At 37.3% G+C, this 144,179-nt stretch overlaps 5 protein-coding genes, 1 non-coding gene and 3 pseudogenes across 6 annotated transcripts; 3 read left to right on the top strand and 6 right to left on the bottom strand.

Annotated features, from left to right (window-relative positions):
- Positions 1-3,771: 3,771 nt before the first annotated feature.
- LOC122239782 lies at positions 3,772-3,878 on the bottom strand. The gene has a single exon (XR_006219165.1). It is a non-coding gene; the product is annotated as a U6 spliceosomal RNA (small nuclear RNA).
- Positions 3,879-24,361: 20,483 nt separating this feature from the next.
- LOC102949823 (olfactory receptor 11G2-like) lies at positions 24,362-25,324 on the bottom strand. The gene has a single exon (XM_007091407.2). It carries the CDS (start codon positions 25,322-25,324, stop codon positions 24,362-24,364), a length of 963 nt encoding a protein of 320 aa, XP_007091469.2.
- A 35,600-nt stretch (positions 25,325-60,924) lies between these two features.
- On the bottom strand, positions 60,925-61,875 carry LOC102961137 (olfactory receptor 11G2-like). The gene has a single exon (XM_007091386.2). It carries the CDS (start codon positions 61,858-61,860, stop codon positions 60,925-60,927), a length of 936 nt encoding a protein of 311 aa, XP_007091448.2. The 5' UTR covers positions 61,861-61,875.
- Positions 61,876-70,590: 8,715 nt separating this feature from the next.
- Positions 70,591-70,769, top strand: LOC122239766 (annotated as a pseudogene).
- A 3,644-nt stretch (positions 70,770-74,413) lies between these two features.
- On the bottom strand, positions 74,414-75,367 carry LOC102950115 (annotated as a pseudogene).
- A 24,753-nt stretch (positions 75,368-100,120) lies between these two features.
- Positions 100,121-101,062, bottom strand: LOC102950405 (olfactory receptor 11H6-like). The gene has a single exon (XM_007091408.1). It carries the CDS (start codon positions 101,060-101,062, stop codon positions 100,121-100,123), a length of 942 nt encoding a protein of 313 aa, XP_007091470.1.
- A 15,618-nt stretch (positions 101,063-116,680) lies between these two features.
- On the top strand, positions 116,681-117,619 carry LOC102950707 (olfactory receptor 11H6-like). The gene has a single exon (XM_007091409.2). It carries the CDS (start codon positions 116,681-116,683, stop codon positions 117,617-117,619), a length of 939 nt encoding a protein of 312 aa, XP_007091471.1.
- Positions 117,620-125,634: 8,015 nt separating this feature from the next.
- Positions 125,635-127,810, top strand: LOC102951016 (annotated as a pseudogene).
- Positions 127,811-135,520: 7,710 nt separating this feature from the next.
- LOC102951307 (olfactory receptor 11G2-like) lies at positions 135,521-136,489 on the bottom strand. Its single transcript, XM_007091410.2, has one exon. It carries the CDS (start codon positions 136,487-136,489, stop codon positions 135,521-135,523), a length of 969 nt encoding a protein of 322 aa, XP_007091472.2.
- Between the last annotated feature and the right edge of the window lie 7,690 nt (positions 136,490-144,179).

The following is a 144,179-nucleotide window of genomic DNA, read 5'->3' as shown; positions in this document are numbered from 1 at the left end:
GGATTCTGAAAAATATTGTCCAAAAGTCTAGTACCAATGCAGAGCAAGGTAACTTAATTATGATCAACTAAAAACAAATGTTACTAATAATTAGTATTTTTGACCAGGGCTGATTTGCTAGTATTTATGAAATTTCATTTTAGGAGTAAGCTTCTGCTCAACAATCTAATAATTGGCCCCTTGGATTAAATGTTTAAGAACTCTTTTTTTTTTCCCCTGATGGAACTTACTTCAGTGTAGTATTTCCCCCCTTTCTTTTACCCTCATGTCTAATTATCAGCAATTTCTGTTCATTTTTCTCCAAAATAAGTCTCAGCTCCACCCACTTCTCTGTATTTCAAGCTGTCTTTTCTCCGCTGGACCACTCTGATGCTGTCCTAACTGCTTCTGGCTTCCACCATTGCCCTCTACAGCCTCCTATCCATGCCACAGCCAGAATGACTATTGGAAAAAGGTAAATCATATCAGTCCTTTTTCTTGCACACAGACTTCAATTAACTTCCCAAAGCACTTAGAATAAAATGAAAATCTCCAAACTAGGGTCTTTGATTTGCCCCTCTTAATATCCCCAACCTCATCTTGTGATACTGTTAACCAAACACACACATATATACACATTTTCTCTGTCTCTTATACTCACATATCCACACACATATATATACACTCTGTTGTGAAAAGGAGGCACACACATACTTCACTATCATAAAGACTTCAAATATAAAATAGGGTTCCACAAGCAGATGGGTTACAGGGTGTACATTATCTCCTGTGCTGATCTCCCTGGGAGATACACATCTTTGGATTATACCCACCCTAGTCATCATTTCAGTAGAGAGGGACCCATTTCTATAATGCTTTAAACTGAGGGTCAGCAAGCTTTTTCTTAAAAATTTTGGCTTGAAGGCAATATAGTCTCTATCACAACTACTCCCCTTTGCTGTTTTGTGAAAGCAGCCATAGACAATACCTAAATGAACACGTGGCTGTGTTTCAATAAAATGTTATTTATGTCCACTGAAATTTGAGTTTCATATAACTTGCATGTGTTGCAGTATTATTCATACATTGATTTTCAAATTTAAGTTAAAAATGTAAAAATTCTTAGTTCAGTGGCCATACAAACACAGGCAGCTGGCTAGATTTGGCCCATTGGTCACAGTTTGCTGACTCCTGCTCTATGTATATTTATAGGGACAGGAAGGCAAGAACCATCCATTTGACTGTGGAACAGTGGTAACTTGGTCCAACAATAATGACTTTATAAGAAAAAGAGAGGACCTATAGTGGTCAGCAGCTGGAATCAACCTCTTCTACTGAGCTAACAGACCTGTTTGGCCAGATTTCAGCTAAATTATTAAATGAGTTTACAACGCCATCAGGATTTGCCTTTTTCTCTCTGTCTCTACACACATACATACATGTGTACACACACAATTTGCATGTGCACATGATAGTTCAGAAATAGAATATTGGCCTTCTTCTAGTTAATAGAAGCAACCAAATACTTTCCTGACTCATGGTTTTCGTCCTTCAAGTTCACTCTTTATCCTAAGTGCCCAGCACAGTCTGAAGAAAATAGTATTTTGTAAATATCTGTCAAAAAGATTACCTATACTGTACAGAGAATATAGATAGATGATAGATAAATATTTACCAGCCACTTCATTTGAACTTCAAAAAAGTTGTGAGATGAAATTTTAGGAAATGAAATGTACAAGAAAGGCTCCAACTGACCTGAAACTACTAGAGCATTAGCTCAGACTTGAGAGGAATTCCTTCCAAAGGAAGCAATGTGAGATGGAATATTCTGGGTAGTAGAACATGTTCCACTCCAAACCCAGAGGTTTCGGTCTGACTGCTAAAGATAGTTATGGTCCCACAGCTCTGGATGTTGAAGTAGGAGAGATTGGGATGAAAATTCTAAATTTGGCATCACGACATAGTTGCTTAGTGGCTATAGTGGAGGTTTGTTTGTTTTTGTAAGCTTTATTTTCTTTATATGAAAGGGGAGCAAAAGCATATGATTTTTAATCACTTTTTAGTATAAAATGCTTACTCCTATTCCAAGTACAGGATAAGTACACATGCTATAAAGACTTTAATAGATCTAGAGGTGATATTTTAGTTACATTTATGTCTCAGATAAAACATCAGTTGGATAGATTTTTGCTCATACATGAAGCCAAAAGATCCAGGCCAACTACCTTTCAGGGCATTCTCTGACTTTGAGAGTCTGACAAAGCTGCCCTGGAAAACAAGAAGGGGTGAAAAATGATTCTCTATGTGCCATCATCATTTCATGCTTGACTTAACTAAATTGACAGTGGGTGAAAAAAAAGATATTTATTTTTTTAAGTTTATTTATTTATTTTGAGTGAGAGACAGAAAGTACATGCATGTGCTTGAGAGCAGGGGAGGGGCAGAGAGATAGGGAGAGAGAGAATTCTAAGCAGGCTCCACACTGCTTGCACAGAGCCCTGACATGGTGCTTGATCACACAAGCTGGGAGATCATGACCTGAACCAAAATCAAGAATTGGATGCATAACCCATTGAGCCACCCAAGTGCCCCCCTCCAAAAGATAATTCTAACAAGACTGTATTGTTACCTGCCTTTTATTACTTGGCTCCTCTGTACAGAGAGCGGCAGTGGTGTTTACCTGGCATGAGGCTTTGGTCAGTGGCAGAAGGTTTCTCCAGACTGTTTTAGAAAGTGATGTGTCGGACATAGTGCACATATGAATACACTGCTGCTGAAGTTATGTTACATATTCAGGATGCTTGGACTGAATCAATTGATGAGTCAAACAAAATAAACTACACTCTCACTTCTATTATATTTTGGAAAGATTGGATAGACCCAATCTAGGACAGCCAGGTCCTGAGATACAATGTGTAAGATGAGAGAAAGATGTTTCTCTGATACTTTACTTTTTTCCTAAAGCAGGTCTAAGAAGGCACAATGACATGAAAGGGTTATTGGTCTGCTCTCATAACAGCACATCCATCTACTTCATTTGGTTTGGACATATTGTCACACCTGTGTCATTTCTGCAAAACCCTTGAAAATAAGGACAATGTTCTCATTTATGAGTGTAATAGGCAGCTAAGCATAGTAGAAAAACAAACAACTTGAAGTAATGAGCCTAGGGTTTGAATTACAAATCATACTTTACCAACTGTGGAAACTTTCTCAGATCAATTATATAAACTATTTCCTGGTTTGTTCATCTGTAAAATGAGCTGAGTAACACTTTCACCAAATGGTTGAATGAGAGAACCTGTGGAAGAATCTTATCTACCTCCTGACACACAAAAATGCTTAGGAATTGTTAGCTCTAGAATATGTACCTGAAGCAAAGTAAAAGGGCGACTTATTTAGGGGGTAGTACCTTTTCTAGCTTTTCTAGCTCTTTTATGTTTATTTTCTCCTCCAAGCACGATTTCATTCCTCTCAAGGCGACAAAAGGGCAATCCAAACCTGAAGTTTTCTCTTACGGTGTCTGATCTTCCTGGAGAGGAGAGGTGGTCTCTTCCACAAAACCATCAAGGAGTGAAAGTGTAGAAATAGGATGATCTCTTGGTGTTTGCCAGAGGTTGGAGGGATTATAAGCAGAGCCTCCAGGGAGTGAGCCCTACCCCATGAGAATCACCTTTCTACTTCTAGAAGAAGAATGGTATCAGGAGACTGTTCTGTGCTAGTTCTTTTCTTCCCATGGGGCCTGCTTTCTCTGGAGACCCTGATGCCTTCTGCCTTTGTATTCCAATTAGCAAAAATATGGAACGCTTCATGAACTTGCGTGTCATCCTTGCTCAGGGGCCATGCTAATCTTCTCTGTATCGTTCCGATTTTAGTATATGTGCTGCCGAAGCGAGCACTCTGCCTTTGTATTCCAGTAGAGTAGAAAATATTACCTTTTCCAGCCACAAACTTCTCAGGGATGACAAGAGGTCTAGTCAATCTCCAAACTACTTGGAGCACCTGCCAGCTGCCCAAGGGAAAGTCTATCAAAGTAACATGGGGTATGGTGGCTGTATGAAGGAAGCCACTCACTGGGCCTCTGCTGAGTGTTGTCAATCATGGGTTTTAGGGACAGAGCCTCTTCTGATTTTCCAGAAATGAGAGATGGGGGAAAGTGTGATGAGATCTCAGGCACAGAGGGCTGCGCAGTTACAGCAGGAATCAATCTTCTTGGCTCCTACCTAGTTTCTTCATAGATCTTTCCCTTTCTTGTTTATGGTTGGGCTCTGTGAGCCTCAAGCAGCTGAGTCTCAGGGCACAGTTCCCAGGTCCAAGAGAGGCCAGAGCAGGGCAGTTCATAGTTCCACTCCAGCAGGTGCACCTAGGGGTTGGGCTTTATGCCTTCCTCATCTCTGATGGGGTGCAGCTCTTTTAGCACAACTCATTCTCCCTGTTTCCAACTATGGAAGGAGTTTCATCTTAAAGACTTCTTAGGGACACCTGGGTGGTTCAGTCAGTTAAGCCTCTGACTTCATCTCAGGTCATGATCTTGTGGTCCATGGGTTCAAGCCCTGTGTTGGGCTCTGTGCTGACAGCTCAGAGCCTGGAACCTGCTTTGGATCTGTGTCTCCCTCTCTCTCTGCCCCTCCCCTGCTTGCACTCTCTTTCTCTCTCTCAAAATAGATAAACATTAAAAAATTAAAAAAAAAAAGACTTAGTTCATTTCATTTCCATGTTTGAACAGCTTTGATGTTTCTCTCAGTCCACAACACAGGATTCAAAATTGGCAAATCAGGACACCTGCTGTTCAGTTTGAGCCCATCATTATTATTACTATTATTGTTGTTATATTCCTTTTCCTCACCATTTCCTATAGATGTCCTTGTGTCATGGTCACATCAATCTACTTAGGCACTCAATGGAAGATCATATATTTTCATGGAGTGAATAATTTTATCCTCTGAAAAGTAGACAGAAGCATTGCATTAACGACTAGCAGTAGGGGAGTTAAGCCCTGTGGGGTGAGGGACACAGAGAGATTAATTTACTCATATAGATGAAGAGAACTAATTTATTGAAATGTCCTCTTTATATTCCTTTTCTTTTTTTGTTAGCCTCTCCTCTAATTGTTCCCCTCAGCCCAGATATTTTCTCACAGAATTATTGGAGGTGGTATTAGTATAATGTAATGGAGATCATTGGTTTCTTGTCCATATTGTCTCCATATTTCCTCCTTTTTTTCACTTCAGCATAACTGCCAACATCCACATTTATTTCCCAATTTTTTTTTCTTGACTGGGAAACCAGCTTTGCCTGCCCATTCTTTATTCTTCCAGGCAGGAAGTTCTATAGTTAATGACCTCTGCACTCACCAGAAGCCCTCAACTATAGACAGATGACAGTTGGGGCATCAATATTCCAGCTTCCTCAATCATATAGTGGGATAACTCTGGGATGTCTACTTGGCTACTTTGGGGTTCTCCAGAGGGATTATCTCATTACCCACAGTGGTAGCTGGCTTGACAATGTACCTTTTGTTGGAATACTTCCCTTCCTTTTTTCACTTTTCCCTGTCAATGTTCCCTTCATTAACCAAATGAGCTACCTGCCCTGGAATCCTTGTCTCAGGATTTATTTCTGGAGACATCAACAAAGACATAGGGGCAGGTACATTATAGCCCTACTACCATTTGTAGCAATGTTTAGATGAACAAATTTGTTTCAGGTTTCAAACAACCCAGTCAAACATTTTTTCCAAATAAACTTTTTACAAGTTAAATGCTGTGAGATGGGTGCTATTTTTTAATGTTTTCTTTAAAACTATTATGTACTTTGTTTGGAAAGGTGAATTATGAAATTCTACTCTTCAAATTCACCTATAAATATGTAATCTACACTTATTCTCCATATGACTCACTCTACAACTTTTTTGGAGAAAGAGCAAACCACTTTTGCCTTACCTAATTCTGTCATCTCCTTTTCACTGGTCATAGTAGCTGGACAAGATTAGATTATGGGCATGTTTTCTGTTTTTCTTTTTTTTCTTTCCTTTTTAAAATTTTATTTATTTTTTTGGGAGAGTGCAAACAGTGGAAGGGCAGAGAGGGAGGACAGAGAATCTGAAGCAGGCTCTGTGCTCTCAGACTGACAGCAGTGAGCCCAATGTGGGGCTCCATCTCATGAACTGCGAGATCATGACTTGAGCCAAGTCAGACGCTCAACTGATTAAGCCACCCAGATGTCCTGTTTTTTGTTTCTCTTTATGCTAATTATGAAACTAAACTAGCATAGCCACTCAGCATTCACCAATAAACTTTGGTAAAAATTAAAAAAAAATTTTTGAGTTGTAGAAGTTCTTTATATATTTTGGGTTTTAACCCCTTGTCAAATGTATGGTTTGCAAATACTTTGCCATTCTGCAGGTCGCTTTTCATTTTGTTTGTTTCTTTTGCTGTGCAGAATTTTTAGTTTGATGTAGTATCACTTAGTTTTTGCTTTTGTTGCGTGTACTTTTGGTGTCATATCCAAAAAATCATTGCTCAGACCAGAAACTTTTCCCCTGTAGTAGGAAGCTTTACCCTTATGGTTACTTCTAGGAGTTTTTCAGTTTTAGGTCTTATATCTAAGTCTCTAATCTATTTGAGCTGATTTTGTGTATGGTGTGAGATATAGTTCCAATTTCATTCTTTTGTACATGGATATCCAGTTTTCTCACACCATTTATTGACACTATCCTTTCCCCATTTGGTATTCTTAGTCCTATTCCAAAGATTAGTTGAGCTTATATGCATAGGCTTATTAGATGTGTCTTCTTTAAACTTTTTAAACTTACTACCATATTTTGAAGCTTGCTACCAAGTTGGATCATACTAATTGTTTATTTTATCATCTGCTGGCTAAGCTGGAGAGTAGCATGCTTTACTTTCTTTCCCAAAGTAGTTACTTACATAGTCAAAACAGAAGATGTGTTCACATCCTCCCTGGCACACAGTTTCCTTCAGAGTATTACTACAATATGAATATTCCAGGTTCTTATCCAGTTGATTGTGTTAGTTTCTTATTGATGCTATAACAAATGCCACAAATTTAGTGGCTAAAAACAATGCAACCATATTACCTTAGAGTTCATAGGTTTAGAGATTAGGGCATGAATATCTTTGGAATGTCATTATTCTGCCTACTACACTGGTCCAGGGAAGTGCAGATATAGACCCAGTTCTTGTAATCTGCGCAATCCATGGCAGGCTCAGGTAAGGCTGGTTTCAGGAGAGGACTCTGGCTTATCTTTCTTGGCATTATAATGCCTTCCCAGCCAAACTCCCCAGAAAGCCATATGATGGACACATGAAGATCCAGAGTGGGCTGGAGGGCTCCAGAAATTGTCCCAGTGTGTCTTGTTTAGGATTTTGCCATCTGCATTTTCTGAGGAGCTATCGGAGAAAAGAAAGTTACTATATTCTCTGTAGTATGAGAGAGATCAAGCTGAGTGAGACTCTCAGCCTTTTCTTTTCTCTATCAATTTTTAAATAGACATTTTCCTAATCTTCCTGCTTTCCTGCTCCCCATGAATTTATTGCCATGGATTAACTCTCTGGATTTAATTCTGAAAAAATTAATGAATGATATATATTCTGACATTATAAATACAATTTTTATCACAAAGAATTAAGTGAACAGTATAGTTATTGAGATTTCATAATGGGTGAATAAACATAAGATATATCAGTCCTTTAAACCTAGGAATCATTGAGCCAAGTTTACTATTTTATTAATAAAATAACATAATTATAATTTGAAATTCCTCTTGATATACTCTGTACTTAATGTAGGTAGTTAGAAAAAGCAAAAATCAAAAGAAGAAAAAAATCAAGTATACTTTTACTAGAGACACAGGATATCATTGGTATATTTATTCCAACATTTAGTTTTCCCAAGGATTAGATTTTTTATTTCCTTCTTTTTTTTCCCCACAGAGGATTAACAGTGTGTTTTCAATATTATATCCATTTACTTAAAGTTCTAATTAGCCATTTACAAGTCCTAAACATTAAGTAAGCATTTTAAATGATTTTAAACTTTTAACACTGAGAATGTTTTCCGTATTTGATATTGTTTGTAACTAAGGTATGACAAAATGGCAGTATGTGAGGGTATGTGCTTTGGCTAAGATGACTTGGGTTTGAATTAACCTGTCGTTATTATAAGTTTGCTTTTGGGCAATTATATTCTTATCCATACCTTAGTCTCCTCTCTGTAAAATGAGTATAATATTGCCTACTTCATTAGGACTAAAAAAGATAATGCTTATAAAGTGTTTAGCAGTGGTTCATATATAATCAGCTATCATAATGAAGCAGCAGAGATGGATAGAACTGAAGTGCAGGGGTTCAAATCCTGGCTCTAAACTCACTAACATTCCTGACCAAGTCACTGAAACAACTTGCCCTCCTTTCCTCGTGTGTAAAATGGAAGTAACAACAGTGACCACCTCATAATATTATTGTGAGGTTTAACTGAGCTAATACCTAGAACAATGCCAGACACACAGGAAGTACCCAGTAAATGTTAGCTGTTATTGTGTTTAAAGGCTTATTAAGAGTTGTTTCTTCCATTTCTTTGTGTCTTCTTCAATTTCGTTCATAAATTTTCTATAGTTTTCAGCATACAGATCTTTTACCTCTTTGGTTAGGTTTGTTCCTAGGTATTTTATGGTTCTTGGTGCAATTGTAAATGGTATCAGTTTCTTGATTTCTCTTTCTGGTGTTTCATTATTGGTGTATAGTAATGCAACTGATTTCTGTACATTGATTTTGTACCCTGCAACTGTGCTGAATTCATGTACCAGTTCTAGCAGCCTTTTGGTTGAGTCTTTTGGGTTTTCCGTGTAGAGTAGTGTGTCTACATATGAAAGTGAATGTTTGACTTCTTTGCCAATTTTGATGCCTTTTATTTCATTTTGTTGTCTTATTGCTGATGCTAGAACTTCCAATACTGTGTTAAACAACAGTTGTTTGAACAACAGTCCCTGTTGTGTTCCTGATCTCAGCAGGAAAGCTCTCAGTTTTTCCCCACTGAGGATGATATTAGCTGTGGGCTTTTCATATATGGCTTTTATGATGCTTAGGTGTGTTCTTTCTATTACAACTTTCTTTAGAGTTTTTATTAAGAAAGGATGCTGTATTTATCAACTGCTTTTTCTGCATCTATTGACAGAATCATATGGTTCTTATCCTTTCTTTTATTAATGTGACGTATCACATTGATTTCTTACACCATACACAAGAGTAAACTCAAAATGGATGAAAGACCTAAATGCGAGACAGGAAACCATCAAAATCCTAGAGGAGAGAACAGGCAACAACCTCTTTGACCTCAGCTGCAGCAGTTTCTTGCTCGACACATCTCCAAAGGCAAGGGAATTAAAAGCAAAAATGAACTATTGGGACCTCATCAAGATAAAAAGCTGCACTGCCAAGGAAATAATAAACAAAACTAAAAGGCAACCAAGGAATGGGAAAAGATATTTGCAAATGACATATCAGATAAAGGGTTAATATCCAAAATCTATAAAGAACTTACCAAACTCAACACCCCAAAAACAAGTAATCCAGTGAAGAAATGGGCAAAAGACATGAATAGACACTTTTCCAAAGAAGACATCCAGATGGCCAACAGACACATGAAAACATGCTCAACATCACTCACCATCAGGGAAATACAAATCAAAATACTACCTCACACCAGTTAGAGTGGCTAAAATGAACAACTCAGGAAAGTACAGTTGCTGGTGAGGATGTAGAGAAACGGCAACCCTCTTGCACTGCAAACTGGTGCAGCTGCTGTGGAAAACAGTGTGGAGGTTCCTCAAAAAATTAAAAATAGAACTTCCCTACGACCCCAGCAATAGCACTACTAGGAATTTATGCTCCTGTATCCTTTGTATAAGGGCACATGTACCCCAATGTTTATGGCAGCTCTTTCAACAATAGCCAGATTATGGAAAGAACCTAAATGTCCATCAACTGATGAATGGATAAAGAAGATGTGGTTTATATACACAATGGCATACTACTTGGCATTGAGAAAGAATGAAATCATGCCATTTGCCGCAATGTGGATGCATGGAACTGGAGTGTATTATGCTAAATGAAATAAGTCAGTCAGAGAAAGACAGATATCATATGTTTTCACTAATATGTGGAAATTGAGAAACTTAACAGAAGACTATGGGGGAAGGGAAAGGGAAAAATAGTTACAAACAGAGAGGGATGAAGGGAAACCATAAGAGACTCTTAAATACAGAGAGCAAACTGAGGGTTGATGGGGGGTAGGGGAGAGGGGAAAATGAGTGTGGGCATTAAGGATAGCACTTGTTGGGATGAGCACTGTTATTGTATGTAGTGATGAACCATGGGAATCTACCCCCCAAACCAAGGGCATACTGTACACACTGTATGTTAGCCAACTTGACAATACATTATATTAAAAAATCACAATAAAATAAATACATAAAATAAAATAATAAAAAAAATAAATAAAAGCATGCATATGTTAAAAAAAAGAGTTGTTTCTTTGGGAACAAGTTGTTTCTTTGGGATTGACACCTAGACTTAATGGATCAAAGAGTATGTTCATCAAAAAATATAATAGTCCTTCCTCGGGGAGGAAGAACAAAATATTTATTTTTCAAAGATAATAAATTTCATGTCATTATTTCTTTTAGGACATTCCTCCTTCCATCTGATGTTCTTTTTCATTATACCTTACACTATGAGGTGGCTCACATACTTCACCAACATGGTGCCAGGTGTATCCACCAAGGTCCTATTGGGGAACACAAGTTCATTCAGAGGGTTCAGCTGAAGAGACTCTAATTAAGAGACTTTTTATAGACACATAGAGTTAAGAGAATCAAGAATGGATAGTGAGGTACTCAGAGACTAGTAGCACTGAGAAACTATCATTACACAAGACCTGAAAAGATCAAGAGAGGAAATAGTGTTCAGGAGCCCCCATGAGAGCTGGAGCTGTCAAGCAGGTATCCTCTGAGAGAAGCTGCAGTCAGAGAGAGATGCAGCCATTGCTAGCACCAAGTAGTGAAACACAGAAGAAATGTACTGTTCAGGGTGAGCCAGAATGTTTGTGGGTCCCAGGGCACAAGTACAAGTGGACACTCACATACTAATATTTAAAAGTTAAATATTTAAAAGTTAAATCTAAATATTTAAAAGTTAAAAATCAAACTAACAAACTGTTCTGTAAAACATATCATATGCTTCTACATTTTCAGGTGTACTTTGTATGGACTTAGACTATTAGGTTCAAATTTGAATTCTCAGATTCCTGGGAGTTTCATGTAGAATGGTGGTGTGGAGAGAGCTGACCTCTGACTCCTGACTCCGGCTTGTGGCTTACTCTTTTCTCTTCTTACCCTTGAATTTGTTCCACAATGTGAGGGGCCCTCATACTCACAGGAGGACATCTAGCTTGTATATCCAGGCTCTGTCCACATCCTTCACATTGGCTCCAGTTGTCACCTATATGATCTAGGAATGTACACAGAGTCTGCCATTCAGAAAATAGACTAAGGGAAGAGGTTCACACAGGCCCTGGAAGTGGACTTGGGGCCATTAGAGCAAGGAATTCCAGAGTCCTACATACTCAGGGCTTGATCTAGAAAAGGAGAGGGTGTAGGCTGTCTGTGCGAACATCTTGTTGGTTCCACAGCCACCTCACCATTAAAGAATTGGAAGTGGCCAGAGTGGGGCACTCAAAAGCACAGGAATAATCGCCATTTGCCTGGGTATATAGGCTGAAGCTAACTTATCTCTCTTCCTTGCCTCTGATCTCCTGATAGTGTTTCCCATTGGCTGAATTTAGCTGGAAGCCATATACCAATAGAGCTTGTAGGATGTAGTGTCCATGGTGGACAATATAGAAGAGCACAAAGGGGAGGATCCAAATCTCAGGGCAAGAGAAGTCAGAGTGTTGGCACTTTGGAGGTGTTATAAATGTTCATGTATCTATTAAATGTAAAAAGACCAGCAGTTAGTGAATGTCAATGGAATGACCTAGGGTATCACTTCTGTCATCCCATTTACATCAAGTTAGGGGGTGGGACAGGCTCTAACTCCTACCTCTTTTGAGTATTGTCGTGGGGAATAGCATTTCACTCCCTGATTCTTTATCTTCTCCCTTTAAAGTATTGATGAACAGGCTCTATGTATACTGACTGTTCAGTTGGAGCTGACATGTGACATGGGTACTTGCTCAGGTCCTTGCCATAGATCATGTCAGTGTCACTCACTGACTGTGGGTGTCCACTCAGGGGAAATAGAGTTAGATTTGCTGGCTGTACAAATACAATACAAAGGAGTTTTGGAAATAGTTGGTTTAGATGTTTCTGATACGATGGCTAAGTGATGTGAGATTGACTGACTACCATTTTTTTTTTTGCAGGGTCTGCAATAGTTTCCTTATTAAATTTTTTATCTTAATTGTTTGATTGACTTGATAATTTAGTTCCTTGCAACTCGGAATAGGGCTAACCATCTCTCTGGCTAAACTGGATATGGTCTTTGTGTTCGGAATTATAGCGTTAGTTCAGAAAAGGCATATCACACCCTACTCACAGCCTCAATAGAAAATATCCTTCTGTATATCACTTATCTCTTACCAATGATTAACAGTTATATAAAATATAAGCTTATGTTTCTAAAACTCTCTTCTTAATCTTTTATTTTTTAAGTTTATTTATTTTGAGAGAGAGAGCAAGCAGGGTAGGGGCAGAGAGAGAGGGGAGAGAGGGGAGAGAGAGAATCCCAAACAGGCTCTGCACTGTCAGCACAGAGTCCAATGTGGGGCTCAAACTCACGAACTGCAAGATCATGACCTGAGCCTAAACCAAGAGTTGGACACCTAACTGATTGAGCTACCCAGAAGTCCCTCTCTTCTTAATCTTATTGAATTATGAATTAAGGGTTAACAATAAAACCGTCTGGTGTAACTCCCCATCCCCTTCTCACCCTAATGCAAAACTATGCAATAATCATCATAAAAATAATTGATGTTTGCCTGGGACTGAACAATAATTTGAACGATTTATGGGGCTTTCAAAGATTATATTTAATTTTACCTTTACATACAAGGGGACTGAGACTTAAAGGATTTTAGTTACTTTCTGCCATTGCACAACTAGTAAGTGGAAAAACTAAAGTTCATGGGAAGGTCATGAAGTCATGGGGAGGTCATGGAGTTTGGATCCATTGTTCTATGAGGCTATGTTGATGAATTGTTGGGGGTAATGATTACATTCTCATTTCCTGCACATTCACACAGTATACTGATCAAAATTCAGTCCAACACCATTTATTTCTTCACTACTTTGCTCACTTCTGCTTCATTTCCCTGACACTACTGAATGCTGCTGGCTCTCTGTCATGGCCAATGACTCATACCTGAACATCCATTGCACTATCCCATTATCATGACCCAGGGGCACTGACAATTCTGATGTATCTGTATTTATTCATTGGTGTCCTTATATACTTAATCCTCATTTTCTTCTTTTCCTAACATTACTGAGCACTTTCTGTGTGACATGAACCCACTGATACTCTGTTTTGTACCTCCATACACATCACTGAATATATATTTCATTCCCCGAGTCCCACAGCTGGGAGTTTAGTTAAAATGTAGACATAGATCTTTCATTCATTTTGAGTTTATTTTTGTGTATGGTGTAAGAAAGTGGCCAATTTTCAGTTTTCTGGATGTTTCTGTCCAGTTTTCCCGACACCATTTGTTGAAGAGACTGTCTTTCTTCTATTGGCTGCTCTTTCCTGCTTTGTCAAAGATTAGTTAACTATACACTTGTGGGTTGATTTATGGGTTTTCTATTGTGTTCCATTGATCTATGTGTCTGTTTTTTGCCAGTACTATACTGTCTTGATGACTACAGCTTTGTAATATAGCTTGAAGTCTGGAATTATGATGCCTCCAGCTTTGGTTTTCTTTTCAGGATTGCCTTGGCTATTTGGGGTCTTTTCTGGTTCCATACTTATTTTAGGATTGTTTATTCTAACACTGTGAACAATGTTGTGATATTTTGATAGGGATTACATTAAATGTGTATTTGCTTTGGCTAGTATAGATATTTTAACAATGTCAGTTCTACCAATCCATGAGCATGAAATGTATTTCCATTTCTTTGTGTCCTCTTAAGTTTCTTTCATAAGTTTTCTATAGTTTTCAGAGTATAGACGTTTTACCTCTTTAGATTTATTCCTAGATAGCTTATGGTTTTTGGTGCAGTTGTAAATGGGATTGACTCCTTGATATTTTTTTTTCTGCTGCTTTGTTATTGGTGTATAGATATGCAATGGATTTCTGTTCATTGATTTTATATCCTGTGACTTTGCTGAATTCATGTATTAGTTCTAGAAATTTTTGGTGGAGTCTTTTGGGTTTCCTACATAGAGGATCATGTCATCTGTGAATAGTGAAAATTTGACTTCTTCTTTGCTGATTTGGATGCCTTTTATTTCGTTTTATTGTCTGATTGCTGAGGCTAAGACTTCCAGTACTATATTAAATAATAATGGTGAGGTGGACATCCTTGTCTTGTTCTTGATCTTATGGGAAAAGCTATCAGTTTTTCCCTATTGAAGATATTAGCCATGGGCCTTGCATATATGGCCTTTATGATGTTGAGGTATGTTCCATCTATCCCAACTTTGTTGAGGATTTTTATCAAGATTGGATGCTGTATTTTGTTAAATGCTTTTTTTCTGCATCTATTGACAGGATCCTATGATTCTTACCCTTTCTTTTTATTAACGTGGTGTATTACATTGATTGACATGCAAATATTGAACCAACCCTTCAACCCAGGAATAAATCCCACTTGATCATGGTGAATAATTCTTTTAATGTGCTGTTGAATTTGATTTGACAGTATCTTGTTGAGAATTTTTGCATCCAGGTTCATCAAGGACATTAGCATTTAATTCTCCTTTTTAGTGGGGTCTTTGGTTTTGGAATCAAGGTTGCTGGTATTGTAGAATGAATCTGGAAGCTTTCCTTAGATTTCTCTTTCTTGGAACAGTTTGAAAAGAATAGGTATTATTTCTTCTTTAAATGTCTGATAGAGTCCCCCTGGGAAGCCATCTGGCCCAGGCTCTTGTTGTTGGGAGATTTTTGATTACTGATTCAATTTCTTTGCTGGTTATCGGTCTGTTCAGATTTTCTATTTCTTTCTGTTTCAGTTTTGGTAGTACACGAGTTTCTAGGAATTTTTCCATTTCTTCCAGATTTCCCAATGTGTTGGCATATAATTTTTCATAGTATTTTGTTATAATTGTTTATATTTCTGTGGTGTTGGTTGTGATCTCTCCTCTTTCATTTGTGATTTTGTCTATTTGGGCTCTTTCTCTCTCTCTTTTTAAATGTTTATTTTTATTTTATTTTTGAGAGAGAGAGAGAGAGAGAGAGAGAGAGAGAGAGATTGAGTGAGAGAACACATGTGGGGGGTGAGGCAGAGAGAGAGAGGGGGAGACACAGAATTGGAAGCAGGCTCCAGACTCTGAGCTGTCGGCACAGAGCCTGATGTGGGGCTCAAACCCACAAACTGTGAGATCATGATCTGAGCTGAAGTCGGATGCTTAACCAAATGAGCTGCCCAGGCATCCCTCTTTTCTTTTTGATAAATCTGTCTAGAGGTTTATCAATTTTGTTTATTCTTTGAAAGAACCAACATTTAGTTTCATTGACATGTTATACTTTCTTGTTTGTTTCTTTCTTTCTATATCATTTATTTCTGCTCTAATCTTTATTATTTCCGTTCCTCTGCTGGCTTTAGGCTTCATTTACTGCTCCTTTAGGTGTAAGGATAGTTTGTGTATTTCAGACCTTTCTTGGTTTGTGAGATAGGCCTGAATTGCAATGTACTTTCCTCTTAGGACCACCTTTGCTGCAGAGGTGTTTGGACTGTCATGTTTTCATTTTCATTTGCTTTCATGAATTTTTAAATTTCTTCAATTTCCTGGTTAATCCATTCATTATTTAGTAGGATGTTCTTTAACCTCCATGTATTTGAAGGCTTTCCAAATTTTTTTCTTGTGGTTGATTTCAAATATCATAGCGCTGTGATCTGAAACTATGCATTGTATAATCTTTTTTTTTGGTACCTGTTGAGGGCTGATTTGTGACCCAGTATGTGATCTCTTCTAGAGAATGTTCCATGTGCACTCGAGAAGAATGTGTATTCTGCTGCTTTTAGGGTAAAATGTTCTGAATATATCTGTTAAGTCCATCCAGTCCAGTGTGTCATTCAAAGTCATTGTTTCCTTGTTGATTTTCAGCTTAGTGAACTGTTCATTGCTGTTAGTAGGGTTTTAAATTTCCACAATATTATGGTATTATTATACATAAGTTTCTTTATGTTTGCTATTAATTGATTTATATATTTCAAGTTGGGGGCATAAGTAATTACAATGGTTAAATCTTCTTGGTGGATAAACCCCTTAATAAGCCCTTCTTCATCTCTTGTTACAGTCTTTGCTTTAAAAATAGTTTGTCTGATATAAGCATGGCTACACTGGCTTTCTTTTGGCATCCATTAGCATGATAGATAGTTCTTCACTTTCAATCTGCTGGTGTCTTTAGGTCAAAAATGAGTCTCTTGTGGGCAACATATAGATGGGTCTTGTTTTTTTAATCCATTCTGACAACCTATGTCTTTTGTTTGGAGCATTTAGTCCATTTACATTCAGAGTAATTATTGAAGGATATGAATTTGGTGCCATAGCACTACCTGTAAAGTTGGTGTTTTGGTGATATTCTCTCTTCCTTTCTAGTCTTTGCTGCTTTTGGTCCTTTTCCCCCCACTCAAAGAGTCCCCTTTAATATTTCTTGCAGGACTGGTTTAACTGTCACGAACTCCTTTCATTTTTGTTTGTCTGGGAAACTTTTTTATCTCTCCTTGTATTCTGAATGACAGCCTTGCTGGTTAAATATTTCTTGGCTGCATATTTTTTTTTCCCATTCAGCACATTCAATATTTCCTGCTACTCTCTTCTGGACTGCCAAGGTTCTGCTGTGAACCTGACCTGTCTTCCCTTATAGGTTAAGGTTTTGGGTTTTTTTTTCCCCTTGCTCTTTCAGGATTCTTTCCTGTTTGTGTATTTGGTGAATTTGACTGTGATATGTCTTGATGATGGCTGGCTTTTGTTGAATTTAATGAGAGTTCTCTGTGTTTATTGGATTTTGATGTCTGTTTCCTTCCCCAGGTTAGGGAAATTTTTAGCTATAATATGCCCAAATAAACCTGCTCCTTTTTCTCTGTCATATTCTGGGACTCCTATAATATGAATGTTATTATGCTTTAAAGACTTGCTGAATTCCCCAAGCCTACATTCAAGATTCACTATCTTTCTTTCCCTCTTCTTTTCAGCTTCATTATGTTCCATAATTTTATCATCTGTATCACTTATACATTCATTTGCTTCATCCATCCTTGTCATGGCATCTATTTGGGTTTGCATCTTAGTTATAGCATTTTTTTTGGCCTGACTAGTTTTTAGTTCTTTTATCTCTGTAGTAAAGGATTCTCTAGTGTTCTATGCTTTTTTCATGCCCAGTTGTATCTTTATAAGTGTTGTTTTAATTCTAGTTCAGACATCTTACTTATATCTGTATTGATGAAATCACTGGGGCATTACTTATTCTTATTTTTTCTTTTGGGGTGAATTCCTCCATCTTGGCATATTGTCGATGTTAAAAAAGAAAAGATAGGGAAGTTAGATTCTAGACGTGTTCTTGTCTGCTTGTTAAAAGAAGCTAAATTAAATCAATCAATCAACCAATAAAAATTGCCTTTTCTGTATCAAAAGAAAAAAACAAAAGAAGTTAGATCATATATCCCCTGGAGCTGAAGCTTTGCAGCACTTGCAGTAGACTGTGTGTGTGCCAGGAGTTTGTACTGATCTTGTGGGGGTAGAGCCTGCTGCAGGGACTTGCCCTAGTGGAGATGCTTCTCCAGGACGCATGGGAGTGGGGCTTCGTGTCAGCACTTCTGGGCTCCACTTGTTGGCACTGTTTTGTTCACTGAAGTTGGTCTGCGCTTATGGGTGGGGTGAAAATGGCATTGCCCTGCTCTCCCCCGTGGAATGGTAAGCTTCTGCCTGCCGCTCTTCAGGAAGCCCTCACAGAAGAGCAAACAATCACTTCTCCTGTGTCCCTGCTTCTACCAGATCCCTGTCTTCACCCTGCCTATGTCTGAGCTGTCCACCTGCCAGGCAGCACAGCACTCATGCATTTTCATCTCAGGTAGCCACTTGGGTTTCAAAACTTCAAATTTTGGAGATCTGTGTAGTGCCACCCATGCTAATCATCTGGGGGAGATCTTGTTTCATTATGGCCAGTGCTGGCTTATCCAAGATATTGGTTGCGTGAACACGCAGCAGTTCAGATTTATGGTAAAGCACAGGAGAAAGCAGGCACCAAGTCTTACTGCCCTCAGCCAGCATACCCATTCTTTTTTTTTTGTTTGTTTGTCTTAATCTTTTTAAAATATAATTTATTGCCAAATTGGCTTACATACAACACCCAGTGCTCATCCCAACAATGCCCTCCTCAATGCCCATCATCCATTTTCCCTTCTGCATCCCCATTCTTATGTTAGTGAATGGGGCAACTCAATGGTGCCCGCTGGCTCTTTTGCTCCTGGGCAGGCTGTGTCCCAGCTCTCAAATCACTCCAAGTAGGGGAATTGTTTCTCCCTGTGCGACCCAGAGGATCCTCAAACCACACTACCTGCTCCTGGGTCTCCACCCTCTTTCCCCACTAGAGCACCGCCAAGTTCACTAGTCACAACCCTGGTGATGACTCAGACTTCTAAAACTTCAGACTTTGAGCTCCACTGCTTATAAGAACTTGCAATAGTCAGCCCCTCTCCTTTTTCCAGTTAATGGTTTTGGGAGTATTTCTTGTGAAATTCCCCATGTGCACTTTCACTCTTTCTCTCTCTTTCTCCTTCCTCTCTCTACAATCAGGGCTCCGTCCCCTACACAGCACCCACAGCTCTTCTCTCCTCCAAATCAACTCTCTGCAGTTCCTACCTTCCACAATGTGGTGGTTTTTTCACCTCTAGTTGTGCAGTTTTGCTCTCTCAGTCCTCAGATATATTTCTTGGGTGTTCAAAACGATTTGATATTTATCTAGCTGTGCTTGAGGACAAAGCAAACCTAGGGTCTTCCTATTCCTCTGCCATCTTAACTCCTTCTCCACACTCCTGAAAATCTATCCCATAAAAATAAAGACCCAAGTACGTTAGAGAGAGAGTGTGTGTGTGTGTGTGTGTGTGTGTGTTGCATCATTGTTTATAGGGATAAAAATAGGAAGTTAATGCATAGAAGTAGAGAAACAGCTGAGTAAATAGTGCTGAATGAACAATTAAAGGGCCAAGAAGAAGAATGAGTTAAAATTTATAGTAGTTGACTTTGAAGGAATTCATCAACATAATGTTAAGTGAAAAAATCATGATAAAAATAAGTATGCATTGTGAAAACTTCCCAGTGAAAACTGTGAAGGTGTGTGTCTCTGTGTGTGTAAATATATAATTATATGGGTTGGAGAACAACATAGAATGATATACATTAGTTGTTAATATTCTTATTTAGGGAGTGTCAGGTGTTTTTGGAGAGAAGTGGGGAAGGAGTGAAGGGAGAAAGGAAGAGTAAGTAAAGAAAAAGTAAAGAAAAGTGAAGAATAAAGTGAAGGGTGTCTTCCATAGAGACAGCATGTCTGTTGTGACCATATATGTAAAACTATATATGTGTGGGTATAAATTATATATATACACTGATATCAATTATATTCTTAATATAATATGCATATGCATATAGACATGTCTGACTGATGAGGTGATTACCTAAAATTTAATGATTGTTATCTTAGGATAATGTGATTTATATCTGTTTATACTTTGTGTCTAAACATGTTTATAATAAACAAGCACTGTGTAAATAAAAGAAGATATTTTCAATATAAAAATACATATTTCAGAGAAAAATGACTTTACTTTGAGATATAATGCTAAATGTAAAGGGCAGGGCAAAGAACTGATATAGTTACTAGCTCTTGTGGTTCCTACCTTAAAGGAAATCAGATGGGCTATTTGAAGTTTCATGAGCCTTGAAGAATAATTTCCACATTTTAGTTATATGATAATGTTCCTTTGCAGATGTTGTGTTTAAAAAATGTATTTTGATTTTAACTTTTGTTATGTTTTATATTTAGACTTCTTTTGCCTATAATTGCAGTAAATTGGTGAACATGAGTTGGAGTTAAAAGAGCTTCATAGAGCAATCCCTCTCAAAATAACACAAGCATTCTTCACAGAACTAGAACAATCTTTTTTTTAATTTTTTTTTAACGTTTATTTATTTTTGAGACAGGGAGAGACAGAGCATGAACAGGGGAGGGTCAGAGAGAGGGAGACACAGAATATGAAGCAGGCTCCAGGCTCTGAGCTGTCAGCACAGAGCCCGATGCGGGGCTAGAACTCACGGACCGCGAGATCATGACCTGAGCCGAAGTCGGCCGCCTAACCGACTGAGCCACCCAGGTGCCCCAGAACAAACAATCTTAAAATTTGCATGGAACCAGAAAAGACCCCGAATAGCCAAAGCAATCTTGAAAAAGAAAACCAAAGCTGGAGGCATCACAATCCCAGACTTCAAGCTTTATTACAAAGCTGTAATCATCAAAACAGTATGGTACTGGCACAAAACAGACACTCAGATCAATGGAACAGAATAGAGAACCCAGAAATGGACCCACAAACGTATGGCCAACTAATGTTTGACAAAGCAGGAAAGAATATCCAATGGAATAAAGACAGTCTCTTCAGCAAATGGTGGTGGAAAAACTTGACAGCAACATGCAAAAAAATGAACCTGGACCACTTTCTTACACCATACACAAAAATAAACTCAAAATGGATGAAAGACCTCAATGTAAGACAGGAAGCCATCAAAATCCTTGAGGAGAAAGGAGGCACAAACCTCTTTGATCTTGGCTGCAGCAATTTCTTACTCAACACGTCTCTCTCTGGAGGCAAGGGAAACAAAAGCAAAAATGAACTACTGGGACCTCATCAAAATAAGTCTTCTGCACAGGGAAGGAAACAATCAGCAAAACTAAAAGGCAACTGACAGAATGGGAGAAGATATTTGCAAACGACATATCAGATAAAGGGTTAGTATCCAAAATCTATAAAGAACTTATCAAACTCAACACCCCCCAAAAAATAATCCAGTGAAGAAATGGGCAAAAGACATGAATAGACACTTCTCCAAAGAAGACATCCAGATGGCCAACCTACACATGACAAAACGCTCAACATCACTCATCATCAGGGAAATACTAATCAAAACCACAATGAGATACAACCTTACACCTGTCAGAATGGCTAAAGTGAACAACTCAGGCAACAACAGACGTTGGCCAGAATGCGGAGAAGAAGGAGGATCTCTTTTGTATTCTTGGTGGGAATGCAAGCTGGTGCAGCCAATCTGGAAAACAGTATGGAGGTCCCTCAAAAAACTAAAAATAGAACTATCCTACGACCCAGCAATTGCACTACTAGGGATTTATCCACGGGATACAGGTGTGCTGTTTCGAAGGGACACATGCACCCCCATGTTCATAGCAGCACTATCAACAATAGCCAAAGTATGGAAAGGGCCCAAATGTCCATCGATGGATGAATGGATGAAGAAAATCTGGTATATGTATACAATGGAGTATTACTCGGCAATCAAAAAAGAATGAAATCTTGACATTTGCAACTATGTGGATGGAACTGGAGGGTATTATGCTAAGTGAAATTAGTCAGAGAAAGACAAAAATCATATGACTTCACTCATATGAGGACTTTAAGAGACAAAACAGATGAACATAAGGGAAGGGAAACAAAAATAATATAAAAACAGGGAGGGGGACAAAACAAGAGACTCATAAATATGGAGAACAAACTGAGGGTTGCTGGAGGGATTGTGGAAGGGGGGATGGGCTAAATGGGAAGGGTTCTGGGAGGGGAAAGGGGCATTAAGGAATCTACTTCTGAAATCATTGCTTCACTATATACTAACTAATTTGGATGTAAATTTTAAAAAATAAAAAATAAAGTTAAATTACAAAAAAAAAGAGAAAGACTGAATTACAACCTTCTGAGAATCTTAATTTTTCATCTGAAGATTAATGAAATAAATTGAGGAATTACTGACTTGAGTTTCACAGACTGCTATGAGATCCATACATGGAATTCAAAGTGGTATCTTATTGAAATTTTAATAACAATTAAATGTTTTTTAATAAAAACTAAAAAAAAAGATGTGGTACATTTATACAATGGAGTATTACTCGGCAATCAAAAAGAATGAAATCTTGCCATTTGCAACTACATGGATGGAACTAGAGGATATTATGCTAAGCGAAATTAGTCAGAGAAAGACAAATATCATATGAATTCACTCATATGAGGAATTTAAGATACGAAACAGATGAACATAAGGGAAGCAAAAATAATACAAAAATAGGGCGGGGAACAAAACATAAGAGACTCTTAAATATAGAGAACAAACAGGGTTGTTAGAGGTGTTGTGTGAGGAGGGATGGGCTAAATGTAGTAAGGAGCATTAATGAACTACCCCTGAAATTATTGTTGCACTATATGCTAACTAACTTGGATGTAAATTAAAAAATAAATAAATTAGTTAATTAAAAAAAAAGAGCTTGATAGACCCTTTTCAGGGATACTCCTGACCTTTTTATTGCTGTGATCCTGTAGACTATGAGCTATAATTAGCTACGTGGGAATAATTCATTTTCCTGCTCTTTTCCCCCTCACCTCTCCTTACTTTGCACACACTGTTCTCCAGGTGACTTCTGTAACAACTAATATCTCTCTTGGTCATAATCCACCTCACAATTTAAATTTTTTCTCATCGTAAACTGTCAGTTCCATGAGGACTCAAATGTGATTTTTCACCTTATTTGATTCATTTCCTAACTCTGTACCTGACATATTGAAGGTATTCATTAAATGTTTTTGATAAATGAGTGAACAATAAAGAATATAATAAATATAATTGCTCTGACAAGAAACTAGATATAACTTCAACAGTTTATTTCCTCCCAGAAATCCTCAGATGACAAAGTAATTCTTACATCGTCTCTCCAGAACCAAGAAGTCTGAATGAAAAGATATCTGTGGGCTCTTAGATCCTGACTCCATATGCTATGACCCAGGGAAGACACCCTGCTTTATAGATTCCTCAAGGAATCCAGGAATTATGGAAACACTGTTCCTCAGGATCCAATTCTTGGAAATTTTTCTAATACAGATGACATCATCATCATCATCATCATCAATAAATGTTGTATCAAGGATACCAAAGAGTACACAGTGAAAATATTTTCCTTTGCCTTGTATCTAAGACATTCCCAATCATCCTCCTTCCGAAGTTCAACCACTGTTAGATTTCATATCTACCCTTTGAAAGATATTCTATCCTTTAAACACACACGTACACATTTATGATTTTATACATAAATGACAGCTTATGTATTATACATTGTTTATTCTCTTAACAATATAACTTGTGGGTGGTTCCATCTATGTGCATCTAAAACTCCCTCACTTAAAAAATTCGATATCATTTTCCATTGCATGGGCACATCATAAGTTATCTAAATAGGTCTCCATAAATGGGCATTTGTGATTTCTAGTAATTTGGTATTACAATGCTGCAACAATAAATATTCTTTTGCATGCATATTTTCACATATGCGTGATTGATTATATGTGTAGGCTAGGTATTTAGGAGTGAGTGCATTTGCTGTTAATGGATACTGTGCATTTTAAATTTTGTTAAATTGTTTTGCAATTTGTCCTAAGTAGAAGTTGCACCAATTTACACTTCTATCAGTAATGTATATATTTCCCCCTCCTCAGATGAAAGACTATTTGATGGCTACATATCTGAACGGCAAAAAATAATACTTTCTTATAGTTTATTGTGTATTTATTTCTTTATGAGTAGAAAGAACAGCTCTTTAAAAAGATTTTTCTGTGCATTATATAGTTATGGCCAGAGCAAGTCACTCAAAATTTCCATTCCCCAGCTTCTTCATCTATAAAATGAGGGAATTGGATAATGTCTCTGAATCTTTTCTTGCTCTCATGATTCCAGGAAAAGTAGAAACAGCCATGATGAATAAGCTCAATAATAGGATGAACAATTTTCAGAGTGGTATTAGTTACTAATTTTTTTCACCTGAAAAAATATGAAGGTAGGCCAACTACCCCCATTTTTCTTTATCAAGGTCATGACTTTTATATTCCTAGAAATTTCTGCAGGGCATGTTTCATATCTTTGTTCCTTAGACTGTAGATCACAGGATTAATGAGTGGGGTTCCTACAGAATAAAACAGAGTCACAAGTTTCTGCATCCCAGCCCCATGCTCAGATGTTGGGCTCAGATACATGACCATCACCGAACCATAGAACAGTGAAACCACGGCCAGATGGGACCCACAGGTCGAGAAAGCTTTTCTTCGTCCAGCTGCTGAAGGGACTCTAAACACAGCTCTCAGGACCAGAGTATAGGAACCCATGATGCAGATGAAAGGAATAAATAAGAGCAAGGAACTTATAATAGTCCAAAAAAACTCCATTACTGGGACTCTGGCACAGGTGAGTGCTAATAGGGGACCTGGATCACACAGGAAGTGGTCAATGATCCTGGATCCACAGAAGGACATTTGGGAAATAACAATGATAGGTACTGGGAACCAAAGGAAACCAAGTACCCAGCAGCTGACCACAAGGTTAGTGCAGAGATGTCCAGTCATAAGAATGGGGTAATGTAGAGGCCAGCAGATGGCAAGGTACCGATCAAATGCCATAATAGCCAAGAAGAAGCATTCTGTAGAACCCAAGGAGAAGAAAAAGTAGAACTGGAGAAAGCACCCAGAGAAGGAGATGACCTTGGTGTCAGAGAGGAAGTTGGCTAACATGTTGGGGACAGTGGAGGTGACATACCAGATCTCTAGGAAGGAGAAGTTGGCGAGCAAGATGTACATGGGGGTGTGGAGTCTCTGATCCCAGCGCACAGCACAGATGATGGACCCGTTGCCCATGAGGGTCAGGAGGTAGACAACAGAGAAGAGCACAAAGAGGAGGATCTGCCCCTCCCTGAAGCAAGGGAAGCCCAGGAGGATGAAGCCAGTGATGGTGCTGGAGGTGTTGAGAGTATTTGAGACTTTCATGTGTCTGGAAGCTGTGAAAAAACCCATAATTACTGCATGTTCCTGGAATAGCAGAGGGGCTTCATTTTCTTTGTCCAAAGAAGAAACTGAGATTTGTTTATTTATGAATTATTAAGTCAATATTTATTGAATGTTTACTGTTTGCTAGGTATTTTTCCTAGATACTGGGGATATAGCAGTGAACAAAAGAGATTAAAATCCTTATTTCATTTAGCTTATCCCAGATAGGAGATTGCAATGTAGACTGGCATTACTCTGCATAATTCTCTTTTTCTCTCCTCCTAAACTAAATATACTGGGTTAGCTCTCTTCTTCACGAATGCCTTTGTAAGAGTAGCTGAGGGGAGCGCCTGGATGGCTCAGACATTTGAGTGTCCGACTTCGGCTCAGGTCATGATCTCACCATTTGTGAGTTCAAGCCCTGCATCAGGTTCTGTGCTGACAAGAGCCTGTATTTTGTGTCTCTCTCTGCCCATCCCTCACTAGTTCTCTGTCTCTTTCCCTCAAAAATAAATAAAAACATTAACAAAATAAAAACAGGAAGCTGAGGTAATTTCTAATAGCAGTGTCATGGAGATGACCTGGGGCATAAGGGTTTCTGTAATTTTTAAAAAATGAATGGATAAATGCATTACCTTTAAGACCTCCATGAGTAGTCACCTAATGCAGCTGCTTATATGCAGGTGCCTTGTTGGGTCATGTGATTCTGGAGCAAGAAAACTGTGGGACTTTTGATATCAGTTAAAAATTATTTGACATTTGGCTATATTTCAATGTAACCTGTTGATTCAATATCTTTAATGCCATTGTCTACCAATATGAGAAAATCAAGTGTGCTGGAGAAAACTCCTGAAAAAATAGCACCTAAGGCCATTTGGATTGTTATCCTAAAGATAAAATTAACATCAATAATATGACCATATTGGAAAAGGTCTGTTCTCTGGGGGTAAGGATGAAGTGATGTGCTGGAACCACACACCTCTTTTCTGGACCCAAGTTTGTTTAGGACATTTACTCAATTCCTATGGCAAGGGCATGTGTCTCATAAGAACTTTTAAGATCTTAACCATCTCTGTCCCAATATCTATTGATTGCCACAGGGCTTTTGTGGCTTCAGCTAGGGTGGGAAGGGATGGGGAGAAGATGACTGTATTGTGAACTCCATCTTCTGTATGCTTTGCTGAGCTTTAAATTTGTCTGCCTGGGAGCTCAGGCTAAGTTCCACGTGATTATACATTTCTTCCTTCCTTCCTTCCTTCCTTCCTTCCTTCCTTCCTTCCTTCCTTCCTTCCTTCCTTCCTTCCTTCCTTCCATTTATTTATTTTTGAGACAGAGAGAGACAGAGCAGCACAGAGCCTGACGTGGGGCTTGAACTCACGGACTGCGAGATCATGACCTGAGCTGAAGTCGGATGCTTAACTGACTGAGCCACCCAGGTGCCCCTACATTTATTTCTCATAAAGGGCACTGAAAATGGGTTTTATTTAAAAAGCTTATATTTGTAAAGCAACTCTCGTTTAGAGTAAAAATATTCAGGACTTTATGCTTTTGTTGAAGAAAAATTTTTGCCCTAATTTGCCTGTTTCTGTAGAATGTGTTAAAACTAACATTGGAGTCCATTTGGTACACTGCTTACTCACAAATGGCAGAAGGCAGGATTTGATGTAACGAATGAACTCAGGTTATCCAGTCTCAGAAGTTAAAAATTCTATGAAGCTTGTAAATAAGTTTACAGACAGAATACCTGGACTTGATCAATTCAAGGAATCTGTTGCTTAATAGTGATTGTGTATTTTGGTTTGGATTGTTTTATTGGGTTTCCTCAAATCTCAATTTATACTTGGTCATCTATTTGAACATCTTATTACTGGAAATGTGGATAGTTTGAGTAAATCTTTATGGACTTTCTCTTTTAATATCACATCTCCCTTTCTCCTATCCTTCATATACAACTCAGTTACAATTTCTATTTGCTCTATTTCTAAAATTTATCTTGATGCATCTGCTTTTCTTTCTCCTGCATTTCCTTGTTCAAACTACCATTATTATTTCTCTGGATTACCACGAAGACCTCCTGAATTATCTCTCTTCTTCCTGCCTTTGCTTCTTTGCAACCCATTTTCTACACAGTAGCCATATTGACCTTTTAATAATGTAAATAAGGTCATGTCATTTCTTTGTGTGAAAACATTCAGTAACTTCTCCAACGTAGAATAAAATCCAAGCTCCATTTTATGGTGCATGAGTCTCTGAATGATTTGACCTTCACCTACTTCACCAGTTTTTTCCCTTCCTCTCCCTCTTTTCCTCCTCTGCCTTTCCCTCTTTCCTCTTCTTCAGTTATATGGGCCTTCTTCCTATACTAGAATAAGCCAAGTCTGTCTCTGACCAGGTGCTTTTGCTCTAGGTTTTGTGTGTGTGTGTGTGTGTGTGTGTGTGTGTGTGTGTGTGTGTGTGTGTTTGGAAATCTCATCTGGAACCCATTCTCAGTTTCCAGCACTAATATTCTCTTCTTTTGAACACCCTATGTTAGTTCCTCTGTCATTCTTTTTTTCCTAAAGTTCTATTTATTTTCTTTTAGGTGCTTATCAAGATCTAAAATTATTTTATTTCTTTACTTATATCTTGCATTTGCCAGTTGAATGAAGTCAGGGAACTGGTCTGTTGAATTCATTGTTTGATTATAGTTGTGGTGTGTAGTAGGTACTTAATAAATTGTTGTATAACTGCTCTTTTTTTTCAACAGATATTTTTCTAATTATAAATATGTATATCATAGAATACTTTGAAAAATGCATGAGTTGTAATGAAGAGAATAAGAACTTTTAAAAATATCTATAAAAGAAAATATTTTGGGGGCACCTGGGTGGCTCAGTTGGTTAAGTGTCAGACTTTGGTTTCAGCTCAGATCATGATCTCATGTTTTGTGAGTGTGAGCCCTGAGTCAGGCTCTGTGCCAACAGCGTGAGCCTGTTTGGGATTCTCTCTATTCTTTCTCCCTGCCCCTCCCCCCTCTTAAAAACAACAACAATGATATTTTGGGAGAAATATGTTCCAAGGCTTAAAATAATATTATTTATTTGAAAGTGATTTTTACACCAAATGAACCTAAAATGTAATGTGAGTAAAATTTGCAGGAATGAATTATTTAATAGCTTCCATGTATTATCTTGAGTTACTAGAATTCTGATATAGTTTTCAGGGAATTCATTTGAAAGAGGGTTATGAAAGATTGAATGTTCTTGGTAACAGAAACTATTCTATTTTAAGTGATTATGTCTTTAACTGCTAAAGGATGGGTGGCAGAGAGGAAATGTAGAAAGACAAGGGCCTAAATTCTGTTGAATAAAAAGAAACAATTATCTTGCTTTATGGATCTAGCATAGTTATTTAACATCTCTTAGTTTCTTGAATGTAGAATGGGAGCTATACTACATAATTCTGAATCCTGTTTATTTCTGAGATGTTTGTTGTTATTCTAGAATACCCAGACTGCACAGGATAGTTAGAATTACAATTCTAGAAGTGATATATAATCCTGAAATGAAAACCCTTGCTGGATATTGTGTTAATTATAAATGAAGATATACAGGACAGCTCCCTTGCAGGATGTTTTCCAGGTAAAAGCCTGACAAAACTGTTCTGGAAAATAGGAAGTGTGTAAAGATATTTTATGCTGAATCTAATGAAATTAAATGGAAGTAAAGGTAGATATATTTCTGCTAAGCTCTCTTATCACTCACTGTTTTTCAGTTAGTTCCTAAGTGTAGAAGACAGCTGTCGTGTTAACTGTCCATCTAAGTTGGCTGAGTCCCCCTAAATGGGCCTCAGAGGGTGGCATGGCCAACATTGTGGGAACATGAACACAGGGGTCTCACTGTATCTATGCGATTCAGGCTGCTTGGACAGAAGATTAATAAGGCAAAGAAGCTTCACTTTTTAACTTGTGAAATGAGTATCCACAGCCTGGATACATCCCAACTTCTGACTTCTGGATGCTAATTTGACAACCTGGATATTTTTCACTGATACTTTCTTTTTCCCTAAAACTGGACCCAGAAACACAGTGAAGTGCAAGTCTTGGTATCTTCACTAAATTCTTTCAGCAGCCAGTCCAGACAATTCCCCCGTGAACATAGCCCTCTGCCTTATGCCTAGGAGAGGCTGTTCCATGGAGGACTACATCTGGCTTCAAATCCTGCCTCCACCACTTTCCAGCTGTGAATGCTGGAGAAGTTATTAACCTCTCTATGATTTGGTTTTCTTTTCTGTAAGGCAGAGAGAGTAAGCATACCGACTACAGAGTGTTTTGAGGGTTAAATGAATAATATTTGTAAAATTCCTGGCAACCAGTTAGTGATACATAGCTCTCTATCCCATTGTATAAACTTTCTTGGAAATAAGTGTACTTACCCATTGCCCATAAGTAGTTGGTAATTGTGGTATAATAGAAGTAGTACTGGATTTGAACATGGGAGCCCAGGACTTGAATTCCAGAACTTATATTGCATTGTTGTGGGAAATTCTACAAGCCAGTTATTTCATACCTCTTAGTTTCCCCAAATGTCAAATGGAGGTGATAATGCCTTCCCCTGGGATAAAGACTGTTACATGAGATAATGAAATGACAAGGTGGAAGCAACTCATCGATATCTAACATAAAATAAATACCAAATGTTTTATGTAAGACTGTAGTAGAATTAGCAGGAAGCTTTTTTTCAGAGATATAGATTCTCCAGCTATATTTTAATATTTTTCCCTCTCTAAGCACTACATTACCTTCTTCCCTGAAGCATGAAAGGAAATCCAACTGAAACTTCTCAGTCAGTTTCTTGTAGGCTTTTCTGAGAGTAGAAGTAGTGGCCTTTGTGTAACCAGTTGGAGAGAAGGTGTAAAAATAGGTTGGAATGAAGATCAGTGAATGTATGTACTGTAGGATCCAGGAATTATAAGCAGAGTTTGTCTTTTGCTCCTTGAGGATTCATTTACTGTCTCTAGAAGGGGAGCTGTGTGCCAGGAGACATATCTGTGCTAACTATTCCCTTGCTCACTCCCTTCTTTCTCTGGAGACCCTTGTGCCTCCATTTCTGTCTTTATTTTCCCCAGTGGTGGAGGAAGTAATATCTTTTATTGGGTCTAAATCTCTTAGAGATAGCCAGAGATGGAATCAATAGTGAACAATCACTCACCAACCTGTTCAGAATATGTATCTTATGCTTAAGGAAATTCTGTCAAACAAAACCCAAGATAAGGTGTCAGTATTGTAGAAGTTAATTTGTTTGTCTTCTGATAAATTGCTGTCAATTCTGAGTCTTGGGGAAAGATTCCCCACCCCCCACCAAAATAAAGAGGAGATTGGTTGGGGGGAGTAATAGACCTTAGCCAAGGGGCTGTGGAATCACTCTCTTTCCAAGGCCACTATGGCCTCCTCAGTGACCTTTCCTGCTCTCCTTTCAGTTAGACGTTCTGAGTCACAGCAGCTTTATTGAAGACTCCTGCTTCTCATGGGACACTTATCAGGCCCAAGGATACTCTTGGCCAAAGGGGTGACATAGCAGGGTCATTCTTCAGCTAAGTGCAGAGAAGATGCCCTTGGGAGTTGGCTTTCAATTTTTCTTCATCCTTAACAAAGGAGCAGATCTTTTAGCACTGCTCCTTGCCTGTTCCTTCATACTCCTTGAAGTAGTTTTCATCTTAAACATCTCAAACTTGGTTGAAGCACCTTTGATGTTTCCCCTACCCATAGTGTATAATAACTCAAAGTCTATAGTCTGGTCAATAAGGCCCCTGCGATACAGCTCTGCCTTATAAGTCTTGCCTCTCAGAGTTTCCTGTTCTTTTTTCCCCTCTGCTCCATCCATACTTACATGTGCACACACAGAATTCAAGGTATGAATCTGATAAGTGAGTCGTTTTACCTTCTGAAAGGCTTAAAGGAATGCCCTGACTCTAAAAGTGAGAGAACTCACTTCTATAGAGTGATAAACTCAAAGATCTTAATTCACATATCCAAGTGTGGGAGGTTTACAAGTCAATTGCATGCAAGAGTACTCATGTGTTGCTTTGCTTGTTTTTCTTCCTTTTTATTTGCCATTCCCACCCCTCCTGGTACCTGTAATTAGATCTTAGAATGCTTGATACTATGAGCAGGTACATTATGGATTGGATGGGATATTGTGTGCTTGCTTAGGCACCTAATCGCCATTCATGATGTTTCAATGGGAAAAACTTGTTGCAAATTTCAATCAGTCCTTGCATGAATTTGTATTTTCAGCAATGATTACTTTAAAAGTACACACTTTGTATGGGAAACTTGTTGCAAAAGACGATGCAAAACAAAAACATCAATGATAACTAAATACACAGAGAGTTGATGGTGTTTTATTTACACAGTATTCTCCTTTTCCTTCACATTTCCAGTCAGCTATTTTTATTTTTTTATTTAAGTTTTAGTTAACATACAGTGCAGTATTGGTTTCATGAGTAGTTTTTAGCGATTCATAACATACAACACCAAGTGCTCATCACAACAAATGCCTTCCTAAATACCCATCACCTGTTTAGCCCATCTCCTAACCACTTCCCTCCATCAACCCATAGTTTGTTCTCTATTATTAGGAGTCTCTTGTGGTTTGTTACCCTCTCTTCTCTTTGTCCCCACTTCCCATATGTTCATCTGTTTTGTTTCTTAAATTCCACATATGAGTGAAATCATATGGTATTTTTCTTTCTCTGATTGACTCATTTTGCTTAGCATAACACATTCTAGCTTCATCCACGTCATTGCAAATGGCAAGATTTTATTCTTTTTTTATGACTGAGTGATATTCCATTGTATATATATACCACATTTTCTTTATTCATTCATCAGTTGGTGGACATTTGGGCTCTTTCCATAGTTTGACTATTGTTGATAATGCTTCTATAAACATTGAAGTGCATGTACCCCTTCAAATCTCTATATTTGTGTCCTATGGGTAAATACCTAACAGCACCACTGTGAATTGTAGGGTAGTTCTATTTTTTTTTCCTGAGGAGCCTCCATACTGTTCTCCAGTGTGGCTGCACCAGTTTGTATTCCCACCAGCAGTGCAAGAGGATTCCCCTTTCTCCACATCCTTACCAATACTTGTTGTTTCTTGTGTTGTTAATTTTAGCCATTCTTGTGAAGTGGTATCATGTTGTGGTTTTGATTTGTATTTCCCTGATGGTGAGTGATGTTGAACATCTTTTCATGTGTCTGTTGGCCATGATGTCTTCTTTGGAAAAGTGTCTATTCATGTCTTTGCCAATATTTTACTGAATTATTTGATTTTTGGGTGTTGAGTTTGGTAAGTTCTTTATAAATTTTGGATACTATCCCTTTATGAGTCATGTCATTTGCAAATATCTTCACTCATTCTGTAGGCTGTCTTTTAGTTTTGTTGATTGTTTCCTTTGCTGTGTAGAAGCTTCTTATCTTGGTGAAATCCCAGTAGTTTATATTTGCTTTTGCTTCCCTTGCCTTTGGTGATGTGTCTAGTAACAATTTGCTGCAAAGAGGTTGCTGCCTGTGTTGTCCTGTAGGATTTTGATGGTTTCCTGTTTCATATTTAGGTATTTCATCCATTTTGAATTTGCTTTTGTGTATGGTGTAAGAAAGTAGTCTAGTTTCATTCTTCTGCATGTTGCTGTCCAGTTATCCCAACACCATGTGTTGAAGACACTGTCTTTTTTCCATTGACTATTCTTTGCTGCTTTGTCAAAGATTAGTTGACCAAATAGTTGTGGGTCCATTTCTGGGGTTTTCTTTCCATTCCATTGACCTCTGTGTCTGTTTTTGTGCCAGTACCATATAATCTTGATGACTACAGCTTTGTAATATGGGTTGAAATACAGAATCATGATGCCTTCAGTTTTGTTTTTCTTTTTCAGTATTGCTTTGACTATTTGGGTTTTTTTCTGGTTCCATACACATTTTAGGATTGTTTGATCTAGCTCTGTAAGGAATGCTGATGGTATTTTTTAAATTTTTAATATTTATTATTATTGACAGAGAGAGAGACAGAGAGAGAGACAGAGAGAGAGAGAGAGAGCAGGGGAGGGTTAGAGAGAGGGAGACACAGAATCCGAAGCAGGCTCCAGGCTCTGAGCTGTCAGCACAGAGCCTGATGCGGGGCTGGAACTCACAAACTGCGAGATCATAACGTGAGCCAAAGTCAGGTGCTTAACTGACTCACCCACCCAGGCTCCCCATGAATACTGATGGTATTTTGATAGGGATTACATTAAATGTGTAGATTGCTTTTGGCAATATATACATTTCAACAATGTTTGCTCTTCCAATCCATGAGCATGAAATGTTTTTCCATTTCTTTGTGTCCTCTTCAATTTCTTTCATAAGTGTTCTATAGCTTTCAGAGTACAGGTCTTTTACCTCTTTAGTTAGTTTTGTTACCAGATATCTTATTTTTTTGGTGCAGTTGTAAATGGGATTGATTCCTTGATTTCTTTTTCTGTTGCTTCCTTATTGGTGTATGGAAATGCAACAGATTTCTGCAAGTTGATTTTATATCCTGCAACTTTGCTGAATTCATGTATTAGTTCTGACAATTTTTTGGTGGAGTCTTTTGAGTTTTCTACATACAATGGTGAAAGTTTGACTTCTTCCTTGCCAATTTGGATGCCTTTTATCTCTTTTTGTTGTCTGATTGCTGAGGCTAAGACCTCCAGTACTATGTTAAATAGTAATGGTGAGAGTAGACATCCTTGTCTTGTTCCTGACCTTAGGGGAAAAGCTCTTAGTTTTTCCTCACTGTGGATATTAGCTGTGGGTCTTTCATGTATGGCTTTTATGATGTTGAGGTATGTTCCATCTATCCTTACTTTGTTGAGGGTTTTTATCAAGAATTGATGCTGTATTTTGTCAAATGCTTTTTTTGCATCTATTGATAGGATCCTATGATTCTTACACTTTCTTTTTATTAATGTGGTGTATTACATTGATTGACATGCAAATATAGAAGAAAGTGTGTTCTTCTGCTTTAGGATGAAATGTTCTAAATATATCTGCTAAGTCCATCCAGTCAAGTGTGTCACTAAAAACCATTGTTTCCTTGTTGATTTTCTGCTTAGATGATCTGTTCTTTGCTGTAAGTGGGTGTTAAAGTCCCCTAACATTATGGTATTATTATCAATTAGTTTCTTTATGTTGGTTACTAATTGATTTATATATTTGGGTGCCTCTGAGTTGGGGCATAAATATTTATAATTGTTAGATCTTCTTGATGGATATGATATAATGTCCTTCTTAATCTTTTGTTACAGTCTTTGATTTAAAATCTAGGTTGTCTGATATAAGTATAGCTACCCAGACTTTCTTTTGACATCTGTTAACATGGTTCTCCATCCCCTCACTTTCAATCTACAGATGTCTTAGGTCTAAAATGAGCCTCTTGTAGGCAGCATATGGATAGATCTTGATTTTTTTTATCCATTCTGATACCCAATTATCTTTTGATTGGAGCATTTATTCCATTTACATTCAGAGTGACTATAGATATGAATTTAGTGCTGTTGTGTTACCTGTAGAGTTGGTGTTTCCAGTGATGTTCTGGTACTTTGTAGTCTTTGTGGCTTTGGCCTTTTTTTTTCCTCCATTCAAAGTCCCCCTTAAAATATTTTGTAGGCCTGGTTTAGTCGTCATAAACTCCTTTATTTGTTTGGGAAACTATCCCTTCTTCTATTCTGAATGACAACCTAGTTGGATAAATATTTCTTGGCTGCATATTTTTCCCACTCAGCACTTTGAATATTTACTACAAATCCCTTCTGGCCTGCCAAGTTTCAGTGGATAGGTCTGCTACTATCTTTATGTGTCTACTCTTGCAGGTTAAGGACCTTTGCCCTTAGCTGCTTTCAGAATTCTCTCTTTACCTTTGTATTTGCAAGTTTCATTATGATAGGTTGTGGTGTTGAGTTGTTTTTGTTGATTTTGAGGGGAGTTCTCTGTGTCTCTTGGACTTGAATTACTGTGCTCTTTCCCAGATTAGTGAAGTTCTTAGCTTTAATTTGTTCAAATAATCCTTCTTCCCCCTTTTCCTGCTCTTCTTCTTCTGGGACTCCTGTGCTATGGAGACTATTTTTGCTTTATGGAATTGCTGATCTCCCTTGGCATGGTATAATAGTTTTCTTTCCATCTTCTTTTGAGCTTTTAGTTTTCCATAATTTTATCTTCTATATAACTTCTCTACTCAGATTCCTCAGTCCTCATTGAAAATATATCCGGTTGTTTTTGCAGATCAGTTATAGCAGTTTTAATTTCAGTCTGACTAGTTCTTAGGTCTTTGATCTCTGCATCAAGGGTTTCTCTGGTGTCTTCGATGCTTTTCTCAAGTCCAGACAGTAGTCTTATGACTGTTGTTCTAAATTTTTGTCCAGATATATTACTTATATCTGTTTTGAGCAAGTCCCTGGCTCTAATTTCTTTTTGACCTTTCTTTTGGGGAGAATTCTTCCATCTTGTCATTTTGGCTAAGTTTCTGCCTTTTGTCTATTTTGAATGCTGGTTATGTTTCCTGCATCTGAAGATAATGCTATATTAAAAAGGGGTTAGGCACTGTCCAGAGCCTGGCACTTCAGGATGTTTCTGTATATGCTGTGTGCACTCTACTGTTGCATTTTGGCTGCTCTTTCCCATTGGTCAGTCCTCTGCAGAGCTCCTCCTTGCCTGCAGTGGTGGAGTGTTTGGACATTTAACTAGATGTGCTTTGATTTGTTTGTTAAAATAAACCTCACACCTGCCACACTGTCACCCTTCAATGATGGATATCCATCTGCCAGTCCTCAGATTGATTTCTAGGGTGTTCCAAGTGATCTGACCTCAATACAGCTGTGTTTGAGGGATAGGGAAAGCCCAGGGTTCCCCTACTTCTCCACCATCTTAATTCCTCATCTTCAGTCACTTATTTTTTAAGGATGAAGTTCAAGATATTTGTGTATCACAATATACCATTAGTAATAGTAGGTGAAACAATCAAGCTGTAACAAAATTCTGTTTCTATTTTTTTAAATTATGAAATACACAAGCCCAGTTCATATTGAACTTAGATCCATACTAAAATTAATTAAAATTTTTTTTCCTGTTGAAAAAAATTTGTAAAAATCTTGCATAGGATCAGCTAAGCATTTATCATTTAGGATTCAATGGTTCTTATTCCATTCTATTTATTTGTGCTACAAAAATGTTACTTTAATTTTCAAATATGATAGTTTAACTTTGAAGGCAAAAATTGCTTTTCATAGAATTTTTTTTCTTGCATGATTTTATTTAAATTCAAGTTAGTTAACATATAGTGTAGTAATGGCTTCAGAAGTAAAATTGAGTGATTCATCACTGACATATAACACTCAGTACTCAACACAACAAGTGCCCTCCTTAACCCATCACCCATTAAGCCCATCCCTCGACTTCCCCTACAGCAACTCTCAATTTGTTCTCTATAGTTAAGAGTGTCTTATGGTTTTCCTCCCTGTTTTTATCTTATTTTATTTTTCCTTTCTTTCCTCTATGTTCATCTGTTTTGTTTCTTAAATTCCACATATGAGTAAAATCATATGATATTTGTCTTTCTCTGACTGACTTATTTTGCTTAGCACAATACACTCTAGCTCCATCCACATTGTTGCAAATGGCAAGATTTCATTCTTTTTGATTGCCAAGTAATATTCCATTATATATATACACCACTTCTTCTTTATCCATTCATCAGTTGATGGACATTTGGGCTCTTTTCATAGTTTGGCTATTGTTGATAATGCTGCTATAAACATTAGGGTGTATGTGCCCCTTTGAATTAGTAGCTTTGTATCCTTTGGATAAATACCTGGTAGTGCATTTGATGGGTCATAGAGTTTATCTTTAACTTTCTGAGGAACCTCCACACTGTTATCCAGAGTAGCTGCTCTAGTTTGCATTCCCACCAATAGTGTAAGATGGTTCCCCAGTCTGCACGTTTTTGCCAACATCTGTTGTTTCCTGGGTTGTTAATTTTAGCCATTCTGACAGGTGTGAAGTGGTATCTCACTGTGGTTTTGATTTGTATTTCCCTGATGGTGAGTGATATTGAGCATTTTTTGGAAAGAATGACTTTGTTTTTAGAAATCTACTTTAGAACCTGGAAGTTGGCACCAATTTACTAACATCTGGAGGGTCATTTGACTTTGTTGCTTGTTATTTATTTTGAGAGAGGGAGAGAGTGCACAAAAGTGGGGGAGGGGCATAAATAGAGGGGGAGAGAGAATCCCAAGCAGGCTCTGAGCTTGGATGTTGTAGACTCTAATTCTAAAGTTCTCTTTTGGCCAGCAAAAGAGCAGACACGGGATTGAAAGCGAGAGATGGCTAATGTCTGGGAGAAGACAAGAGCCCCGAATAAGGGTCCTTGCCCCATATTTATTCAGATCAGAAGGCTTACAAATGTGATGGGCATGTACAAAGAGACAAAGAAACTGTGAGCATTAACTTGTGGATGTGAGGGAAAAGCGTTTGGGGTTTGAGTCAATACAAAACAAAATTCCATGCCTGGTAGATGGGTAAATGGTTGTTAACAGCAGACTGGAGGCACCATGCCTGTTTATCTTAGCTAGCCTAGAGGATGAGACAGATAGGGGGAATAACCTCAGGGTTAATAAGGCACCTTTTCTTTTGTTAACCATATCCGCTCTGGGCTGCTTCGCCTGCAGCACAGGGGTCCATAGTCCAATTCACCAACTTACCTAACCTGGCCCTATCCTCCTGTGAAAGCAGCTTTTCTGCTATAGTGTTAAATGGGGAGTGCTTCCACCCTGAACATATAATCTTGTTTATTTCATATACCTATGTATTGGGCACCTTTACGCCATTTCTATTTTAGGTCTTTGCCTCTCCCTCTCTATTTTGGGGGCTCTACACCCCCTCCCTATTTTGGAGTGCATTCACATCTCCCTATTTCTGGCACCTTTGTGTTTCCCTTTTCTCGGGGTGTCTTTGCGCCCCCCTATTCTAGGAGTTCCAATCTGGTTTACCCAAATTTGGGTGTGAGCATTTTGTGACTTTGTATTTCTTTATGCCTTGTTAACCCATTGGTGTAAGCCCGGGGGATTCCTAGATTACCCCCCACACTTGGTCAGAGTGTGTGTCAGCACAGAGCCTGATGTAGGGCTTCAACTCACAAACTGTGAGGTCATGACCTGAGCCAAAACCAAGAGTTGGATGCTTAACTGACTGAGTCACCCAGGCGCCCTGAGGCTCATTTGATTTTAAAAATGGTCAATTTGTAATGTTGATTGGATCTGGACTAGGAAAAGAAATCTGTCCCTCCCTCCTACTATAAAAGATATCAACAGGATAATCAGGGAAATTATAGAATAAGGACCTAAATGAGATAATAGTATTATATCAATATAAATACAAACCACATATTGTGGTTATGTGAGAAACCATTCCTTATATCTAGAAAATACATACTGGGAGCACCTGGGTGGCTCAGTTGGTTGAGTGTCTGACTCTTGGTTTCAGCTCAGGTCATGATCTTATGGTTCGTGAGTTTGAGCCTCGCGTCAGGCTCTGTGCAGGTAGCATGGAGCCTGCTTGGGATTCTCTTTTTCTGCCTCTTCCCCACTTGTGCTGTCTCTGTCTCAAAGTAAATAAATAAAACTTAAAAAAAAATACACACTGAAACATTGAAATGTAATAGTGTTACCAAACTCCAAGTTTGGCTGTCCATTGCTTGAAATGCCAATACTCAAGAGACAAGTTTTGAGTGGAAAGGAAATTTGAGCTTTATTCAGGAGGTGGGTCAACTGGGGAGAAGACAGACTTGTCCATAAACCAACTCAGGTTTCTGCCCTGCCCAGGAGTTTTTAAAGGGGTTTAAGGTAGTTAATCAGCAAAAGAAATGTAATGGCCTGCAGCATTTCTCAATCACGTGCATACTCTCTGGTGCCAGCTGCAAACGTTATCTCAGTGCTTCTGGGTTGTGTGAGGGCCTCCGTTCTTGTTTTGTTCAGGAGTACTCTCTTCTTTCTGAAAAGGAGGGCAAGATTTACAGATACACAAAGGGAGGTTAGTAACATTATTTGTGTGACCTAAAAAAAGAAAAAAAATTGCTAAAAAAAAGTTGCTAGGCTAATCAGAAAATGGAGATTTGCTGGCCTCTGCAGTCTGGGAAAGTTCCGGTCTGTCACTCCTCAAAGCCAGCAGTTGGCAAACCTCAACAGTTAGTTCTGTTACAGATCAAGGCGCTTAGGTTTGCAAGCAGACTGTGTTCCCTTAAGGTGAGTTAACCCTTAAAACCGGCTGACGTGCTGTAACAAAGGGGCAAGATGCCCGCAACTAACTCTCCAAAGGTATCTATGTAGAGAAAAACAAGACACATGCACAGGGAAAGAGAGAGAGAGAAGGGGTTGAGGGTGGTAATAAAGCAATTATAAATTTTAACCATTTGGAATCTGGAATAAGGGCATATAGAAGTTCCATATTGTTCTTGCAGCTTTTCTATAAAGCTGAAAATATTTCAAAATGAAAAATTACAAAAAAAATCCTCAGATCTCTTGTATTTAAGTATGTCTTTTTTCTCTTGGTTCTCAAGGTCGTATTTGGAAGCATGTAGCCTTTTTAAATTAGACAACTTCCAGAAATCTATCAGTAGCTACTTAATCAACCGTCACTATGTGTCTATGACTCTTCTGTGAATGAATATGAGAATTGCATAGAGAAATGTAGAGAAAAGTAGAGGAATGCAAATAACTGTAAATGGTTGTCCTCATCTACAAGTCTTTTAGCATAGGGAACTTACCACGAATATTCCAGAAGAAAAAAATGTGAAAAAGTTGCCAGGAATAAGCTATTTTATGAAATTATTTAATGAGTAAGAATTTTGGAGCTGTAAAGGACATTTACCTTGGGATAGGAAGAGTTATATTCTAAATATAGTCGTTCATTCGTGACCCCAGATATATTTCATGTGGATCTATCACTCATGTGAAATGTGAGAACTTACTCAGATATATGTTTACACTTAGTATTATTTCTTTAGAATTATTTTCCATATTTTATTATATATTTAAAACACACATGTATACATATATACTTAGATATGTATATATCTGTGTTTAAGTAAAAACTGGGTTCTGAATTGTGATTTGTATTATATTTTGCAGACCAACTTATTTTATTCTAGTTCATTTACACTTGAAAGATAAATCAGTTTAAATAGTGAAGAAATATAAACAGTCTGCCAACTTTTTAGGGACACATTAACTCAGGAATGTGAGGCATAAGAAACAGTAGAATGTGATTGATAAGAGTCTTCAGTTTGAAATATTGCTAGTATGACTTTATCATAATTTATATCTTACCAGCTGATATCAGAGTCAAGAGACTTTGCTTGTTCTGTATAGTACCCATGAAACTGACTGCAATGAAGCTGGATGGCCAACCTGCCTTTTCTCTTTAAAAAAAAAATTTTTTTTAACGTTTATTTATTATTGAGAGACAGAGACAGAGCATGAGTGGGGGAGGGGCAGAGTGAGGAGGAGACACAGAATCTGAAGCAGGCTCCAGGCTCAGCTGTCAGCAGAGAGCCCCATGTGGGGCTCGAACTCACAAACCAGTGAGATCATGACCTGAGCTGAAGTTGGATGCTTAACTCACTGAGCCACCCAAGCATCCCAATCCACCTTTTCTCTTTTTCTATTCACAACTAAGTGTTCATTTTTAATATTCCTGCTCTTGCACCCATTATCTCAAGGGACTTACTGGCTCTCTTAACTTGATTATGGGAAATTTAAGAAAACACTTTTTGAAGTCATAAGCTTTGTTAGAAAAAAAAGTAATGGACAGCATGGTTAGTGACTTTTTAATATAGATAAATATCCTCAAGTTATGCCAGTTCTTTTAAACTTGGAAACTCTGAGCTAGATTTATCATTATTATTATTATTAGAAATAATTTACTATAATACATTTTATTATTGTACTATTACTTGATATAGAAACATTTTATTTTATTTTATTTTATTTATTTATTTATTTTTTATTTTTTTTTCTTTATTCAGTCTGTTTATTTAAATGCTAATCTCTTCAGAAAAAAACCCTCACAGACACACCCAAAATAACATTTTAAAGACTGAACATCCCTTATCCCAGTGAAGTTGACACATAGAATTAACCATCATACCAGGTCATGACATTCTCATTTATGGTTCCAGAAAGAACTCAAATTCAAACCCAGGGAATGCTTTCTGGATTTTGACTCTAAGAACAACTCTATGGGAAGTGTCAGTAAAGGCTTACAATTCTGAGCTTGTGGAAGAAAGAATCTATATTTTTGAGATAAATTACTTAAAATGGTAAGAACTCAGAGGCATACTTTTATTTCTTTTTTTTTTTTTTTTTGGTTTTATTTTTTTATTTTTTTATTTTTTTATTTATTTTTTATTTTTTAATATATGAAATTTACTGTCAAATTGGTTTCCATACAACACCCAGTGCTCATCCCAAAAGGTGCCCTCCTCAATACCCATCACCCACCCTGCCCTCCCTCCCACCCTGCCCTCCCTCCCACCCCCCCTCAACCCTCAGTTTGTTCTCAGTTTTTAACAGTCTCTTATGCTTTGGCTCTCTCCCACTCTAACCTCTTTTTTTTTTTTTTTTTCTTTCCTTCCCCTCCCCCATGGGTTTCTGTTATGTTTCTCAGGATCCACATAAGAGTGAAACCATATGGTATCTGTCTTTCTCTGTATGGCTTATTTCACTTAGCATCACACTCTCCAGTTCCATCCATGTTGCTACAAAAGGCCATATTTCATTTTTTCTCATTGCCACGTAGTATTCCATTGTGTATATAAACCACAATTTCTTTATCCATTCATCAGTTGATGGACATTTAGGCTCTTTCCATAATTTGGCTATTGTTGAGAGTGCCGCTATAAACATTGGGGTACAGGTGCCCCTATGCATCAGTACTCCTGCATCCCTTGGATAAATTCCTAGCAGTGCTATTGCTGGGTCATAGGGTAGGTCTATTTTTAATTTTCTGAGGAACCTCCACACTGCTTTCCAGAGCGGCTGCACCAATTTGCATTCCCACCAACAGTGCAAGAGGGTTCCTGTTTCTCCACATCCTCTCCAGCATCTATAGTCTCCTGATTTCTTCATTTTGGCCACTCTGACTGGCGTGAGGTGGTATCTGAGTGTGGTTTTGATTTGTATTTCCCTGATAAGGAGCGACATTGAGCATCTTTTCATGTGCCTGTTGGCCATCCGGATGTCTTCTTTAGAGAAGTGTCTATTCATGTTTTCTGCCCATTTCTTCACTGGGTTATTTGTTTTTCGGGTGTGGAGTTTGATGAGCTCTTTATAGATTTTGGATACTAGCCCTTTGTCCGATGTGTCATTTGCAAATATCTTTTCCCATTCCGTTGGCTGCCTTTTAGTTTTGTTGGTTGTTTCCTTTGCTGTGCAGAAGCTTTTTATCTTCATAAGGTCCCAGTAATTCACTTTTGCTTTTAATTCCCTTGCCTTTGGGGATGTGCCGAGTAAGAGATTGCTACGGCTGAGGTCAGAGAGGTCTTTTCCTGCTTTCTCCTCTAAGGTTTTGATGGTTTCCTGTCTCACATTCAGGTCCTTTATCCATTTTGAGTTTATTTTTGTGAATGGTGTGAGAAAGTGGTCTAGTTTCAACCTTCTGCATGTTGCTGTCCAGTTCTCCCAGCACCATTTGTTAAAGAGACTGTCTTTTTTCCATTGGATGTTCTTTCCTGCTTTGTCAAAGATGAGTTGGCCATACGTTTGTGGGTCTAGTTCTGGGGTTTCTATTCTATTCCATTGGTCTATGTGTCTGTTTTTGTGCCAATACCATGCTGTCTTGATGATGACAGCTTTGTAGTAGAGGCTAAATTCTGGGATTGTGATGCCTCCTACTTTGGTCTTCTTCAAAATTACTTTGGCTATTCGGGGCCTTTTGTGGTTCCATATGAATTTTAGGATTGCTTGTTCTAGTTTCGAGAAGAATGCTGGTGCAATTTTGATTGGGATTGCATTGAATGTGTAGATAGCTTTGGGTAGTATTGACATTTTGACAATATTTATTCTTCCAATCCATGAGCATGGAATGTCTTTCCATTTCTTTATATCTTCTTCAATTACCTGCATAAGCTTTCTATAGTTTTCAGCATACAGATCTTTTACATCTTTGGTTAGATTTATTCCTAGGTATTTTATGCTTCTTGGTGCAATTGTGAATGGGATCAGTTTCTTCATTTGTCTTTCTGTTGCTTCATTGTTAGTGTATAAGAATGCAACTGATTTCTGCACGTTGATTTTGTATCCTGCAACTTTGCTGAATTCATGTATCAGTTCTAGCAGACTTTTGGTGGAGTCTATCGGATTTTCCATGTATAATATCATGTCATCTGCAAAAAGCGAAAGCTTGACTTCATCTTTGCCAATTTTGATGCCTTTGATTTCCTTTTGTTGTCTGATTGCTGATGCTAGAACTTCCAGCACTATATTGAACAACAGCGGTGACAGTGGGCATCCCTGTCGTGTTCCTGATCTCAGGGAAAAAGCTCTCAGTTTTTCCCCGTTGAGGATGATGTTAGCTGTGGGCTTTTCATAAATGGCCTTTATGATCTTTAAGTATGTTCCTTCTATCCCGACTTTCTCAAGGGTTTTTATTAAGAAAGGGTGCTGGATTTTGTCAAAGGCCTTTTCTGCATCGATTGACAGGATCATATGGTTCTTCTCTTTTTTTTTTGTTAATGTGATGTATCACGTTGATCGATTTGCGAATGTTGAACCAGCCCTGCATCCCAGGAATGAATCCCACTTGATCATGGTGAATAATTCTTTTTATATGCTGTTGAATTCGATTTGCTAGTATCTTATTAAGAATTTTTGCATCCATATTCATCAGGGATATTGGCCTGTAGTTCTCTTTTTTTTACTGGGTCTCTGTCTGGTTTAGGAATCAAAGTAATACTGGCTTCATAGAATGAGTCTGGAAGTTTTCCTTCCCTTTCTATTTCTTGGAATAGCTTGAGAAGGATAGGTATTATCTCTGCTTTAAATGTCTGGTAGAACTCCCCTGGGAAGCCATCTGGTCCTGGACTCTTATTTGTTGGGAGATTTTTGATAACCGATTCAATTTCTTCGCTGGTTATGGGTCTGTTCAAGCTTTCTATTTCCTCCTGATTGAGTTTTGGAAGAGTGTGGGTGTTTAGAAATTTGTCCATTTCTTCCAGGTTGTCCAATTTGCTGGCATATAATTTTTCATAGTATTCCCTGATAATTGTTTGTATCTCTGAGGGATTGGTTGTAATCATTCCATTTTCATTCATGATTTTATCTATTTGGGTCATCTCCCTTTTCTTTTTGAGAAGCCTGGCTAGAGGTTTGTCAATTTTGTTTATTTTTTCAAAAAACCAACTCTTGGTTTCGTTGATCTGCTCTACAGTTTTTTTAGATTCTATATTGTTTATTTCTGCTCTGATCTTTATTATTTCTCTTCTTCTGCTGGGTTTAGGCTGCCTTTGCTGTTCTGCTTTATAGAAACATTTTAAAATAAAGCACAACATTGGAAAAAAAAAGAAAAATTAGAAAAAAGAGACTATGTTATTACCCAAACATTGTCAATTATTATTTCTTTTAATTAAAAAAATTTATTTTAGAGAGATAGGGAGTGTGAGTAGGGGAGGGATGGAGGGAGAAAGAGAATCTCAAGCAGTCTCTATGCTCACTGTGGAGCCTGATATGGGACTTGATCCCATGACCCTGGGATCATAACCTGAGCTGAAATCAAGAGTTGGCCACTCAACTGACTGAGCCACCCACTCACCCCCAAACATTGCCATTTGAACTATTTTGGTGTGCTTCCCTTTTGTCCTTTTTTCTAGACTGTATTTTAATTTCCTTGCACATAGGTGTCATACTGTATTTATAATAGTTTACTATGCTTGTTCACTAGGTTCTCATCAGCCATTTCCCATGAATGCTTACTAAGAGCTGAATATCATTCCAGCTTCAGTAGCACATAGAGAATTTTCCTGATTTTTCAATAATCTATTTAATTATGCCATGACAAGTTAATAGTGATGAAAAACATCAACTTTGGACTCAGGGAGACCTGGTTGAGTTCCCATTTCCCTAGTTACTGTCAGACTGTACAGATATATACAGAATACATATAAATATATAAATATAGAGAACACATATAAAGAACTCACATATAATAACCTAACATTAGGAGACAGCATAACATAACAGCTAATAATATGGTTTCTGGAGTTATACTTCTTTTAATTTTAATTTAATTTTTATTTTATTTCAATTAGTTAACATATGGTGTAATATTAGTTTCAGTGTCCATTAGTTCAGTAATGATTCAACATCTCCATACATCACCCGGTGCTCATCACACGTGCCCTCCTTCATCCCCATTACCTGTTTAACCCATCCCCCCACCCATCTGCCTTCTGGTGACCATCAGTTTGTTCTCGATAGGTGAGTCTGTTTCTCAGTTTGTCTTTTTCCCCTTTTGTTTATTTGTTTCTTAAATTCCACATATGAGTGTAAATCATATGGTATTTGTCTTCCTCTGACTCATTTCCCTTCCATAATACTCTAGCCCCATCCATGTTGTTGCAGAGGGCAAGATTTTATTCTTTTTTATGGCTGAGTAATAATAGTCCACTGTATGTATGTACTACATCTTTATCCATTCTGCTGTCAGTGGACACACTTGGACTGTTTTCATAATTTGGCTGTTGTAAATAACGCTGCAACAAGCATAAAGGTGCATATACCTTTTCAAGTTAATGTTTTCATAATCTTTGGGTAAATACCCAGTAATGCAATTACTGGATTATATGGTAATTCTATTTTTAATTTTTTGAGGAACCTCCATACTGTCTTCCGCAGTGGCTGGACTGGTTGTATTTTCACCAAGAGTACATGAGAATTCCTTTTTCTCCACATCCTTGCCAACACTTGTTTCTTGTGTTTTTGATTTCAGCCATTTTGATGGATGTGAGATAATATCTCCTTGTGGTTTTAATTTCCAGTTCTCTGATGATAAGTGATGTTGAGCATCTTTTCATATGTCTATTGGCCATCTTCTTGATATGTCTTCTTTGGAGAAATGTCTGTTTATGTCTTCTGCCCATTTTCTACTTGGATTATTTGTATTTTGGGTGCTGAGTTGTATATTTTTGAGTTATATATTTAGGATACTTACTCTTTATTGGGTATGTCATTTGCAAATATCTTCTCCCTTTTAGTTGTCTTTTAGTTTTGTTGACTGTTTCCTTTGCTGTGCAGAGCTTTTTATTTTGATGCAGTCCCAATAGCTTATTTTTGGTTTTATTTCCCTTGCCTCAGAAGACATATCTAGATAAATGTTGTTTTGGCCAATGTCAGAGAAATTATTGCCTGTTCTCTCTTCTAGGATTTTTATGGTTTTAGGTCTTACATTTAGGTTCTTAGTCCATTTTGAGTTTATATGTGTGTATGGTGTGAGCAAGTGGTTCGATTTCAGGGTGCCTAGGTGGCTCAGTCGATTAAGCGTCCAACTTCAGCTCAGGTCATGATCTCATGGTTTGTGAGTTTGAGTCCTGCATTGTTCTCTGTGCTGACAGCTCAGAGCCTGGAGCCTGCTTCGGATTCTGTGTCTCCTTCTTTCTACCCCTCTCCTGCTTGTGCTCTCTCTCTCTCTCTCAAAAGTATAAATAAACATTAAAAAAAGTAAATAAAAGAAAGTGGTTCAATTTCATTCTTTTGTTTAAAAATTTTTTAATGTTTATTGTTTATTTTTGAGAGAGAGAGAGAGAGACAGAGTGCGAGTGGGGGAGAGGGTAGAGAGAGAGGGAGACAGAATCTGAAGCAGGCTCCAGGCTCTGAGCTGTCAGCACAGAGCCCGGCGCAGGACTCGAACCCACAAACCATGAGATCATGACCTTAGCTGAAGTTGGACCCTTAACCGACTGAGCCTCCCAGGCACCCCATTATTCTTTTGGATGTAGATAGTCAGTTTTCTCAACACCATGTTTTGAAGAGACTGTCTTTTTCCCATTGAATATTCTTGCCTCCTTTGTTGAAGATTAATTAACCATATAAGTCTTGGTTTATTTCGAGACTCTGTATATGTCCTGTTTATCTTTGTGTCTGTTTTTGTGTCAGTACAATACCTTTTTCATTACTACAATTTTGTACCGTATCTTGAAATCTGGGATTGTGATACCTCCAGTTTTGTTGTTCTTTTTAAAGATTGCTTTAGGTACATGGTTTCTTTTTTGGGTCCATATACATTTTAGGATATTAATTCTTCCAACCGTGTGCATGGAATACCTTTCCATTTACTTATGTCATCTTCAATTTGTTTCATAGTGTTTTATAGTTTTTAGAATTTAGGTCTTTCACCTCCTTGGTTAAGTTTATACTTAGGTATTTTATTATTTTTTTGGTTCAAGTGTAAATGCGACTGTTGTCTTAATTTCTCTTTCTGCTACTTCATTATTAGCATATAGAAATACAATGGATTCTGTACATTGATTTTGTATCTGTGACCTTACTGAATTTATTTATCAGTTCTAGTAGTTTTTTGGTGGAATCTTTAGGGCTATATATATTTATATTTATATTTATATATTTATATATATATATTTATATATATATACACACACATACACACATATATAGTAATATATATATATAGTATCTTTATATATGTACATAGTATCTTTATATATATATTTATATATAGTGTGTGTGTGTATGGTATCATGTCATCTGCAAGTAGTGAAACTTTACTTCTTTACCACATTGGATGCCGTTTATTTCTTTTTGTTGTCTGATTGCTGTGGCTAGGACTTCCAATACTATGTTGAATAAAAGTGGTGACAGTAGGCATCCTTGCCTTGTTCCTGACCTTAATGCAAAAGCTCTCAGTTTTTTTCCATTGGGTATGATGTTATTTGTGGGTTGTTCGTATATGTCCTTTATTATGTTGAGGTATGTTCCCTCTAAACCTACTTAGCTGAGGGTTTTTATCATGTACAGGTGTTATACTTTGTCAATTGCTTTTTCTGCATTTATTGAAATGAGCATATAGTTCTTATTCTTTTACTTGTTGATGTGGTGTATGACACTGATTTATTTGTGAATATTGAACCATCTTTGCAACCCAGGAATAATCCACCTTTGCAACCCAGGAATAAACCCACTTGATTGTGATGAATGATTTTTATAATGTATTGCTGGATTTGGTCTGCTAATATTTTGTTGATTATTTTTTTTTTTGCATTTATGTTCATTGGAGATATTGGCCTGTGGTTTTGTTTTGTTTTGTTTTGTTTTGTTTTTGCAGTGTGTTTATCTGGTTTTGGTGTTAGGGTAATGCTGGTCTCATTGAATGAATTTGGAAGCTTCCCTTCCTTTTCTAATTTTTGGAATAGTTTGAGAAGAATAGGTATTAACTTTTCTTTAAATGTTAGAATTCACTTGTGAGGTCATCTGGTCCTGGTTTGTTGGGAGTTTTGATTACCAATTCCATTTCATTACTAGTAATCAGTCTGTTCAAATTTTCTATTTTTTTTTCTGATTTCAGTTTGAGAGGTTATATGTTTTCTAGAAATTTATCCATTTCCTCTAAGTTGTCCAATTTTTTGGGATATAGGTTTTCATAATTTCTCTTATAATCCTTTGTGTTTCTGTGGTGTAAGTTGTTATTTCTCCTTTTTCATTTATGATTTTGTCTATTTGAGTCTTCAATGTGTGTGTGTATTCTTTTTTTTTTTTTTTTTGTGAGTCTAGCTAAAAGTTTATCAATTTTGTTGATCTCTTCAAAGAACCAGCTTCTGGTTTTATCAATCTGTTCTATTGGGTTTTTTGTTTTGGGTTTTGTTTGTTATTTGTTATATATCCTTTAGGTGTAAGGCGAGGTTGTTTATTTGAGGTTTTTCTTCTTGAGGTAGGCCTGTAGTGCTGTAAACTTCCCTCTTAGAACAGTTTTTGCTGCATCCCAAAGATTTTGAACCATTTTGTTCTTGTTTACTTTTGTCTCTATATATTTTTTAAATTTCCTCTTTGATATCTTAATTTACCTATTCTTTGTTTAGTGACATTTTATTTAACCCCCATGTGTTTTTGTTCCTTTCATATTTTTTCTTGTGGTTGATTTCTGGTTTCATACCGTGTGGTCAGAAAAGACCACATGTGGTGATTTCAGTCTTTTTGAATTTGTTGAGACTTGTTTTATGGCCTAATATATGATTTATTCTGGAGACTGTTCTGTGTGTTCTATGTGCACTTGAAAAGAATGTGCCTCTGTTGGTGGGAATGCAAATTGGTGCAGCCGCTCTGGAAAGCAGTGTGGAGGTTCCTCAGAAAATTTAAAATAGACCTACCCTATGTCCCAGCAATAGCACTGCTAGGAATTTACCCAAGGGATACAGGAGTACTGATGCATAGGGGCACTTGTACCCCAATGTTTATAGCGGCACTCTCAACAATAGCCAAATTATGGAAAGAGCCTAAATGTCCATCAACTGATGAATGGATAAAGAAATCGTGGTTTATATACACAATGGAATACTACGTGGCAATGGGAAAGAATGAAATATGGCCTTTTGTAGCAACATGGATGGAACTGGAGAGTGTGATGCTAAGTGAAATAAGCCATACAGAGAAAGACAGATACCATATGGTTTCACTCTTATGTGGATCCTGAGAAACTTAACAGAAACCCATGGGGGAGGGGAAGAAAAAAAAAAGAGGTTAGAATGGGAGAGAGCCAAAGCATAAGAGACTGTTAAAAACTGAGAACAAACTGAGGGTTGATGGGGGCTGGGAAGGAGGGGAAGGTGGGTGATGGGTATTGAGGAGGGCACCTTTTGGAATGAGCACTGGGTGTTGTATGGAAACCAATTTGACAATCAATTTCATATATTGGAAAAAAAAAAAAGAAAAGAATGTGCCTTCTTTTGTTTTAGGATGAAATGTTCTTAATATTTCTGTTAGATCCATCTGGTCCAATGTGTCCTTCAAAACTACTGTTTCCTTGTTGATTTTCCGCCTGGATGATCTATCCATTGATGTAAGTGGGGTGTTAAAGTCTCCTACTATTATTGTGTTACTATCAGTCACTTCTTTTATGTTTGTTATTAACTGCTTAATGTGTTTGGGTGCTCTCATGATGGAGGCATGAATATTTACAATTGTTATATCTTGTTGGATTGTCTGCTTAATGATTTATAGTGTCCTTCTTTGTCTCTTGTTACGCTGTTTGTTTTAAAGTCAATTTTGTCTGAAAAAAGTATTGTTACTCTGGATTTCTTTTCACTCCTATTTGCATGATGAATGCTTTTCCATCTCTTCATTTTCAATCTGCAGGTATCATTATATGTGAAATTAATCTCTTTTAGCCAGCATGGAGATAGGTCTTGCTTTTTTTTTTTTTTTATCCATTCTGTCACCCTATGTCTTTTGATTGGAGTTTTTAGTCCATTTACATTCAAAGTAATTATTGATAGGTATGTACTTATTGCCATTTTGTTACTTGTTTTATGGTTGTGTTTTTAGTTCTTCTCTGTTCCTTTCTTCTTTTGTTTCCTCACAGTTTGGTTGCTTTCTTTAGTGATGCACTTGGATTCCTTGCTCTTTATATCTTGTATATCTGTTACTGTTTAAAAAAAATTTTTTTTAAACATTTATTCATTTTTGAGAGTGAGAGAGACAGAGCATGAGCAGGGGAGGGGCAGAGAAAGAGGGAGACATAGAATCCAAAGCAGGCTCTAGGCTCTGAGCTGTTAGCATAGGGCCTGACGAGGGGCTTGAACTCACGGACTGCGAGATCGTGACCTGAGCTGAAGTCTGGCACTTAAGCAACTGAGCCACCCAGGCGCCCCTGTTTCTGATTTTTAATTTGTGGTTACCTTTAAGTTTGTATGTAACATCTTATACATATAGAAGTCTATATTTTAAGTTGATGGCTGCTTAAGTTTGAACCTATTCCTTACTTCTCTTCCCCAAAGTTTTAGGTATATGATGTCATATTTTACATCCTTTTATTTTGTGAATCCCTTGACTGATTTTCATAGATATATTTAATTTTACTGCTTTTGTGCTTTTTACTTTTCTTGCTCCTGCTAATAGAATTTTTTTTTCCTACTCAGAGAGTCCCCTCTAACATTTCTTGTAGAACTGATTTAGTGGTTATGAACCCCTTTATCTTTCCCCCTCTTCTGAATGATAGCTTTTCTGGGTACTGTATTCCTGTTCATAGATTTTTTTTCTTTCAGTACTTTGAATATATCACCACTCTCTTCTGAATGGCAAAGTTTTTGCTGAAAAATCAGCTGATAGCCTTATGAGATTCCCTTATGTTTGTTTTCTTTTCTCTTACTACTTTTAAAATTCTATCTTTAGCATTACTTTTTTTCATTTTAAATGCTATATGTCTTGATGTGGACCTCCTTGGATTGATTTTGTTGGGGGAGTCTCTGTGCCTTCTGGATCTAGATGTCTGTTGCCATCCCCAGATTCAGCTATTATTTATTCAATAAGTTTTCTGCCTTCTTTTCTTCCTCTCTTCTTCTTCTGGAGTCCATATAATGTGAATGCTATTATTCTTGATGGTGTCACTGTGTTCCCTAAGTTTATTTTCATTTATTATTATTATTTTTCTCTCTTTTGTTCAGCTCAATTGCTTTACATTGCTGTGGCCTCCAGGTCACTGATCCATTCGTCTGGTTCCTCTAGTCTACTATGTATTCCCTCTAATGTATTTTTTTAAATTTTATTCATTGAGAGAGAGAGAGAGAGAGAGAGAGAGAGAGAGAATGCGCACAAACCAGGAAGGGGAAGAGAGAGAGAGAGAGAGGAGAGAAAGAATTCCAAGCAGGCTCTTCTCTGTTAGCCCAGAGCCGGATGTTGGGCTTGATCCCACAAACTGTGAAATCATGACCTGAGCTGAGATCAAGAGTTGGACTCAACCAATGGAGCCACCCAGGGGCCCCCTCTTTGTTGAGGGTGTCACCAAGGTCCTCCACTCTTTTTTTAAGTCCAGTGGTATCAAGTCCATATTTTAAATTTTCTGTCAGGCATATTGTTTATCTCCATTTTTTTTTTTTATAGCTCTCTTGCTATGATTTTGTCCTGTTTTTTCATTTTCATTGGGACATTTTTGTCTGTTTCTTCATTTTGTCCAACTTCTGTGTCTGTATCCGTGTGTTAGGAAATTCAACTATATCTCCTGCTCTTGAAAGTAGTGGCCCTATGAAGAAGAGGTCCTATTGTGCCCTGCAGTGCCTTGTTCCCTGTTTACCAGAACCTGGTGCCTCAGAAGTGTCTCCTATGTGTGTTACATGTACCTTACTATTGTGGCTTAGCCACTTTTGCCTTTAGTCCAGTCATATGCAGTGGCTCTCTTTGCCTATTGTGGGCAAAGTTTGGTCCCTTTTTGTTAGTGAGTCAGTCTGGGGTCACCTTGGGTCAAGTTGAGTTAGATCAGACATTTGCCTGCCCAAACTGCAGGATGTTTTCCCTTTGTTGTCCCCTGAGGAGCTTTTGTTGGTGGGAAGACTGGATGTCTGTCCCCAGCCCACTGCTGGGGCAGCATTTGGACTGATGTACATGGTTACCTTCCCTTCTTCCTCATGCAGGAGTCACTTTTGGAGTAGTGCTGACCCTTGTTGGGGCTCCTTGAGCATTGCCAAACTTGGGGCATCACTTTGGATGGTCTTGGCCAAAGGTGTATTTGAGGGGAGGTCAGCAGGAGAATACAGGGGTGGGATGTGGGGTGTTAGCAAGGTTTGTGTGAGTCTTCTGTGGGAGGGGACTTGGAGAGGAAGCCTGGCTGGAGGAGGAATGTCCACAGGAAAACTTGAGGGCAAGGTGTACTGTTAGCAAGTTAGGTAGTGAGTGTTGGTGCTATGTTGTTTCTGTGTGTCTAGGCTGGGGGGCAGGGAAGGGGAATGGTTGCCTGCCAGCTCTTTTATTCTTGGAGGAGTCTTCCAAGGATCCCTGCTGCTCCAGCACGTGCTCTGCAATTAGTAAATAAATCTCCCTCCTGTATACCTCTTGTGTTTTTCAAACTGCTACTTCTATGCAGTATCTCCCCAGGGCTATTAGTTGTGCTGTCTGTTTAAGGGTGGGGACTCAGTTTCCTTTTGCCCTTTTGACTCTCCCAGAGTTGAGCCCACTGATTGTTAAAGTTCCTGATGTTAAGCCCTAATGATTGTAAGAACTCATGAAATTATGCCCCTCTAGTTTTCAAAGCCAAATGTTATGGGGATTCATCTTCCCCATGCAGGTTCCCTCTGCCTCGGGTGCCTGGTGTGAAGGTCTGTTTCTTTCCTCTCTCTGTGCCTGAAGCACCCCTCCCACAGCCACTCCTATGGTCTGTTTAGCTCCCCATAATGTCTCTGCCCTTCTTACCTTCTTCAGTGTGGCCTCTTCTCTACATGTAACTGTGGAGAGTCTGTTTTGCCAGTCTCTGGGTAATTTTCTGGGTTCTTTACACTGATGGGGCTGTTATATTGATGAAATGAGGTGAGTTTAGGGTCCTTTTTACTCCACAATTTTCCCTGTAGGTGGCAGCTATCACGATTTAAGTTATTTGTGCAATCTCCAACATGTTGGACAATTTTCTTTCTAAAGCCAGCACCATTTAATGTCCTGGTTGCTTCACTTGGTTCTACTTCTTTTTTCTAAGCACAAATGCATGATTCTTCTACTCTGTCATGGAAAATGGTCAGACCATGCCTGCTGTCACTCACTGGACCATTCTATCCTATGACAGGATCTGTGGTAGGGTGATGTGACTCTCTTGACTCACTGATTTTCTCATTCAGTCCCTATTTGATTTCTAAGTGGTATGGTGGTGTAGGTTGGGTTCCATGAACATAGATGCTAAGATTTCATGCAGAAAGTTTGTTGTGGAGTTCTCTTGGGAACAACAGCTGTACAGGATTGAAGAAAGTAGTGTAGGGTAGAAGGAGAAGTTGAACTGTAATAAAGTTGAAACAAAAGTTTTAGCTGTTGCCATGTGGAAACCTGTAGCTGGGATGGCTGTTCAGATTGGTTGTGGATTGAGGCAATAGTATCAGGCCTTTGTACACCAGCCCTGACCAATCATTGGATGTGAACTGACCCTAGGTAGGGCTGATAGGGATTACCCTTTGCTTTGAGGCAATTTCTGATAAGGAAGCTAGTCCTCAGCACACTAGACTTCTGTCAGTTGGAGAAATGAGTGCCTCAGTCTTGAAGGAAAGATCTGGACAGCACATTACAACATCTGCTACATATGGGCCCACTGGGTGCCATATCCCATACCTATGGCACATCATAGAACATGAACTATGTGTGCTATGTGTCCTGTACCTATGCCATATCATAGAATAGAACATGTACTATAAACTCACCATCACTCTCACTGTTTTGTATATCTTTGGACCAAATATGTTGGTTCTAAGAACTATGCTTCAGATGCTTTCAGCAGCTGAAATGTGTATCTTGAAATGTGTGTCTTTGTTGGTGGTGATGTCTCTGTTCTCCATGGTGATGTATATGAATCTCATATCCAGCTATTTACTAGAAATGGAGATGACTAATCACATCCCCTAATACCCTGTATAATAATGGTATCTTTTATAAAGACTCTGATTATAAAATTCCTCAATGATAGCCTACTCAATAAGGACATGAAATTTGTTCTCAGTCATATTTTTTTATTAAAATTTTTTTACATTTATTTTTGAGGGAGAGAGAGAGTGTGAGCAGGGAAGGGGCAGAGAGAGGGAGACACAGAATCTGAAGCAGGCTCCAGGCTCTGAGCTGTCAGCACAGAGCCCAACACAGGGCTCCAGCCCACAAACTGTGAGATCATGGCCTAAGCCGAAGTTGGACACTCTACTGACTGAGCCACCCAGGTGCCCCCTCAGTCATATCTTTTATGGAATGAATATTAGCTCATGAATAGTTCTTCCTATTAAAAGATCCTGTTGAAGGAACCTAATTATATTAATTGTACATCTCTGGCCTACTATACAAAATGAAAATATTTGGTAACCTTACTTTGGAGTTGCATATTATAAGGCCAAATGTAAAGGCACTATATACAGAAGTCAATAAAATATAACTTAATTTTTGTAAGATAAAGAATGAAAAAAGCCCTGATATATAGTTATAAATATTTTTATATGATTAGGAGCAGAGAGAACAGTATGAAGCACATGTACTAGATTGTTGATATTGTTTGTGTAGCAGAGATGGGTGGGGGTAGAGTGAAAAGTAGATTAAGAATTAAGTGGTGGTGGTAGAGAGTAGGAAGGAGAAAATAAAGGAGTCCACCAGAAAAAAAAAATCTCATTCATGTAAACTTGACATATGTGAAAGAGTGTGTGATTTGTGTATACAAGAATACGTGAAAGATTGGTCACTAAAGTATTAATGGTGGTTAGCTCAGAGTGGTGGGAGTTTAGATAACTTTAAAAATATTTTTATGTTTTATTGTTTGATAATTACTACAATGAGCATTTATATATTGAGCAAAGAGCAAGGTATTTTTTTTTTCTCTGTGGGTGAGAAGAATCACTGCATTAAGGAAATCTTTCCTGAATACCAATAAGTATCAGGGTATCCCTTGGAATTAAAAAGAAAGCCAAATTAATAAAAGTACGTGAAATACACAAAGTACATTCCAGCTTACATGTTTCTGGCTCAAAGAATTAGTTCTGAATGTAATATTTTAAATATAAGTATAATATTTATACTTTGATGTCCTTTAAAGATTGATTTTTGTATTTCAATACCCAAATGATATATTTCTTCATTGTCCTCTGTTTCTTTTTACATCTATTTGTATCTATCTTAATTGTTGAATTATGAATTAAGTTATATCTTTTAATAGGAAGAACTATTCATATTTATTTTGATTAAAGATGCTCATTACTCATTAATGTATCAATAGGTGTGGCCAATTATAAATCACAATGGGTAGTAAGTGCCCTGTGGACCTGTATTCTAGAAATACTTCTTTTCTGTGTATTGTGGCATACTTGTAAATAGATTGTGATCTGTGAATGGTTAAGTGCATTTTTTTTTTTAAGAACTTGCCATGCTTTCTCACTTCTTAATATTACTGGCTTTTATCTGTACTCTTTTTTCACTTGCTCTCATACCAATTTATAATTCCTTTGTTTATATCATATCTTGTCCATTTGCCACTTGTTTATGAGCCCTGCAAGAAAAGGAAATATATCTTACTTCTGTATATTAGTCATTTCTAGCTCAGTGTCTAGCATATTACATATATTTAATTGTTTTAATGAATAAATGATTATGGAGGAAAATACTACAACAATAATAAAAATATAACCACTTTCAATTTTTCATAGTTTATTTAATCTCATGGGTCCTCAAAAGAGGAAGAATTTTCCTACTTTGCTCCAATAGAACCAAGGAATTTTTAGTGAGATGACATCAAGAGGTTGTCAGTTTTCTTCTTTTTCATTTTCTATCAAAAATCAGTCCTCTTCCTAATTTCCCAAAGAATCAAAGAATTATGAAAAAAGTTTCCCTGGTTCAAATTTTATACTGGAATAGTTGTAAGATTTATTTTTCAGTGTTAACATTAATGTTAAATGTTTTAATCTATGTTTAAATCTAGTATATGCGAATAGAAAGAAATTTTAAAAATACATAGGCATATACAGTGAAAATATCTCCTTCTTTCCCTACCCCCAAACACCCAATTAACTTTCTCAAAAACAGCCCCTGTCTTAGTTTCTTCTTTCTTCTTCAAGAAGCACATAATGTATTTCTGAACATAAATATATACATACTCATATAATTTTTCTTCATGTGAGAGATAGTCCAAGACAGCGATCTTTTTCATTTTGTTTTTCATTTAATGATATACTTTCAGGGTAGCTTTAGATCAAAAGATGTGTACAGATCTTAATTTTTAACAGTTATATAGTATATTTCATTCTGTGGATGTATAGTAATTCAATGTCCTTAACTGATAGGAATTTAGATCGTTCCAATATTTTTCTATTGGAAACAGTAGTCAGTATTCTTGTAGATATACCATTTTTTTATATGTGGATATACTATTCAGGTTAATATCTAGGAATAGAATTTCTGAGTCAAAATGAATGCTTTTTAAATTTTGATAATTTTTGTCAAAATGTCCTCCATAAGTATTGTACCAATTTTGCTCTACTAGCAAAGGAATAGATTGCTGCTTTTCCCAACATCATGTTTGATCTTCATCAACTTTTGTATTTCTCTAATTCTGAATAAAATAGAATGTCTTTTAGATATTTGAAAATATTTGCTGTATTCTTTTTTTTAATACATTTGGCACCTTTTCTATTGTGCCGAGGCTAGAAGATATTTATATATATTAAGATATTAATCTTTTGTCTGTAATTCATGTTACTATGACAGATATTCTGAAAGGCAGAAATATAAGCTGAACTGGAAGAGTAAGGACAATTTGCTGTTGTTAAAAGGGTAATAGAAAACTTTAGGTTTTGGCCTAGGATTGTATTCTTGTGTAATTTGTAAGGTCAAATACAAATAAATATTTAGGGGCTGACTGTTATTCAACATAGTATTGGAAATCCTAGCCTCAACAATCAGACAACACAAAGGAATAAAAGTATCCAAATTAGCAACAAGGAAGTCAAAGTTTCTTTTTTCACAGATGATCTGATAATCTATATGGAAAACCCAAAATATTCACCAAAAAACCTGCTAGAACTGATCCATGAATTCAGCAACGTTGCAGGATATAAAATCAATGCACAGAAATCAGCTGCATTCCTATACATCAATAATGAAATAACAGAAAGTGAAAACAAGGAATCAATCTCATTTACAATTGCATCAAAAACCATAAAATACCTCGGAATAAACCTAACCAGAGGTGAAAAATTTTTTCACTGAAAAGTATAGAGAGCTTATGAAAGAAATTGAAAATGAAACAAAAAATAGAAAAATATTTTATGCTCATGGATTAGAAGAACAAATATTGCTAAAATGTTGATACTACCCAAAGCAGTCTACATATTCAATGCCATCCCTATCAAAATAACATCAGCATTATTCACAGAGCTAGAAGAAACCGAAAATTTGTATGGAACCAGAAAAGACCCCAAATAGCCAAAGCAATCCGGAAAAAGAAAACCAAAGCTGGAGACATCACAATCCTGGACTTCAAGCTGTATTACGAAGCTGTAATCATCAAGACAGTATGGTATTGGCACAAAAACAGACACTCAGATCAAAGGAACAGAATAGAGAACCCGGACACCGATCCCCAAATGTATGGCCAACTAATCTTTGACAAAGCAGGGAAGAATATCCAATGGAATAAAGACAGTCTCTTCAGCAAATGGTTCTGGGAAAACTGGACAGCGATGTGCAGTAAAATGAACCTGGACCACTTTTTTACACCAGACACAAAAATAAACTCAAAATGAATAAAATACCTAAATGTAAGACAGGAAGCCATCAGAGAAAGCAGGCAAAAACCTCTTTGACCCTGGCCGCAGCAACTTCTTACTCAACACATCTCCAGAGGCAAGGGCAACAAAAGCAAAACTGAACTGTTGGGACCTCTTCAAGAAAAAAAAGCTTCTGCACAGCGAAGGAAACAATCAGCAAAACTAAAAGGCAACTGACAGAATGGGAGAAGATATTTGCAAATGACATATCATAAAGGTTAGAATACAAAATCTATAGAGAACTTATCAAACTCAACACCCAAAAAATGAATAATCCAGTGAAGAATTGGGCAAAAGACATGAATAGACTTTTCTCCAAAGAAGACATCCAGATGGCTAACAGATACATGAAAAAATGCTCAATATCACTCATCATCAGGGAAACACAAATTAAAACCACAGTAAGATAGCACCTCACGCCTGTCAGAATGACTAAAATGAACAACTCAGGCAATGACAGATGTTGGCGAGGATGTGGAGAAAGAGAATCTCTTTTGCACTGCTGGTAGAAATGTAAATTTATGCAGCCACTCTGGAAAACAGTATGGAGGTTCCTGAAAAAATTAAAAATAGAACTACTCTATGACCTAGCAATTGCACTACTAGGTTTTTATCCAAGGGATACAGATGTGCTGTTTCGAAGGAGCACATACACCCCAATGTTTATAGCAGTGCTATCAACAATAGCCAAAGTATAGAAAGAGCCCAAATGTCCATTGACAGATGGATGGATAAAGAAGATGTGGTATATATACAATAGAATATTACTTGGCCATCAAAACGAATGAAATCTTGCCATAAGCAACTGTGTGGATAGATCTAGAGGGTATTATGCTAAGCGAAATTAGAGAAAGACAAATATCATATGGCTTTACTCATATGTGGAATTTAAGATACAAAACAGGGAAGGGAAGGGAACATAAGGGAAAGGAAGCAAAAAGAATATAAAAACAAGAAGAGGGACAAAACATAAGAGACTCCTAAATATAGAGAACAAACAGGGTTGCTGGAGAGGTTGTGGGTGGGGGGGATGGGCTAACTGGGTAAAGGGCATTAAGTAAGACACTTGTTGGGATGAACACTGGGTGTTATACATAGAGAATAAATCACTGGAATATATTCTTGAAATCATTATTACACTATATGCTAACTAACTAATTGCATGCAAATTAAAAAATAAATAAATAAAATTAAAAAAATAAATTGGAGGCTGAATTATCCTTGTTGAAAACTAGTGAAGACACTTTCCCTCTCCCCCACCTTTTTTTTTTTTTGAGCTTTTACTTTAGAAAACTTGTAATTAAATTTTTTTTCTGTCTTTGAAATGTATGTAAAAATTAAATCTAAGTGAGCCTCTTGCCAACTTTATGACTCAGAAGTGTCTTTGTCAGGGACCTAAGAAGTCTCCTGAAATATAATCATCAGTGTGGATACTGCCCCTATCTCCCATTTTCCATGGTAGCTTAGAAGCCTAGCTTTGGTGGCCTATCTGCTAAGTTGCAAAACTATGTCAGGTAATAAATATGTGTATTTTTCCTTTGTATTAAGCCAATTAGCAAACAAAGATGGCCATCCAATTATCAGGTGAATCTATGATGAATTATGTATGACAAAGTGTGCTGTCAAATCTTTTTGAGAACTAGTTCCTATTTATCTTGAGAACATGTATGTAAATGGTTTGTATTTGCTTGGCTACATAAAGGAATGAGATTTCTTTATGTCTTTGCCATCTCTTATCAGATTGCCTGTGATTCACATATTCTCTTGCTTTAATGCTTATTCAATAATAAAACTGTTTCTTTCTCTTCTACTTTTGTGGATAGGTTTTCTGTCTTGGCAGGAGATATTTTTAATTCTATTTCTGCAACAAATTCTACTAAGTTTTTTCAATCTATGACTCTGTCATTTCTAAAATTAGGGAGATGAGTTCATCTTTGAGATCCCTTATAGCCCCATAAATTCTAGGAAAGAAGCTGTATGGTGTATAAGTTTCAAAAACAATATAAACAATTTTCTGAGTGATGTCAGGTAGTCTTCTTTTTCGCTAAGAAATTAAAAACAGATTCTGCCCCCAAATGTTTTAAACCAAGGCTCTTACTTTTATGTTCTCAACAATGTTTTCATAGCATGTTTCATATCTTTGTTCCTCAGACTATATATTATAGGGTTGATGAGTGGAGTAACTACAGAATAAAACAAAGTCACCATCTTCTGCATCCCAGCTTCACACTCAGATGTTGGGCTCACATACATGACCATCACTGAGCCATAGAACAGTGAAACCACTGCCAGATGGGACCCACAGGTGGAGAAAGCTTTTCTTCGTCCAGCTGCTGAAGGGACCCTCAACACAGCTCTCAGAACAAGAGCATAGGACACCACGATAAAGAAAAAGGGAATAAATAAGAGCAGAGAACTTAAGGTGGAGCTAGTTAACTCTATCGCAGGGGCTCTAGTACAGGTGAGGGCCAACAGGGGACCAGGATCACACAGGAAGTGGTCAATAATCCTGGATCCACAGAAGGACATTTGTGAGATGATGATGATGGGAATCAAGAACCAGAGGAAACCAAATACCCAGCAGCTGATCACAAGATTGGTGCAGAGACGTCCAGTCATAATGGTTGGATAGTGTAGAGGCCAGCAGATGGCAAGGTACCGATCAAATGCCATAATGGCCAAGAAAAAGCATTCTGTAGAACCCAAGGAGAAGAAAAAGTAGAACTGCAGAAAGCACCCAGAGAAGGAGATGACCTTGGTGTCAGAGAGGAAGTTGGCTAACATGTTGGGGACAGTGGAGGTGACATACCAGATCTCTAGGAAGGAGAAGTTGGCGAGCAAGATGTACATGGGGGTGTGGAGTCTCTGATCCCAGCTCACAGCACAGATGATGGACCCATTGCCCATGAGGGTCAGGAGGTAGGCAACAGAGAAGAGCACAAAGAGGAGGATCTGCCCCTCCCTGGAGCAAGGGAAGCCCAGGAGGATGAAGCCAGTGATGGTGCTGGAGGTGTTGGGGGTGTTGGAGATATTCATGTATCTGGGAGCTGTGAAAAGACCATCAAATTATTGAATGTCTGTGTATATGGGGACCCACATATGTATTGAAACCACTCTGTGGAATGCAATAAACATTTATATGTCAGTAGTTAGTATTTTTGTCTAATCCCGAAATATTGTTCTGGCTTAGTCATTGGACTGAAAAACACAAGCAGCCAGTGAATATCAGTGGATAGACAGAAATGTTTCTTTATTGTGAAATATATGGAAACATGCTTAATACATAAACTTATAGCTTAATAAGTCATTATACATAAACCTCCATAGTAACTACCACCAAGATCAAGAAATAGACTAACACTTGCATCCTAGAATCCTCTCTCATGCTCCATCACAATCACTATCCTCTGTCTCTCTGTTCCTCCAATTGTAACATTCTCTTTTCCTTAAGGTAATCGCTTCTTTGTTTTTATTTTAATAAAAAAGTATGTATTCCTAAACAAAAATATTTGGTTTTTCTTGTTTTTCTACTTTACATAAAGGAAAGTATACATTTGGATGGCTTCTTTTGTTCAACAGTAAGTTCGTGAAATTCATGTTGTTGCATGTATCTGCAGTTTTTCCATTTTTCCTTCTCTATACTATTACATTCCATGAATAAACCGTAACATAGATTAATTATTAGCTACCAGGAATAATGCTACTATGAATATAAAGTTCATTTTTCTTGGTTCACACATGCATGCATTTCTATATGCTGGATAATAGAATATGTGCATCTTCAATTTAATTAGATTAGAGTCAACAGTGTTCCATCATTGTTGGACTATTTTCCGCTTACATGACAGTACATGAGAGCTCTGATTGTCAACACCCTTTTCTAATACTAAGGTCTATATTTACCAGAGCCTGGGGAATGATGTATAGAGTGCATTTTAACTGCTTTCTCTTTTTTGTTTTCTTCTGGTGATATTAGACTGGGTAGTTCTCCTCTTGGCAGTAATTTTTTCCAGAGTAGGTGGTTACATCAGAACAGCTCTGCTTTCAGGAGAGAATAGTCCAGAAGTGATTAAGAAAAAATAAATAAATAAATAAAAATAAAAAAAATAGAAAAGAAAAAAGGAAAAAGAAAAAAAGAAAAAAAAACAACTATCCTCAAACTTGGTTTAGGAGAACATTGTAATGCATGATGTAATTCACAGCCACTTCTGGGAAGTCTGTTATCCATCTTACATGAACATTGAGTCTTATGATCAGACTTTTAATTTAAATAAGACATTTCTTTACTGTACCTCCCACTTTTCCTGTATGCCTCTTCCAAGAGAGAATTCTTTGAAGTGGCTCACTCAGAAGCATCTTACTGAGCAGAAAGTTTCAAATAGAACTTTTTCATAGGCTCAAAATCAGTTTGTGTAAGTTTACCAGAAGTGACTGGGAATTAGCATAATGCTTTGCACTTAGACAGCTCTTAATGAATATTCATAAAAATGATTGAATAACACACTTTTTTCAGTTTCCAGAGAGAGAGATCACACCCACAGAGCTATTTGTGGACAAAGCTAATTCAAATTGTGTGGCCTTGGAACAGCAGACCCTTAGGACTAATGGAATCACTTTTCTGTTTTAAGGTAATGAACTCACTGATTCTATTTGGCAATGCAATCTACCAATTTCAGGAATAAAAGATTCAAATTGTAGCAAATAGCTTTAGTTCACTTCTGTTAATATAGTTCTCCAGCCATCTAGGGTAGGTACAGTTGAGGGATAGGATGAACATTAATTTGGCTTTGTGGAAATAGGTCTTTGATTGTCTGGCCTGGGAATATGACTACAAAATCCACTGGTTTCTATTCCAGCTCTATGAACTGTGGAACCTGATACTATTGATCCAAAGTTAAGGTACACGGATCAGGAAACTTGAAAAGAAGAGAAAGCTTCCTTCTAGTCACTGCTTGGGAGTGCCTCAAGGCAGAATGAGTTTAGAAGGTTATACATTTGCATAATGGCTTTATGCTTTTCTGAGTTAAAACAACAACAATAACAACAACAAAACCTTTGTTAAATAATCCTGTCCTCAATCCTGGGTCTTAGTTATTATAGCCTCTGTAAATAGGGCATGCCTAAGGAACATGAAAAATATCTATTTCCATTATCTGGATTATAGTATCAATTAAACAATCAAATTATTTTTGAGAGTCGCATAGTTATCCAAGGAATCTGACAGTGGTCTATTGATGATAGTGTATTTTTGTGTTGATTTAAGAAGATTTGTGATAGGGGACCAGCAAACTGAGTAATAATTTAGAATTTATAATCTGTGTACCAAAGCTTCCCTTTCAGAGACAGATCTAGGTCTGGATTTCATATGATTTTCATGACATGGGGGACTCATCTGGTCAATAAAACTTCCCAAGGTCCTGCTATTTTATATCTTAACTTATATTACAGTGAGGCTTTTAGAGCCTCAGCTGTGGGAGGAACAGGTTCTGGTTCTTGTGCCATAAACTTACACTTTCTAAATGCCCTTTCCTTTCTGATTTTAAGAACATGTGGCTAGGGACTGAGATTAAGTTTCAGATACCAAATATTCCATTTTTTGAAGGCAAACTTAAATCAGACATAAAATATCTAACATACATTTGCATTACCTTACACTGTTCTCATTCAGGATGAACATATTCACAATGTGGTCTTTTCTGAAGCAACCATTTTTCCAAATGCCCTGTTCTTCGAATGGGGTTGTTAACAAATGTTGGATCCATGACAATACATTAACTGCTAATGAATGGAAGAAGTGGCTCAAAATAAAATTTACTTAATGTGTGAAATTCACTTATGGACTTTAAATTCAATAAAATTTTCAGTAGGTCAAAATAATTCATTACTAATTGTGTTTGGGGCATTTTTAACCAAAGTGTTTTGTAGGATGTTTCTAAAAGGTTATGTTTTGCAATAATCACATTGTCCATTGCCTCAAAATATTTTCAGCAGTTTGAATGGCTTAATGTTTAAGGACTTACTTTTCCTGGTTTAGTCTAATTTTACATCCCTTCCTTTCTTTTGCACCTCACATCCAATGCATCAGCAAGATGCTTCTGTTTCTAAACTATGACTCACATCATGCACTTCTCTTTGTCTTCACTGTTTTCTCCCAATTTCAAATGACATCCTTTCTTCCTTGGACTTCTGCAGCAGCAACCTAACACAAGTCCTTGCTTCTACTTTTGTTCCTCTACCCTCAATTTTCCGAGCAGCAGCATATTACTCCTTAAAAATGGAAAAATCAATCATGTTAGACTTTTGAGTAAAACCATTTCTTCTCAGAACAGTTCTGTGTCAGGAAGTCTCACAAAGCTGTTCTAGAAAGCTAGGAGGGATTCTAGAAAATAAGAATAGCCATCATCATTTTATGCTCAATCTAATGTATTTAACAGGACTGTATTGCTACTCATGTTTTATCACTTAGCTCATTTGTACAGAAGAAACTATATGCTTACCTGCCACAAGTCTTAGCTGGAGCTGTCAGGGGAAAAAAAAAAAGACTGATACCCACTGCAGACGGGGCTGTGAATATCACTGTGTTTATGACTCCATGCTGAGTTAGTCGACTGAGTTAATTAGCAACAATCATCTTGTTTTGGTTTACTTGTTTAATTAGTCAACCTAGGAAAGGTTGAAATAGACCACATGAGTGAGCCAGGTCATGCCATACACAGTTGGAGGAAGACATTTCCTGATCTTGGTATGTTCATGTGTTGGCCCTCTCTCCACAGCCAGGTTAGAAATGTCTCATGACAACTCAATTTCCTCCTTTAGCTGGTTTGTATAGTTTCAGTGAGGGGGTTGTCACATCAGTAACATTGGTAATCTGTTTCTAGAAAATACTTAAAAGTAAGGATAATTTTCCCAATTAGGCCGGCAGGCCGGTGTGCATAACAGAAAAATATTGGATTTAGAGTCAAGAGCTTTTTTTATTAGTCATAGGAAATTAATACTCAGTTACCTTAAAGTAGGCATAAAAACACCCTCTTTAAAGGGCTGCTGTAAAGATTATTGAATGAGATAAATGTCTGTGGAAGTACCTTGACCATTGCCTGACCAGTAAAAGCTTAAGAAATATTGGTTGTATGTGTATGGCTATAGCAAATTTGAAGAGAGCTGCAGGTAAAAGCTAGGAGATTATGACTTTTGCTCTTCTCCATACTTCATAAGCTTATTACCTGGATCAGCAAAGGGAGTTCCAAACTGAAGCTTCTCAAATTTTCTGTTTTATTTTCTTAGAGAGATGACAGTAATTAGGAGAAAAGAGGTGGAAGTGATTGTGATGAGGATCCTTGATTTTGTTTGTGGAAGGGTGGAGGGTTTATAAGCAGAGCCTGTCAGGAAGTAGTCCCTGTTTTTTGTTTTTTTGTTTTTTTTGTTTTTTTTGTTTTTAATCCTTGAGGATCCATTTACTGTTTCTAAAAGGAAAACAGTGTCAAGAGACATTTTTCTGCTTGTTATTCACTTCCCTTGGGACCTACCTTAACTTTTTTTTTTCCTATAATATTTTTTTCCCTGTTTTAAACCTCTCACAAGTAGAATGACATTTTAACAAATCAATCGACTGGTTGTTTTATTAATTAATCGACCAATAAGTCTATCCCTAACTTCTCTAAGTGTGCCCCTGTTCAATTCCTGCCTCTTACCCCACTCTGAACTCACTCCCCAGGTAGCCACTGATATTTCTCTCACTGTAGATGTTTGCATTTCCTACAGCATTATATAAATGGAATAATACCATGCTCCTTTTTTTTTTTTTTTTTTTTGGTCTACTTCCTTTTACTCAGCACAATTATTTTGAGATTCATCCATGTTGTTGCATCTGTCAATAGACCATTCTTTTTATTGCTGAGTAATATGTAATATGTATGTATATGTAATATGTACGTAAAGATGTATAAGAATTTATTAATCCATTCACCTTTTGATGGGTGTGGGTTGTTTCTAGTTATTAGAAATAAACTATGTTATTAGAAGTAAACCTGCTAGGAACATTTGTGTATAAGACTTTGTATGTCATATGCTTTTTCCTGTTAGGTAAATAGCTATGGGTGAAATGGCTTTATCAAGTGGTAGATATATGCTTAACTTTTTAAGAAGCTGCCAACGTGTTTTTCCAAAGTTCCTGTACCATTTTACATTCACACTAGCAGTGTATGAGAGTTCCAGTGCATTTATATCATCACCAACACTGGTATGGTTGGTCTTTTTTTTTTTTTTTTTTTTAACGTTTATTTATTTTTGAGACAGAGAGAGACAGAGCAGGAATGGGGGAGGGTCAGAGAGAGAGGGAGACACAGAATCTGAAACAGGCTCCAGGCTCTGAGCGGTCAGCACAGAGCCAAACACGGGGCTCGAACTCATGGACCGCGAGATCATGACCTGAGCTGAAGTCGGACGCTTAACCAACTGAGCCACCCAGGCACCCCATGGTTGGTCTTTTTAATTTTAGTCATCCTGGTATGTATACAGTAGTAACTCATTGTGTTTTTAACTTGTAATTCCCTTATGACTAGTGATGTTTAAATATATTTTCATTTGCTTATTTGTCATTTGTATATGTGCTGTTCAATGTATGCTCGAATATTTTATCAATATTTTTATTGGGTCATTTTTTTTCTTTTTTTAAAAATTGTTTTTTTAATGTTTATTTTTTTGGAGAGAGAGAGACAGAGCTTGAACAGGGGAAGGGGCAGAGAGAGAGGGAGATACAGCATCTGAAGCAGGTTCCAGGCTATGAGCTGCAGCACTGAGCCTGAGGCGGGGCTCAAATCCACAAACTGTGAGATTATGACCTGAGCCAAAATCCAACACTTAACCAACTGAGCCACCCAGGAGCCCCTTTTAAAGTTTTTTTTAAATGTTTATTTATTTTTGAGAGACAGAGACTGTAAGTGGGGGAAGGGCAGAGAGAGAGGAAGAAACAGAAGCTGACACAGGCTCCAGGCTCTGAAATGTCAGTGCAGAGCCGGAGGTGGGGCTCTAACCCATGAACTGGGAGATCATGACCTGAGTTGAAGTCAGATGCTTAACTGACTGAGCCACCCAGGTGCTCTGGGTCATTTGTTTTCTTATTGTTGACTTTTGAATGTTCTTTACATATTCTGATTGCAAGTCCTTCAACAGATTTTTAAACCTTTTTAGTATTTTAGTTAACATACAGTGAAATATTGGTTTTAGGAGAATTCAGTGATTCATCACTTACATAAAACATGCAGTGCTTATCACAAGTGCCGTCCTTAATACCCATCACCCATCTAGCCCATCTCCTACCCACCTTCCTCCATCTGCTTTCAGTTTGTTCTCTATTGTTAAGAGTCTCTTGTGGTTTGTTTCCCTTTCTTCTCTTCCCCCCCCCCCCCATATGTTCATCTGTTTTGTTTCTTAAATTCCACATATGAGTAAAATCTTATGATATTGTCTTTCTCTGACTTATTTCACTTAGCATAATACAGTCTAGCTCCAGCTGTATCATTGCAAATGGCAAGATTTCATTATTTTTGATGACTGTATAATATTCCATTGCATATATACATAACAGTTCTTCTCTATCCATTCATCAGTCAGTGGATCATAGGGTAGCTCTATTTTTAGTTTTTTTTTTTTTGAGGAACCTCCATACTGTTCTACCGAATGTCCACACCAGTTTGCATCCCCACCAGCAGTGCAAGAGGGTTCCCCTTTCTCTGCATCTTTGCCAACACCTATTGTTTATTGTGTTAATTTTAGCCATTCTGACAGGTGTGAAGTGCTGTCTTGTTGTTTTGATGCGTATTTCCCTAATGATGAGTGATGTTGAGCATCTTTTTGTCTGTTAGCCACCTGGGTATCTTCTTTGGAAAAGTGGTTTTTCATATCTTCTGCCTATTTCTTAACTGGATTGTTTTTTTGGATATTGAGTGTGATAAGTTCTTTATAAAGTTTTGATACTAACCCTTTATCAGGTATGTTGTTTGCAGTATCTTCTCCCATTCCGTAGGTTGCCTTTTAGTTTTGTTGTTGGTTTCCCTTGCTGGGCAGAAGTCTTTTTTTTTTTTAATTTTTTAAAAGTTTACTTATTTTTGAGAGACAGAGACAGAGCCCAAGTTGAGAAGGGCAGAGAGAGAAGGAGACACAGAATCCAAAGCAGGCTCCAGGCCATGAGCTGTCAGCACAGAGCTTGATATGGGATTCTAACCCACAAACTATAAGATCCTGACCTCAGCTGAAGTCGATGCTTGACTGACTGAGCCACCAAGTCACCCTCAGAAGTTTTTTATCTTGATGAAGTCCCTGTAGTTCATATTTGCTCTCATTTACCTTGCATTTGGCAACATGTCTAGTAAGAAGAGTTAATACCTATTCTTTTCAAACTGTTCTAAAAATAGAAATGGAAGGAAAGCTTCCAAACCCATCCTATGATGCCAGCATTACTTTGATTCCAAAGTCAAAGACCCCACTAAAAAGGAGAATTACAGGCCAATATCCCTGATAAACATGGATGCAAAAATTCTCAGCAAGATACTAGCAAATCAAATTCAATACTACATTAAAAGAATATTCACCATGATCAATGGGATTTATTCCTGGGCAGTAGGGCTGGTTCAGTATTCACAAATCAATCAATGTGATACACCACATTAATAAAAGAAAAGATAAGAATCACATGATCCTGTCAATAGATGCAGAAGTATTGACAAGATACAACATCCATTCTTGATAAAAATCATCAATAAAATAATAGATGGAATATATCTTGGCACCATAAATGCCATATACAAAAGACCCATAGTTAATATCATCCTCAATGGGGAAAAAGTGAGAGCCTTTCCCCAAAAGTCAGGAACAAGACAAGGATGCCCACTCCCACCATTACTGTTCAATATAGTATTGGAAGTCTTAGCCTTAGCAGACAACGAAAAGAAATAAAGGGAATACAAAGTGGTAAGGAAGAAGTCACACATTTGCTATTTGCAGACGATATGATACTCTATGTAGAAAACTCAAAAGACTCCACCCCAAAATTGCTGGAACTAATACATAAATTCAGCAAAGTTGCAGGATACAAAATCAACTTGTGGAAATCTGTTGCATTTCTATATGACAATAACAAAGCAGCAGAAAAACCAAAGAATCAATTCCATTTACAATTGCACCAAAAACAATAAGTTACCTAGGAGTAAATCCAGCTAAAGAGGTAAAATATCTGTACCCTGAAAACTTATGAAAAAAATTGAAGAAACACAAAGAAATGGAAAAACATTTCATGCTCATGGATTGGAAGAATAAACATTGTTAAAGTGTCTTTATTACCCAAAGTAATCTACACATTTAATGCAATCCCTATCAAAATACCATCAGCATTCTTCACAGCGCTAGATCAGTGTTAAAATTTGTATGGAACCACAAAAGCCCCCGAATAGCCAAAGCAATCCTGAAAAAGAAAAACAAAATTTGTGGCATCATGATTCTGGATTTCAACCTATATTACAAAGCTGTAGTCATCAAGGCAATATGGTACCTGCACAAAAACAGACAGATGAGTGGAACAGAATATAAAACCCAGAAACGGACCCACAACTCTATGGTTAACTCATTTTTGACAAAGCAAGAAAGAATATCCAATGTAAGAGCAGAATTCTTGTTTCGTTTCTGATTTTAGAGGGAAAGCATTCACTTTCACCATCAAGTGTTCATGCCAGATGTAAGTTTTTGAAATGTTCTTTACAGATCAAAAATATTTCAAACTTTGCCACAGTGGCAGTATCGTAGCCAATGAGGCTTATCTGAAGCATGATTATTGCTAATTGAAAGCTTTTCATAGATCAAAGATGTTTTTGATGAATCGCAGTTCGCTAAGAACTTTTATCAAGAAGGGATGTTGGTTAGAATGTATTTTAATATGTGCAGGTATATTACATATAACTTAGATTCTTATGTGCCAACTTGGGCATTTACATCATCTAACAGGGTTTAAATGGGAAAACTAATGCCAAATTTCAAGCAACCTGGTTCTGAGAAAAGTTTTGCCCTTAGCTTACATTCCATTTGTTAGTTGAGAGTTTGCTATACTAATGTTTCCTTTTTTAAGGAATTATCATGTAAACATCATCAATAATTAAGCCCTACAAAGGGCCTGACAAAATAAAAACTGTTTCTCCGCATCTGGTGTTTTCATGGCAGCATACACTAGTGATGCAAATGGAATATGAGTATTTCCTTAGAAAAACACAGGGAATGAATCTATAAGCTTCATCAATGCAGCCTTTAGTAGCCTATGGCATGTGATCTGAAGTTAGTTGTTTGCCAAGGTGACTCTCCATCTCACAGATTTCTGTTCACTGGTAGAGGCTACTCTCTGCTCTAGAGGGTGACTTGTTCCCATCAAACTGTGTAAGAGAAAACCACAAGTGGGAAGTAATTGGTCCTCATGGCTGCTGAATATCCATATACTGTTTTAATTTCTCTCTTTCTGCTGCCAGGATCCTGAGGGCATTTTGCTCTCACTGCCACTCACCTCAAAATCTGCTCTCTAGTGTCCTACGAATTCCACTCACTATCGTATTAAGATCAAGTTATAGAAATAAAATTCCCTCTTATTTCAGCCAGCATATATTATTTTATACATTTAAGAGGAAAATTTCTGAGTAAAAAAAAGAGAACAAAATCAAAGAAAAAATCATGTCTTCAGAATACAAGTATCTTATTTCAAGATAATTAAAACATTTACTTAAAAGTTTTTTTTTGAATAATATAGTTTACTGAATTCATGTACTACTTCCCATGAATAAACCCCTCCCCTGCATTTCAGTCATGCCAGGACTAACTCTTTCCCAAACTTCCCGTTTCTTTTTCAGTTCTCAGTCACCCTTTCCTTCAACTCCTCACTTTTCTTTGGATGGCAGGTGTGACAGCTCTGTACAGGTGAATTACTTCCAGTGCAGAAAGAATTTAATAAACTTCGTAAGGCATATATTGTGATAGTAACAGTTCCTTCCATTCTTATGAATACTCCTCCTAAGTCAACTTATACATTATAGAAGAGAACTTTGGTATCCAAATAAGGGGTTATTAATCTTTGACTTGGGTGAACATGCAGTTAGCTCTAAATTTTATTCTTAGTGTATTCTGGGCCAGACTTCTGGAGTAAGGCAGAACATCAGAAAGCTAATATTTGTATCAAAATTCTTAGATCTGGGAAGAATTGCTTTTCTTCTATATAATGCCTTTGAATCTTACTGAGAAATGTTATGAGAAGCAGCTATATAGAACCAGATTATATCTATGTATATCTGTGTCTTTCTATTTATCTATCATCATCTATATCAGATACTTTGGAGGGTCAATATTCACTGTATTTCTTAGTTTCCTTAGTATGAATCCCCATGAAAGAAATTGTTACAGCATTAAGAGCCATTAATTTAGCTTTCCCTGAACCCACGTGTTTTCTTCTCATAGTTAATAAAAATCATACAGCAAATAATGTTTCCCCATTCTTAACTTTGTTTTAAAGGGAGTTCATAACATATTTAGTGGCTTGCTTTAATACAAACATAAAATCTTATCCAAAAATTGTCATTCTATTTTTTTCTTTCTAAGTTGATATTTCTCTTATTTTTTCTTTCATTGCACTTTTCTTTCAGTACATCAGGTCCTTAATGTAACAAGGTGGAATATAGTATAATAAAGGCACATATAAATAAACATGTAACTAAATAAATAGTTCCAAGATAAGAAGAGCTTTTGAAGTGGAAAGGATTTTATTAAGATGGAATTTTTATTAAGCCTTCCTCTATGGTATTAAGCAGGCTTTCCCAGGAGTTCAGATAAAACACTATTTATTGTGTTTTAGAAGGTTCTAGATGATCTGATCCTGCCTATCTCTCTAGCCTCCTATACAATTTTCATTTTGGGTAGCCAAATAAATTATTTAATATTCTTTGAAAACCACAAACTTTAACCTATACTTACATGGGATTTGGTTCCCCTAGAACTTTGCATAGCATATTTTATGACTTTGAAATATCACCTCCTAACAAAGGCACTCTCGAGCCATGTCATCTAAATTACCCACTATCCTACCCAAAACTTTTCTATATTCATATATTCATCTTTTATTGAGATATAGTTGATATGTATAACATTATGTTAGTTTCAGGGATGCAATGTAATGTTTCAGTACCTGTGTAATTATAAAGTTACCATCTGTTAAAAGTTACCACAGATAACATCTGTCATCACACATAGTTACAAATTTTCTTTTCTCCTTTCTTTTGGAATTGACTAACTGGAATTATAGATTTATGTGTTTAGCTGATTATTATCCATCTCCCTCACTAGAATGTAAATTTCACAAAGGCAGGGAATTTATCTTCCACACTGATGTAATTCAGGGCACATCACAGAGGAAATCAATGTTTATGGAATGACTTAGTGAAATGCACCAAATAAACTGAACACTTTATTTTTGACCAAATAGTTGGGCCAAATAACAAGGAGTGGTTGTCAAATTTCTCTGCATCTGTTTATATCTCAGTCTCTGGGAATCATGAATCACTGGTTTTTGCTCTCTGCTTTTACCTCTTTAGGGCTCTGTGTCAATTCACCCTTCCTTCACACAAAACTAACCCAAACTGTAATGCCACTATATTATGGTCTTCTTTAAAAATGTAAACCTGTTTCCAGGTGTTTTAATAATTTTGCACAGGTAAGAAGAATGTAATCTAGTCCTTAATTTATAAATGGAGGATTTCAAAATCGATGCAGGAAAATAAACTTCTACTACTTTCATGAATGTTTGACTCACCTATAGTGTTCACTGTAACTCCTTTCACTTTTCTCAGCTAATGTGGCGTTTGTATTTCTCTGTGTCACATATTTATTTAAAATAGTGGCGCTATCAGATCAGTTTGTGGATTGTGCTGGTCTAGGTGTATCAGAACCACCTGAGTAACATTAAAATAAGGATTTCCAGGAGTCCAATTCAAGATTCTGATTTAGATATGGAGAAAGTACTGGGAATCTGTTCTTTTAAAAAGCTCCCTAAATAATTATGAAGCAGACAGGTTAAGGAGACAGTGCTTTTAATTATTATTAGTCGTTTGTATGTCAATTAAATAAATAAAAATTTTGGCTCAATTATGATTTGGTTGGCACTAATTTACCTTGAATTTAGTGAGCTAAAAGGGTGTGAATAGTCTTCTAAGGAGTAGAGCAGAGATGTTTAAACAAGCAAAACCAAGTGCAAGAATGTATGCACTTAATAGAAGTCAAAAAAGGGAGGAGTCCAGGGACTAAAATGGGCAAGCAATTATTGGAGGAAAGAATAAAAGAAGAATCTAAAGTCCAGAAATTCAAGTCATTTAAGTCTAATTAACAATGTATGAAATCCTGATTTGAGTACAAGGAATGATTTAATTGAGCATACTATTGTCCATTACATAACTAGGCAGAAATAGATGAATTTGAGTCTGTGTTTGAGTCTGCAAATGAATAAAGACCTACTTCTTAAGTGGGAATGGAAGTGGAGAAAAAGAATTAATTCTGATTTTGACCTACTCATGAGTTCTCATTCTCTTTGACTAATTTTTGTGCATATGAATTTTTCTCAAGGCAGCCTTCACGTCATTGTTCCGGAGACTGTAGATCAGTGGGTTTATAAGTGGGGTCACTGATGAGTAGAACAAGGTTACAATATTCTGTATCCCAGCTGCATTTTCAGAGGTTGGGCTGATGTACATGACTATGATGGATCCATAGAAGAGAGATACCACAGCCAGGTGGGAACCACAGGTGGGGAAGGCCTTACATCATCCAGCGGCTGAAGGGACACGCAACACTGCTCTGAGAACCAGGGTGTAGGACCCAAGGATGAAGAAGAAGGTGATGAAGATAATAAGAGAGCTCAATATAGAACAGGAAACCTAATTCCAGGGGCAGGGATGCAGGACAGGGCCAGGAGAGGACCAGGGTCACAGGCAAAGTGGTCAATGGTATTGGGACCACAAAAGGGGAGTCGTGTGATAAAATAGATAGGGACTGGATAGCAGAGGAAGGCTGTGACCCAGCAGAGGGCCACCAGGTTCATGCAGAAGTGGCTACTCATGATGTTAGGATAATGGAGAGGCCGACAGATGGCCAAGTACCGATCAAAAGCCATGAGGGGCAGTAAGAAAGTCTCAGTAATGCCCATGGAGAAGAAGAAATAGAACTGGAAGAAGCAAGCAGTGAAAGAGATGGTTTTGGTCTCAGATAGGAAGTTCTTTAACATATTGGGAACAGTGGTGTTGATGTAACAGATCTCCAGGAATGAGAAGTTGGCCAGCAGAATGTACATGGGGGTGTGAAGCCTGTGATCAAGCTTCACTGCACAGACAATGGCCCCATTCCCCATCAGTGTCAGGATGTAGGACACAAAGAACAACACGAAAAGGAGGACCTGAATCTCTCTGGAGCACGGAAAACTCAGTAGTATGAATTCGGTCACTGTGCTGACTCCTGACATATTCATGGCTTCCTAAAGGGGTAGAGAGGAAGAAGTGTCAATGACAAAGATGACCTTAATCCTCAGGAATATTTCCTTTGTAGAGATCCCAAACTCCTTCAGATTTTGTAATTCCATTAAATAAATAATATAACTATACTGCTAAAGACTATGAACCTTTCAGAGTGCTGGTATGATCAGACTCTGAATCTTTGTATTCTGTCATTTCTCTTTCAGAATTTTCTCATGGTAAAAGAAAAGATCTTATGTGATAAGCAGCTTGAAAAATGTTAATGACAGTACTAACAAAAGTAGGTAAGTATGAAAATCATGTATTTGTATCTATAGATTAAGATATATAGACCTTTAATATTGGACACAGAATTTCAATTACTTAAATCTTTGGAATCAGAGATAAAAAAGTTAGGCATCAGAAGAGGGAGAAAGGTAACAAGGTGCAGAAATATTTATACATTTCAGTGTTATTCTGGATCAGTGTTGGAACTGTAAGTGTTGACATCCTAAGGTGGTCTAATAACTGACACAAAAAATGTCAAACGACTATCCATTCTTCAGGGTTCATCATTGTTAGCTCAATAAAATTTTGAAAGTCCAGATATCTAAATGATGGATTCTGATTTGGTTCCATATTTTACCTACTGAATTAAAACACTTGTGTAACAAGAAACAACAGGTGTTGGTGAAGTTTCAGAGACAGGAGAACCCTCTTGCACTGTTGGTGGGCATGCAAACTGGTGCAGCCACTCTGGAGAATAGTATGGAGGTTCCTCAGGAAACTAAAAATAGAACAACCTTATGATTCAGCAATTGCACTATTAGGTGTCTACTCCCAAAATACAAAAATACAGATTCAAAGGGGTACATGCCCCCCAATGTTTATAGTAGCATTAGCAACAATACCAAACTATGGAGAGAGCCCAAATGTCCATTGCCTAATGAATGGATAAAGAAGATGTGATTATATATATATATATATATATATATATATATATATATATGAATATTAGTCATCAAAAAGAATGAAATCTTGCCATTTACAATTACGTGGATGGAACTAGAATGTATTATACTAAGCAAAATAAGTCAATCAGAGAAAGGCAAATGCCATACGATTTCACTCATGTGGAATTTAAGCAACAAAACAGTTGAACATATGGGAGGGGGAGTAAAAAGAGTAGAGAGGGAAACAAACGACAAGAGACTCTTAATGACAGAGAACAAACTATGGGTTGATGGAGGGAGATGGGTGGGAGATGGACTGATGGGTGATGGGTACCTAGGAGGGCACATGTGATGAGCACTGGGTGTTGTATATAAGTGATGATTCACTGATTTCTACTCCTAAAACTAATATTGCACTGTATATTAATTTAAATAAAAGATAATAGTTACATTAAATTAGAAAAAAACTCTAGAAAACAAACAGGATTGCTGGAGGGGAAGTGGGCAGCAGATGGGCTAAATGTGTGATGGGTATTAAGGAGGACACTTGGATGTTACATGTAAATGATGAGTCAGTCAATTCTACTTCTGAAACTAATATTACACTATATGTTAACTAATTACAATTTAAATAAAAACTTAAAACAAAAAAAAAGAATGTGTAAAATCTCAGCCTAGGTTAAAACTAGAAAAATATAGGGGTGTCTGGGTGTCTTGGTCAGTTGAGCGTCCAACTTTGGATCAGGTCATGATCTCACAGTACGTGAGTTCAAGCCCCATGTCGGACTCTGTGCTGACAGCTTGGAGCCTGGAGCCTGCTTCACATTCTGTGTTTCCCTCTCTCTCTGCCCCTCTCCTACTCAGGCTCTCTCTCTCTCTCTCTCTCTCTCTCTCTGTGTGTGTCAAAAAATAAATAAACATTTAAAAAAATTTAAAAACTAGAAAAATACAGAAAAAGTAAGCAATGTATTGGCATATTAAGGATTTTTGAGGGTTTTGCCTGAAGTGTCATGATACTTAGTAAGGCCTCTATTCTTCTGGGTTATGGATAGATACAGAGGCTCACAAATGTCAGATACTCCCAAGCAAAGGCCTCTGGAAACCAGGAACAATGGTGTGGGAGCCATAAACTGTCCCTCTAGACAAGGATTCCCCTGCTACTTCCTCACTCCTCTGTTGCCCCCACCCAGTTCTAGATATTTAGGGAAGTTAAGGGAGAATCATTGTGAAAACTTCCTTCTCTGAGTTAGACTTAGATGCTGTGTGATTTCTGTGGTGAGAAAAGCAAAACAAAGCCGTGAAATTGCCTACAATTCTTTTGTTAGTTTGCTTTTAATTTATTAATTTATGTTAGGGTCCCCTCCTTTAGTGAGGGACAGTCATAATTTGGACCTAAATGACCCAAGTGACACAACTGAGTGACGATATTTATTAAAAAAAATGTAAATGCATAATGCAGACCCAGATGCTTCTAATAAAAGTATTCTAGCTAAGAATATTTATTAATGTATCAGTTATGAAATGCATTACTTTCTAGATTGAATAATGTCATAACTTTAAGGGTGATCTTGATGATTGTAATTAGTGACACAAGGGATCAGGGAAAGTCAGAATTTTCCACATCACACTTCACTGTAAGGCTCCTCTTTGGTCTGTGACTGGATCATGTTTGGCAATATCAAGCATTGAGTAATTCCTCTGTAGCAGGAATTCAGTGTAACCCAGAAGTCAAAGAATCCATGAGGAAAGAGGTGTAAAAGGAGGCAATATTTGGTGATTAATGTCTGTGAGGATTGCAATGACTTTGTAAGCCATGTGGGAATGAACCCACCAAGTGGGCGTGTTCAGTCATGTTTTCCCTCCTTGAAATGACTGATCATCTGTGCTGTGGCAGAGCCGAACACGGCTAAAATAAGAGAGAGCTGAAGTTTTTTCTGCCCTGCTCCTCATCGCCACTTTGCCAGTCATTTCCAGATGTCACTTCCCTAACATGCTGTTTCCCCCAAAGAGCTGGTTCTGACTGGATCTACCTCCTGGTTACTAAGGATGGACTTTCCATACTTCCTCATCCTCATGTCTCTCACATCCTTGATTCCCAGCCCTCTTAGTTGCAAAGATGAATGTCTTTACATTCTTCATGTAACTTGACGTGCTGTTGTTTCCACAAACACATAAAAGAAGGCAGAGCTAGAAGACACACCTAAGAACTGTCCTAAACTTGTATCTCTTCCAAACCTACCTCCTCATAGAACCGGCAGGTCTGACTTGGAATCTTCTGTTTGCACTGCAGCAGGAGGCAGGCACAATGGAGGGCATGGCATCCTTGGCAGCCAGCAGCCCAGAGAAGGTATTTACATTGCTGGGCACATGATACTGGTTTGAAGAAAAATTGGCCTATATGATACACAACAGAGACTTATTTATGTTTTTCTGAAATCTGTATCTGATTCCTCCTAAGGGATATAGTCTCCTGGGAATTCCAAAAGTGAGAATCTATGAGAGAAAAATGTCAGTTATATCCCTAATGTTCTCTTCCCTAAGGAGTCCAGTGATTGGCCTTTGGGATCCAGTTTCTCCAGTGGTGATCAGAAACTCTCATGCTATTCTTAGAGTCATTGTTTATTTTGTTCAATAGACAGATTACTCTTAATGGTGGTGCAATCACTACAGCAACCCCAGCTTAGCTGCGACATGAGATTATTTATTCTCTTGTTACTTTACATTTTATTCATTTTTTGAGTCTGCTGCAAGTTTTAGATTCTCTTATCTGTCAGTATGAGTCATGTCATCAGATTTCTCATTTTTATTCCTGTTGACCTGCTCAATGGCTTGAAAGGGGTTATTCCTTTTTTTTTTTTTGCTAACAGGTTTTCTCTCCCAGATTCACTCTGTGCTTCTAGTATGACCCTGATAAATAAATTACATTTCATAGTGAACAAGTCCCAGAAGCAGGAAACATGGGGTATATGGTGAAATGCCAAAGTTGTAGAAGATAACCCCTCATTTAGTCCTTTAGGTTGTTTTAGACTGTTTTAGCGGATGTCCCTAAAAGTTGACATGATTGTTGAAATTTTCTTTCTCCTTTCAAGTGAGTTGTTGCTGAGAGTGGTGACTCAAACTTTTGGACCATTTTGTGTTATTACTTTTATGTCTATGTGTGCATGTGCACATGGGTATGTGTGCAGTTAGATATGATATTTAATAATGTTTTTCCTCTGTTATTGGTTTAGAGCCATCTTTAATGAGACTGCATTCTTGTTAATAATTTATTATTGGGTGTACAGCGTCAATGAGCAAAGAGTTTTATGAGGAGTTATGACTTGAAGTTTCCTCATTTTCTCAGCATTGTTTCTGTAAGGTAGAAATGCTTTTGTTTCTTATGTGGTAACAGCACTTTTTAAGTCCTGAAAATTGATACCCTAGGACGCACACTAGCTAGGGTTTTGAGTGAATTATTCATTGAAAGCTTTTAGTGCTTGAATGTACAAAGAGAATTTTCTTGACACTAAGGTCTGCCAAAATTATGATTTGGAAGAAAGAATTTATCTCTTTCATCAGGTGGATGGTTCCATGCCAAATACTTGAACTGAAGTACTAAATTATAGAATTTAACTCAAGGGAGTTGAGGAGCACTCTTGATCTGTTAAAAATATGTAAAAATATACACACACATATGCACACATACAATGTATATACTCCCATACATAGTGAAGTTCTCCCTCCTGGTAAGGAAAGATACTTGTGAAATATTCCCTTATTTTATTTTTTCCAGTTTTATTGAAATATAATTAACATATAACAATGTATAAATTTAAGTTGTAAAACATGAGGATTTGATATATGTATATATAGGAAAATGATTACTGTTAAGTTTAATTTACATCCATGACTTCACATAGCTACAACATTTTTTTTCTTGTTTTGGGAACTTTTAAGATTGACTCTCTCAGTAACTTTTTAAATATACAATTCTAATATATTGTTAACAATATATTGTTAATATATTGTCTAATATATTCTAATATATTGTTAATATGCTGTAATTTATATCCCCAGAACTTATTTATCTTATAACTTGAAATCTTGTACATTTTGACCACCTTCACCCATTTTCTCCAACTTCCACCCCTTACCTCTGGTAACCACCAATCTGTTTTCTATTTCTATGAGTTCAGTCTTTTTAGATTTCACATGTGAGTGAGAACATACTGTATTTGTCATTTTCTGTCTGGCTTATTTCTCTTGGCATAATTCCTTCAACATTCAAGCATGTTTTTGCAAATGTCCTATGCAAGACATTTCTTTTTTTTATGTGTGAATAATATTCTATCATATATGTAGCACATATTCTAAATATATATATCTATTATATTACATATATAATATATATCTAAATGTATATTATTTTATTATATACTATATATCATATATTCTATTATATATCATATATTATAAATATATATAAATTTTTATACACATGTATTAATTTGTGTATGTTGAACTGTCCTTGCATGCCAAGGATAAATCCCACTTGATCATGGTGTATGATGCTTTTAAAGTGCTGTTGAATTACATCTATTAGCGTTTTGTTGAGATACTTGCCTATTGCTTTGTAGCAGTTTAAATATTATATATCTGGGTTTACATGTGTAGGTTTTTGTTATGCATTTTATTCTTTAAGATTCTTGGATCTTTAATTTGGTGACTGCTACTAATTTTTGAAAAATTTTGGCTATCATTTCTTTGGATATTTCTTCTTCCTTGAGCAAACAGAATGAGATGTCATATATGGAACAATAACAATACTGACCTACAAAATCAGAAATAAATGGTTGCATAGGTGTTCTAGTTCATATTTCTTTTCAGATTTGAATAGTGACTATACGACTTTCCTGCCTGCAACAGGGGGAAGAATAAAATAATTTTGATTCCAAGTCTACTTTCATTGCCTTCTGTATCATATTCTTCTAAAAAGTGTTATCCAGAGAGGAAGAGGGGAGTGGCAGTAGTGCAGCAATATGAAGATGCAGTGTAGCTCACTTTATCATTGCTAGCTGAAAGAATAATTCTAAGCAGAGTGTGAATTCTGTCTTTTTCTTCTTTCTGGGGAATCAAGTTGTAGTTGAGAAGGAGACAGCTTTAGAGTAGTTGTTCCTTACAGTTGGCACTTCTCTCCTCAGAAGCCTTGGTCTTTTTTTTTTAAATTTGTTTTTAATGTTTATTTACTTGAGAGAGAGAGAGAGAGAGAGAGAGAGAGAGAGAGAGAGAGATAATAAGCAGGGAGGGGCAGAGAGAGAGAGAGAGAGGGAGACACAGATTCCAAAGTAGGCTCCAGGCTCTGGCTGTCCTTGCAGAGCCCTACTCAGGGCTCAAATTCATGAGCTGTGAGATCATGACCTGAGCAGAAGTCGGATGCTTAACTGACTGAGTCACCCAGGCGCCCCAGGGCACTTGGTCTTAAGAATGATTACTGTGAACTGTCCTCAGGAAGCCTGTAATTTTGAATAAATTTGTTTTCAGTGCCTCACTTTCTTCATCTTTAAAGTGGTAATAATATTTATTTTGTATGGTTGATATGAAGGTTACACGAGTTTATAGGTAAAGCAGTTATGTTTATGTGCAAAGCCTGAAGTATTTTTAATACAGAGTAAGCATTTTTTATTATTACAGAGAAAGAAAAATTTAGCCCAGAGGACCAATGTTGACTGCTATGCTGTAGTGTTCCCTGTTAAGCCTAAATATTTCATAAAGTATCAGATAAGGTTACTCCCTGACTGTGGTGGCTTAAGACAAATCAACATCATTTTTTTTAATACATGAAATTTATTGTCAAATTGGTTTCCATACAACACCCAGTGCTCATCCCAAAAGATTCCCTCTTCAATGCTCATCACCTACCCTTCTCTCCCTCCCACCTCCCCAACAACCCTCAGTTTGTTCTCAGTTTTTAAGAGTCTCTTATGCTTTGGCTCTCTTCCACTCTAGCCTCATTTTTTTTTTTCCTTCCCTTCCCCCATGGGTTCCTGTTAAGTTCTCAGGATCCACATAAGAGTGAAAACATATGGTATCTGTTTTTCTCTGTATGGCTTATTTCACTTAGCATCACACTCTCCAGTTCCATCCATGTTGCTACAAAGGACCATATTTCATTCTTTCTCATTGCCACGTAGTACTCCATTGTGTCTATAAACCACAATTTCTTTATCCATTCATCAGTTGATGGACATTTAGGCTCTTTCCACAATTTGACTATTGTTGAGAGTGCTGCTATAAACGTTGGGGTACAAGTGCCCCTATGCATCAGTACTCCTGTATCCCTTGGGTAAATTCCTAGCATGCTATTGCTGGGTCATAGGGTAGGTCTATTTTTAATTTTCTGAGGAACGGTGTTTTGAGGAACACCGTTTTCCAGAGCAGCTGCACCAGTTTGCATTCCCACCAACAGTGCAAGAGGGTTCCCGTTTCTCTACATCCTCGCCAGCATCTATAGTCTCCTGATTTGTTCATTTTGGCCACTCTGACTGGCGTGAGGTGATATCTGAGTGTGGTTTTGATTTGTATTTCCCTGATTAGGAGCGACGTTGAGCATCTTTTCATGTGCCTGTTGGTCATCTGGATGTCTTCTTCAGAGAACTGTCTATTCATGTTTTCGGCCCATTTCTTCACTGGGTTATTTGTTTTTCGGATGTGGAGTTTGGTGAGCTCTTTATACATTTTGGATACTAGCCTTTTGTCTGATATGTCATTTGCAAATATCTTTTCCCTTTCCATTGGTTGCCTTTTAGTTTTGTTGATTGTTTCCTTTGCTGTGCAGAAGCTTTTTATCTTCATGAGGTCCCAACAGTTCATTTTTGCTTTTAATTCCCTTGCCTTTGGGGATGTGTAGAGTAAGAAATTGCTTCAGCTGAGGTCAGAGAGGTCCTTTCCTGCTTTCTCCTCTAGGGTTTTGATGGTTTCCTGTCTCACATTCAGGCCCTTTTTGAGTTTATTTTTGTGAATGGTGTGAGAAAGTGGTCTAGTTTCAACCTTCTGCATGTTGCTGTCCAGTTCTCCCAGCACCATTTGTTAAAGAGACTGTCTTTTTTTCCATTGGATATTCTTTCCTGCTTTGTCAAAGATTAGTTGGCCATACGTTTCTGGATCTAGTTCTGGGGTTTCTATTCTATTCCATTGGTCTATGTGTCTGTTTTTGTGCCAATACCATGCTGTCTTGATGATGACAGCTTTGTAGTAGAGGCTAAAGTCTGGGATTGTGATGCCTCCTGCTTTGGTCTTCTTCTTCAAAATTACTTTGGCTTTAGGGCCTTTGGTGGTTCCATATGAATTTTAGGATTGCTTGTTCTAGCTTCGAGAAGAATGCTGGTGCAATTTTGATTGGGATTGCATTGAATGTGTAGATAGCTTTGGGTAGTATTGACATTTTGACAATGTTTATTCTTCCAGCCCATGAGCATGGAATGTTTTTTCATTTCTTTATATCTTCTTCAATTTCCTTCATAAGCTCTCTATAGTTTTCAGCATACACCTTGTACATCTTTGGTTAGATTTATTCCTAGATATTTTATGCTTCTTGGTGCAATTATGAATGGGATCAGTTTCTTTATTTGTCTTTCTGTTGCTTCATTATTAGTGTATAAGAATGCAACTGATTTCTGTACATTGATTTTGTATCCTGCAACTTTGCTGAATTCATGTATCAGTTCTAGCAGACTTTTGGTGGAGTCTATCGGGTTTTCCATGTATAATATGTCATCTGCAAAAAGTGAAAGCTTGACTTCATCTTTGCCAATTTTGATGCCTTTGATTTCCTTTTGTTGTCTGATTGCTGATGCTAACACTTCTAACACTATGTGAAACAACAGCAGTGAGAGTGGACATCCCTGTTGTGTTCCTGATCTCAGTTGGAAAGCTCTCAGTTTTTCCCCATTGAGGATGATATTAGCTGTGGGCTTTTCATAAATGGCTTTTATGATGTTTAAGTATGTTCCTTCTACCCCGACTTTCTCGAGGGTTTTTATTAAGAAAGGATGCTGAATTTTGTCAAATGCTTTTTCTGCATCGATTGATAGGATCATATGGTCCTTATTTTTTCTTTTATTAATGTGATGTATCACGTTGATTGATTTGCGAATGTTGAACCAGCCCTGCATCCCAGGAATGAATCCCACTTGATCATGGTGAATAATTCTTTTTATAAGCTGTTGAATTCGATTTGCTAGTATCTTATTGAGAATTTTTGCATCCATATTCATTAGGGATATTGGCCTGTAGTTCTCTTTTTTACTAGGTCTCTGTCTGGTTTAGGAATCATAAGTAATACTGGCTTCATAGAATGAGTCTGGAAGTTTTCCTTCCCTTTCTATTTTTTGGAATAGCTTGAGAAGGATAGGTATTATCTGTGCTTCAAATGTCTGGTAGAATTCCCCAGGGAAGCCATCTGGTCCTGGACTCTTATTTGTTGGGAGATTTTTGATAACTGATTCAATTTCTTCGCTGGTTATGGGTCTGTTCAAGCTTTCTATTTCCTCCTGATTGAGTTTTGGAAGTGCGTGGGTGTTTAGGAATTTGTCCATTTCTTCCAGGTTGTCCAATTTGTTGGCATATAATTTTTCATAGTATTCCCTGATAATTGCTTGTATTTCTGAGGGACTGGTTCTAATAATTCGATTTTCATTCATGATTTTATCTATTTGGGTCATCTCCCTTTTCTTTTTGAGAATCCTGGCTAGAGGTGTATCAATTTTGTTTATTTTTTCAAAAAACCAACTCTTGGTTTCATTGTTCTGCTCTACAGTTTTTTAGATTCTATGTTGTTTATTTCTGCTCTGATCTTTATTATTTCTCTTCTTCTGCTGGGTTTAGGCTGCCTTTGCTGGTCTGCTTCTATTTCCTTTAGGTGTATTGTTAGATTTTGTATTTGGGATTTTTCTTGTTTCTTGAGATAGGCCTGGATTGCAATGTATTTTCCTCTCAGGACTGCTTGGCTGCATCCCAAAGCGTTTGGATTGTTGTATTTTCATTTTCGTTTGTTTCCATATATTTTAAAATTTCTTCTCTAATTGCCTGGTTGACCCACTCATTCTTTAGTAGGGTATTCTTTAACCACCGTGCTTTTGGAGGTTTTCCAGACTTTTTCCTGTGGTTGATTTCAAGCTTCATAGCATTGTGGTCTGAAAGTGTGCATGGTATGATCTCAATTCTTGTATACTTACGAAGCGCTGTTTGTGACACAGACTGCGATCTATCTTGGAGAATGTTCCATGTGCACTTGAGAAGAAAGTATATTCTGTTGCTTTGGGATGCAGAGTTCTAAATATATCTGTCAAGTCCATCTGATTCGATGTATCATTCAGGGCCCTTGTTTCTTTACTGACCATGTGTCTAGATGATCTATCCATTGTTGTGAGTGGGGTATTAAAGTCCCCTGCAATTACCACATTCTTATCAATAAGGTTGCTTATGTTTCTTTTTTTTTTTTTTTATTTTTGGGACAGAGAGAGACAGAGCATGAATGGGGGAGGGGCAGAGAGAGAGGGAGACACAGAATCGGAAACAGGCTCCAGGCTCCGAGCCATCAGCCCAGAGCCTGACGCGGGGCTCGAACTCACGGACCGCGAGATCGTGACCTGGCTGAAGTCGGACGCTTAACCGACTGCGCCACCCAGGCGCCCCAAGGTTGCTTATGTTTCTGAGTAATTGTTTTATATATTTGGGGGCTCCCATATTCGGCACATAGACATTTATAATTGTTAGCTCTTCCTGATGGATAGACCCTGTAATTATTATATAATGCCCTTCTTTATCTCTTGTTACAGCCTTTAATTTAAAGTCTAGTTTGTCTGATATAAGTATGGCTACTCCAGCTTTCTTTTGACTTCCAGTAGCATGATAAATTGTTCTCCATCCCCTCACTTTCAATCTGAAGGTGTCCTCAGGTCTAAAATGAGTCTCTTTAGACAGCAAAGAGATGGGTCTTGTTTTTTTATCCATTCTGATACCCTAGTCTTTTGGTTGGTGCATTTAGTACATTTACATTCAGTGTTATTATAGAAAGATACGGGTTTAGAGTCATTGTGAAGTCTGTAGGTTTCATGCTTGTAGCGATGTCTCTGGTACTTTGTCTCACAGGATCCCCTTAGGATCTCTTGTAGGGCTGGTTTAGTGGTGACGAATTCCTTCAGTTTTTGTTTGTTTGGGAAGACCTTTGTCTCTCCTTCTATTCTAAAAGACAGATTTGCTGGATAGAGGATTCTCGGCTGCATATTTTTTGTGTTCATCACATTGAAGATTTACTGCCATTCCTTTCTGGCCTGCAGAGTTTCAGTAGAGAGATCAGTCACGAGTCTTATAGGTCTCCCTTTATATGTGAGGGCACGTTTATCCCTAGCTGCTTTCAGAATTTTCTCTTTATCCTTGTATTTTGCCAGTTTCACTATGATATGTCGTGCAGAAGATCGATTCAACTTACGTCTGAAGGGAGTTCTCTGTGTCTCTTGGATTTCCATGCCTTTTTCCTTCCCCAGATCAGGGAAGTTCTCAGCTATTATTTCTTCAAGTATGCCTTCAGCACCTTTCCCTCTCTCTTCCTCCTCTGGAATACCAATTATGCATAGATTATTTCCCTTTAGTGCATTACTTCCCCTCATACTCCTGGATTTTTTTATCTCTCTTTTTCTCACCTTCTTCTTTTTCCATAATTTTATCTTCTAGTTCACCTATTCTCTCCTCTGCGTCTTTAATCTGAGCTGTGGTCGTCTCCATTTTATTTTGCAGCTCATTAATAGCATTTTTTAGCTCCTCCTGGATGTTCCTTAGTCCCTTGATCTCTGTAGCAATAGATTCTCTGCTGTCCTGTATACTGTTTTCAAGCCCAGCGATTAATTTTATGACTATTATTCTAAATTCACTTTCTGTTATATTGTTTAAATCGTTTTTGATCAGTTCGTTAACTGTCATTATTTCCTGGAGGTTTTTTTGAGGGGAATTCTTCCATTTTGTCATTTTGTATAGTCCCTGGAGTGGTGCAGACCTGCAGGGTACTTCCCCTCAGCTGTCTTGAATAACTTGCGTTGGTGGGCGGGGCTGCAGTCAGACCTGATATCTGCCCCCAGCCCACCGCTGGGGCCACAGTCAGACTGGTGTGTACCTTCTCTTGCCCTCTCCTGGGGAGGGGGATTCTCTGTGGGGTGGCGTGGCCCACCTGGGCTTGCACACTGCCAGGCTTGTGGTGCTGGGGATCTGGCCTATTAGCTGTGGTGGATCGGCAAGGTGTACAGGGGCAGGAGGGACAGGTTCAGCTCGCTTTTCCTTTGGAGATTCACTTCATAGCGGCCCTGCGGCACCAGGAGGGAGTCAGACCTGCTATAGGGTTTGATCCGCAGAAGCACAGCATTGGGTGTTTGTGTGGTGCAAGCAAGTTCCATGACAGGATCTGATTCCCTTTGGGATTTTGGCTGGGGGATGGGCGAGGGAGATGGCACTGGTGAGTGCCTTTGTTCCCTGCCAAACTGCGCTCTGTTGTCCGGGGCTCAACAACTCTCCCTCCTGTTGTCCTCCAGCCCTCCTGTTCTCTGAACAGATCTGTTAACTTATAACCTTCCAGATGTTAAGTCCCACTTGCTGTCGGAACACACTCCATCTGGCCCCTCTGCTTTTGAAGCCAGACTCAGGGTCTCTTTTGCTGGCGGGCTGCCCCTCTGCTCCGGCTCCCTCCCGTCAGTCCGTGGAGCCCGCACCGCCTCGCCGCCCTTCCTACCCTCTTCCGTGGGCCTCTCATCTGCGCTTGGCTCCAGAGACTCCGTTCTGCTAGTCTTCTGGTGATTTTCTGGGTTATTTAGGCAGGTGTGGGTGGAATCTAAGTGATCTGCAGGACGTGCTGAGCCCAGTGTCCTCCTAATCTGCCATCTTCCCAGAAGCCAAATCAACATCATTTTGTAATCACTTATGAAGAGAGACAAAGACAACACTCTAAAACCACCAAATTACTGAATATCACCTTTTCCCTGCTAGTGTGAGTGACTCCTGCTTCTTTCCTATTGACAATTTCAGCCTTGCTTCATTCCTCCCACCTTTTAAATAAAAACGACTAAGATGCCAGTCACTGAATTGCTCACTTTCTGGCAGCAGTCTATCTAAAACAGATTTCCCATTTTGTTGACCTTTCCCCCAAATCATATAAAGTTCAAATCTTATGATAATCCTCTCTAAGCTCTTACTGAGTTATCCCATGGTTCATTTGGGATAGTCTCCCTTGTTGCAGCAAACTCTAAATATGATTACTACCACTATGATTATTATCATTAATATCTTCTTTTCTTATTAAAATTTTTTTTAATGTTTATTTTTGAGAGAAAGAGAGAAAGACAGAGCTCGAGCCAGGGAGGGATAGAGAGAGAGGGAGACACAGAATTTGAAGCAGGCTGCAGGCTCTGAGCCCCTGATGTGGGGCTCAAACTCATGAACCATGAGATTATGACTTGAGCCAAAGTTGGACACTTAACCAACTGAGCCACCCAGGTGCCCTGATCATTAATATCTTCTTAAGATACACTCATCATCTCTACTGTAGCCTACAAAATCTATATATTCTGGGCTCTAGCTACTTCTTTTTTCTTTTTCAAATTTTTATTTCAAGTTTAGTTAGTTGGGGCACCTGGGTAGCTCAGTCAGTTGAGTATTAGGCGCCTGATTTCAGCTCAGGTCATGATCTCACGGTTTGAGAGACTGAGCCCCACATCAGGCTTTACAATGACGGTGCAGAGCCTGCTTGGGATTCACTCTCTGCTCCTCCCCCACTATCTCTTGCTTTCTCAAAGTAAATGGATAAACGTAAAAAAATTAAGTTAACATGTAGTATAATATTGGTTTCAGTAGAATTTAGTGATTTTTACCACTTACATTTACTATGTAGTCCTCATCATAACAAGTACCACCCTTTTTTTTTTTTAATTTTTTTTAACGTTTATTTATTTTTGAGACAGAGAGAGACAGAGCATGAATGGGGGAGGGTCAGAGAGAGAGGGAGACACAGAATCTGAAACAGGCTCTGGGCTCCGAGCAGTCAGCACAGAGCCTGACGCGGGGCTTGAACTCACGGGCCGCGAGATCGTGACCTGAGCCGAAGTCGGACGCTTAACCGACTGAGCCACCCAGGCGCCCCAACAAGTACCATCCTTAATACCCATCACCCATTCAGCCTATCCCCCACCCACCTCCCTCCATCAACTCTTTTTGTTCTCTGTCATTAAGAGTCTCTTATGGTTTGCCTCCCTCTCTCTTTTCCCCCCCTTCCCATAAGTTCATCTGTTTCTTAAATTCCACATATGAGTGAAATCATATGGTATTTGTCTTTCTGACAGACTTATTTTGCTTAGCATAATACACTGTAGCTCCATCCGTCATTGTAAATGGCAAGATTTCATTCTTTTTGATGGCTAAGTAATATTCCATTGTATGTACATAGTTTGGCTATTGTTGATAGTGCTGCTATAATCATCAAGGTGCATGTGCTCCTTTGAATCAGTATTTTTGTATCCTTTAGGTAAATGCCTAGTAGTGCAATTGTTGGGTCATGGGTAGTTCTATTTGTAATTCTCTGAGGAACCTCCATACTGTTTTCCAGAGTGACTGCACCAGTTTGCATTCCTACCAACAATGCAAGAGGGTTCCCCTTTCCCTGCATCCTCACCAATATCTATTGTTTCCTGTATTGTTAATTTTAGCCTCTGATAGGTGTGAGGTAGTATCTTATCGTGGTTTTGATTTGTATTTCCTTGAAGCTAAGTGATCTTTTAATCTAGGCTCTGGCTACTCTGATAGTCTTATTCTCATTCACCCCAAAGGAAGTCACACACGAACTGTATCTTGAACATGCTAGTTTTACTCCACCTTTGTGGCAGAACTTTGTGCTAGATATTTTTTCTGCCTGGAATATTCTTCTCCAAGGTATTCACACATCTCAGTTCCTTGCTGCATTCATTTCTAATCTCTGTCTCCTTCAAGAACACTTTCTTGACAACCTAGTTTGAAATATACACCACCGCTTCTATTCCCTTATTCTATTTTTGTTTGTATCATTTAACAGTAAATGGAATTATGTATCTCTTTATTGTCACTCTTATCTTCTCCGGAGCATAGGCTCTATAATAACAAAGTCTTTGTCCTGTGCCTTTATTCACTTCTGTATTACCAGCATCTAGAATAATTCCTGGCAAAAAGGAAGAATGTAATAGAAAATTGTTGACATGATGAAATAATTCATTGCTTCATGTCTTATGAGGCAAGAATAAAAAGAAAGCATAGAATCTATTCTCAGAAATACATGATGTAAACTGTAGGGAGATGGGTATAGGGTGGGAGAAGGTTAAAGGGATTCCCCAAATTACAGGGATCAAGAGAATGTGTACATTTATAATTCTCTGGTCACTGTACCTTAGTTGACATTCTGTTGTTTTGTAGAACTCTGGTGCTTTAAATTTATTTTCTGCCTATATTACTATGGGACTGATTCTATTTTTTATGTCTTTCTATGAGTTTTTCTCTTAGTGTCTATGTCCCCACATTCTTCTATTTATTTTTCAAGATCTAATTCAAATGCCCTTATCTTTGTGTTACTTTTTATATTCACCCTTACATGTGGAATGGCTATGACTTTGCCTCTATAATATTACTCACCCAGTTCCACTATATAACATTCAAGTTATTATATTACTCATATTATTGTATTGTAAGAGGTTAAAAGTTTAGAAAGAGACTTCCAGAATAGAAGAGTAAGGGCCTTCAAAAACCCACTTCTTCAAAAAAGCATCAAGTAGAAATAATCCAAATAAGTTTTATCAGAACTCTGGAAATTAACCAAAGGCTTGCAACAATTCAAGATTTTTTTTTCAATAAAACAGCTGAATCTTTATAAGAAAAGTGAGTTTTGTGTCATTTTAACTGGCTGTATTCTCACCTCCCTTTCCCATTAGCCTTGAAAACCAGCAGACTTACAGACTTACGTGGTATCTGTGAAAACCAGTAGACTAGCAGCCACTAGAGAGGGAAGACTGGGTTTGGAACTCCTCAAAAAACTCCAGTTACCAGAGAGCTCTCACTATTTGGCCCATCTTACAGCTCCTTGGAAAAGCCCTATTTGCAGGACTTGTTATTTGGCCTGAATCAGAGTTTGCTCAGTAGGGAAACCTCTGTCCCAGGATATTTTTGAAAATAGTGAAGGCAGTTGTTTAACATTGAAGCTGCTTGGAGCAGTGATATCAGCTGTGACAAATGGGAAGCTGGGGAAAAAAGACTTAAAAAGTAGTTCAGGGGAATGAGATGTCCATAGTGATCTTTGAAATGTTCCAATGTATTCCTGGGGATCTAGAAGACTATACACATGTGCAAGGCTGTGCACATTTCCAAAAAAGACTTAAGAAGACCCTAATATTTTACCTAAGGCTGTATCTGAGGCCCTGTACAAGTAAGAAATGAAAGCTAAAGCAGATTTATAAACATCTGGAACACTGAATCTTTGTCCTAACAGAACCCCTCTGCAGAGAGTGGATAATCTTTTGGTTAAAGGCATTTAAAAAAATCTCTGTACAATTATGATCTGACCATTAAGTTAACCAAGCAGAGACTTCAATAGCTATATATAACAGGTGATTTAGACTTTATAGAATTAGTGAAAGAAAAAGTCATTAAAGAAACAATAGGCATCAGCAGCAAAAACAATCACATGAAACAACAGTAACAAAACCTGGAGAAATTGGGGAAATTTGATTTTCAGAGTTGCCACATTTTATTATTTAAAATATCCAATTTTAAATTAAAAAAAAGACATACAAAGAAAGAGAAAAGTATGGCGCATAGATAAGAAAAAAAGCAGAAGTCAATAGAAATTGCCTTCAGGGGAGTCCAGATTTGGGATTCCCTAGGCAGAAAGTTTAAGTAAGCTTTTATAAACAACTTCAAAGAATTGAATAAAATTATGTCCACAGAATTAAGAGAAATTATGAGAATGATATCTCACCAAGTAGAGAATATCAAGAAAGAGACTGAAATTATCAAAAAGAACCAGATGGAAACTGTGTTGAAAATTACAGTGACTATTAAGAATATATAATAGAGAGGCTCAACAGAATATTTGAGTAAGCAGAAGAAAGAATCAGCAAACTTGAAAATAGATTGAGAAAATCCAACCTGAGAAATAGAAGCAAAATGAACAGAGTTTCAGAGAACTATAGGACACCATTGGGTATACCAACATATAATGGGAGTCTAAGAATGAGAAAAGAGATAAAAAGGGGGAGGAAAATATTTAAAGAAATAATGACTGAATATACCCCAAATATGATTAAAAACATGGATTAATACAGCTGAGAAGTTTAATAAATTTCAAGTAGGATAAATTCAAAGAGATCCACATCTAAACACATCAAGGTCAAACTCTTGAAAGGAAAGAGAAAATTGTGAATACAGCAAGAGAAAAGCAACCCATAACATACAAGTGATCCTAAATAAGATTAACAGCTGACCTCTCAAAACCATGGAAACCTAAAGGGAGTGGGTTGGCATTTTCAAATGGACTGAAAAAAGATTGGTAACCAATAATTTTATATCCAGTAAGCCTATATTTCACAAAAGAAAGAAAAATTAAGTCATTCTCAAATAAACAAAAACTGAGGGAATTTGTCGCTAGCCAACTTGTATTATAAGTGATATTAAAAAGAGAACTTCAGGTAGAATCGAAAGGACTAGAGTTGAATCTACCCCCCAAAAGTAAAGAGCACCAATAAAGATAACAATGAAGGTAAATATAAAATACAATATAAATGTATTTTTACTTGTAACTTTTTTCCCTTCCTGATTCAAAAGACAACTGCATAAAGCAGTAATTATAAAACTGTGTCAATGGGTGTGAAATGCATAAAGATGTCATTTGTATGACAACAAAAGCAGAAAAGAGGAGGGGGAAATGGAGGTACATTGAAGCAAAGTTTTTTTATACTATTGAAATTAAGTTGAAACTAATCCACACTAGATGGTTTTAAGATGCAATCACTAAGAAAATAACTCAAAAAATATACCAAAACAAACAAAAAGGGAATTAAAATAGTGTACTAAGAAATATATATTTAACACAAAAGGAGCTAGTAATGGAGGAATAGAATTTCAAAAATAAAGGAGAGGAAATAATCTTCCCTATTCATTCCATGAGGCCAGTATTGCTCAGAAACTAAAACCAGGCAAAAATGTCACAAGTAATAAATCAGACTGATATTTCTTATGAACATAGATTAAAAAAACCCTCAAAAAATACTAGCAAAACAAATCCAGTAATATATAAAAGGATTGATACATCATGACCATGTGGAATCTATCAAAGGTTAGTTTCACTTTGAAAATTGCTGATTAGTGATTTTCATCTGCCTGGGTGGCTCAGTTGGTTAAGCATACAACTCTTGATTTCATCTCAGGTCATGGTCTCACAGTTACATGAGTTTGTGCCTCAGGTCATCAGGCTCTGAGCTGGCAGTACAGAACCTGCTTGGGATTTTCTATCTTCCCCCCTCTCTCTGCCCCTACCCCTCTTGCTTTTTTCCTCCTCTGTCTCAAAATAAATAAACTAAAGAAAAAAAATCATTAATCATTCAGTGTTACTTACCATATTCATAGAATAAGGACAAAAATATATGATCATCTCAATAGATACAAAAAAAGCATTTTACAAATTCCAACATTATTTCATGATAAAAATCCTAAAAAACAAAACAAAACAAAAAAGCAGACAAACCGAGGGACTTCCTCAAACTGATAAAGGGCATCTATAAAATACCTACAGCATCCTCACATTTAGTGGTGAAACACTCAAAGCTTACCCCTAGGATCAGGAACAAGACAAGGATGACTGTTCTTGCCACTTATATTTAATATTGTACTGCAAGTTCTAAGTCTCAGCAAGAAAAAGAAATATAAGACATCCTGATTGCATTTACAACAGCATCAAAAAGAATAAAAATCTGACAAATTTAGCAAAAAAAAAAATGCAAGATGAATACTGACAACTACAAAACATTGTTGCAAGGAGTTACTATAAATCAAAATAAATAGAGATCCCATGTTATTGGATTGGAAGATTTAATATTATTAAGGTGGTAATACTTTTTGAGTTATCTTCAAAAGACGTTAATGACTTGATATCCATGTTTTTTTTTTCACATCCTGATGGCTCATTTCTTTTTGTCACTGAAAAATATTCCATTGTTTAGGTGTATCAGAGCTTGTTGTCCATTTTTCTACTAAAGGACTTCTTTGTCCCTTCCAGTTTTTGGTAACTATGAATAAAGCTACTGTAAGCATTTGTGTGCAGGTTTTGTTTGTGGACATAGATTTTTGAGTCAATTTGGAGAATGCCTGGGGATGCAATTACTGGATCATAAGGTATAATTAAGCTTAGTTTGGGAGAAGATTGCCAGATTGTCTTCCAGGCTGGCTGTATGATTTAGCATTCCCATCAGCAGTGAATGACAGTTCTTGTTGCTCTGTGTCCTCGCCAGGAGTTGTTATTGTTGGTTTTTGGATTTTGGACATTCTTATTAATGGTTGTAATGGTATCCCGTTATGTTGATTCGTAACTCCTTGATGACAGGTGAAAGACAAGATCTTTTCAAGTGCTTATTTTCCACCTGTATATCTCCCTTTTTAAAAATGTTTTTATCTGGATTCAGTAATAGGATAATGATGATCCCATAGAGTGAGTTAGGAAAGGTTCCGTCTGCTTCTATTTTCTGAAATATATTTGTGGAAAGTTGGTATCATTTCTTTGTTAAATGTTTGATAGAATTCACCAGTAAAATCATCTGATCCTGTTCATTACATTTTTAAGAGGTTACTAGTTATTGATTTATTTTCTTTACTCTGTATAGGTACAGATACTAAATATATAATTATTTCTCCTTATGTGAATTATAGTTTGTATCTTTTGAGGAATTTGTTGATTTCATCTAAATTATCAAATTTATGGACATATATCAAATTTATAGTGTTTCTTTACATTTTAATGTCCATCTCTGTCTCCTCTCTTTTTTCTTCTTGGTTAGCCTGGCTGGAGGTTTACTAATTTTTTAAACATTTTCAAAGAACTAGCTTTTGTTCCATTGATTTTTTCTGTTTTTTTTTTGTTTGTTTCTTTTCAATTTCATTGACTTCTGCTCTGAATTTTATTATTTTTTTTCCTTCTTGTTTTAGGCTTAAATTGTTTTTCTTTCTCCAGATTTTCTAAGGTAGAAAATTATATAATTAATTTAATACATTTCTTTTTTTCTAATAGATGCATTTAATACTATAAACCTCTCTCCCTCTAAATACTGATATTGTTATATCTCTCAAATTTTGGTAAGCTGTATTTTCATTTTTATTCAGCTTAAAATGTTTTTTAATCTCTTGAGATTGCTTTTTTGCCCCATGTGTAGAAGTATATTAAGTTCCAAATATTTGGGAATTTTCCAGCTATTTTTCTGTTACTGATTCTACTTTAATTTCAATGTATGATAACATACTTTGTATTATTTATATTTGTTTAAACTTTGTTAAGGTTGTTTTACGGCCCCAAATATGGTGTATCTTGGTGAATGTTCTATGCAAGTTCAAGAAGAATGTGTTTTCTGTTGGATGGAATATTTTATAAACGTCAGGTTCAGTTTATTGATAGTGCTATTCAGGTAAACTGTATCTTTGCCAATTTTCTGTCTGCTTGATCTATCAATCACTGAAAAAAGGATGTTTACTTTAACTATAATAGTGGATTTCTTTCTTTCTCCTTGAAATTCTCTAAGTTTTTGCATCATGTGTTCTTAGGCTCAAACACATTAATATTGTTAGTTTTAACTTTGGGATGCATCACTTTAGAAAATTATATAAAGTTATAAAATATTATAAATATGAGAAAAATAATGGAAATACATAAGTTGTATCATTTAGTTTATCTAAAAAAGAAAATTAATAATTTGACTTAAAAATTCACATGGAAATGCAGGGGACCCAGAATACCCAAAGTTGGAGGACTCCCAATTCCTGATTTGAAAGTGTACTACAAAGATATGATAATCAAGACTGTGTGGTACTAGATGAGAATAGACATATAGATTGAGAATTGAGCATCCAGAAATAAACCTTATTTTTATGGTTTAATGTTCAACAGTAATGCCAAGATAATTCACTGGTGGGGGAAGGACAGTTTCAACAAATGTTGCTGGGATGGACAACTGGATATCCACACGCAAAAGAATGAAGTTGAACCTCTATCTCCTATCATATACTAAAATTATCTCAAGATAGGCCATAGACTTAAATATAAAAGGTAAAGCTATAAAACTCTATGAAGAAAACAGACATAATTATTTGTGATGTTGAGTTAGACAATAGCTTCTTAGATATGGCACCAAAAGAACAAGACACACACACACACACACACACACACACACACACACACACACACATAAATTGGACTTCATCAAAATAAAACAAACTTCTGTGCTATAAATGACACTGTCAAGAGAAGTGAAAAGCAACCCACCGAATGGAAGAAAATATTTGTAAACCATTTATTGATAGACACTTGAATCTAGAGTATTTTAGGGGCACCTGGATTGCTCAGCCAGTTGAGCATCCAATTCTTGATTTCGGTTCAGACCATGATCTCAGTCATGGAATTGAGCCCTGTATTTGGCTCAGTGCTGAACATGAAGCCTGCTTGGGATTCTCTTTCTCCCTCTCTCTGCCCCTCCCCCTTCTAAAAATAAATAAATAAACATTTATAGTATTTAAAAAACTCTTAAAACTCAACAGCAGTAATGAATAAGACAACTAAGCCGATTAAAAATGGGACAAAGAATTTGAATTGACATTTCTTCAAAGAAGATTCATGAGTGGCCAATAGTTACATGAATAGATGCTTAATATAAGTGATTAGGAAAATACAAATCAAAACCACAGTGAGATGTTACTTTATAATGTCTAGGCTGGCAAAAAGAAAAAGAAAGAAAAAAGAGAGAGGGAGATAGGAAAGAAAGGAGGGAATAAAAAGTGTGGCTGGGATATAGCGAATTTGAAACTAATAATTGCTGGTGGCATTATTAATAGTACCGCAACTTTGGAAAGCAGTCTAACAATTCTTCAAAAAATTTACTACATGATCTAGCAATTTTACGCAGGTATTGTTATGGACTGAATTGTGTCTTTCTAAAATTCATATAACTTCTAAAATTCATGCAACTGTATTTGTAGACAGGGCCTTTAAGGAGGTAATTAAGGTTAAATCAAGTCATGGGGGGGGACCTTAATCTGATGACTGCAGCACATATAAGAACAGGAAGAGATAGCAGTACCACCCTCACCTCTGTTCATGTATAGAGGAAAGGCCATGTGAAGATACAGTGAGAAGGTGGTTGTCTGCAAGCCTAGGAGAGAGGCTTCATCAGATTCCAACTCTCCTGGTGCCTTGATCTTAGACTCTCAGTCTCTAGAACTGTGATAAAATAAATTTATATTGTTTAAGCCACCCAGCCTGTGGTATTTTGTCATGGCAGCCTATGCAAACTAGTATATATCCAAGAGAAATGAATATATATATATATATATATATATATATATATATATATATATTCAGACAAAAATGTGTACATGAATGTTCATAACATCATTATTCATATCAGCAAAAAAGTGGGAACAGCTTAAATGTTCATCATTTGATGAATGCATAAACAAAATGTGGTATATCCATACAATGGAATATTATTTGAAAATATAAAGGAATAAAGTACTCATAGCAAGCTATAATATGGATGAGTTATTCATGGATGAACGTTATGCTAAGTGAAAGAAGCTAGCTACAAAAGGCCACATAAGTGCACGATCCATTTTTCTGAAATGCCCAGAATAGGCAAAATCCATAGGAACATAAAGTAGATTAGTGGTTTCCAGGGACTGATGGAGAGGGAAATAGGGAATGACTGCTAATGGGTATGGGATTTCTTTTTGAGGTTATGAAAATATTGTAAAATTTGTTAGTGGTGATTGTTGCACAGCTATGTGAATAAACTAAGAGCACTGTATTGTCCATTTTTAAAAGGGTGAATTTTTATGGTATGTAAACTGTATTTCAATCAAACTATTATAAACCAAAACAAAAAAAGTTAGAAAAGTTTATTTCCGTTGCTGGGTTGTGGTCTTTCTGAGGACAGGAAAGAAATATCGCTAATCAGCATTACTCCAAAGGCTAGTACGATGCCAGGATGGTTTTTCATATTCGCTATTTTTTTTTAACATACATATATCCCAAATATAAACAGGTAAAAATATTCAAAAGAGACTTACCTAACTTGAATATAAAATTTTGGGGGGGCAAAAAAATGATTATTATACTTGTGTTATAACATGTCGTATTGCTATCTAATAATCAGTTTGGTTGATTTGCACCAGGGTGGCTTTTGAAAAGAAACGGAATGTGGATGTAGTCTCGTTATGTGTTATTGTGGAGTTTAGAAGTCCCTGAATTGGAATGCAGTGGTTCCCAGTGCTTTTTGTGTATTACAATTTCCTGGGGGGCTTTTCAGAATACCTGTACCACCTGCACCCCAATCGTGAGTCACTTAGTTGAGAACCACTGCTTGGGTGGAGGTAGGTGTCAATAGGACTACATGAGGTTGTGATCACAGTGAGGCAACAGAGAATCTGTTGTAAAGCACTGGTTTTCCAACTTTAACGTATGTAATAGGACAAAATGCAGATTCTACTTTATAGGGCTGAACTAGGCCCTGAAATCCTACCTTCCAAGAAGCTCCCCAGTGATGCCCAGCTAACAGTCCCCAACCCACATTGTCAGTGGTAAGGGTTGTATAATACATTTTCAAAGGAGTGAAAGCATGGTTAATAAGAAAATGTAATAAAGAAAATTAAATAAAGCAGTTGCATACTTAGACAAAGAGCTTGATGAAGGGAAGGAAGCAGGTAATTGCTTAAGACATTAACTTTCATCTTGGTGAGCTTTTCCATTGATTTGCTTATCATTTAATGATTGGTCCAACCACTTTAGATGGATTTCACGTTTTCTAGAAGTTTTTCCATTTTGTCCATAGGATGAAAATTTGGACTGTTAGGGACTTTGCATAATTTCTTTAGATATTGTCCTGACTTGCCAGGATGATAGAATCTAGTGAGGAAATATGAACAAATATATTTGTTTTATTTAAATTGACATTATTGACATTTTTGTGCTAGACATGATATTGAGTTCTGGAATTACAGAAATTAATAAGCATAGTCCCTGTTCTTAAAATTTGACAGTTTAGGGGCACCTGGGTTGCTCAGTTGGTTAAGCATCCCACTCTTGATTTTGGCTCAGGTCATGATCTCATGGTTCATGGGATTGAGCCCCAAATTGGGCTCTTGGCTGACAGCATGGATCCTGGTTGGGATTTTCTCTCTCCCTCTCTCTCTGCCCCTCTTTTTCTCATGCTCATGCTCTCTATCTCTCTCAAAATAAATAAACTTAAAAAAAATTGAAAATCTATTAAGGATGGGGAGGCATGTAGGACAGATTTGTGAGCAGCTAACTATCACACAAGAAATAAATGAATGACATGTGCAGTAGAAGTACACACAACGTGCTATGGAAGAGGCAGTTAATTCCACCTGGGGAAAGGTTCCATTGATGACCTGGTATTTAGAATTTTGAAATGACTTCTTCAAAATGTTCACTGGTTGTTGGCCAGTTCTCAACTATTCACTGACAGGAGGCTCACGGTCAGAACTCATCCAGGAATAACATACTAACATCACAGGCCAATTTTAGAAACCTCCTAGAACTTTCTTCAAGGCATCCTTCATTTCTTTATTCCGGAGGCTGTAGATCATGGGGTTAAAAAAAGGGGTCAGAACTGAGTAGAATAGAGTTGTGAACTTCTGCATTCCCTCTGCTTGTCCTGACCCCGGGCTCACATATGTCATCATGACAGAGCCATAGAATAGAAACACAACAGCCAGATGTGAGGAGCATGTAGAAAACGCCTTCTTCCGGCCAGCAACTGAGGGCACCTGCACTACAGCCCTCAGCACCAGGGTATAGGAGCCAGTAATGTAGAAAAAGGTGGCAAAGATGAGGAGTGAGCTCATGGTGCCACAGATGAGAATAGTCCCTGGGATTGGGACACAGGCTGAAGCCAAGGCCAGCAGAGGACCCAGGTCACACAGGAAGTCATCAATCACGTTTGGGCCACAAAATGGTAGCTGGGTAACAAGTATCACTGGGATCAGAAACCAGAGAAAACCATAGACCCAGCAAAAGATGACCAGGCTGCAACAGAACTTCACAGTCATGATGGTGGGGTAATGCAGGGGGTGACAGATTGCCAGGAACCGGTCATAGGCCATGATGGACAGAAATAAGCATTCAGTTGTGCCTAGTGAGAAGAAGAAGTACAACTGGAGGAGGCACCAAGCAAAGGAGATGGTTTTGGTCTGGGAGAGGAAGTTGGCCAGCATGTTGGGCACATCAGAGTTGACATAGCAGATTTCCAGGAAGGAGAAGTTGGCCAGCAGAATATACATGGGGGTGTGGAGCCGGCGGTCCCAGTGCACCACACACACAATGGCCATGTTTCCAAGGAGCGTCATGATGTAAGTCACAAAGAATATGGAAAAGAGGAGGATCTGCATTTCCCAACGGCAAGGAAAGCCCAAGAGGATGAACTCACTCACAGTGTGAGAAATATTTCTGGCCTCCGAAGTCATTTCCTTCTATCCTGTGAGGATTGCAGTAGAAGTTACATTACAAAAGGAGTCATGCCTCCTGATTCCTCCCCAGGAGAGAACACATTTTCCTGATCATAGGGGAGACCTAGACCAGGAGTTCCTATTTTTGATTGGGCACTTCAACAATATACTTGTTGAGTATGCTTTTCTATATATGACTCTTCACTTTTAAACTATATACAGCCCACTGTCAATCAATATAGTAAATATTGGTAAATATTTTGAAAAAAGTTTTCTTAAAATAAAAATAGAAACTCAGGTATTTCCTTTCTGCATCTCTCATTGAGTTGTCCGGTGCACCCAACTTTGGAGAACATTGGTCTAGACAATATGCATAGGTGGCTGGCTGAAGCTAAATTGAGATATAAACATTGACATTGGCAATTCATCCATAAAAAAAAAAAATTAGAATTGACAGTTTTACCAAACAAAACAGTACAATCAGATAAGTGATATAAAGGAGAGAACATGAGGCTTTGAAGCCAGGTATGAAAATAACCAGAGTGATTTTAAGCAAGTTGCAGTTTAGCACACTAAGTAACCATTTATAGGCCATTATTAGTGTCTCTTCTCTATCTGTAGGATGCTGTGGTACAAGGGCTCCAGACTCTGATATTATTAGCAACATACGGGGGAGCCTTTGAAAGGTGTAGATTCCTGGGCTCTGCCTGGGTTTCGGATCCACTGGTGTGTGTCAGAGCACAAGCTCTGGAGACATCACAGTTCTGGGCTCTACCACTTCCTGAGGAGCATTTCCTCAGGCAAGAATTTGACCTTTGAGACTATGTTTCTTTCTCTGTAAATTATGAACAGTCATACCTCCACAGTAAGGGTGGCATGAAAATTGCATAGAATAATGTATGCAAAAGCAGTTTAAAATTATACAGTGCTACAGAAATATAAACTTTGGTAAACTGTTCAGGGCTTGTTATGCTAAACATTACACTCCTTTGTTAACCTTATAAATTAAATTGATTTTAAAATGCAAAAGAATGTGTTTTCCTGTGGAATTTTAGCCATGTGACAGGCTTAGTCCATGTTGTGTGTGTTCGTGTGCATGTACACGTGTGTGTGTGTATGAAAGAGAAAGTGCTTCTCAGTCGTTTCACAGTACACTGAATGAAACTCCCTTATAAGCCTCTTTTTTTTTTAAGTTTATTTATTTTGAGAGAGACAGACACAGCATGGGTGGGGGAGGGGCAGAGAGAGAGGGAGAGAGAATCCTAAACAGGCTCCTGGGAGATCATGACCTGGGCTGAAACCAAGAGTTGGACACTTAACCCACTAAGCCACCCAGGTGCCCCTATAAGCATCCTTTTTTGCCTATCAAACATACCTATAAAGCACCCTTGAAGACCTTTTTTTGCCTATCAAACATATCGGAGCTCTCATTTTTTTCTTAATAGACTGTCTTCCTTGGTAAGGTTACCACTGCAACCATAAACAATAGGATCATTTTCCTGATGGCTACACTGTAGTTTGTATTAAAGCCACCTACTTTTGAAGCCACAAAACGTCCTGTGTGATCTCTTCCCCCACTGCTCCTACCCATGCCTGGCTCCTTTGTGGGATTTCCTGGGAAATAAGCATCAACCTTTATTCAAATGATCACAACAGAAGAGCAACAACAAATACTATTTCAAAATAGTCAGACATGGAAATCAGGGTTTTGATAAAACCTTTCTCCCTCTGGCATTCTTTAGTTTTGTGGTTTATTCAGCCCTGCAAGCCTGGCGCGCGTGCGCTCTCTCTCTCTCTCTCTCTCTTTCTCTTTTTGATACAGGGGGGCAGAGAGAAGCTTATCTAAATTTCAGCCTTGACCTAAGCCTAAGTTGAACCCAGAAGAAGTTTGGAATATGGGTATATCATCTCTGTTTTGCCTTTTTCCTCCTTTCCCATTTTAGAAGCTCAGAACTCAAATGCTCTATTTACCTTTTCTTGGCAACATCAATTCTTTGGGGAAAAATCCAATAAACTCATGCATAAACTGAACCTCAATGTCTGTGAAGACTTTAGCAGTTTTCATTTTACCACATTATGTACACAAGGGCACATGACCAGCTGGCACACACACCAGATACAGTGGAGCAGCATTTATTGGGAGAAACTTGCAGACCCAGCATCAGTCACAGGCCTGCAGTCCCCTTTTGTTTTGCTCGTTATAAGCACAGTGGCACACAGAAATCTAGGATATTACGTTTTAGGAAGGCACCTGAACTTTTAAGGCCTGAGGGTTTTGTTTTTTAGCTGTGTGATTAGGGAAGTGCTAACCCCTCCCCTGATGTGATTAGGGCCAGTATATAACATCAACATGAAGAAAACTTGGTTCTGGTCCTATTTTTAGAATCAGGTTTAGGGGCTGGGGGAGAGGGCTGCCAGCATTTCTCCTGGTGTGATTGGGGGCTGAAGTCAATTCAAACTTTGCAGTTGCAGCTCTAGGCTATGACAGGTTAACAGAGGATTCTCCCCCTCAGCCATGTGAAGGAGAAAGTCATTGCATTAAGCACTGGGCAATTGATGCTTCATTTCCATGGAACTTCACAGGAGGCAATTTACTCTTTGGGAGGGTGGCTTGAAAGAAATTTGTTTGAACAAGTTAACCTTTATGTCTACCATAAGGGTTAGACGTAACCCTTATGGGTTTTTTGGAGGGCTTTCTTAATTACTCTATAGGGGAGCCATAGCAAGGGTTATTGCTTCCATTTCATGTATAAGGAGATAAAGACTCAGAGATCAAATGCCTGAAATTCCAAACCAGTAAGTGACAGGGTCAGGACACGACTCTCTGCTTCCTAGCTCCTATTTTACTATTTCCTCACCACGTTAGAGGACCTTCAGAGTAGATGTGTCTAAAATGTCACTCATCCCAGGGAAAAAAGTGCATCAAATTAATAAAATGAGCAACTGTTGGTGCTATAGACATCATCACATCATCCAAGGGAAGAGGGGTGGCGTCTCCCAAGCATCTCTTAAATTATACCACCTAGGTGGAATTGTGGGTTTTTTTTCCTTTTATTTTTCATTTTTACATGGCTAGCTCATTTTTTTTCTTTTTTGTTTTTTGTAGTAAGTTCAGACACACAAATACTATACTGAGTGTGGTAGTTATTTTACTCTTACCTGACTTTTCTGATATGCAGTGTTCAACTTCTCTACAGTGATCTAGAGGCAGGACAACTCTCATCCATCTATACAAAATTAAGATAAATGATTATCTTAAAGAAGTAATGGGAGTTTGTTTTGTTTTGTTTTTTAAAGAGACGATATTAAGCAACAATAGACAGTGAGGAGGCATCTAAGGGACCTACAGGCATGTTTCTTTGCAGTTTGGGGTGTTGTAATTCTATTTGTTGCAGCTTTTGACTTATTACTACTTTTATTATTTAAGTTTTTTCACCAATTAGATAATGTTACCCTGTTTCTACCAGTGCCTGCCTGAGTCTCTGTTTCCCAGTTATCTTTGCAGCATAAAGGACAACTGATTCAATGTGCTATGTCCAAGGACTCACTTAAGTGAATAGTTGGATTCTGTTCCTTGTACTCTGGAGGAAATAAACTGTCAAGTCTGGCCTTCTGTTTCTTGGAATAACGTATTGCTCATATTCACTGGCCTCAGAGACGTCATGGGTTTTAAAGTGATTTACAAAGTCACATTTTCTTATTGATCTGAATTTACTGAATCTTGGAGCTGGGAGAGACTTTAGGGATTCTCTAGTCTCTCTTCCTACCAGCAGTAAGAACCCCTTTCTTCTGCTTTCTTGCTGGTTGGTCATCTAGCTTCTGTTGGAATAATCCATGACAAATAGCTCAGTGAACTACAGAACAGCTTTGAGTTTTAGAGATTGTAATAAGCTTCCTTGTTCTCTCTTACGTTCCTGAGTCACGTTCCCATCTTGATGTGCCATCTTGGTCTCACTTCTGCCTCAGGGAAGGAGGGTTAACATTATGTGCCCATCATACACACACACTCTGTTAAGATTTTGACCATGCATTATCCTTCTTGGTCTTTCAACAACTACAGAAGTAGTAACTGGGCCACAAGAAGACAGTAAGTGGTGGTGCTGGGCAGATTGTATTCTTTCATTACATTATGCTGATGCTCAGAATAAGTCTACACAGCAGTATTTAGAATATCTGAGGAAGGGACTCATGTCTTCTTTGAATCTTCTCTATTTATACTAAGCACTCTTGGTTTCTTCAAATTTGACGTAATTTCTAGGGTGCTCACCATCCTCACTGCCTTTTGATTGTTCATACCTTTCAGAAGATATGATCTTACTGAAACCAAACAGAGTGTCCTTTGTGCTGTGTGACTGACACAGAGCACAGTGTGCCGTGATCTCTTTTGTTCTAGACTCATGCAGACTTAGGTTGACGTTAGCTTTTTTGGGCAGTAATTTTATATTTTAGACTTTTATTGAATTTTCATTTTACCAAAGTCCTTAGAGTTCATTCACAAGAACTTCTTTAAAGCCAGATTCGCCTCATCTGATGCTTGTGTCATTGAGTTTTCTAAGCAAGGGAGGTTAATTACTGAATTTCACCAAGTGTTTCAGTCAATTAAGATCTTAAGACTATCAAATACTAGCTTTCTTTTCTATTTTTATTGCCTAGAATTTGATAAAATTTCTTTTGTTTCACCTATGTCTGATGAAAATATTATGTACAACATGAGAAAGTCCTTTTTTTTCTTAAAACTTTTTCTACCTTAACATCTATTATCAACAATTGTTGATAGATGGCTAAGCTAAAAATAGATAAATAGTACAAAGGTGGTGAAAATGACATTGTATCTCTGGAAGACATTCTGGCATATATAATTGGATGGTTTATGAAAAGTTTTTAGAAGGAAAGTTTAGACTTTTTTGTTTTTGTTTTTGTTTTTTATTTTATTTTATTTTATTTTTAAATTTACATCTAAGTTAGCATATAGTGCAACAATGATTTTAGGAGTAGATTCCTTAATGCCCCTTACCCATTTAGCCCATCCCCCCTCCCACAGCCCCTCCAGTAACCCTCTGTTTGTTCTCCATATTTAAGAGTTTCATGTTTTGTCCCCCTCCTTGTTTTTATATTATTTTTGCTTCCCTTCCCTTATGTTCATCTGTTTTGTATCTTAAAGTCCTCATATGAGTTAAGTCATATATTTGTCTTTCTCTGACTAATTTTGCTTTGCATAATGCCCTCTAGTTCCATCTACATAGTTGCAAGTGGAAAGATTCACAAATTTTAGACTTTAAACTGGTACCCTCATTCAATTTCAGTTGTTTAAAATTTTTCTTTCATTCTCCAGAATCTTCTAAATACAGTTATAGTGGTTTTGAAATCACACCTGTAAATTCTTTCTGTATCCTGGGATATAATTTGTCTAGGTCTGAGAAATTAAGCTTATTAATAGTTACTGAGTGCTGTTTCACTTAATTTTCCTGTCAATTCTCTTTTATACATGTGTTCTCCATTCTTTGGAAAGAAGATAATTTTTTGGAGCTGACCATATTTTAATTTAATTTAGATTGATGGGTGCCATGCCTTTCTCCAGAGGGCAGGAGATGGCCCAGGCTTTTTTTTTTTTTTTAAATCTCGTAAACCTTGCAAGCAAGGAGACCCTCTCATTATAGTGCTATCAGCTTGTGTTGGAAGTTGTGTTCTCATTGAGGTCTTAATCCAGTGAAAAGCTCACTAAATTCCTTAGAGAAATCCATGCTTTCTTTATAATCACTTTATTTTACTGGTCTCTCTGTAGTCGTTTCTGTCTCTTTCTTTCTCTCACTCCATTTATTACTTTATTTTTCTTTTCCATAGAGTTACTTCTAAGATGACAGTATGACTTGGGATTTCTGACTCTGGAAAATTTAAGAACTGGCTGTAATACTACCCATCTTCTTATAGTTATTTACTTGTATAAGTAAATAATAGTACTTCATACCATTTTCAGTAAAATATTTTTGTTTTTCATTTTTTTAGTAAAATATTTTTAAATAACAGAATCAACTTCTTGACTGCTGTCCATCACGAACTTTAGTTCATTTTCTATTTGCTGTTACTTTGCTACTGCTTATCGAACATTTATGTGCTACGGTACAGGCCTTTCAAGCTTATTTTCTAAACTTTTTTTGACTTTATAGCTGATCCCTAACCTAAATGATTTCAATAACACAACAAAATTTTACTAAGTGCCTACTAAATTCTTGTATAATTTTCAATGCAAGGGCCGTTTTGGGAAGTGTCTTTATATTCCTGCATGGTGAAATATCTTAAAAATTAGAAATATTTTTTTCAATAAAAGGGACATTTAAAGAAGTGAAAATGAAATTTCAGTATAAGTTGTGGAAGTTAACTTCCCACCATTCTAGATGAAGGCTGGTAATTTAAGCTGAAAAAGATCATTTTTCTTTTGCTTTTCACGTTAGCTTAGGTGAATAACCATGATACCAGTGTTGGTGAAGGTGCAATGCAATGACATTCAGAAGAACTTGTGGAGGGAATATAAACTTGTAAATTTTTTTTCTGACAGGCAATTTGGAAGCGCTAGAGCTTTAAAAACCTGTGTGCCTATTAAATAAAAATCAGAGATGTGGAAAAAATTACTAATAAGTAAGTTCATTGTAGCAGTGCCTAAAAATTTCTGGGGCTCATGTTAAAATACAGACTCTGACTCAAAAGGAAAAGATGTGGCTCGAGATTCTAAATTTTTAATGTGGAGAATTTGAATCACTATGCTGTATACCTGAGACTAATGTAACATTGTGTAACTAATGTAACATGAGGTAACTAGTATCAACTATACACAAATGAAAAAGAGGTTTTAAAAAAGCAATAGGGTAATGCTGATTCTTTGAGTAGTAAAGGTTTGTAAAGTTCTTTCCAGAGTTCTTTGTATAGCAAGGGTTTATGTAGTTCTTTATATACATTTCTGTAAAGAAAGTAAAAAATACAAAGGAATAGAAAAATTCCTGTGAAGAAATAAAACTTAATAGTGGTAACTTTTTCAAGGTCAAATGATAGGTTACATAATTGTTTTCCTTTATACATATCTATATTTCTTAACTTTTTATGAGTAATATGTATCACTTTATAATCTGAAAGATAATTATTATAAAATATTGTTTTTGAAGGTACTTACTCTTCTGGACCTTCTACCTTCTCTGAGCACTTTTTATGACCTTTGTTATTCCTGAAATGTGCTAGGGAGTCCACAGTTTGTGTCATGTTTGACTTACCATGTAGGATGTCGTCTCCCCTTCACTTGCTGCTTAGATTTAAAGCCACTCAGGTCAGCCACTGTGCCAGGGTTGAGGAGAAAGGGAAGTTTCCCAACAGGGCATCCTGAGGTTGCATTTTACTTTTGGGTTGCCTATATCATTTCATAAACCTAGGGCAGGGATAAGAAGTTAAATTCAAAAAATTGAGTGCAACATTGTGAGAAATGATAACCTTCAGCTTCTGGAGAGGATTTGTACTGTTACTTCTCTCTCATTAGAAAGAGTCATATCTTATCTTCAGTCTACTTTTCTTCCCTAAAAGCAACAGAAAGGAAATTGATATTAGTTTCCATTCTGGGTTTTACTTTTCTTCAATAAACTTTATGGAGAATTCTGTCGTTTAGAATAAGGTCACAAATACTGTGATGATAGTAGAACAGAGTAAATGAAGGCAATATAATTACCTTTCTTTCATTTATTTCTTTTATTTTTCTTTTGCCTTTCCAGTTGACAACTTTTGAAAGTAATGGTTTCATATTCAACTAGAAATGTAGTTTCTCAAACTCAGATTTCCACACTCAAAACATAACACATATTTTTCTCTGTCCCACAATCATGCAGTATAGGCACCAGCCCTTTGTTGAAGGTATTGATTCAAGAACTGATTGAGAATAGGAAACAGAGTCTGCAGATAAGCCTTAACCTGGATCTGAGTTCTATCCCTTGAGCTTTCAATTTCAGTGCATTTGGGGAAATTTTTTTTTGAAGTTGGAAAAAATGAGTATTTTTCCCTTCCCAGCAGTGACGAGAATGAAAACTTGGCTTCTCCACTTGTCCCGTGAAACTATTGCTGGGCCAAAGCCAGCTTCCCTAAAGGGATTCTTTGCTAAGATTCCCTCAGCTGGATGAACATTACCCCAAGGACCCATGTTTTGATGATTCTTTTTCCAAACGTCTGATATTCCTTTTCTCATATTGGACCAGTGAGTCTACTCCATCTGTTTGCACTGTCCATTTGACATGCAGTTCTGAGCCTCTTTCTCAGATTAAAGGGACACCTATTTCGATTATTCATTTTTAAATTCATTACCTGAATCCAAAATTCAATCCAAGCCTGTACCTTCCCATTTCCTTTGCCATCAAATATTAGCAGTTGATATTTATTGAAAGCTTCCTTTGTGCAAGGCAGTAAAATGAGTAACTTTTTTGAATAAGTTCATTTAACTCCCATAAGAATCCAACAAGTTAAATGTTGCCATTGTTTTTATTTTACAGTAAAGTCATTAAAGTTTAGGTTAATTGATTTGTTCAAGGTTTTTCATCTAATAAATGGGAATGCCAATATCTGAATTTAGTTGTCTCTGAGAACAGAGCCTGAGTTTTTAAATACTAACCTATTTACCCTGCATCATCACTTGGGAGGGAAGGAAAACAATGCTTACTGATAACTCATTTCATGCCGGGCAATGTGACAAAATCTTATAAAAATGTAATTTTATTTAATCTTTGCAACACTCTGTTGCAATTTTAAAAAATTCTGACTACTAAAGTAATATGTGTTTAAATAAAAATTTGGAAGATTCAGAAGAGTTTAAAGAGCTATAAAATTACTAATAATTTTATCAAGTAGACATAAATTCAGATAAAAATTTGGCATATTTCCTCTGCTCTGTTTTGTTCTAAAATTTTTTCTTTATACATATGAGGTCATATAGCATTTATAATTAGTATCCTGCTTATATAAGCATTTTTAAAATGTAATTAAAACTCTTAAATGCTACATAATAGTGAGTGTTATTTTTATAACATTTCCTGAGTGTATTTAGGCTATTTTGAATTTTCCAATCTTAATGCAATAAAAATCTTTGGGTTTTAATGTTTGCTTAGAGTTTTAGAATATTTCCCTGGAATAGATTGTTTCAAAGAAAATTATGTCAAAAGATATATATATATATAGTTTTTAAAAGATATATATAATTTGGGGTGCCTGGGTGTCTCAGTGTTTAAGTGTCTGAGTCTTGCTTTTGGCTCAGGTCATGATCTCAGGGTTTGGTTTGTGGGTTCAGCCCTGTGTAGGGCTCCATGTTTTCTGCCCTTCCCCTACTCCCTTGCCATGTGTGCTTGTGCACTTTCTTTCTCAAAAGAAATACATTTTAAAAAAGGATTTATATAATTTAATGCTCAAAACACATATTGCCAAATTACGTTCCAAAATATATTCTCAAAAGATGTGTTGATGAGGATGCCATCTTCTGGAATCCTTATTGGATATGGATGGTATTAAAAAAACTATGTCTATAGTGATTGAAGAAAAACATTCATGTCTCATTTTTATAGTTGCATTTTTTTTGGCTTCTAATTTTGTCATTTTTATCCAGTTTTATTGAGATATAATTAACATACAACACTGTATAAGCTTATGATATACAACATAATGATTTGATTTACATATATTGTGAAATGATTACCACAGTAAGTTTAGTTACCATCCATCATCTCATATAGATACAAAAATAAGAAAAAAATTCTCTTGCTATGTGGACTCTTAGGATTTACTCTCTTAACAACTTTTATATATATTATAGGACAGTGTTAACTGTAGTTATTATATTGTACATTTCATCCCTACTATTTATCTTTTAACTGGAAATTTGTACGTTTTGACCACCTTTATCCAATTTCCTCTTCACCTATTCCCTGCCTCTGATAATCACAAATCTGATCACATATTCTGAGTTTTTTTTTTTTTTTTAAGATTGTACCTATAAGTAAGATTATGCAGTATTTGTCTTTATCTGACTTATTTCACTTAGCATAATGCCCTCAAAGCCCATCCATTCTGTTGCAAATGGCAGGGTTCCCTGCTTTTAAATAGTTGAGTAATACTCCATTGTATATATATGCCACAACTACTTTATCCATTTATCCAATGATGGACACTTAGGTTGTTTCTATGTTTTGGCTATTGTAAATAATGCTGCTTTGAACAGGGTTGTGCAGTTATCTCTTCAATATAGTGTTTTTGTTTCCTTCAGCTATATTACCAGAAGTGGAATTGCTGAATCATATGATAGTTCTATTTTTAATTTTTTGAGGAACCTCCATACTGTTTTCCACACTGGCTGTACCAATATACAGTCACATTAACCATGCTCAAAGTTTCCCTTTTCTCCAAATCCTTGCCAGGATTTGCTATCTCTTGTCTTTTTGATGATAGCCATCCTGAAAGGTGTGAGGTGATATCTATCCCATTGTAGTTCAGATCTGCATTTTCCTAATGATGAGTAATGTTGAGCATCTTTTTATGTGTCTGTTGGCCTTCTGTATGTCTTTTTTTTTTTTTTAATTAATCTGTATGTCTTCTTTGGAAAAAATCTCTATCCTGGTCTGTTACTTTTATTTATTTATTTATTTATTTATTTATTTTGCTGTGGAGTTGTATAAATTCTTTATATATATTGGATATTAACCACTTATCAGATACATGGTTTGCGAACATTTTTTTCTCATTCTATAGTTTGTCTTTTCATTATGTTGGTTATTTCTTTTACTGTGAAGAAGACTTTTAATTTGATATAGTCCCACTTGTTGGTTTTTTGTTTTGTTGCTTGTGCTTTGTGTGTTTATTAAAAAAGCCATTGCCAAGATATATGTCAAAGGGCTTCCTTATTTTTTTTAAGGAACTTTATGGTTTCAGATCTTACAGTTACGTCTTTAACTCATTTCAAGTTAATTTTTGTGAGTTGTGTAAGATAGAGGTCTAATTTCATTCTTTTATATGTGAATATCCAGTTTTCCCAGCACTATTTATTGAAGAGACTGTCTTTTCTCCAATGAGTATTCTTGGCCCCCTTGTCAAATATAGTTAACCATAAATGCATGGGTTTATTTCTGGGCTCCTGGGTTGTTCCATTGGTCTATGCACCTGTTTTTGTGGCAATACCATACTATCGTTATTACTATAGTTTTGTAAATTCGTTTGATATCAGAAGATTTTGATACCTCTACATTTGTTTTTATTTCTCAAGATTGCTTTGGAGTCTTCTGTGTTTTATTTTTTTCATAATTATAAATTTTTTTCTTAATGTTTATTTTTGAGAGAGAGACAGAGAGAGAGAGAGACAGACAGAGAGAGAGAGAGACAGACAGAGAGAGAGAGAGACAGAGACAGAGACAGAGACAGAGGCAGACAGGATAGGAAGCAGGCTCTGTGCTGACAGCTCAGAGCCTGATGGGACTCAGACCCTCATACTGTGAGATCATGACCTGACCTGAAGTTGAACACCTAACTAACTGAGCCCCTCAGTCTCCCATTTCTGTGGTTCCATATAAGTTTTATGATTGTTTTTTCTCAGTCTGTGAAAAATACGATTGGAATTTTGATAGGAATCTTATTGAATTTGTAGATTGCTTTGGGTAGTATGGACATTTTAACAATATTAATACTTCTAATCCATGAACTTAGAATATCTTTCCATTTACTTGTATCTGCTTTAATTTCTTGCATTAATGTCTTAGACATCAATCTTTATCACAAAGCCTAAAATACTGGAAATAGCTATGGTATCATTTATTTCACTCTGAAAATCAACAACCAGTTGAGTCACCAAAAGGTCAAGAAAAGGAAGAAAGGAGGGGCACCTGCTATGGAATATATTGCTTATGTCTTTGTATCTTATCTGTTGTGATAATAATTTAAAATGACATTTTGTGAGTGTAAGAGGAAATTGATCTGACCAAATTGTATCTGTTCTTATCTGACTCAGTGGTTCTTAGAGAAGCTTCCACAGTGGATAGAGTGAAGCTTTTTAGGTTCTAAATGTTCCTCAAGAAGTCTAAGAAGACAGCAGGTATATACTTCCAGCAAGTCAGAGATTGTGCATCCAAGTTGCCTCCTTCTCATGACCCACGAAAAAAAAAAAAAAAAAAATTGTGCCCTAGAGGGCAATTAGGACATCTCCCAGTGTTCCTTTTGGGTGGGTCCTCAGGATAAAGCAAACAAACTGAAGTGAGGAGAGACAAAGAGATATCCTTTCCTTAAATAATAATCCTGTCAGAGCCAGAAGTAGTTGAATGCTAGAAACTGGTACTTTCTCCTGCAGGTGGGACCCTTGGATTTCACTGGAGGTTAGACATATCTCACTAGAGTGAGTGTTAATGAATCCCTATTTTATTTTATCTTCCACACAATGGATGACTAATATATATGTGCTAAATGAATGAATAGATAGATGTCTTTAGGAAGTCACTTAATTGAGAATTTCACCAGATGATATATCACCTATGCAAAGTGGCCAGATGGGATGGGCACCATGAGTTTTCTCTTTGATAGAATTCCTGTGAAAATGAGCATTACTCTCTGTAAAATTCCTCACATACAAGAAAACAAATCCTGGTGAAATTTTTCACATGTTTCAAGCTTAAGGGTCTTATTGCACATACAAGAAAACATACAAGAAAACAAATCCTGGTGAAATTTTTCACATGTTTCAAGCTTAAGGGTCTTATTGCCTCTTAAAAATTTCTAAACCAAGTTTTAGTCATTTGTATTATGAAAAACTCAGCTTTCTTTGACAGGTCTCATAATTTTATTATCTCCTCTGATCATATAATTATCCACCTTGTAACAGAGCTTCAACATGGTAAGCTCCTCCAGCTTTCTCCACAATCACTCCAAATTGCTTCCCACTCTCTCCAAATCACCTTGCTGTTTTTTTCGTATAATCACAATCACCACAGTGATCAGGGTCTTTTGTATTATATAGTGTTCTGTCCTGCTTATTGTTTGCTTTGCTTAAAACATGCTCATCCAGGTGGATGCTGAAAAAGATGCTGAGATGGGACAGGGTGGTGGGAGGGTGTTCCTGTTACTAGTTCCTATTAGTCTTAGGTCAGAGTGAGAGGGGAGACCACAGGCGATGCAGTATCCTGTAGCAGGCAGAGGAGGGGACAGACCTCCTGACATTACTATTTGATCAAACTCTCTCTATGCTTCTTTACCTAGCAATCTATTTGGGTTATATTGATCATGGACTTTGGGATCATACAAACCTGGGTTCAAGTCTTGTCTCTGATTTATTACTGTTTGACACAGGAAACTATTGAATATTTCTAAAATCTTGAAGTTTTTCTCTAGATAAAAAAAAGTTTTATCAGTCCAGACCTAGGGACACAATTTCACTTATGCCCTCCCAGCTTTCACGTATGTAAGTCAGTAGAGGAGAGAGTTGTGCCTGGACTCATGAGTTTAATTAAAATGGATTTTTCCCCCCAAGAAGAATTTTCCTAATAATCATTCATTTCGGGAAACCCATGAAAATCTGTAACAAAATCTGTAGTTGAAGTGCTGTGTGAAAGGGACTGAAAGCAGAATATAAGCCAACAAGTTGGAATCAGAGAAAGGAAAATTGTATAGAATAATGTCAAAAGGGGCTCAATTCAAGGAGTAAGGAATAATTAAAGTGATTGCGATGATCAAATTGGGCTTCTGTGGGCCATTCTGTAATGAAGGTATAATGTTTTTATCGAGAGATTTATTCTGAGGTCCAAATGCAATTTTAGAACATGTTTTCAAATGTTAGTGGCATGGAAGTGCATTAATCTCATATCATTCCTAAGATTGAATATGCAAAAGGAGAAGAATGTGTATGAAAGCTGAATATTCTTTTTCTTTTTAGGTTCAAACAAATACTTTTTAGGAAGAACCAGCTCATATTTTGCTTATGGTGATAAATAAATAAAATGGCAATAAAATGAGCCCTTCCACACTGAACATTTACTTTATGGTAAGCACTGTGTTAGGTGCTTCATGAACATGATTATATTTTGTTAACAGTAGGTACTATTACCCTGATTTTGCAGATAAAGAAATTGAAACTCAGAGAAAGAGAAAGTCACTTGTCGCAGGTCATAAATCTTGTATTAAAAAGGGCTAGGATTTCAGTTAAGTCTTTCTGAATTCTGACTCTTTATTTTCCTTAAAACTAAAAAAAAACCCATTTCTAATTATGGTAAAACTGACACCTCATTATTTTTTTTTAAGTTTAGCTCATTTTTAAAAAAATATAATTTATTGTCAAATTGGTTTCCATACAACACCCAGTGTTCATCCCAACAAGTGCCCTCCTCAATGGCCATCACTCACTTTCCCCTCTCCCCTTGGGTAAATTCCTAGCAGTGCTATTGCTGAGTCATAGAGCAGTTCTATTTTTAATTTTTTGAGGAACCTCCACACTGTTTTCTAGAGCAGCTGCACCAGTGTGCATGACACCTCATTCTTAAACAGTCACTTTGACTTTCTACTCAGAAAACATTAAGGTGTCAAGCTTTTTGTTTTTTCACTAAACTCTATATATTTAAAATGAAAATTGAGGGAAAATGATATAAAATACATAGAAAATAAAAATGGGTGGAAAACCTGTTTCAACTAAAAAGTAAAGTATCATTTTAAAAAATAGTAAACTGGCAAATTTTGCAAAGGGACTGAAATACTATATAGCTAACATGAATAAAAGGGATTCCACATTGGATAATTTGAATCAAATTAAAATAAATTAATTTAATTGTTTTTAAAGTACATGCTACATTCCTAAGTTAGACTGGGAATTGCTGAATTATCATTCAGTTATTTATGAACCCTCTTTTATCTTATATATTGTGCTTCTAAGTCGGTAGTCTAAGCTCTATATTTTACTTTCATTGCTCTCCATTCAAATCTTCTAAAACAATCTTCCCTGAATTCAAACTTCTCTGGCACCCATATGGTAAAATAGTAGTTCTCAAAAGCCGAGCATTGTTTTTGCCACACTGGAATCATCTGGGGATGCAAGTCTTTAATGGAAAGTAATTAATGAATTAATGTATTCATTTATGGAATGAATTATGATTCATATGATGATAATGAATACATATGAATACATAATGAATTAATGTATTCATTTATTGTGATGTACCAAGCTTCTATAATAATGTAGATAAATAGGGAGAATTTATGGATCTTGTGATGTTGGTTGAAATGATATGTTGGCAATAAAATATTTCAGTGCAGTTTGAGGGCATAAATTCCTTCCTAAAGCTTATTAGCTATACTTGAGTTAAATAAAGTGAGCAGTTGAAGTGTAGAGGCTAAAATTGGAAGAAAAAGCTCTAGAGAAAACATTTAAAGTAAAGTAATATTTAAAGTAACATTACCAGTGGTGTTTTTTCTATTTGTCTTATAACAGAGCTATTTTGATACAAATTCTTCATGTTGACTAAATATTAATATTCCATTTTTTCTCTACTTAAAATACTGCCTGGTTCTGATGAGAAGTTGAGGTATGGAGGGCTGAATAAAATAGGAGATTCTTATTATGCAGTTCTGATTACATCTGTGCACATTCTAGGTTGCAAAGAAATGTATGTTTTGCCTAACAATAATGTCACTGCTGTCATTCATGAATTCAGCCTCCTGGGTTTCTCGTGTAGTCAAGAAGTAGAAGTTCTCCTTTTTGTTTTGTTCTCTGTCATCTACATCTTGACCTTGTTGGGCAACAGTGCTATTATCTGTGCTGTGTGGTGGAACCAGCAACTCCACACCCCTATGTATACTTTATTGGCCAACTTCTCTTTCCTGGAGATCTGCTACATCAGTTCCAATGTACCCAACATGTTGCTCAACTTCCTATCCAAGACCAAGACCATCTCTTATAATGGCTGCATCTTACAGTTCTACATCTTCCTCTCTCTTTGTGCTACAGAACTCTTCTTTCTGGCCCTCATGGCATTAGATAGGTATGTTGCCATCTGCCACCCACTGCACTATTCTACCATAATGACTGGGAAAGTCTGTGGAACCCTTGTGTCTGCTTGCTGGGTGGGTGGCTTTCTCTGGTTGGTGACCCCAGCCATACTTATCTCCCAAGTTCCATTTTGTGGTTCAAATGTCATTGACCACTACCTGTGTGATCTTGGGGCAATGCTGGCCATATCATGTTTACCTGTCCCCAAGACAACTCTGACTTGTAGCATTTTCAGTGCTGTGATAACATTCATCACTTTGTTCTATATCCTTGTGTCCTACACACTGGTCCTTCGAGCTGTGGTTCAGGTTCCCGAAGGTTCAGGTAGGAAAAAAGCCTTCTCCACGTGTGCCTCCCACCTGATAGTGGTGTCCCTATTTTATGGCTCAGTCATGGTGATGTATGTAAGCCCAGGGGCAGCCAATCAGCCTGGTATGCAGAAGTTCTTGACCATGTTATACTCAATTGCAACTCCACTTTTAAACCCTCTGATCTACAGCCTCAGGAATAAGGAGATGAAAGTTGCCCTGAGGAAAGTTATGTGTAAAGTTTAGAAATAATTCCTGAATGGGAGATGGCATAGTGCAATAAATTCCTTTTGAGTTCTGTTATAAAGAATATAGAAAAGTTATACTTAAAAGTAGGAAAAGGAGCTAGATCTAGAATAAATGTGTCCACATGAGAATTCCTTAAAATTCCAAGCTTGTCTGCATTCTGTATTGATTGAGTGAGTATGGTCAAGTTACTCAAATTGTTATTTGAGTATCTGCTATTTGAGTTATCTGTTTTTCCAATTTTAACTGGAGATGACCTTAATAATCATATCTATATTATAGAGTGTTTGAGATTAAATGACTTAGTATATGGAATCATTTAAAATAGAGCCTGGCTCTCAATAAATATTATATGACATGATAATATACTATTATTAATAACAATTATATCCAAATTTATTATCATTAGCTATCATTGTCAAGTAAGAGCTTCAGCAGTTTCTTTTGTCAAACTGTGAAATGATAATCATATTATATTTATATAAAGAAAAAACAGTCTATTTTTAAGGAAAAAAAGTTTTGTTTCTTGAAGGAGGTCTATATAAATACAAACCAAAACAAGAATAATTTTTGCTCCACCTCCTCCCCACATTTCTTTGTGTTATGAAGATGATGACAATGATTTGTTGGACAAAGATTGATGAAGACTGTGTTCTGGTTCCACCTCAGTGAATCAAAGCCTTCATTCCCAATTTTTAAAAAGGACACTTTGGAGGTTTTATGTGGATCAAATGATCAATCACGTGTAAAAGTATTTGTAAAATGCAAAGTACAGTCAAAAGATGAAAGCAGTCAAATGTCCATCTACAGATGAATGGATCAACAAAATGTGATATATACAAACACTGTAATATTATTCAGCCTTATAAAAAGAAGGGAAATTCTGGGGTGCCTGGGTGGCTTAGTCGGTTAAGCGTCTGACTTTGGCTAAGGTCATGATTTCAAGGTTCATGAGTTTGAGCCCTGTGTCGGGCTCTGTGCTGACAGCTCAGAGTCTGGAGCCTGCTTCAAATTCTGTGTCTCCCGCCAAAGCATTAGAGACTGTTAAAAACTGAGAACAAACTGAGGGTTGATGGGGGGTGGGAGGGAGGGCAGGGTGGGTGATGGGTATTGAGGAGGGCACCTTTTGGGATGAGCACTGGGTGTTGTATGGAAACCAATTTGACAGTAAATTTCATATATTAAAAAAAAAAAAAGATATAGAAATAAACAACTGAAAAAAAAAAAAAAAACAAATTCTGTGTCTCCCTCTCTCTCTGCCCCTCCCCCACTTGTGCTCTGACTTCTCTCTCTCAAAAATAAAACGTTAAAAAAAAGAAAGAAAATTCTGAAACATGGATGCACCAGCTTCTCACAAAATGACAAAGACTGTATAATCTCACTTTTATAAGGTTCCTAGAGCAGTCAAATTCATAGAGATAGGAAGTAGAATGGTGGTTGCCAGGGGCTGGGGAAGGGGGATGGAGAATAATTGTTTAATGGATACACATTTCCTGTTTTGGAAGATGAAGAATTCTGGAGACCAGTGGTGGTAATGGTTGCTCAACAATGTGAACGTGCTTAATGCCACTGAACTGTGCACTTAAAATATTAAGATTTGTTAAATGTCATGTGATATATACTTTACCACAATTAAAAATAATTTTGAAATGTAAAGCGCATTACCAATGTCAGTTTTGTTTTTGTCTTTTTGATTGTTATAATGTTAGCATTTTCATTATATTCTTTTCCAGCAACACCTGCTGCTGCAGTCTTGTCTGTGTGTGCATTTTCTTTCCATCTTGTGATGTTGCTGTTACAGCTTTTTCTCAGTAATTGAAACTACAGATAGGATAGGATTTTTTCCCTTCAGGTCACGAATATTTCTCCACTCCCCAGCTCTATCATTGCTCTGCCCCACAAGGTGCCTGCCCCTTTGTTTTGCTCTTTGAGGACACAGAGAGTGGTCTCAAGGAGGCAGCCCCCCCCCCCCCCACCAAGGGCAGACTTTGACCTCAGGGAGTTTCTTCTACCCTAGTGCTCATGATTGTTAGAAACTGCATTATCACCAGGGATAAAATTAAAGAAAGGAATAATTTTGGTTCTGGCCTGAGGTGTGCAAACCCTTGGCACATGGAGAAATTTGCTCTGAGGCTGCTCAGTGTTGCCAAGTCTTTAGATCACATAGCAGAACCTCTCCTGAGGGTCTGAAGTACCTCCTAGCTGAGCTGACTGGCTTCTGCCTGGTGTCAAATTCCTCCCCCACTGTGAGCCAGAGTTGTGATGTGCCTGACCTCAAGGAGGAAGAGAGCTCATCCTCTGTCTGTATGCTTTTCTTTTTTTTCAAGTTTTTATTTAAATTCTAGTTAGTTAACATATAGTATAATATTGGTTTCAGGAGTAGAATTTAGTGATTCATCACTTACATATAACACCCAGTGCTCATCACAAGTGCCCTCCTGAGTACCCAAAACCCATTAGTCCATCCATCACCCACCTCCCTCCATCAACCCTCAGTTTGTTCTCTATGATTAAGAGAGTCTCTTGTGGTTTGTTTGCCTCTCTTTTTCCTCCTTCCCCTATGTTCATCTGTTTTGTTTCTTAAATTCCACATATGAATGAAATAATATGGTATCTGTCTTTCTCTCTCTGTCTAGCACTGCACACCTCAGGTGGACTTGATCTTACATACCCATCCCAGAAATAGATGAGCGACACATGCAAGCAACATGTATAATGTAAAATTTTCTACCACACAAAAAGTGAAAAGAAACAGTGAAATTAATTTTAATGACCCATTAGTTCAATATAAAAATGTTTTAACTTGTAATCAATATAAAATTATTAACCAGATATTTTGTATTAGTTTTTTGTATACTAAATCTTGAGAATGGGGCTGAATTTCATACTTACAGTACATCTCAATATGGACCAGTCATATTTTGAGTGCCAGTAGCCACAGCTAGCTAGTGGTTACCATAATGGACAGTGCTCTTCTGTGGCTTCTTATGTTCTCCTTTGTAATGAGAGTGGGTGTGGATGGGGTGGATTATGGTTAGTAGATTGGGAGCTTTCAGTAAGTAACCTTAGATAAATGACTTCTTGTCTTTTCTTTATTCTGTCTCCGTTCCTCTTTGTCCTCTTCCTCTAAAGGGATATTGAACTTTAAAACATAGCTTTTAGAGAGGAAGGAGGGATAAAAACCTGGAAGCAGCAAAAGAGACAAGGAAGACTCTCTTTGTTACTAGTGGAGTGAGATCATAGCCATTTTGGGAGAAGGCAATGTACTGATGCTGTCTTCACAGCAGACAGTGTAGAAAGGTTGATGGGGAGGGAGATGAGGGTAACTTTACCAGGAGACGGTAGAGCTTTGCTGCTTCTCTTTAGTCTTGCTGATGGTGGTGTGGAGGCCAGAGGATGTGTGGTCTTACACATGGAACTCTGGGGCCTACAAAGTCTTCCAGGCAGCACACTTGGTATTGGCAAAACACGGATACATATGATAGGATCCTTGTTCTTGAGGAATTCTGACTTATGTGGGCATAGATGTGTTAATTCCAATGAAAAATGCTAAGAGAGAGGAATGCATAGTGTGCCAGAGGAACACAGAAGAGTGTTGGACTAAGTATAGGTTAGGAAAGTGTTGGTGGGAAGTGTCAAAGAAGAGTTCACAGAGAACCTGATCAATCATCTGAATCTTGAAGGACAAGCTGGAAGTTCTTTGGATAGAAGGGAAGGAGGAAGGTGAATGATGACATTACAAGCAGAAGGAGTATTGCTGAGTTTAGAATGAATGGGGGGCTCCTGAAAGGAGATGAACTTAGGGAGGCAGGAATTTAGAGACACTAAAGAGGTTGAACTTGATCCTGTAGCAGAGAAGGAAATATTTAAGAATTGAAAGCAAAAGAATGATATAATCAGACATGCATTTTTGAAAATTTGGCATCTTTGTTTAGATTCTGTGTCACTGAGTGCCACAGTATAGCTCCATCTTTCATCAAACATAGTGTAAGCAATCCAATTAACTTTAAGGAGAAGATGAATTCAAATTAATGGTATTGACTCAATCTTTTGAGAATTTCACAATTCCTCTTGAAAACATAGCTGACATCTCAGAGTCTTACAGTCAAGGTGGGAAATCTCTGTTTTATATTAACATTGTCAGAGTTTAAGGTTAGTAGTTTGAAGTTGCAGTTGGGAAGGTGTTCAATTAAAATCATATTTCATTCCTAATTGAACATGCCCAAATGGAAATTCTGAGCCTTTCTTTCACCATAGACTCTAAACAGTGGAAAGATCTCTGGGCTTTGACCACATATTTGACTTGCCATCTGAGAACCATTTAAAAAGGAAGGATAACAATGATAATAACAACAGCAACTCCTTTACCTTACCTCAAGCCCTATGTTTTGTAGCATATTTCCATGGAGGCTTTTTGCTCTTGCATATTGAAGTTATGACAAAGTCTGTGTTAAGTGTTTTACAGCTGTTATGAGCCAGCAGAAACTACTCTTTAAAAATTTTTTAAAAAAATGTTTATTTATGAGAAAGAGAGGGAGAGAGAGATTGCGAGCTGGGGAGGGGCAGAGAGAGAGGGAGACACAGAACCTGAAGCAGGCTCCAGGCTCTGAGCTGTCAGCACAGAGCCCAACGCAGGGCTTGAACTCACAAACTGTGAGATCATGACCTGAGAGCCGAAGTCAGATGCTCAACCAACTGAGCCACCCAGGCGCCCTGAAACTACTCTTTGTAAAGAGGTTAAAAAGCTATGTTCTAGAATATGGGAACCTATTTTAAGAGATTAGAATATAACAATTCTTGGGGTGCCTGTGTGGCTCAGTTGGTTAAGTGTCCGACTTCGGCTCAGGTTATGACGTCACTGTTCATGGGTTCAAGCCCTGCATTGGGCTCTGTGCTGACAGCTCAGAGCCTGGAGCCTGCTTCAGATTCTGTGTCTCCCTCTTTCTCTGCTCCTCCCCTGCTTGCACTCTTTCTCTCTCAAAACTAAATTCTGAAATATAAAAAAAAATTTAAAAAAATTCTCCAACAAATGTATGATGTGTAAGATTTGTGAGAGTTCTAAGAGTAATAACCTGGTTTAGTAACAGATCTAGTGAGTTCTGAAGAATCTTACATCCCTCGTATGTGCTATTAAAATAGCAAGAGAGCTAGGTTGGTTTTATAATGGTGTGTGGGCAGTTAATACAGTTCCCCAGGTTTTTGTTTAGTGTGGCGATTAGCTTTGTGTTCTTGAGGATGTACATAGTAGGTTTGAAGGGTAGACATTGGGTCACCTTGGATGAAAAAAGTCTTAAGGATATGTTCCATATTCGTTCAGTTGATATTGACATACATCATCATAATGGAGCTATAAAATAGTGTTGCTATATTCATTTATAATGCCCAGTTTGCAGAACTAGGCCAGCAGCACAGTATGAAAAGCTAGGTCTTGCTGCTAAGGACAGAGAGAAAAGTAATAGTGCTGAAGAAAGCTCTGAAATGTCTTTGGAGGGAAATGTGGCTACATTGACCTAAATCTAAAATGCTCTCACTTTATGACTCACAATTTTTATTTCTCAGAATTTATCCTTCATAAACATTGTTTTTTAATTTGTGCCATTTTAGAATTAGAAAATTGAAGGGAATAAGCCCACAAATATATACATTTTAATATAGTCAACCACAGATTGTTTTCATATATTTATCAAAAAGTAAATATTTAATTCAATTAGTCACATTATTCTCCAAACAACCTTATTTTTTAGTGGATCAAATATGAAAAGTTTTGGGGCACCTGTGTGGCTCAGTTGGTTAAGTGTCCAGCTCTTGATTTTGGTTCAGGTCACGATCTTACCATTGTGAAATCAAGCCCTGCATGGAGCTCTGCACTGTCAGCGTTCATATTCTCTCTCTCTGTCTCTGTCATGCTCTCTCTCAAAATAAATTAAACTTAAAAAATTGTAAAAACAAATATGAAACATATTCACTGGTTACTTAAAATCCAGATGGGTGTTCCTGATTGACAGATGATTGTTTTTCAAATGATGATTCTGGAATTCAAGGTATTTTCCATCCTTGTCTTCATCATCTTCAAAACTTAGCTTCCTAGGTCAACATACTTAATTATATCCAAGATCATCAAGGATGATGTCTGGATAAAGCTTCAAGTGTTACACATCAATTTTAATTACATTCTACTAACTAGAACTCAGTTACATGAGCATACATACCTCCAAGGGAGCCTTAAAAAATATATTATTGACTTGAAGAAGAGGAAATGAATTTGTCTGTCAGTGTTTTAACTTCTTAGTTGACCAACATCCATCCTATGTGATCTACATGTAGGGATAAGCAGTTTGAAAAGTATGGAGATGCTGTAGATGTTTAATAGGCTCATTAAGGATATAGTGGACAGGATCTTTAAACTGTCATTTAGACAACAGGAATGGGAGACTCTAGGTCTAACAAAGCTTGAAAGTAATGACATGAAAGCATCTGATGTCAAGCAAATTTTTTAGCTAAGAAGTAATTTATTAAGGGGGTGCCTAGGTGGCTCAGTTGGTTAAGCATTTGACTCTTGATTTCTGCCTGGATCATGATCTCACAGTTCCTAAATTCAAGCCCTGCATTGGGCTCTGCACTGACAGCATGGAGCCTGCTTGGGATTCTCTGTCACTCCCGGCCCCTCTCCTGCTCATACATGCTCTCTTGCACTCTGGCTCTCAAAAATAAACAAAAATTTAAAAAAAAGTAGTTTCTTAAGGCTAGGAGAGGAAACTCTGGAAGGAATAATACTATGTTAGCTTGGAATATGTGTGTATATGTGCATACGTGTGTGTATTTGTGAGTGCACCTATGAATGTGTGCACATTCATGTAGTTTTCATCCTCGATATGATAATCACTGAGGGTGAAACATGCTCAAGTCTGTATGATGCACGTTAATTGCCTCCATTGCTCCTGGGGTTGAGGTCTCCAGAGACAGGCTTCAGAGTCTAGAAAGGATAAGTAATGGGGAATGGAAAGATTTGTGGCTTGTTTTATTCTCTGAGTAAAACCTGAAAGGGATCTTTGTAAAGAAAGGAACCAAAAAGCGTCCTACCAAGGAGCTGACATCTCCGACTTCTGGGCTGCACTGGGATAAGTAGGTCTGGGCACATGGAACAATAACTTCTTTCCTGTGTCTCAATGTCCATTTTGTTTTATCTATTGATAGGAAAATGGAGCAAAATTTTCATGATTATTTTCCTTTGCAAACACCATTCCTCTTATACAAACCATATTAGACATGGGATTAAAGAAATGTTTTCATTAAATTATCATTCTGTCTTTGCAGGTCACCTTCAAAAGAACTGTTCTTTGAGGGTAGAAGGTTTTTCTAAGTTTCTAGTTTCTTTTTCTTTTCTTTTTATATGGAAATAGTTCATTTTTCTACTTTTTAAAAAAATGTTTCAAGTTTTTATTTAAATTCTAGTTAGTTAACATATGGTATAATATTGGTTTTAGGAGTAGAATTTAGTGATTCATCACTTACATATAACATCCAGTGCTCATCACAAGGGCCCTCCTCAGTACCCGTCACCCATTTAGCCCATCCCCCACCCACCTCCCTCCACCAACCCTTAGTCTGTTCTCTATCATTAAGAGTTTCTTATAGTTTGCCTCTCTCTCTATTTTTTTCTTTCCCCTCTATTCATCTGTTGAAAAGGACTGTATTCTTAGCCAACAGGAAAAGGGATCAATTTTTCTTTAAAACACTGGCAACAATTTAGATGCCTCTCTTGTTTACTGTTCTCTTTCACATGAGTGACAACATAGCAGATCAACACCCATTATGTGTGGCTTGTAGGAGAGGAAAACTTTGTAAGTGGAAGCTAATTTATTTAATGAGGTATAATACTCAGATTCAAAGGAGTCAAAAGAAAACAGGGGACTGGGGAATGAAGTGGACTCAGAGAGAGACCCAAAGGCGAGGAAAGGCAAGGAAAGGAACACTTGTCTTCAGCATGTTGATGTGTGGGAACAGAAGGAGCCAGGATGTTCAGAGTGGCTCTCTCCTGTGAGGCATCCCAGGTGAGAGAACAATCAGAAGAGATCTAAAGAGTATTACTGTGGCAAATGGAACGTGAGGTCTCTTTTCTGTGTCTTCTCAGTTCCTGAGGAACATTTCATTACCTGTACTGATTTTAAAGCCTAGGAGGTTAGGTGTCTACCATTGCATGTCTCTTGAATCCATTCCTGGTATCTTTTTGCTTATACATTACCCTAAGTCAGGCTCTTCAGGCTTTTTCTTTGGGCTACTGAAACTGCTTTCTAATAGTTTACTTACTGCAAATTCATTACCCTCTAATTGTCTTGCAAATGTAGCTTCCATAAACCTTTGATCCTTGTGTTCTTGTACTAGTCTAGCTCCAATTGTTTTCCATTGACTAGCAAATGAAGCCTGAATTAGACTGGCAGTGAGTGAGTCCTCTGCCAAGTGGCCCAATCTGTGAAAATTGTATCCCACTGTTCCTTAACAAGTACTCTAATTTTCACTCTTTTGGGCTTTTCTCTAAACACAACGTCTTATAGCCAAATCTTTTCACATTATCATTAGTATATGCTATTAATGTTCTGCCTCCGTCACTGACCTTTTGCTAAAGCCTTTCCTTATTTTTTCCAACTGAGTATAATCATGTCTTGTGACGAGAAAATATTTTGTTCTGATTTGTCATATGCTGTTACAGTGTCAGTGGCAGCACCATGATATAGGTGGAGGGATGTATGGGGCTCCCTATGAATTTCCCACAAATAAACATAGTCTAAGTAAAAACAATTTCCTTTCTATGCAAATGTGATTCCAAGGTCAATCTCCTCAGATCTCTTCCAATTAGATTTAAGCTCCTAAACTCCTTTTATGTAGAAATTCTGGAGCCATGAATGTATTGTTTGAAGTTGCTTTAAACAAAATATATTTGACATAAGTTACAAAAGAGCAGGGACTCTGCATTTTTATTCATCACTTTTTTGCTATCTCCCAGAACAGTGCCTGGCAATAATATGTACATAATAAATGTTTATTGAATAAATGAGAGAGGGAAGGAGATGAAAAGGAAAGAACTCACCCTTCCAAAGGGAAGTTAGTAATATCACAAGCCTGAATTGAGGAAAACAAGCATGTATCTCTTCACCAGGACAAAGAAAGAAGAAAAATAGTGTTAATATTTCTTTGGTTCTTACAGTCTTCTGTCACTTCCACAGGTCACACTAATAAGGACTGTGGAGACTACTAACATCTCTGGGTCTGTGAGTGAGTTCATCCTCCTGGGCTTCCCATGCCGCAGGGAGATCCAGATCCTCCTCTTTGTCATCTTCTCCCTCATCTACCTTCTGACTCTCATGGGGAACACATCCATCATCTGTGCCGTGTGGTCAAGCCGGAAACTCCACACACCCATGTACATCCTCCTGGCCAGCTTCTCCTTCCTGGAGATCTGCTATGTCAGTTCTGATGTGCCCAAAATGTTGGCCAACATCATCTCCCAGACTAAGAGTATCTCCTATGCTGGCTGCCTGCTCCAGTTCTACTTCTTTTCGATGTGTGCCGCTGAGGGCTTATTTCTGTCAGTGATGTCTTTTGATTGATTACTTGCCATTTATAGACCTTTCCGCTATCCTACCATAATGACCCACCACCTATGCACTCAGTTAGTGGTCTTCTGCTGGGTAGGGGCTTTCTCTGGTTACTGACTCCTTTGACTCTAATATCTCAGGTGCCTTTCTGCGGTCCAAACACCACTGACCATTTTCTCTGTGATCTTGCACTTTTGCTGGCATTGTCCTGTGCTCCAGTATGTGAAATTACTCAAATCTGTGGTATCAATAGCTCTCTCATCATCTTTCTCACTTTCCTGTACATGGCACTTACTTCTGTGTCTTGAGTGTGGTGTTATAGGTGCCCCCAGGCTCAGGAAGGCATAAGGCTTTCTTTACTTGTGCCTCCCACCTTGCTGTGATGTGTCTGTTCTATGGTTCAGTCATGGTGATGTACATTAGCCCAGGTTCTGGGGACTATCCTGGGATGCAGAAATTTGTGACCTTGTTCTATGCTTTTGCAACCCCACTCTTTAATCCCTTGATTTACAACTTCTGGAACAAAGATATGAAAGAGACACTCAAGAAAATTCTGAATGTGTTATTATGGGAAATCTCTAAAGGATTCAAAAGTTGAATTTAGTATACGGCAAGTCTAGGAGGATGGAAGGTAACAAAAATGAGATTATGGTTTTTTCCCTTCATTTTATTTTATTTTCATATATTGGGAGGATGATTTTTAAAAATTCACTAGAGTCATGATTTAAGTCTTAGGAAGTTATTATTCTTATGTTGCAGTTACCTTAGATACAGTTAGTTTGAAATACAACTTGGTAAGATTTTCATGTATTCCTCTATAATTGAGTTTTTTAGTTTCTTTTGGTTTTAATTAAATACTACTTGATGTCTTTCAACATTTTCAAATTCTGCTTTCATCAGAGCCAGTTGTTCTTTTCAGAGAATAACGAATGTTGAATGTATTGCAATCACACACATAATTAACCAGTTTTTTTAAAAAAAACCCTCAATATTGGGGACAATTTTAAACTTTCTTAAAAAAAAAAAGGTTTCATTAATTTTTGGGAGAGCGCAAGTGTGGGAGGGGAAGAGAGAGAGAGAGAGTGACAGAGGATCTGAAGCAGGCTCTGCACTGACAGCACTGAGCCCAATGTGGGGCTTGATCTCATGAACCATGAGATCATGACCTGAGCTGAAGTCAGATGCTCAACCAACTGAGCCACCTAGGTGCCCCTCAGGAACAGTTTTAAAGCACTACTTTTACATATTCCATAATTCTAAGTATAGTTTTGGGCACCAACAAGCATCCTCAGTAAGATTATAATGACTTGCTTGACTCCCACATTTTGCCAGTGCTTTCATTTTAGGAGGTAGGTCTAATGGATATATATTTTTTTCAGGAAAGTCCACTCCTAATTCAAATGTCTGATCCTAAATTTGATAACCTCCTTTTAAATTAGCCCTAGCTATACTTATTTGTCAATGGCTCCACTGATCTATAACCTGAACCTAAAATCTTAACCTTCATAAATCCCTTACCTTTTCATTCCCAATCTTAATGTCATTAAGTTCTGTGGCATCTTCCCTGTGATCCTTTGTTGTCCTCCTTCATTTTTGTCTAGGTTCTAGCACTCCATACCTTTATAGGCATAACTTAAACTTCTTTTCCATCAGTCCTTACGCTTATCTCCTTTCTACTTATACAAACTTTGGAGACAAATCCCAAATTCTTCTGTTTTGTTTTGTTTGGTGGTTTTATGTCATCATAAATTTGTTCAAACCAGAAGAATATACAACACCAAGAGTGAACCCTAATGTAGACTGTGGACACTGGGTGATGATTCTATGTCAATGTATGTTCATCAGTTGTAACAAATATACCACTCTGGTGGGGGGTGTTGATAACGGGGGAGGTTATGTATGTGCACAGTTAGGGGGCATATGGGAAATCACTGTGAATCTCAAACAACTCTAAAAAATAAAATTTCAAATAAACAAATATATATAAATAAATATATATACATACACATATATAGTTACATTTATATACTGCTCTGCGTCTGATCTGTGACATCTAACTTATCGTCCTCATTCTGCTACTTGTTACTCAGTTATAAGATGGCACTAAACATCCAGGTTTTTCCCCATTCTGGGGTGGAGGAGCTTGAAACAGCAGCTTCTAGTTCCCAGAAAGCAGAAGCCCCCTCAGAAACCCCCAGTCTAATTCTCATTGGCCAGAATTATGTCACATGACCAAACTAGCTGCAAGGAAGCTGAAAAAGCAAACGTTTTTAGCTGGACTCATTGCTACTCTGAACAAAGTCAGTCTTCTTTTAGTTACGGAAAAGGGCGATGAACTTTGGGTGGGTGACAGTAGTCCCTGGCACAAGACGGATCTGGAGAGCTTCTCTAATCACTTTAGACTTCATGAAACTCAACAACTGATAACACTGACCTTTGACAAGTATGAAAAAGCTAAGGCAGATGAGCATACAAACTTTCCAGAAGCCGCTATGTTTATAAATCTGACTGGAGGCAAATAAGACAGAACTGTTGACTAACCACTTGAAATCACTTTTTGTTGATCATAATAAATGATATTTTTGTAAACAATTGGTGCAACCAAATTTGAATAGTAATGAGTTTTTCTGACGACAATCATAATAATATTGAGCAAATAGCATTTGGCAATGAAAGGGCACTTTTGAGTTCCATGGTGAGGAAAACAATTCAAAAGACTAAAGAGAAAAAGAATGTTTTGAGTTGTAGTTTTCTGTGAATCTAATCTTTCAAATGGCATCTTTAATTTAACCATCTTCCCTCAAGGAATATATAAATAATAGTTTTCAGTCTGTTCATTAGAAGGAGATTAAATTACAGAGACCACAGATGCTGTCAGCCTACCAAGAGGAAATGAATCACCCCACCAGTCATTCATCTTGGGGCTTTGTGAGATGTGTCCTTAGAAATGGAATGAAATAGGATAGGATAGAAATGCATTATTTGTGATACGGGTGTTATTTTTTAAAGAAATTTCTGTTTCAGTTGTATATGTATGTATGTAATGGGCACAATGTAAAATAAATTTATTTCTGTGGATTGTGTTCAGAAAAGTTTGAAAAACCATTGTCTTAGCAGTTTCAGAACTCCTAAAAGCAGCCATTGGCATAGGTCGCCAAAAGGAAATCCTGGCCCTAAAAACAGTACAAGAACTCACAACAAGAAAAGAGCCCAAGAAAATTAAAGTCAAATATGGAGTAATGAGCCTTCAGACCTGTGGAGTGCATAGAAAACAGCATGAATAGTAATAATAGATGACTGTTTGTAAAAAGGGTGGCAAATCTTTACCCTGTTACAACAATCTTAATGCATGGTGAGTTGGAGAAGATGTGACACTTGAGAAAAGGAACAGAAATCAAGTGTCACCAAAGCAGAGAACAACACCAGTGTGAAAGGAATTCAGAAAAGTATGAAGACTGATTCTGAGCAGCTACCTATGAGAGGTGCCACCCTAGAGAGAAAGGGTCAGCAGTTAGATGAGATTATGCTAGCAAAAGTCACACGTGATTAGTTGTGTGTAGATTGTTTAGTTTGTGTGTAATTCAACTTGTCCTCAAACTAGAACCTTAGTAAATATGTGTCCCAGTACTCCTGTTTGACTCACTTTCCCTAATTAATGTAGTATAATCTTTGTTTTACAATCTGAGCTTACAATTGTTTTACTAATAACTTGCCCATTTTCAGGCACCAGCCATGCTCTCCTTAAAAAACGTTTCTTGTCCACTATACCTCACCATAATATTCTTTTCTTAAAGCAATTAAAAACATTTTTTTAAACATTTATTCATTTGTGAGAAACATGTATTCATTTTTTAAAACATTTATTCATTTTTTAAACATTTATTCGTTTGTGAGAAACAGTATGAGCAGGGTAGGGGCAGAGAAAGGAGACACAGAATTGAAGCAGGCTCCAGGCTCTGAGCTGTCAGCATAGAGCCTGATGTGGGACTCTAACCCACAAACTATAAGATCATGACCTGAGCTGAAGTCAGATGCTTAACCAACTGAGCCACCCAGGGGCCCAATATTCTTTTCTAAATTCATAGCGTTTTTGAGGTTTGTTGAATATTTACTTGTAATCAGACTGCCTTTTATGTATCTGTTGCAATATCATTTGTGTTACTTTTTTAAAAATTTTTAATCTTTATTTATTTTTGAGAGTGAGAGTGAAAGAATGCAAATGGAGGGAGGAACAGGGAAAGACAGGGAGACACAGAATCCAAGGCAGGCTCCAGGCTCTGAGCTGTCTGCCGAGAGCCCGACACAGGGCTTGAACTCACAAACCGAAAGATCATGACCTGAGCCGAAGTCAGAGGCTTAACTGACTGAGCCACCCAGGCACCCCTCATTTGTGTTACTTTTTACTTTCCTATCAGTTACATTGTAAGTTTCCTGGAAGCAGGGAATATAAGTTATACTATCTTTTCACTGTTCCAGAATGACTTCTTTAATAGTAGGAACTCAAATAATTGTTTATTTCATTTACAGGTTCATTCAACAAACATTTATTGAGTTGCAACAGTGTGTTAGCCATTTCTCCGGGAATTGAGGGTAGAGTATGATATCTAGCTCTCATGAGGTTCATATTCTAGTATGAGGAGACAGAAATAAAGATAGAGAAATAAATATATACAATACAATATGTATATTTTTAATTAATTAATTTCAGTTCTCTATAGTTAAGAGTCTTTTGTGGTTTGCATCCCTCTCCCTCTTTTACCCTTCCCTTATGTTCATCTGTTTTGTTTCTTAAATTCCACATGAGTGAAATCATATGGTATTTGTCTTTCTCTGACTGATTTATTTTGCTTAGCATAATATACTCTAGTTCCATCCATGTCATTGCAAATGGCAAGATTTCACTCTTTTTGATGGCTGATTAATATTTCTATATCTATATCATCTATATCTATATCTATATCTATATCTATATCTATATCTATATCATCATCTATATCTGTATCATCTATATCTATATCTATCTCACATCCTCTTTATCCATTCATCAGTCCATAGACATTTGGGCTCTTTCCATAATTTGGCTATTGTTGATAATGCTGCTATAAACATTGCAGTGCATGTGACCCTCTGAATCTGTAGTTTTGTATCCTTTGGGTAAACACCTAGTAGTGCGATTGCTGGGTCATAGGGTAATTATATTTTTAACTTTTTGAGGAAGCTCCATACTGTTTTCCAGAGTGGCTGTAAGAACTGGTCACATTTCAGCTGGTCCGTAGTCCCATGTGGGTAATGGTTATTGTGTTCGATAGTGCAGGTATAGAGAAGTCTGAGGACTGAATATAGAGCTTAAAAATGTTGAGGTTAATCAAATAACTGAATTGTCTTTATTTTTCGGAATATAGTTTCTTTGCCTAGAGGGAACAAGCATACTCCTGTGTCACAGGTTTTCTTAATTTCAATCTGGATCTGGTGGCAGAAGAACCTCCTGAGTTCACTGTGTCATGGATGTAGTGGGCTCACACATCCATGAACTGCCTCCTGAGAATGGGTCTTTCCTGAAGAATTGCATCTTCAGCCTCATTGTCCTAATGTGTCCCAGACCAATAGTTAGAAGCCCTTTCAGAAGCTGGATGAAATTTCCTCTCAGACATTGCTTTTTAGATGAGTATAGGGGGTGGGTGTAAGAGCCAGTCAGTTGTAGAGCAATTTTTAAGTATAATCCAAGTTACATAGTCATTCAAAACCAAGAAATTATATTTCAATATATAAATGCACAGAAAAAGGTCTAGAAGCATACCCAACAAACTGAACACATTGCTACAGAGACAGGTGTGTGTGTGTGTGTGTGTGTGTGTGTGTGTGTGTAAGTATGGAGATATGAGGATTTTCATTATTTTGTACTATTTGGCTTTTATAATGAAAATTTATTCATTGTAAAATGTATTGCATAATTGAAAAGTAAATAGAGAAAGTAGAATATTATTCATCTCTGTGTAGTTAAGCCCGGGTTATTGAAAGATATACGAATATAACATTTAGACCAAAACAAAAAATATTTAATTTTAAATATTTTATTTTAAAATATTAATCTCTTTTTTAGACTCTGTGAAAACCCAGATATAAAGATCTCAGTTATTTGGTTAATTGTGGTCCATTTATCCCCCAGGCAAAAAGTTTTTGGCTTAAGGTGAAGGAGTCAAGTGAAGAATCTTCCTTATTCACTCTTTACCAATTCTAAGGAAGGTGAGTAGGCAGCACTAAATCTCACGGAAGCTAATGGAGTCTTTCCTACATGGTGGATGATGTTTTTTTCCCTTTAGTTGAACTTGTTTCTCAGGACTGCAGATAATCCAGCCATAACTTAAAAGTATCAGACTGTATTCTAACAGCACTCATCATGAGATAGACAAGCCCTCAACTACCCATAGGGAAATTTATTTCCCCTTTTTCATCCTGCTTCTACTTCACTGCTATTATATAGATGGATCATTTAGTTACGTCCTACCCTGTGTAACTTCTAGAGGGATATGGCTCAGGGATATCTTGGGGAGTCCAAATAAATGGATTATTATAGTTAGTATTTTTGTTTGTTTGTTTTGGCTCCCTGGTATCTCAATCCTTTTTTATGGGTGGGAGAATCACAATATTAGCAGGCATGGAGCTTATCTCTGCATAAGTGTATTTTTTTTTTATTGCCAGATATTAGTTCTCTTAGCCTCTCTTGGAGCTACAGTACAGGGATGTACTTTTGGTTCCACCAAACAGATACAGCTAAACCAGATTTTGATTCAGGAGCTAGTGATGCAAGAAGCAGAAGTAGGGTGGGGGGAAGCAATGTTGAAATATTAGCATTAAAATCAGCAATGAAGCAGGTAGCCCAGTGATTGCAGGAAGGACAGAATGGCAATGGTTGAAATAGTGGCATCTGGTAGCACATGGCCGCAGGTGTGGCTCTAGTGATGGTGATTGTTCATCAGACCAGTTCTGCAGGGTAGTTTGTACACTGGTCTTTGAATCTGAGCCTCAACTCTGGTTCTTCAGCTTTCATTTGATTCTGTGAGATTCCTGATACCCCATCAATAAATCTTTCCCACTGTCATGCTTAATCAGCCAGAGTTAGTTTCTGTTGTATGCAAGTAAGGACCCTGTTATAATTACATAAATGTAGCGTTACCTCAGGTAGGTGCAGTCCCAGTAATCAGACAAAGAGACACTAACCTTTCAGTACTGTAGGTTGTCTTGAATTTTCCCTTGGTGGTCTAGGAAGCTTCATCACTCAGCATATTTTGTTACAGAAAATATCCCCAAAGCCAAAATAACTTGAAAGAAGACTTTAAAATATCTATTTTTGCATGAAAAACTAAATTGAGGTCTGGTCTGGGTTGGATGTTGTCAGCCAAACCATTTTTTTTTTCAACATTAGGCGACAACTTCACAAACTTACCCCAGAAAAAGGGAATTTTGTGCCATAGTTTAAAATATGAACATTTCCAAGGATGGGAAGATGATCAGGCCAGGTCAAAAGTTTAATATTAAGTGCTAATTGCCTGACAGTATCTTATATTTTGGCTGACAGAATTTATTCCCTGGTTTCTCATGCCTATTTTCTGTAACAGTACATGTTCTTCAACTAAAAGCTTAGAAGGTGCTGAAACCCAGGTTTGGGTAAGGAATACTTCATGATTTGGCATATGTGAATGTATCCTTTTGTGCATTCTCTTCAAAACTGGACTAAGAAGTTTCCATAAGAAGCAACCATATCATTTCCCGTTTCCATTTGCTATGTAAACTGGACACTTTACCAACACAGATGAAAGAAAACACAGATGAAAAACAGATTTCATTGACAGATATTGGGTTATTGATCTTATAAATAAAGCAATTGAATTTTTGTTAGTGCAGTGAGTAGATGCTACATGTCATTATAGAAAAACCTGTAATTGGAAAGGAGAAAAATAGTGATACATTTGAAACACAAAAAAATAGTACTAGGATAAACGCCAAGATACAAGTAGGAAGCATAAGCGTTAGCTTTGTACTTCTCAACTTGATTACATTTGTTTTAGGGCTTCAAAAAATGACAAAACAGAGAATGATACATTGATGCATGAAAATTGTACAGAATTTTCTACAATAGACCTTTAAGACTGTGGATATTTGCTTTTGAGACAGGATGAGAATTCTTTGTGTATAACGAGTCACATTGTCATGAGAGTGAGGAATTGAACACTCAGACATGCCCAGAAGATAGTTTTTCTCCCAGTGAGAGAAATTCTATGTTTCTGAGAGAATTATACGAAAATTTATATCATTTCTCTTTATTTTTAGTAATTTCTTTTGATGGTGCTCCCAGGACTTTCTTGAGTGCATCTTTCATATCTTTGTTCCGAAGACTGTAAATCAAAGGATTAAAGAATGGGGTTGCCATGCAGTAAAACAGGGTCACAAATTTCTGTGTTCCAGGATGGCTCCTGGAACCTGGACTCACATACATCACCATGACTGATCCATAGAACAGGGAAACCACCAAGAAATGTGAGGCACATGTAGAAAAGGCTTTGTTCCTACCTGAGCCAGCTGGGACCCGAAGTACAGCACGCAAAACTAAGCTATAGGACCCTAGAATGTAGAGGAAGGTGATAAAGATGATAAGAGAACTTACAGTAGCACAAGTTAGAGTAGTTTTGGGAACTGGAGCACAGGACAGGGCTAGCAATGGTCCCAGGTCACAGAAAAAATGGTCAATGATGTTAGGGCCACAGAAGGGCACCTGGGACATGAGAACTGCAGGCATGAGTATGGATAGAAAGCCACCTACCCAGCAGAAAACCACTAATCGGGCACATAGATGGTAAGTCATGATGGTGGGGTAACGTAGAGGTCGACAGATAGCAAGGAACCGATCAAAGGACATTGCAGACAGAAAGTAGCCTTCAGCAGCACACATAGAAAAGAAAAAGTAGAACTGAAGCAGGCAGCCAGCATAGGAGATACTCTTAGTCTGGGAGATGATGTTGGCCAACATTTTGGGCACATCAGAACTGACATAGCAGATCTCCAGGAAGGAGAAGTTGGCCAGGAGGATGTACATGGGTGTGTGGAGTTTCCGGCTTGACCACACGGCACAGATGATGGATGTGTTCCCCATGAGAGTCAGAAGGTAGATGAGGGAGAAGATGACAAAGAGGAGGATCTGGATCTCCCTGCGGCATGGGAAGCCCAGGAGGATGAACTCACTCACAGACCCAGAGATATTGTTGGCTTCTGACATACTCATTCTAATCTGTGAAGGGAATGAGCAATAAGCATCATTATATGAGTCATTTGCCCTCTCTTTAAAAGTTATTTTTATTTCTTCTGACTCTTATCTACTCCTTTAATGCACTTTCATGAACAGGCTCTGTATGGTTCTTAAGTCAGTAACTCATTTCCCAGGATCTGGCTTCGCCCAGTGAGATCAGGGTTCTGGGAGAAACTTGTATGCTCCCACAGCCCCTACTCTATCAATCTCCATTTTCAGAGTATAAATTTCATTGGCCCATAGAATCCAAATTGTTTTCTCTGTTTGCACTTAAATCAATTCTTTTTTGATGTATCATTCTGTAATATATTCATATTTTTGTTGAAAAGAACATTTATTCTTGTTGAAAAGAAAATTTTGTGTAGCATTTTGGAAAATTTTAAGAAAAATCGAAGTTTAAATATAACCTGAAATTGAACCAGGTCAGTACAAAAAGAGCATCTTACTTACTTTGTTGTCAAGTAACATGGTATTGTCAGGAGATCTGTCCGGAATAGCTCTGTTGACTAAAGCAGGGTGCTGAAGACAGTGCCACAAATTCCATTTTAGCGAGTACTTATTAGTTTCTTTTAAAAAAAGTTTTAATTTTAATCCCAGTTAGTTAACATACCTATAAGCTTCTTATACCTGTATTTAACTTCTACTTGCTGAGCAACAGCTAATTTGATGCCAAAAGTACCCTAGTTGGCTTCACTCATTTATTAGGAGATTCTGGTTCTCAAATAGAAAAATAGATAGAGGCAAATAGAGGAACACCTGTCTCTTAGCTCAGATGTTTCATCATCTTTTTGCTGCATGGTGATGAATTATCCTATATAAAAAAACAATAAAAAAGAAACAAAAGCATATATTTAACTCTAAAACTGTGAGAGAAATATACCAGTGTAGAGTGTTAGTGGCAGAAGGGACCTCAGAGATTATCAAACTTAATTCTTCTTATCACAGAAACTGAAACCAGAGAGGTTAGACTAATCCAAGGTCATGTTCGCTTTTGGTGGAGGAAACAGGTCTAAAACTTAGGTGTTTGGACATTTAGTTCAGACGTTTTCCCATAAACCTTGTAATCATGGACCCTATTTTTCTCTGATGGCTGTAAAAATATATTGTGCATATATTATAACTTTCCCTCCTTTGAACCAGATTCCTATTTATAATAAAGAAGGACTTTAATAAAGCTACTCACCAAAGCTGGAAATCACTATCTTATATCCTTCATTCATCTTTGACCTGCCCTGTGTCCTAATTCTGGGAACCTTTAATGACACGAACACACTTTTGGACACTTTCTTTAAAACACATTTGACTCCTAAAATAGTAAGTATAATGACAACCACTGTCATGTATTAAATATTTATTGTGGCAGTCACTTAATGTTCATTATCTCATTAAATTCTACTCTTCTTTCAAAAATCTCTAGTTCTAGAGCCTTAAAACAAACAAACAAACAAAGAGACAGACAAGCACTTCCACATTTCTAAATGTAGCATTGAATTTTATTTCCCTTTGAGTATGTCAATTCTAAAACCCAACTTATTTTTTCTACATGGCTGTCAGCTATGTATATATTAGCTGTTTCCTTATTGTTTTTGATTCAATTTATTCACGTGCAACTTGGTTATATCAAATTTACACTTGTGAATATGGAAGGTTAACCTCAGGAAAGCTGTGTTAGGAACTGAGGCCATATACCATAAGAAAAGATTATGTATATATTTCTCATAGTCTTTCTATATAGTTGACTTCAGGTATGTTAGCTAAGATAGTGAGCAGGTATCTTGAGAACAGCAGTTTCCATTAAATACCAAAGGGTGACCAAATATGAGAAGATTATTGTGTTCCTTCAGAGAGCAAACATGCCCTACAGACAGACTGGTGAGCTGAAATTGGGAAAGCTATAAACCATAAATCCAAGATTGTGGGCTCATTGAAGGAGGCTTTGGGCTGGAAACTCAGTGATTGTAAGGAAGGATAAGATGCTTTAGCCCAGAACTAGACAACCTAAATTTTCTATAATTTAACTAAAGTACATAGTGCTCCCACACTCTTTTCTGTGGCCATAGTTTTACTTACACAGTGGAACTGACAATGGTGGGTAAGACTGCATGTGAACGGGGCAAAGAAAATGGTAAGAACAAGAGTGTAAGGAAAGTATGTTTTGGGGTGGTTTTATTTGAATGAGAAACATTCCTTTCACTTTTGGTTAGATTTATTTAAGGAAAGTGTAAGGATCCCTCGGGAAGAAGTCTTCAATATTTTGAGGGTGGATCTTAAATGAACAAACGGTTGTTAAAGAGGGAAGAAGAAAACATCCAGACAGAAGCAGATTTTCTTTCAAATTCTTATCTGTAATAAAACTTGGGAGTGTTGTGAGTTCTCTCCCTTCCTTTCTCAATTCAGGAGCAGACTTCTTGGTCTTTGAGAATCCCTCTGTTCCTGCCTCACTGTTCTAAGTCCTTCTCTCCCTGCCTGGGGGTCACTGTGGGTTCTACCTGCAACCACATGTTGATCTTTCCTTTCACTGCAGATAGAGGAGTTCTTAAGTCTTTTTTTGTAATGTTTATTTATTTTGAGAGAGAGAGAGAGAGAGAGAGAGAGAGATGAGTCACAGAGAGAGAGGGAGACACAGAACCTAAAGCAGGCTCAAGGCTCTGAACTGTCAGCACAAAGCCCAATATGGGGCTAGAACTCACAAATGGCGAGATCATGACCTGAGCTGAAGTTGGACACTTAACCCACTGAGCCACACAGGCCCCAAAGGAGTTCTTAAATCTTAATAATACTTAATGAAAATCAATACCCATTACTTACAAATATTTTATGTCCTCTGAAGTGATATGAGACCCACTGCCTTCCCTCATCTTTTATCTGGAAGATAATGCAAAGCAGAAGTGTCAGCTCAGGTTTTCCTGATGAGATTTTTAAACAAATATATTCTGGATAGACATTTGAGGTGCCCTGCAAGGAAGAATGAAGGCTTTGTTAAAAAACATTATGTATTATTTTACATACTTTCTCTAAAATATAAGACATATTCATAGATTAAAAGTACAAAAGAAAATTCAAAGCCCTTTTTTCTGTAGCAATATTACAATTTTTTTCTGTAGCAATATTTTCAGTAGCAGTTGAGGGGCTCCCACCTGTGCCCTCTTTGAGGGTCTAGGTGTGCAGGATTTTGGATTCCTGGTGGCTCTCTCTCACAGTTTGAGCCTCACAAAGGATTCTCTTTGACTGTTACACAAAAAGGAATAGAGTGTCAGGGAACTCTCCATTCGTTTTATTATGCATCCCTTTCTGGCCACATATTGTCCCTGGAGGCCACCCCTCAGGAGCAGCAGGGACAATCACAGTGCATCAATCAACCCCCAAGTGTGTTTTACTTCCAGTCATGAACTCAAAGGCGAAAGGGCCTCCCTGAATCCATTGGTGAGACTGTCACCTAATAATGGCCCCTCTGCTCTGCTGCTTACCTTACACCTCCAGACTGGTTCTGGATTTTAAAAACCAGCCTCATTGGATGTCACCAATTGCTTCAAAGCTCCTGGAGTTCCCTTTCCTTCACATGTGCATTTAAGTTCACTTTAACAAATCCCCAAATCCTGAGTATCTCCCCAATTGTCCACTAAGAGAAATTTCCCCACCAATCTTCATCACTCCGTGTAGTGTTGTTTGAATTGGTTTCTACTCCCCCTGCAGCCCCCTGGCAGCCAAAACTGACACCTGCTGGAACTATCCAGTGGCTTTCAGGCTTTGAGAGTAGAAAAACCTGGTTTCATTTAACATTTAGAGCCTCTCTCACAGCGTGCCTCAACCCCAAGGATTCTATGTCTCTTTATATTTTAAAATTATCTTCCTCCAATGGATATAAATACTATTTCTAGATTTATATCATGCTTGGATGATAGCTTTTAGTACCTGCTATGTGCTGATTACTGTGTCAACAGATTTCACGTGTATTATCTGATATATAATACTCATAAATTTTTTTGAAGATAGTCTTACCAGTTAAAATGATTAAATAGAAGCATACAGAGAGTAAGAGTTTATATTTGGCTATAATTCAACTTGGTTTATTTACTTCCCACAAATAAAAGTCTTGTAGTGAAAAATTATATTTAATCTGCCTATAGCTTCAACCTGTCTATTCTTTCTTGGTCATTGTTCTATTAACATTATTATTATTTTCTGCTTCCTTTATTTTTAAAATATTTTTACTTCAACACTAACTTGATCAGGTTGTTTAGAAGCTGCTGTCTATGGTTTTACTTGCTGCTTACCTTGGTACAAAAATTTTCATTGAAAAATGAGTGCCCATTGTGAACAAAGATTTATTCAAAGTAGTCATTTCCCACAGAGAGCTTTTAGGGTAATAAGGTACTTTGGCAAAAGTTTCAGCAAAGAACCCTGCACAAGGGGAAAACTTTATATCCATTTCATTCTTTGCTGCTTAAACAGATACATAGTAGTCTTACACTGACAGTGAGGTACATTTGACTTCTTGGGCATGGTTCATAGGAAGGTGGGAGTCAGACCTGTTTCAGATGTCACCTTCTTCTATCAGACACTTACTCATGTTAGGCTCCTTTCCTCTTCTCTAAGTTTTAGTCATTTTAGCACACAGGTATGAAGTGGCAGGAACCAGCCAGAATGTCTCTAATCCAAGCTGAGAAAGCAAGAGTGGAAACAGCCTACTCACTCTGTTCACTGTCCAACAGTTCCTGCAGAAAGTAACTTGGGACAAATATTTCTGAGTAACATTAACTGCTGGCCCTAATTCCTCTTTTTTCTTCTGGTGCTAATTAAGGATACTCTAATTTTTCCATTTTGGAAGTACGATTGATGTTTCTGGAAGTTTTCAACCCACTAATGCTTTCGTATTGCACTTGGACACTCCTTTTTAACCTCCTTAACTTCTGCCCTCAATGACTTGCTTTTGAAAATGTATTGAGTCTTTGTCACTTTGATGATGGAGGTCTAAATTCTTTGGTACAATCTTTATTTTTAATTTATTTTTATTCTTTCTGTTTGTGTATATGCAATAGGTATTTATTAAAGAACTAATGAGATAAAGGAAAAAAAAGAAGAGAGAAATGTTTTATTAACACAAGAGGCCAGCCTGACCCACAATCAGTTCATTATACCAGCATACCGATCTGAGAAATTTTTTCTTTTTTTTCCCTACAAGATTTCATTTAACATATAGTGTAGTATTGGTTTCAGGAGTAGAATTTAGTGATCCCTCCAATTTAACATATCGTGTAGTATTGGTTTCAGGAGGAATTTAGTGATTGATCCCCTATATACAACACCCAGGGCTCATCACAACTGCTCTTCTTAATGTCCATCACCCGTTTAGCCCATGTCCCCACCCACTTCCCCTCCAGCAACCCTCAGTTTGTTCTCTATCTTTAAGAGTCTCTTATGGTTTGCCTCCTTCTCTGTCTCTATCTTGTTTTATTTTTCTGTGTCTTCCCCTATGTTCATCTGTTTTATTTCTTAAATTCCACATGAGTGAAATCATATGGTATTTGTCTTTCTCTGACTGACTTATTTTGCTTAGCATAATACACTCTAGTTCTATCCACATCATTGTAAATGGCCAGATTTTATTGTTTTGGTGGCTGAGTAATATTCCATAGTATATGCATACCACTTCTTCTTTATCCATTCATCAGTTGATGAACAGTTGTGCTCTTTCCATAATTTGGCTACTGTTGATAATGCAGCTATAAACATTGGGGTGCATATGCCCCTTTGAATCAGTATTTTTGAATCCTCTGGAAAATACCTAGTAGTGCATTTGCTGGGACATTGGGTAGTTCCATCTTTAACTTTCTGAGGCACCTCTACACTGTTTTCCAGTGTGGCTGCATCAGTTTTCCTTCCCACCAACAATGTAGGAAGGTTCCCCTTTCTCCACATCCTCCCCACATTTTTGTTTCTTGAGTTATTCATTTTATCCATTCTGACAGGTGTGAGGTGGTATCTCACTGTGGTTTTGATTTGTATTTTCTGATGATGAATGATTTTGAGCATCTTTTCATGTGTTTGTTGGCCATTTGCATGTCTTCTTTGGAGAAGTGTCTATTCATGTCTTCTGCCAGTTTCTTAACTGGATTATTTATTTTTTGCATGTTCAGTTTGATAAGTTCCTTATAGATTTTCGATACTAACCCTTTACCCAATGTATCATTTGCACATATCTTCATCCATTCCATAGGCTGCCTTTTAGTTTTGTCGATTGTTTCCTTCACTGTGCAGAAGATTTTTATCTTGATGAAGTCCCAATAGTTCATATTTGTTTTTATTTCCCTTGCCTCTGGAGATGTGTCTAATAAGAAGTTGCTACAGACAAGGTCAGGAGGCTGCTGCCTGTGTTCTCCTCTAGATCTTGATGATTTATGCCTCATAATTAGGTGTCTCACCAATTTTGAATTTATTTTGTGTATGGTGTAAGAAAGTGGTCCAGTTTCATTCTTCTGCATGTTGCTTTCCAGTTTTCCCAACACCATTTGTTGAAGAGACTTTTTTTTTTCCATTGGATATGCTTTCCTGCTTTGTCAAAGATTAGTTGGCTATATAGTTGTGGGTCCACTTCTGTGTTCTCTATTCTATTCCATTGATGTATGTGTCTGTTTTTGTGCCAATACCATACTATCTGGATGATTACAGCTTTGTAATACAGCTTGAAGTCCAGAATTGTGACACCTCCAACTTTGCTTTCGGTTTTCAACATTACTTTGGCCTTTTGGGGTCTTTTCTGGTTCCACACAAATTTTAGAACTGTTTGTTCTAGCTGTGCAAAAATGCTGGTGGTGTTTTGATACGGATTACATTGAATATGCAGATTGCTTTGGGTGGTATAGACATTTCAACAATATTTGTTCTTCCAGTCCAGGAGCATGGAATATTTTTTCATTTCCCTGTGTCTTTTTCAATTTGTTTCGTAAGTGTTCTAGAGTTTACAGAGTATAGATCTTTTACCTCTTTTGTTAGGTTTATTCATAAGTATCTTATGGATTTTGTGCAATTGTAAATAGGATCGATTCTTTGATTACTTTTCTACTGCTTCATTATTGGTGTGTAGAAATGCAAGATATTTCTGTATGTTGTTTATGTATTCTGCGATTTTACTCAACTCATGTATCTGCTCCAGCAATATACTGGTGGAGTCTCCTAGATTTTCCATGAAGAGTATCATGTCATCTGAGAAGAGTGAAAGTTTGACTTCTTCCTTGCCAACTGTATGCCTTTTATTTCTTTTTGTTGTGTGATTGTGAGGCTAGGACTTCCAGTACTATGTTGAACAACAGTGGTGTCATGTTCCTGACCTTAGGAGAAAAGCTCTCAGTTTTTCCCCATTGAGAATGGTATTAGCTGTGGGTCTTTCATATATGGATTTTATGATGTTGAGGTGTCCCACTTTCTTGAGGGTTTTTATCAAGAAAGGATGCTGTATTTTGTAAATGCTTTTTTTGCATCTATTGAGAGGATCACATGGTTCTTATCCACCAAACATGTGGTGTATCATGTTGATTGATTTGTGAATATTGAACCACTCTGACAATTGGTATGTAATTCTCCTTCTTAGGGGTTCTTTGTCTGTTTTTGGAATCAAGGTAATGTTGTCCTCATAGATGAATTTGGAAGTTTTCCTTCCATTTCTATT

This window comes from Panthera tigris, chromosome B3 (genome assembly GCF_018350195.1).
Source record: "Panthera tigris isolate Pti1 chromosome B3, P.tigris_Pti1_mat1.1, whole genome shotgun sequence".
Classification (NCBI taxonomy): Eukaryota; Metazoa; Chordata; class Mammalia; order Carnivora; family Felidae; genus Panthera; species Panthera tigris.
Note: the sequence above shows the minus strand (reverse complement) of the source record. Positions and strands in the feature narration are given on the sequence as shown.

Excerpts from the sequence above, each read along its gene's own strand:
- LOC102950405 (XM_007091408.1), bottom strand. The coding sequence starts at position 101,062 with ATGACTTCGGAGGCCAGAAATATTTCTCACACTGTGAGTGAGTTCATC.
- LOC102949823 (XM_007091407.2), bottom strand. The coding sequence starts at position 25,324 with ATGGGTTTTTTCACAGCTTCCAGACACATGAAAGTCTCAAATACTCTC.
- LOC102950707 (XM_007091409.2), top strand. The coding sequence starts at position 116,681 with ATGTATGTTTTGCCTAACAATAATGTCACTGCTGTCATTCATGAATTC.
- LOC102961137 (XM_007091386.2), bottom strand. The coding sequence starts at position 61,860 with ATGAATATCTCCAACACCCCCAACACCTCCAGCACCATCACTGGCTTC.
- LOC102951307 (XM_007091410.2), bottom strand. The coding sequence starts at position 136,489 with ATGAGTATGTCAGAAGCCAACAATATCTCTGGGTCTGTGAGTGAGTTC.